This window comes from Homalodisca vitripennis, chromosome 2, assembly GCF_021130785.1.
Source record: "Homalodisca vitripennis isolate AUS2020 chromosome 2, UT_GWSS_2.1, whole genome shotgun sequence".
In the NCBI taxonomy this organism is placed as follows: domain Eukaryota; kingdom Metazoa; phylum Arthropoda; class Insecta; order Hemiptera; family Cicadellidae; genus Homalodisca; species Homalodisca vitripennis.
The window spans coordinates 138,291,611-138,435,789 of record NC_060208.1 but is presented as its reverse complement, the minus strand read 5'-3'; the positions used below and the strand labels follow the sequence as shown (position 1 = coordinate 138,435,789).

Below are 144,179 nucleotides of genomic sequence, written 5' to 3'. Positions count from 1 at the left end.
CGCAGGCCACACACTGCTAGCTGGCCGTGGGAGAAACACGGGTTTTTGAATCTGTTCCAGCCATTGTTAACGATTGTCCTTCAGATTTATTGACTGTCGTAGTAAAACAGAGTTTGACTGGGAACTGAAATTAATAATCTAAAATAATCATGGGAATACAAGGTATGAAGACTTTTTCATTGAATGTTATATATTATTTACAAATTTTAACATTGCAATTTTGTACCATTGCATGATTTAGGATGAATGAGCTTCCTTAGCATCATTATTAGAGACAGATTTCAAACAAAGATTGTGCGATAAAATCCTTGGTGAATTTTATAGAAACTTAACAGTTTAGTGAACAGTGTTTTCTGGTTCTACTGAGTTGATAGATTAATATTAATACTTCACAACCTCAGTGTGGAGCTCTCCAATGAAATATCGTTAATGTACGTTACAGAGTCGTGTTTAAGAATTAGGATAGATCATTATCTAAGCCAAGATGATTCTTTAGAACTTAAATCGTGTACGTCCAGGTAAATCTTATTTGTTAATGCCTTTGTCTTGAGCAACCTTGAAAATATTTTTCCGGAATATTTACAGTGTAATTCTCCAACTCCTGTAAGTTTCCGTCTTATATGTATAAATTTAAGTGTGAGAATCCATCAGCAATTATGACACTGTTAAGGTCTATTCACATGTTTACGCGCAATGACGAAACTATAACGTTGGACGACAGATATTATGACTTAATACATACAGTCTTTAAGATTATCAGCGCAAGTTCCTCGAGGTATATACTACATACAGTTCACACGCCACTGTGTCTGGGTGTCGTGCCAGTAATATTTAAGTTAAGGTGTAACTACTGTAAGTGCCGACAGTGCAGTTTACCATCATCCAACTACGTGGCTGTTATTCTAGATGATGCAGCTGCTATTGTTATAATCTTTTCTTTCTTAGGCTTACTAGCAGTAAATTAACTAATATTAATAGTAATTTCTCATAGCTATATCAAGTAATCGTTTTCAGATTAAAGTAATAACTTTAATCTTGAGATTAAATATTTACGCCTAAAAAAACCTCTACCATTAAAGCAACAGAAATCGAATTTGGCTGACATTTTCAACAGTTTTTCTTAGTACCTAGAACTTATAATGAATTTTTGTGGCAAACAAGATGGTCCAAAGATGGTTGATCAGCCAGTCAATGATATTTGGTACAGTATGAATCAAATGTTAAATGGTTAGCCCATATCCGAGATTTACCCAGTCTGGTCGCCGCATGTCCGGCTATGAAGGCCGTCTGGTCACTTTTGTATCTCACAAAAAATCAAACACAAAAAAAACTTGCTTCGAGCAGACTCGTCTCCATATAATTACATGTGTCCGTTCCAGCTGTTCGGGTCTTCGTAGGTTTTGAAAAACCTTTTTAAGTTACTCAAAGGTTGCTAAGCAGTAGCTAAGTTTTTAGTGGTGATTAAGTTATTGTGGTGCACCCAGTTTTCGGATGGATTATTTTAAAATTCAGAGTTTCCCATTTATTGAAGACAAAAATGTTAGATCACTCCAAGATTAATTTGTGACATTTTGAAGTGAGAACTACGTATGAACTGCTAAAGAAAATATATGAATTTCTACACTTGTTAGTTAATGATGACTGAAGGGAATAACACATTTTTATATCCAGAAATGTAATTTCCTGAAATAATTTTACATTAAAACACGTGTCATTAAAAAAAACGTTTCATTTGAGGACGTGTAATTTCGTTTAAATCATAATTCATATACGAATTGTGCAAAATAATTTCCTTATCCTTAACTTAAGTACGTCATTATTGCTTGAGCACAATAATTATGAATTTCACCGAAGTTAACACGTTAGAAACAATAATACTTTATGGAAGAATCTTTAGGGTAGTCTTAAGTACGATATGTACAAGGATTACCTCATCTACAATCCAGATATACCGTCTTAAGTCTATTATTTCCACCAACTTACGAATTTACTTGTATGACTATCGACTTTGGAAAAACATTTAGATGTATAAACTTGTATTGATGAAGATCTTATATGTTATAGTTACATAATATATTGTACTATACCACTAAATTAAAAAAATACCGTATGTGAATTTATTGATAAATACACCACTGATGTATGTCGAAAGGCTTAACAAAATAAATAGTTCATATATTATAATTTGTGAAATTTTCAATTTTAGTATAAATAATTATGGTTCATCTACTACATATGCATATCACTGGTTACACACGTATTTAATGAAATCTCAAAAATCCATGTACAGCAAGTAATGGGGAAGGGTTCAAATTAAAGGACAAATTTCAATTGTATGGTCCAGCGTTTTTCCTTAATTTTTCCATTGCGTGTCTTACCTGAAAAAAGACACTAGTTACAATCGTCACGTGCTACACTTGGGATAGTGGAAAGGACTGATTCATTGAGAATGTTCGCTTCAGCTCCATTCCTCCTGATTAGTGCAGTGTCTGAAACCTGACACTATCACAGCCTTGATTCCTGAATTTTGGAGTCGACGTTCGTCTGAAGAGATAAAAATTTCGATAATGAAGAGGCTAAAAACGAACTCGTGCATCATTTAGACATCAGAGACTACCACTAAACTATTAAATGAAGTGCAATCTAGATGAGGTGTTCTCATTGTCTCATCAGGTCCACAATTGAGTACTGGAGCAACCGCTGTGCATTTGGATCGTGTCTTAAACATCGTAGTTACTGTCAGCTAACTTTTTCAATGAATATTATCATAAACATATGAAACTTCTTGATATTTTCTACATATTTCCAAAAACATGTCTGTGTTGTTGAAATGATAATGATAGAGGAAGAAAAGAATGATTAGGTGTTTGTAATTGTAACACTGGCCCATTGTAGTTAACCTGAATTCAACATTTGGAATAGGTGGACGGACGTACAGCCCCTACAACCTTGGCGGTCTTTAAGTTCCATACTGAGGTCCCTATGGATGAGCAGGAGAGTCCTAACCGTGATTTCCCCTGAGTACTCACCAATTAGGTACTCTACTCTCCAAAACGGCCAACTCTACGCCCGCTTGTACAGGACGATGCGTAGATGAAGTTACTTTTTCAGATAACCTCCGTTAAACCATTGTTATGAAATGTAGGAACGTATGACATACAACGTTTCATCCACAAAATCTACATTATTCGACAAGGAAAATTCAACTTAAACACTCTGAATTGATATTATGCTGGAATCAAACTAACTTTAGAAATATGTATAACAACCAGCATGACTTGGCGCATTCTGGTCGGAAACTTGACATACTTGCAAACTGTAAGAGTTTGTTTGACATGCAGAAGTAAGGCCTAACCTTGGTACAGGTACTACCACTGTATCACTATCGCACTTTCACCGCAGATCTAGGCCGGGGGCGGAGATGACATGAGCACCGACAAGACAACCGCTGTATCCGGCACTCGAGCTGCGCATATCAATCTGGCAGTCACATTGGGTAACCGTACATCAAATTAACAATTTGTTCTTATAGTTCTCTACTTAACGTTCATCATTTTCGACTGCGCATATCAATCTGGCAGTCACATTGGGTAACCGTACATCAAATTAACAATTTGTTCTTATAGTTCTCTACTTAGCGTTCATAATTTTCGACTGCGCATATCAATGTGGCACTCACATTGGGTAACCGTACATCAAATTAACAATTTGTTCTTATAGTTCTCTACTTAACGTCATCATGTTCGAGGATTCCTCGTTTTGTTTTCAGATAGCTATTTGTAGACGTGATCAATAAGCTATCTGAACACGTGAACTAAATCGTGTAATACGAACGAAATATATTTTGTTATATATTTCGTTCGTATTACACGATTTAGTTCAGCAATAACTGATGTGCTTTGAAGATAAAATTAAATTAAAATATTTAACCTAGATCCAATCGGGTAGATAATTCATGACTACTTTAAACCGATGAGAGTGGCAGGTTTTTTTGCTCGAAAACTTACTTCAGAATCTTTATATTATGCGACTGCCGAAGGTTTTGGCATCTTACAAATTGACAGTTACAGAGACACTAAACATGTCTGCCGAAGTAATTGACTGGCGTTTAGAAGACGTGTCAATTACAATTACTGAGCACAACCAAAACAAAATGTATTATTGTATTCTTAAAAATAACCAATATTCACCACAATGTATACCCTTCTTACGTTGCCGTCTGTTTGTATGAGTTTTTACAAAACAGTTTTTTCATTGGAAAACTAAAGTATTTAATATAAACATGGAGGATTTTTCGGTCTTATTAATCATAGTTTTAGAAGAAAACTCATTAAATCTCTGTGTTCAAAATGGCATAAACACTGTGGTAAATATTTCAATGCATCACAGAGAAATTCCCTCTGGTGCTATATAAAATGTTGCAGACGTAATACAGTTTAACTGAAGCAATTAATTGTTGAAGGTGGTAGATTTTCAGTAGACCAGTACTTGTACGGACTTCAAGCCGCGACCGCTCCATTCTTGTACGGTGATGCAAGTGGTCAGCATGTTTCGCGTCGGCCAGTCATATTGGTCATGTTGGACTTGGAACACTCTCGATTCAGCCATATGGGCTGACATGCTGGATACCTTACAAGAGTTGCGTATGTTCCTGCCTATCTCTTGGGAATGATTTATAGCTGTCTCGGACACCTCATGTATTCCACCATAAGGGGGTTGAGCAGAAGGGAAATTGCGAAAGCTCCTAATGGCTCAACTTGTCCCTCCTAATTTGTGCCATAAAGTTTTCTCGGAGGATATGCAGATAGTACTGTCACACCACTGCAAGGGTGACGCATACTTCATCTCGTACATCATGATGAATTAAGTACGAGTTCTGGAGTAGCGAAAATGTTTTAAAGGTCATAAAAATATTAAATTATAAAATATATTCCGTTAGTTGTCCCCAAGCAAAATTTGAACTTTTTTAGGCTGTTAGGAAGATACTTATTGGTTATCAGACTCTAGAATTTTAATCTGTCGCGTGATATGTACTATCTCAAACGATGATTGTCGTTCGTCACCATCAAACATTGTGTTGTCCCCAAAGAAAAATTTGAAATTTTGTTTAGGCTGTTAGGACGATACTTATTGGTTATCAGACTCTAGAATTTTAATTTGTCGCGTGATATGTACTATCTCAAACGATGATTGTCGTTCGTCACCATCAAACATTGTGTTGTCCCCAAAGCAAAATTTGAAATTTTGTTTAGGCTGTTAGGAAGATACTTATTGGTTATCAGACTCTAGAATTTTAATTTGTCGCGTAATATGTACTATCTCAAACGATGATTGTCGTTCGTCACCATCAAACATTGTGTTGTCCCCAAAGCAAAATTTGAAATTTTGTTTAGGCTGTTAGGAAGATACTTATTGGTTATCAGACTCTAGAATTTTAATTTGTCGCGTAATATGTACTATCTCAAACGATGATTGTCGTTCGTCGCCATCAAACATTGTGTTGTCCACACATTTCTATGTGAGAGAAATGAAGATACACAATGTCAAGTATTGGTGAGTTAGTGATTTCGAGATATCGGAGGACAGACGGGCAGATAGACAGACAGAGTGACAGGATTTGCTGACGCTTAGCCAATAAATAAGGTAGAAGCACGCCACACCACGTACCGCAACATTTCAAATCTATAGCTCATTTAATCCTCCAGTTGTCCTACGGAAAGATAGACAGTCAAACAATCGCACAAAATAGAAATTGACATAAGAAATGACGCACCATAGAACTCAATTTTGTAGAATGAATGTTGTAGAGTTTCATGTAGAATTTATAGTGTAGACTATCAATATGAAATCTAACTCAACGTAACACATGATACATTCAGTTTTTTCATTAATTTGGGTTTCATATCAGTGTAGTAATAAAAGTAAATATAAAAAGTATAAGTAAAAGTATATAAGTGTATAATAAAAGTTTACACACCAAGTAATACACAAAGTGACCCGGGTTGCCCTGCTGGTGGAGAAATGTGTCATGCGTGCGGCTGACAGTTTTGGTTCATCGTATCATCACTCCATTGTCTCCTTATGAGGAACACTGAGTTCGATTATGGTGCATGTCACTCCATGTGATTTGGCTGAGCGTCAGCAAATACTTTTACATTGGTCTTACAAGTAACCATGATGGTAACGAGAAAATAGCAGAATAAATAAATTTGTAAAGAAAATCATTATACTTATAAGAGATTTTAACATGTAGTCCAATTATGCCAACAAATCTAACGTAATTTTATCGTGACTTAGTGTGTAGACTTATATTATTTAAACACTAGTTTGAAACGCAATGTAACGGACAAAAATGTGAATGTGTAAGATATCTAAAGACATGTGTCATCTGTAGGCTTGAAAGTTTGCACGTTAACTTCATTTCTATATAGACAAGAACGAGTTCTATGAAGTTGCGTGTACAACACTATGGACTTTAGTTGAGCGTCGTTGAAGTCCTTCACTTAGTAGACTGACATAATTTATCTTTTGTTTGCCGGAGGATATCCCTTTATACGACATTGGGTGAATAATTTCCCACCACGTTTTTACTTTTATATTATGTTACTACGCTTGAGATTCTTTGGGATAATAATTTACCACATGCACAATACATACCATGAAGACTTACTGTAAAAACATAAATTTAGTTTTTCAGCAGTTTGGCAACACCAGCTGATATTTCTATCCAGCTGATAGTCTGAAAGTGGGAATATATTATCCCACTGTCACTCAGATATATCAATGTTTTTGTTCTTGTCCCATACCTCAAACTTAGGATCAAGATAATTTCACTAATATACATCAAGAAATAATTTTAAAGATAAGTAGTATATTCCTTAGTTATCTGTAATCATTTTTATATAATATTTTACTTGTATTTTGCAATGTAAACATTTCTATTAATGAAAATGTAGCATTGTGAACTACAAGCTGAAAATGTATGCTTTTTTTTCAAAAAAATATAAAAAAGTAGAAATTTTATATTTGCTTGAGAGATTTATATTTATAAATAACAACAAAAACTTACTCTTTTTATTAGGAATAAACTACGAGTATTTTGTCCATGTTCTGGCAAAGCAGTTATTTGGATGTTACTCTGGCAGTCTTGTAAAAGTTAGGTTACTGTTTGAGCCATTGTGTTATTCAACACGAATAAGGCATAATTGAAAATATTATGAAACAGGAAGGTTTATACAACAGGAAGTGATATATAATAAAACAATAAAGATATAATAAACAATATCACTCAGAGTGGTGATATAAGTGTTGTGAAATGGGCGGATAGGGAAAAAAGTGTGTGCCAGTAATATCCACAATGTCCAATCCTCAAAAAAGTCACAGACATGCAGTCAAATGGTAAAGGAGATCGAGAAGTCACTTGCCCAGAAGCAGTAGCCGAGTACAACATGTACATGGGTGGAGTAGATCGCTTTGATCAAACACATGTCTAGCTACAATGTAGCACAAAAGTCTACACGCTGATGGATGAAGCTTTTTATTTCTTTTTTTTGAGTCAGCCATTGTCAATAGTTTCATATTGTACAGTAAAGATCGTAAGGACGCTGCATCAAAACCAATGTCGCATTTGACTTTTAGGTCAAAGTTGGTCAATCAGTTGATAGGCACTTTTACATCAGGAAAAAAAGTTGGCTACACTTCCGGAAAAGACTAGAGCCAGGAAACGAAAACAGTCCGTTTAGAAAACCAACTGTGGAAAAAAGGTCTACGCCTTACTAATGTTGAAGATCACCTTCCACAAAAGATAGACACATACAGAAGATGTGACGCACTGATCCACCCAAGCCAAAGAAAAGCGAAACAATATGATTTGTAGTGGCTGTAAAGTCGCACTATGCAAGGGCTGTTTTTCCTTATTCCACAAGGCCATGTAACCTTTGACCATTTTGCAACAACATACGTGTAAAACTGAGTGTTTTTTATGTTTTGTTTCATGTGAATAAGTAAAAGTGAGTGTTATTGTTTTCCAGTTGTATTAGATTAGGTCAGTATCTACAATGTTGTTTCATATTGATTTGGACAAGAATTGTTTATCCCAACCATGCTATTCTAGGAATACTGATATTTTCCATAGTATTTATACTGTATGTAATAAACATTCACTATGATTCTTTTACATTTATGTGTGTGTTTTTTTACAAACCCTTTGAAGTGGGAATATATTATCCTTGTGAATACAAGGCAAGACAAAAAAAAATACTCATTGCTCAGAGATACATTGGGATAATAATTTCCCACCCAAAAAACGTAAAAATATATTTTTTAAACTATAATGTATTAGTGGTAAAATAAGGTATCACATTATTATTACACTTAAAAATATAACATTTTATGAACCTTGGTTTCTTGCCACTTAAAAGGATATACCAAGTTGTATGATTGCCTGTTGCTCTGTCCCGCAATAACGGAATGAGCTATAAACTTGAATTCCGCATTAAACCTCGGCTAAGCCTGTTACGCGACACGAGGCATGTCTACTCCTATCTTTATCTAAATAGGAGCGATAGATTTATATCTTTCAAGGCACTGATTTTTGCAGTGTATTTATGGATAAACACGTCCTACAAATAGATGACGTCTATATCGTGTTTTAAATATAATCAACAATTGAAGTTGTTTATTCGTTTAATCAACATGTTTACACAAATTGCGAAAATTCAAGCAATATTCTAAAGAAAATACCTGCTTCGTAAAAATATACTAGTTTGAATACAAATTTTAAACGGATTTACAAGAGAAGTGTGGAATAATTTTCCAATTTAGGAATCATTTTATTATAACGTCAAAAATTGAATAAATACTAAAAAATAATTATGAAATCTACGATCTACGAAAATATAACGAAAGAAATTTTTAATTTGTGATTTTGTCAAGTCTCCTGAGACGTCATATTTGTAAAACAAAAAAATAAATCCTTTAATAAATATTCGAATTTTAAATGTGGGAAGTTTAAAATATTAAAAACATGAAATAGGGAGACACATGAGGTAATACGAGAGGTGGCATGCGTGAGGATATGAGTAGAGATGAGGCGCGGCAAGTTCTGGTAAAACAAACAGTTTCCGCTGGAGTCTCCCTGTGACCACGGACGTTCTGTCTCACCGGGGCAATCGAAACTTTTAATAGGTATCTTGCCTCTGAAGGATCGAAAGTGGAGTGATCCTAATCGAAAATATAACTAATTGTAATATGTATCTTGCCTCTGAAGGAGCGAAATTGGACTGAACCTAAGTCCTAGATATATATATATATATATATATATATATTTTGTTATATATATAGTTATATATATATAAGTCAATATAACTTTTAACAAAACTAAAAGTTTTCAATTACATAATTAATTTGTTTGGTTTCACAATCAGTATTGGGGTGACCAAACTAGACCTCGGCCGTTTTCTATCCCTCTTCCTCTTCCAACAGATAATGTTTCTCTCATGTTTTCTCATACCCAAATTTTCAAGGAAGATTCAGCCACTTACAAAGAATGAGTTCCCTCTGACACCAAAGGATATCTCAGTGTTCAACGAGCTTAAAAAAAAGATTGAAAATGCCTCTATGTTCCCTTTTTTACCCTGATCATCCATTTACTGTAAAGACAGATGATCTTGATACTAAAATAGGTGCAACCCTCTCAGATAGGCCTCCAGTGGCGTTATTTTCAAGAGGTCTCCTTAAGCATATTTAAGCATATTTCTGTAGAAAAAGAAGCCTATGCTATCATAGAGGCTGTCCGGAAGTGGCGACGCTATTTACTCGGGAGGCACTTTAAGTTCGTTACAGATCAGAAATCTATTTCCTTTTTGTTCCATTCAAATAATAAAGAATGAGAAGGTCATTAGGTGGTGACTTGAACTTTCATGTTACAGCTATGACATTACAGCTGGTTGAGAAAATGTTGATGCTGACACCTTAACACGTCCTGGAATTTCTAGGTTCCATCAGCTTAGAAGTTTCCAATTTTACATGCATCAATTTAATATGCCATCCAAGCGAAGCCTGAATGTATCAGTAGGTCAGGTCAATAATTTACATCCTAGAAGAATCAGGAAATTAACATCTTGTAGAGTTTGCGCAGAAGTAAAACATAGATTTTGTAGAAATGGAGGAAAACGCGTCAAGTCAACAACTCCATTTGAACTACTTAATGTTCGTATAATCAGTCCTTGCCAACATCTTTAAGGAACCGCTACATTCAGAAACTGTAATATAAAAATTCAAGCAGATATTTACGGTATTCGGCACACCTGCCGAGGTTACATTCATTCTGATCGAGTAACCTCATTTATGGCACAAGAAATAAAGGAGAACCTATCCGGCAACGGAATTGCCACTAGGGCACCACTCCTTACAACTCTTAGGGCAATGGGCAGGTAGATCGCTATAATGGGATTGCTTGGGAATCTGGTGGCTCTAAAAAATAAGAATTTCTGTATTTTTGGACGAAGCACACAGTGATATCTCTCTATTATGTAGTTCCATAAACTGCACCCCTCATGAGAGAATGTTTGGTCATGCTGGGCGGTCTGGTAGCGGAGTGTCAACACCTAGTTGGCTTATAAAATATGGCCCAGTTTTGATAAAGCTCGCCATTCGTAACTCTACCTGTAAATATGACTCTTTACTGGAAGACGTAATAGATAGATGTTGATAGATGTAAATTCCGATTATGCTTATGTTCGTCTTCCTGACGGCCGAGAAACTACAATATCAACAAGACACTTAGCTCCTGCAGGTGACTATGACTTACCGAAGGGTTCACAAAACATCCCTACTCCAGGGCATGGTGAAGGAAGATATTACTGCGAGAAAAGACCTTACTACAGATCAACCAGACCCACCATCAAAAGTCATAGACCCGCCTAGAACAGAACCAAAACTCTTTCAGTCTCCAACTGCTTCTTCCTTGTGAGTGAAAGAGCTCTAGAGTCAGACGTCTTCCAGCTTATCTCTCGGATTATAACTTAAACTAAATAAAATAGCTAGTGAGAATTTAGTGAATCACATGTTTTATTCTCTAAATGAATAGTTTTGTTTACTTGAATATTTTAAATAGATAGTTGTAACTCTGATTATGTTTGTTTTATACCAGGGCCTAGCTCAGTTGTGTTTAATTAAACCTAATTTCATGTAAACTCTTTGTGTTATATCTATTTCGTTATGATTGTATCGTGGTCATGGCTCCAGTTGCGTTGAATTAGTGACTTGTATTGATATGCTTCATAAACTAACGTTACGCGTCTTTATCTTCTGCTTCTTTTCACATCATTGTTACTCATTGCAAATTTTCTCCATCATTTGTTCTTCTTGAGTCGCCTCGCACTTACCCACAATCGATATTGGTCAGTTGTACTTTATCAATCAATGAATTCTTGGTTCCGATTACTTTCCTGAAAATTGGTTGAATCCAGAAATACTATAGACTATATAGAAACGTTTTACGTGTACACACAAACTCGTGGCTCCATGGCGTTCTCCTTAAGCCGAGCTCTGGATTTTGTCACTTTTTTACTTCCGATTAATAGATCGCAATGAACTACATCATGAGTTAACCTATCCTATGTTAACGACATTGAAAATTAACCTAGTAAATCTATTGTAAATTACCTGACGATTCTTTTTGTTTATTTTGTGCTATAATGCGTAGCAACATAAACCATACCTTGTCCAAAATTTGAATTACCGCAATCTTGAAATCCTAATAGTTAGCGAAAAAGTGAAAGGATACGAGTTGTTTATAATAAATTAATATATTCATTAAGTGTATCGTTTTGACACTATGTTGCTATTAGTAGAGTTAAAATTTTAGCCGAATGCGAATGGTCACCATATTGAAACTGTTGTTAGTTAAGATTCACCAACAAACTCATGCAAGTTATATGCAACTTCTGGCTTTGTACCAAGTTTAGTCTGCATATTTAAGCAATTACAGCAATTATCGTGTCGCCGGGACTCGAACCCGGATCTCTCACTTGCCGGGTGACTGCGCTACTGACAAGTGAGGGATCCGGGTTAGCGTCCCGGCGGAAAAAGTAATTTTTTTATTCAATTTTTATTGAAATTAAATTAGGCTATTACTATTTAAACAAATCTAATTAGAATAAATAAATGTCACTTGGCAGGTAGGCTATTTGGGCTTCCGACCATGTGTTAGTATGATTGTTTAAAAACGTATGTAACAGAAACAGCCAAATACTAAATAATTTAATCGTAAAAAATGAGGGGTGTGTGGTGTAGTGGTAGCCCACTAACCTGGAAAGTGAAAGATCCGAGTTCGAAATCTAGTGGAGCAAGTACTTTTTGTGATTTAATATCTGTTTGAAATTAAAATAGGCTATATAAATTTAATTATTCATTAACACGTCTGTATATATGTATACTAAACAAAAACGTTGAGGTTGAGACTTTCTAGCCATTGTTTTTATGGTTACGTTGCAATTGTTCTGTTATATTATTTAGTTTGTCAAAATACACCAAAATACCCATTTATTCAAATGAAGAGTTAACAAACGTTAATTTTATTTATAGTTTGGCCAATAGTCCGGTCCATTTAGCCCAAAAATAGGGGTAACCTTGCATTAATTCCCAGAAAGCTGAAAATTTTGCATAGATGTTAGGGAAACCACCTGTTATGAAATTGTGAAAAGTTCCCATCGATCCCATTTCTGCAAAAAATTTTATTCGAGGTCAGATTTCGCAAAAATGGATTTTTTGAATTTTTCAGTGAAACAGTTACTTTTATAATAAAATGTCAGAAAAAAATTGTAGATCATGTTTCTTGCTCCAAGCTTGTGCAGGCGTAACTTTAAAGTGGTCGTGCTGGCTTAAGCGTTAACGGATTTCGTAAAAAAAGTACCGTTTGGCATTTTGATAGGAATTGCATAATAGTTTAACTTTGTACATTTTTATAACAATTTTTTTATTTCACTTAACAGGCGTCATTTTGTTAATAGTTGTAATAAATCTCACCACTTTGCTTTTTAAGACTGTTTTCTTATTTATTACTAGGGAACCATAATATTACGTCATAAGTGCTTTGACTAAGTAGGCTACAGACTTTGATTTTAAAAACTGCATGCGAATACACGGGTAACAGATAGTATATATAGATAAACGTAAGTAGGCATTCGATCAGGTAAGTATTATTTCAGTGTTCACGGTTAGATGATCGGAGGTTGGGACTAATTCTTATACAGTATTAAGTTTTTCGAGTATAGGAGCATTTCTGGTTCAAATGAATTATATTTCCGATTTAAGGACAGCTGAGTTTGCCTTGTTGCCCCGATTAAGAAAGTATATACATAGGTCTTATATAATATATTTTGATTACCAAAAAAGTAACACTTACTTCAAGCTCCTGTGATCTACTTACGGTCTAATATATTCCCAGTGACAATAAGTTTACCTCGTTGTCCCGACGAAGACAATATATTTACCTACTTAGGACTTAAAAGTCTAGTTCGGTTAAAAAGTGTATACTTGCGGTCTAATATATTCCCAGTGACAATAAGTTTACCTCGTTGTCCCGACGAAGACAATATATTTACCTACTTAGGACTTAAAAGTCTAGTTCGGTTAAAAAGTGTATACTTGGGGTCTAATATATTCCCAGTGACAATAAGTTTACCTCGTTGTCCCGACGAAGACAATATATTTACCTACTTAGGACTTAAAAGTCTAGTTCGGTTAAAAAGTGTATACTTGGGGTCTAATATATTCCCAGTGACAATAAGTTTACCTCGTTGTCCCGACGAAGACAATATATTTACCTACTTAGGACTTAAAAGTCTAGTTCGGTTAAAAAGTGTATACTTGCGGTCTAATATATTCCCAGTGACAATAAGTTTACCTCGTTGTCCCGACGAAGACAATATATTTACCTACTTAGGACTTAAAAGTCTAGTTCGGTTAAAAAGTGTATACTTGCGGTCTAATATATTCCCAGTGACAATAAGTTTACCTCGTTGTCCCGACGAAGACAATATATTTACCTACTTAGGACTTAAAAGTCTAGTTCGGTTAAAAAGTGTATACTTGCGGTCTAATATATTCCCAGTGACAATAAGTTTACCTCGTTGTCCCGACGAAGACAATATATTTACCTACTTAGGACTTAAAAGTCTAGTTCGGTTAAAAAGTGTATACTTACGGTCTAATATATATGCCCAGTGACAATAAGTTTACCTCGTTGTCCCGACGAAGACAATATATTTACCTACTTAGGACTTAGAAGTCTAGTTCGGTTAAAAAGTGTATACTTTCGGGCGTTTAAATTCACATACGAGTATAGTCTAATGCATGTTCGATGACACAGTGAATTTATGACGTTGTCCTAATAAATAGAGTATATGTAAACATATAGGACCGAAAACCCTACTTTGGTCAAAAAGGGTCTATTTACGTCTCTTGCAATCTTCTTTCGTTCTTGCAAAGATATTTCCACTGCCATTATAGTTCAGTTAGGCTTCATTCACGCTAAAGAAAATATACATACTTTACATACTTGGGATTGAGAAATCCACAAATGTCTAAAACATCTATTCCTGGTATAAGGAGGAAATCCTTAGGAAGTTTATACAACGTTTCAGTACTCATCAGTAACTTTCTGAGGTGTAGAAGTTTTCGAACTCTAGTCTGGAAAGAATGGCTCGTTGAACATGATAGTAGTATAAAAATGCTACTTCACAAAGTCAAGGAAGCCAACGAGTCTGGAGTATCTAACAAGACCTTCTTGCACATTAACATTCACAGTTATTACGAAACATAAATAACATCATTTAAGCAAGGAGTCCAACCGTCCGAGGTTGAACTAACGGGGTTCTATTGAAAATTGGTTTGTTGATGTGAAAAATAACAGATATGTATCTCTAAACTATATATAAAAGGCAAAAGTCTTACTCACTCACTCATCATTAATTATCCTACCCGATATCCAAGCGAGTTGAAATTTGGCGCACGTATACCTCATGACTTAAATTTAAAAACTAAAGTATTTTTACTCGTATAAAGATCAACCAACGCCTATAAGGATGTGATGGAGTTGCAACAGAAGATTCTATATATAGAACTATATTTTGGTACGTTTATTGTTAAAATGTTATTGTTATTGCTAAAATGTTATTGTTATTGTTAAGATTTTATTATTATTATTGAAGTGTTACTTGTAGTTTAATTGCTGTTGTTCAGTGTTGAGTTATTAATATAATGAATACCGTCATATATATATTGTATATGTTCTACAGTAAAATAAATTAGTGCACTCAGTAACAAGAAGGAAGGAAAAGTTAGAATTGGATTAGCTTACCCAGATAGAGGTTAGTTACACACAACACAATACTTGTATCACTTGTATTAATTACCACACAATCACAATTATTAATTTTCACAACACAGCCACTTGTGACAGTTTCAACAAAATATAGGAAAACACAATGTGGATAGGATAGTAAATTGTAAATGGATATTTTAGTATTTATTTCTTATGAATTATGTCACTGAGTATCCAGAATGACGCCGGCTAATGCATGACTTGACTCAGGCACAATTTGGACAAACCTCTGTCGGAGAGCAAAACTGAACTTTGCTCTCTGAACAGGTTGGACAACCAACGAAAATAAAATCACTGTTGGCCGGCGTTATTCAACAATATTTGGATATTCATAGAAACCTATCAGCTCTGGTTCACGTCAGTAGTATTAAAAAATAAATAAATTAAAAAGAAAACACTACAATTGGAGGCTCATTTTAAATAACTATTTAAGTTGCTGGACTCTAGATTAAGTGTATTAATATTATTATTAAATTATATCACTGGCCACACTACTGGTAATAGTGGCCAGTAAATTTCGAAAAAGTTATTGTGAATTATACTTTGTAAATTATTTATGGAATAAATTATTATTATTATTATTATTTTCGTTTATCCAACTTCCCAATTTTGTAGAAAGATTAAATTTGACACACACGTTCTTCATACCCTAAATAAAACATCGTTTTCATGAAGGTCAGCTACCCATGGGGGTTGTTGATAGGGTAGTTCTAAACCCCTAGACAAACTATAAGTTTATTTTTCTATATCCATATGTCGTAGAGTAATGAAATTTTGACACATATGTATATTGTATCTTCGACGAACTACCGGTACCCCAAAATACTTTAAAACGGAAGTCTGTACATTCAAAATGGACAGAAGTGTCGCGTTGTGACCGAAATCAATTTTCTGACCAACGTAATAAAACTTTTCTTAATCAGGGCAATAATTCAAATGCTAATATGGTAGCGGAAGTATATTTAAATGAGCGGAAGTAGTCACTTTTTTACCTAAGTAGACTTTTTAAACAAACTTCCTTAACCGGCGAACGCTACTATACTTTAGACCTGAAGAAGATGATTTTAAAGTAAGTATAAGACTTCTGACCGAATAAGACTTTTTAGCATAATGTTGTATAAATTTTCTTGATCGGGACCATAACGTAGGCCTAAATGTTACTAAACCTCGCAACAATACCTGACACCTGAAGTAGAGTTCAATACCTGAAGTTCTTTTTTTTCCAGAGTAGACTTTTTAGGCAAACACGTTAGGCTATATATTGTGTTGGTCGTAGCAACAATGCAAACGCTACTACGGCACCGGAAATTCGGTTGATTAGTTTACGTGTGAAAACAAAACAAATAACGGTATATTTGCATTTATAATATTATTATGTTTACGATTAGGATGTTTACTGCTGATTGATTGCACAAGTAATGAATTTAAACCATCTAACGCATTAGAAATACTATTTCAACTCTGTTATACGAGTACAAATCACCTCAATGAACGAAGCTGTGATAATGGACATAATGTACGCAAAACTGGTTGGTTCTCTTGAAATTGCGTATGTCATATTAGTGTGCTTTTGTAGAAAACGCAGAGAAATGGACACAAACTTGCTGCAACGAACAGTACTTTCCCAGATTACAAAATCGACAATACTAGTATCACGCAAAGCTTATTTTACACAATTATTTTGAAATGTTGAAAGAACGTAGTTTCAATGATTTCCACTCTTCCCTTTATACCAGAAGCAGAATAAAAGCGATGGAAGCCGGTGTTTATCGATTAAAGTAACCTTTTAAGTTTACGTAGGCCTATGCATGTATTTTATTTATCGGGGAAAACAATTAAAATCACTTTATAGCACCAGACTCTAATGACCCTAGTGCAGAAGAAGTTTCTCATAGTTTACATGAACACCCAAACGCTAAAGAAAGCGAAGATCATAATAAATATAATGTGGACGAAGGAAAAACAACGGAAGATAGCTTTACCTCAGAACCTTATCCTAAAGAATATATTTTTTTAGGAAAATCACGATACTCTATTAGCGGAATATTACTCTTTACTAAGAGCGTGTTTCAAAAGTAAACAAACGCCTAAGAAGAGGGGAAACGGGTTCAAGCTCATTTTCTGTCTAAAAGCTCACAAAATGAATTTATACAAGTTCGTGGGGAAAGAGTTCGACTGAAGGTTTTAGAAGAAAGAAATTTTTTTTTAAAATTGCTATTATTGCAAACTCTACCCCCGATGTCTCACATACTGAGCAAACAACATTGATCTTCATATATTTGTTAGATTGTGAATCGGAATATAAACTTTGCGAGCGATTGTTTAATTTTGTTGACTGTTATAAACAAACTGGAGTGGATGTGGGTAACTCAGCAAACACTCGGTTCCGTTGAGGGAATGCGGACCACAGAGATATGATAATCGGTCAAATATGGCGGAAGTTTATAAAGGAGCTCAAGCCATAATAATTGAACTTAACAATTTGCAATTTCGCCTTTTATGACAACTGTGCTGCACGTAACCTGAACTGAATCTAAGAGTGAAACCTCCGAGAATCATGGTAGCGATAATATACTTAATAGAGAGTAACATATTTTTAATCCCAAAATATATCAATTAGTACACTTTACTGGTCGAGGATGATATGTAAATTTTTTATTGTGATAAACAATGCAAACTCTGATGTGATGTGTGTGTAAATATAATTGACACAAAAATAAATGCTTCTTCTTACGCTATACCTGAAATAAGAGCCAATGGAAATGTTGTTGACCTTTTGAAGCTCTTAGCAATGAACCCTGAAATAATACGTACCATAAACACATCTACTTCTGGATGAGTGGGACTTGACACACCAACTCCGCCTCTTTAATGAAGGCATCTTTTATTTCACTGTTTTACTTCCAATTCAAAATTATTATAGGGCTGTATCATACTACATTATAAGTGCTTTTCACTAAGCACGGTACGGATTTGGAGCTGGATTTTCTTGCCTAAAATATTTTAACTGTTACTTAAATTATTTTAGCTTATTGTTTGAATATCGCACAGGAATGTGTATATTTTGGCACACATAAAACTGTTTATCCGACTTCAGAGCCCCAACACATTGCTCTTTAAACCTTCAGTTCAAGTGCGTGTTTATTTTGCAATTTCTTACTTTTTTACAACATATTGTAACATACTAAACATAGAGACTTTTCTCTTATTTAAGGGCACTCCGAACTCCATTTAAACTCAATGTTAGCTATAATGCACATAACTTTTTTTCTACTTGAGATATTGTTTTAATTTTTGTTTTGTTTTAAAGATTAACGTTTTATCTAGTTTTTAACACAAGATTATTTTTTTACAAGTTCATGGGAATTTTTTATTAAATTTACCTTATTAGTCTTTAAAATTTTCAAAAAAATGATTAAAAAATATTTTTTTATTTGGTACGTATAAATCATATTTATATATCCTTGTGTTAGGAACTTTATTTAGCAGTTATAAAACTACAGTAAAAATTTCAACAAGATATATTGAGTGGTTTCTGAGATATGTGTAGTGAAAGTTAAAAAAAGGTAACTTTTGGTAATTAAACAAAATAAGTTTTATAACAGTTTTAATGTACAATAATACCTATTTAATGGCCACCAGCACTTTATGAGGGGTTGTCTGGAGTTTCTAGCTCTGCATATTCGTCTTCCAAGTTTCTTTTAGCCATTGTTCTCTTGATTTTTATTTTCTTCTCGAGTTCATTCATCGCCTTGTCTGCTTCGTTGACTCGCTTTCGATCGAAGAATTCCATTGTTTTCACAAAATGTTTTCCAGCTTGAAGACTTAGGCCTACTTACTACTGAAATCTTCTTACTATTAGTAAAAGATGTGTCAGATTGTTTACAATTTGTACAAAATAATCTAAATTTGGTGGCTAGCCCTACTGTGTTTGTTTTGGTTATTTTTAGGCTATGGTGGCAAAACCTACATACTGCCAAAGCAGTGAGGGCATCAGATAGTTCATTTATGTCCACTATTTCATACTCCAATTTATCAGTATTCTTCCGATAATATTCAAAGTTCTTACCTAGCTTCAACCTAGACGAAGAAATAGGTGGAAGCCTAGGCCTACTTTGTTCATTATTCTCACCAACTAAGCTTTCATTAGGTTTAGGCTTTCCAACGTTTTGCCTCTTCTTGTAACAACTTCTAAAGGACCCCACCTTTTTATTATTACCCATTATAATGGCTAATATGATATATTATAATATAACACTTCACATGAAACAGTTATACTTGTTGTATCTATACTTGTTGTACTTCACTTTTCACTAAATGCAAAGAAATGAAGACAATAATATTGTTTAGAGCAGACAGCTGAGTTCACTAATGAAAACAACAGCTTGTAATAGACAGAATAGCCAACCTGGAAAGTAAAATATATCTCAGAAATAAGTAGAAGCATTGTGTATAGTGATGAAAACTTATGATGTCGTGAGAGAACTAGATTTTTTGTTTCCATAGTAGCGTACATCACCATATATAATCAAATTTTTCAAAATGAAATAAAACAGCTACCTATATGTATTGTATATAATTTTAAAGGTAATATTTCAAGGAATAAGAATAAAAAAAATCTAAAAATTTCAAAAAATTAATATTTTAAATTTCACAGTGCCCTTAAGGCCAATTTATACGTGTCTTTGTTTATTTTTGTTCTTACTACAGATTTCGTGACAAACTCCTAAATTGCGCCGAGCTGAGTTTCCATCACCTGTATACCTTTCTGGCCTATAGCACTTCCTCAGCTGTTAAAGAATATAGCCCGTGTCAATCATATAAAGGGTGTAAAGGTAACGGAGAATCCCGAATTGTTACACTTTTAATTTCAGTTCTCATTTCTCTAAATCGGTTTCTTCGTTCAATTTTAGAATTCCTCAAAGCTTATAATTCCATGTTTTAAACATTGGAGTGCGTAATATGACATTTAAAATTGCCACATCATATTAAAAAAGTCACGCAAATTTGTTTTTAATATTATACTGATCTCGCCACAACAAATTCTAGAAAACTCTTGAGGTCGAAAACGTCAAAATCCGGTAACCTTTTTCGTAGTTATCGACATAAAACTTGAAGTTGTTTGTAAATCATTTGCTTCATACGACTAAACCGAAAAATAAACATGCTAACTTTTAATGCATGATATTGAAGCTCTACTGATTAGTTTGTGGTTAACTTCCAAACTTGGCTATCTATTCTTTCTGATCTCAGAGAAGTACTAGTAGACATAATCAAGGGTTTAAGTCCTGGTCTTGGATATGGATTAAAACAACAATTTTTTTGAATAAATCAATATTTTTGAAGTGGTAGTATTTCATTAATTCGTTCATTTCATGCTCTAACAGTCGTTAGTAAATAAAATATTTACTAGTAATTTATTTTACTAACGCATTTACATACTTAAGACATAATTTGACTACTGTCTGTCTGTCAAGGATTGTTTAATAATTTTCTCATGCGAAATAGGGTCCGTTTAAAACTCTCGCCCACCATCAATAAGCCTACGTCACAGATGTGGTTGTTCAAACTTTCCATGTAACTTCATTTACGAAACATCATTCTTCGCCGAACCGTCGAGACCTCGCGATAAACGGAACACCCTGTTTTCTCCACCCGTGTTTCCTCTTGCCTCACAATTACAATGTCTCACGGCGATCGGGTGTTGTACAGTATTGGTTATGTAACGGAAAAACTGGCATCTGGCAGACGCGAAATCCTTGTCCCAGTTCCGGCTCCGACCAATCGCGGCACATCTTCAATGTCGAGTTCCGGTCCAAGGTCTGACCTTTCCGGAACAGAGGCCTTCCGGTCGTTTCCTACATCGATACGGAATGACAATCGAGACTGTATAGGTTAAGTTGGGACTGGAGGTTAGGCGTGAGACGGGTACCAACACTGTGCAGGACTTTGTTGCGGGATTCTTTGTCCCCTCTTTCCTCTTTTATTTCCCTTGCAGTTCTTTCCTGAGACCAGCCTATATCATTGTTAGATTACTATGAAATCTTTTCAGGATCGGTAAAACTTTAGAATTAATGTCTGGCATGTTAAATTGAAGAACATGACCATAATAAACTAAGCATTAGACAATGTCCATTATTTATCACTATTTTAGAAAATTAACAAAAAATGCTATAAAGATTTGTATAGTTATGTAACTTTTTGTTTTGCTATTAAAATTTGTGAAAATTCAGGATATATGATTTTATGAGGTACCCATACACTTGGACTTCCTTTGATCAGCATGCAAGAACGTCCTTCGCCCTTCCCGGATGTTTCATTTACTCACTAAATCTATTTGATCTTTGACCAGCAATTTGTTTATAACGATTTACCAATTACATTACATGGGAGCGTACAATTTATCGATTCTCCTCAATATATATAATTTATATATATATACACACACAAAAGTGATATAGGAAGTTATAACATTACAAAATTGAAATATAAATAAAATCAATACTTGAGTTTCAAGGCATTAATATACTTTGACTGTTACCACAATGTATACGTTATGATTTACATTTTAAACACATAATATTTTTGTATATCCCTGATAACAGTAATATCCCTGATAACAAGCAGGGATATCATAGTTTGCCATGTATTAATATCGTGTGCTAAATCAGTAATAAGTACTGAAAACTGTTTATTTTGAAACCCTGGCGTATCTTAGGTCTCAAGTTGTCTGTAGACTGCTTATTAGGACTAGGCTATACAACCTCGACTAAGTATCAGTTATTTTTTAGACCAGTTACCCTTGCATACGTGACCAAATGACATCAGTTAAAGCAAGGTACACAACAAATGTACTTTTAAGTAATGAATATTTTTCTATTTCTTAACTTAGTACGCCGATTGATGCTTGCATAAATATTAACTTTACGGACTACTACCCCTAATTCAATAATTCTTTGAAATGGATTTTATAAAAGATGTTAAAAACAAGTTATTTTACAGGGGAAACGACTGTTCACTGTTTTTGTTCCTTTAAATATGAGAAGAATAATGAATAAAAATGCCTTTTATAGTGAGCGTTTCTCAGTCACGTCACGTTTTCAGAACAACTAGTCACTTAATAATATAGCTGTTACTTACTACGCTAGAAATGATTGTTATATTTAATATGCTCCCTTACCCTGCGCTTGAATGCCTCTTGGAAAATTTTGATGCACCCAGAGAGGCATTTATTGTCAGCTTGAAGTCTCACACACAGAAAGCGGAGCTGACTGACTGACGTTACAAGTGCTGTGTTCTGAGACCTCATCCCGAAGTTTCAGCTTCTAACATACTTACTGTGGTTCCCGGTGAATGAGTAGGCTTACTTTTAGAGTCATGGAGCTTGTCTGAATCCTGAAAATAGTATCAACTGGGAATATTTCTACGGCATCTCTATAGGGAGACACGTCGTCATTCGTTGAATTCTTTGAATGTCCTCCTTAGAAATGCTATTTTTTTATGCAGGATAGCAATGACTGAACTAGCTGCAGTTTTGTAAACTCTAGTACCACATTTCTAAACCTGTAACCTCAGCCATCTCATAGCATGCTGGATGCTTTGAGTAAGATGGTTAGAGAAAGACAAATCTAATATCAGATGGCTCCAAGTAACTACTTTGTTGCAAAAGAACTCTCGTCATTAAGCGTAACCTCGATCAGTATTGCTACACATTTCCTGGAATGAGATTTCCTGGGAAATCCAGCTGTCTTAGACCAAACTCCCGGAATTTCCAGAGATATCTAAAAAAAGGGTGTAATGAGATATCATTTGCTCACAAGCAACGACTTTTACTAGAACTTTAAGCCATAAAAGTACAGTTCCTCACAATATCTGGAAAATAAAACCATATTAGTGATATTCAAAAATAGCAAATCATGAACATTAATATTTGTAGAAATAACTAGCTGTTTCCCACGCTTTTCGTAAGCTTTGTCCGTGTATGAGCACTTCTGGTTCAAATAAGTAATATTTCAACGTCGATGTAGAGTTTGCCTCGTTGCTGCGATCAAGAAAATTTGTCAAACGTTTATATTTATGGTCATTATACACGCACATGCACTTTTATGAAGTGGTCTAACAATCAAGTTTAGGTTGAACCAGAAATGTATTCTTTTTCTTGTTTTAAAAAAAGGAGAAGGCGATCTCCTTTTATGCCTTATTCTGCCCGTCCTCATGGGCCACTGGTCTGTGCGAGGATCTTATCAAACAGAATAAGGGGGAGAGTCGATACAGTACAAGGCCGATGGTCCTGATAAAAAAGTGCAGGTCACAGACAGGATTCGAACCTGCGCTACCTCTAACTCAGATTCAAAGTCCAACGTCTATTTTAAAGACAAATATACATCATACCTTAGTGCCTTCAAATAGTGTTTGGCTATTTAATATACGTATCTATCTCGTAATTACAGTTAAAAATGTGCAGGCGCTTTCAATACTTATATCTTTTGCAGCGCCGCCCGTTGGCGAGTTACTCAGTTACATAGCATATAGACCTTCTCTGTGGAGAAATACATATACATACAAATTTTCATAATGATCGGTCAAATAGTTTCTAAGTCTACCAATGTCATGTATACAAAAATCCTCTTTTTACATAGATAGAAGATTAATATATTAATGTATTCAAATATTTATTTTTTATACAATGTTCAGTGTTTGTAAATCATCAATACATAGTATAAATTAAAGTCGCTTTTGTGTTGGTCTGTTTGTGCATAGATTTTTCTTAATTACTCAAAGGATTTTTATACGGTTTTAAATATCGAGTTTATGAATTAGGGCAGGTTCCTAGGGATGATTTATAAATATTCTAATCATAGATAGTAGATAAAAGTTTTTTAAATGCGAAAATTAATAATTTTGAGTGCTTTCATTCTTAATAATTTTTAACCGATAATTCATTAATTTTATCAGTATAACCCTTCTTTACAGCTCTCTCGCAGTCTCTCGGCGATGTATGAACATAAATTCAGGAATGCAAGCAAACTATTATTTACAAAAACATAATTTGTTAATTGATGTTATCTACAGTGTTAAAAATACATCTTAGCGATCGGTAACTTGTGTACAGTACTACCGATCAGTTGCCGTCCGCGAGTAAACGCAGCAGACTAACAGCGATGAGGAACCATAAATACAGAAAATAATGACTGCCACGGAAACTTAACTAGTCTAGTAACAGTGCTAAGTGCAAGCAAAATAAGTATTATTCACAAAAGAAAAATTTAAAATAAAAAATAAAACCCATAGTATACCCAATACACATTTTAGCGACCGATGAATAGTGTACTGCCGATGATTAATTAGGTGGTGGATCTCCGCAGATTCTATTGTTGAGTCTCGTTGATCGATCCTCGAATCCGAAATCACTAATTTTATCCAAGACTTTTATCTAAGATCTTTCCACCTTTGAACTTAAAATTTTAAAAATGTAGAAAATAAAATTTTGTCAAAACAAAATGTAAGAAAGTCCGAAGGTATTTCTAATTAATTTTAAGGAGCTGCTATTGTGTACTGGATTGCGAGAGAAAGCTCTAGTTTCCACCGTTCTTTTATCAAGACCTTTCAAATGAGGTGTCACTTAATGGGTCTTTACGTTTAAACATTTTGATGAAATGAGCAACGTCATAACAGTGACTAAAAAGTTTACTTCTATTTCGTAGAAAGGTGTACCGAGTTCCATCCCTCCATTTTCATCCATTAAAAACTAAAACCGAACGTATCCGTATTTTTAACTCACGCTGTATACAGGGTGAGTCTGACCATCCGTGCAGTATTTACAGCTGTCTTAATAACTGACTTCCACACTTTTTCTATCTCTTTTCTCCATAATTTGGCCTCTCCGAATCCGTTAAAATTATTTTCAATTTTGAAAAATGCCCCTAAAGGGCCCAATTTGGGGAGTAGGGGTGCTTTTTGGGTTATTTTCAAATGTAAACATGGGTCGTGTGATACATCAATTTTAAAAGTCTAATTACACCGAACATTTTGGCGCAAACAAAAGTTAATTATCTTTAACCGTATGTACACGGTGTACCAACACGTTTTGAAATAGAACTTTAAAATAAAGTACCCTGTTACCCCACCTACAATACGGAACAGCTCCAGATTTTTTTCCTAACTTGCTATTGACTTATTTTTCAATGAAATATGTGGTACGGGCATTTTTCACTGGATTTTCTAAATTTAAAAAATATTCAAAATTTAAGAATACAAAAAATCCTAACACTCATATAAGAATTTTGAAAGTATTTTATAATATAAGTAATTTTATTATATAAGTACTTTAGTACTTTGCGGTATTATCAGGTAAACCTAGTACATTCACTAGCAAATTCTATTCCGTTTTTCAAGTTAGTTGTAGTGAGACATCTATGCCATAATTGTTTTTCTCTCTAAAGTTTAACAGTATAGGACTATCCATTACAATTTTAAAGGTACAAATCCTAACTATAGTAAAACTCATGGCCTGTGGACTGATACATGTATTCCTCCGTGTACTTATCATTAGTATGTATAGCTTTAGTTTACCTTTGTTGCTATATGCTTTGATCCTTTTCCATTCAATGCTAATAAATCAAGTTTCTTTTTATAACAAATAACCTTAATTATTTTAAGCATATGTTTTCTGAGAGAACTGTTCATTTTTGTTGTTAAATTGTTAAGAAGCACAATATAAACATTTTTTTTAATACCGTTTTCTTAAAATATCCAAGTCTTGATTAGTTATTTGGGGGATACTGAATTTTATCTAATACCTTTAAAATAGAAATACACACAAATATATATAATCTGAATCTCGGAAAATTATTTTCATGAAATTTAGTATGCAGAGGTTTTCGGGGGCTGTAAATCGATCTAGCTTAAGTTTCAGTTTTAGAAAACGTTGTTTTATCCGTGTTTTCAAGCAATGAAATATTGCTACAAAGTGAATATTGATTTCTTTGTTTACATTCTATAGTAAATGACATCTGACGTATTATAACAAGAGTAGTAAGCCAATCCCCACAGCTGATGTTTCATCAGAAATGCCAAAGAGTAAAGATAAATTTGTTTGTATAAATTAACGAAAGTTTAAACCGAAAGGAAATTTTGATTGTAATATAAGTTGATGAATAATTTCACTCCTTTGAAAATTAAATTTATTTCATATACTTCGTCCCACATGTACTGCTAAAGTCAAATGCCTGCATAACTTAACTAATATTTTACGAGCAGAAAGGTCTCATGATATAGACGTTTCGACGTCTACAAGATTATTGTGGCAGCGTGCATCACAACGCATAGCTACTGAAAATAACGAACGAGAGCGACGACGCCTGCACGATTTGCGGCACGAGTCGCTACGAAAATGACGAGCAACGAGAATACAGATTAGAAGAGCAAAAGACGTCGAGACGGAAGACGTCGTAGGGCTTTAGAACTTAATACTTATTTACCAACACATATAAATGTGCCTTTACTGCAGCTGTTCAATATCACGCCTTAGGACCAATTGAAATTTTGTGTATCCACTGCGGTGCACTGCAGTTCCCTGAGGAACGGGTTCCTAATCGCATAAATAGAAATTCTTTTGGTGAGTGTTGTTTGCATGGACAAATTTTAATGGAGCAACAAAAATGTTCTAATTACTCTTTTTATAAATCGTTACCCATATTCGGAAGAGTTTCATAAAAAATAAGAAACATAAACACATCTTTTGCTCTAGCATCCTTTAAGGCAGAATATGACAGAACAATAAATAGCCATTGCATTTATAGTTTTATCGTTCGCGGACAAGTATATCATAAAATGGATCCCAAAACACGATTTACCAGACAAAGTACCAAAGCTCAGTTTCCTGATATTTTAATATTAACATTCCAGTAGTTCACTATGTAGTCCAGAAGCCGTAGCCAATTTGCATCATGTAAGCACACAACCTGCTTTTTCTTGAAATCAATATAAGCAATTTTCCCTAAGAACCCCTACGACCAAAATAAGCTGTTCTAGTTTTGAGGCCACAATGGGTGGGTATCAAAATGTGAAATAGTAATTTTGTAGAATATTTTTCTTAGCTTGATACACTAAAACCAACCATCAGACAGGTAAACAAAGGTTACATCAGTGCCAGCTAACCATATACAGGGCCTTAAAAGTCATGGCATTCAGTCTCTTTGCCGAAGTTCCCAGACGGTGATATAACTATTCTTTGTGTCTGACAGGTCAGTTTCAAATTCACTACACCTAAAAAATTTTAGAAGAAAAAATTTTCGTTTCATATTCTAACCCTTTTAATACTCTCCCACAGTTAAAATGGCTCACAATAGATTTCTGTTTAGGGAAAATTTTAGAATTAGCGATTTCAAGAACAACCAGACTGTACTCCTAATACTCTGTCTGGGTTCAATGGTTAGCATGTTAAGAAATGAAGTACATTTGAAGTCCATCACTGCAGAAAGCTTTGATAGGTACGTGGATAATTTGAAGTTCAAAAGTGCCCAGTTCAGTAAGGTTGTTCATTGCTACATTTAAAATTTGTTTTGAATGTTTTTTTTTCATAACTTATATCAGATTTGGTAATTATGAGTTAACAAAAAAATTTATCAAAAATATTTAAAAATACAATAATGATAGTAATTAAAACTGTTGTAACAAAATTCTGCTCTTTAAATACCTTAATTTACCATGTAATATATTGTAATAATTGATTTGAATTTCGCTTAACACTGATCAGTTACAGTGGGAAGAGAGGGGTTAAGTTAAAAATGTATCTATTCTGTAGCATTTTCAAAATCTGTCATGTTCAATAATTTTCATTCAAGTATATGTTTTTACCAATAAAACACAGAATAAAGCTAATTTTAAAAAGTATTTATGATTTCAAAGCATTTTAAAGATAGGTGCCAAAACCCAGCAACATTGGGTTTAACAGTTTAAATTAAAACCACTGTCATTTTCATGAATGAACACAAGTAACATATTTATTGCAAATTTCTCTGTAAATTCATTTTTTATTTAAATGCTGTACCCGAAAGATTTTAGTCACCTAGGAAATTATGTACCGGTATATCTTGTTCTTCTTCATTATTTGAAGTAGGTAGGTTATCAGTGACCTATTTGTCAAATTAGCTTTCCAACTTGGTAAAATTACATTTAAATAACTGTTTTAGTTAACTTTAAACTTAACATAATTTATTTAAAAATTATTATATATATATATATATATATATATATAAATTATTCTTCAGTTTTTACTATTCAATTGTTGTACTTATAAATTCAATGTTAGTTTTAAACATTTCTTTGATACCATGAAGAAGAGACGTACTGACAATCAGAATGCTGCCCCAGGTGCCAGATATGTTTGGCAAGCCACTGGCCAAAAGAATACTTAAAAATCGTCCCAAACCATCAATTAACCAACACAACACCTCAGCCACTGGTCATATTTTACACAATTTTCAATACACTAACCTAATAAACACATTAATTCAGTAAAATTCTCAAACAAAAACTTCTACTGCAACAGATGTCTCTTAGAGAATCTGAAACACTCCCAATTCATCACTCGTAATCTCTTTCACAAGTACAAGTATTATTAACAAACTAAACAACACAGTAGTCAGCAATTTCGGGCCAATAAAAAATTTCAACTTCTTCCAAAATCCTGAAAAATTAAGTTGTTCTGAGAAGGATTTTGGACCATGGTGAGAAGTTAAATTTACGAAATGAGACAACATAGTTTCACCAAGGGAAATCAACCACAACAGCGCTGATTCACTTTACAGACTACATCACTGACAATCTAGAAGGAAAGTCTTCCTAGACCTGAGCAAGATAATTGATTGCCTGAGCTATAAACTCATATTACACAAGTTGGACAAATTAAGCAATAGTACCGGAAACAAATAGTAGAAATAAAACAAGCAAAATGTTGAGTTACAGAAATAGCCAGATCAAGACCTCTGCCTGTAAATCAAAAGTGCTCAAGGTTTCTATATTGGGAACCAGTACTGTTTATACTATTCATAAATGACATACCAAAACATGTTAACACATTTTTCACAGTTTTGATGTACACCAATGAAACTACCTTGCTCTTGAATGGACATAAAATCTAGGTCTCAAATCATTCACAGTACAGAACATGGGCTTATCAATCCTGTCTGTCAAATGACTTGGTTGCTTGTTGTCAAAACAAGCTTTATTGATAAAGTACCAAAAATTACCAATGTGGAAGGAAATACCCCGGCCAAGTATCTAGGAATCATCAATGATGGTTTTTCCTGGTCTCAACATTGTAGACAATCTCCTCTCTTTAACCCTTTCAGGACTCATTAAAAAGTGCTAATTTCTATATCTGGTTGTATTTAAATGTTCAATTAAAGTACAGAGTTGTTTTTTTTAAACTAGCACTTTTTTAATTTGAAAATAGGGCAATGCATGATCATTTCATGATTAGGCTTTAAATGTAGATTAAAACAAGTTATACAACAATGGTTTTTGTTACAATTTTACTTTATAATTTAATACTTAAAACAAAAATGTAATGATATTTAAAACCAAAATCTCAAGTTTAAAGCTCTTGGTGCATCAAGTCATAGTTTTTTTTATTAAATATGTGTATCTTCACTTATTTCTTTTGTTTTGTAATATTATTTCTACTTAATAAACTGTAAGAAATAAAATTTATACAAATCGCTATTGATAGGGATATCTAAGCTAAGATCTACATCAGATGGAGGAGGAAAATCGGTCTCCTTATTACTGGATGTTAAATTGTCACCTAACATATCACTAATGTCATTAATTTGTAAGCCACTTGTAATTGCAGCCACCAGAAAAATAAATAATACTAATGGAATAATTCAGTTATTGTTTCAACATTATTAATAAAAGTTATGTATTTTCACGTGAGAATGAGGTCTGAAAATGATTACATTACTTAATTGCACTTTACCCTCATATTTACAGTAGATTAAAAACTAAAACAAACTCGTATTAAGACGAAAACAATAAAAGTACAAAGAACTCGATTCACCGTGGTTCAACTAGTTTCTTTACATAGGAGACAGTTCACTCAGCTGGGACTTTTGTTGCTCATAAAAACACCAGTAAATGTACTGCAAAATAAACCGCTGCAATATGGTTTTAAATAATTCAAACTACTCCCGAGAGGTAGCAGCACAATACAGAGCCAGTATAACCCCACCGTACTAATCTCATACGTCAGTGAAATGAGACGTATTACGGCAGCCGTGCAGTGCCTGTGATTCTGTTACAATGCTCATGTTTCGGTCAGAAAGGGTTAACTAAATTTCTCTTTATGTGATAAAATCACCTAACGAGCTGAGGGACAGCATGTGGCCATAATCCTCCAACCTGACAAAGAGAGTATTTATGGGCACTCATGGAGCCTGAGAGGACAATCACAGAAGTTCAAAACCTAGTGCAAATGGTTAAAAATTATTAACCATGTAGTCTAATTGGCTGTTATGGTAAAATTCCATAAATAAAAAATGTAAAATATGCAGACTGTTACATTTTACGTCACGTTTCTAAAGTCACTGAATAAAAACAAACTTAAATACAGGAAAACAACAAAATGGCTACTTATTTTTTTAAACAATATGTATACATTTCAGAACAATATTTGCTATATATGTATATATATATATATATATATATATATATATATATATATATATAAAACACTAATGCACTATGTAGAAATGTCGATATGGAGAGGAGCTACTGCCGTTTGAGCAGTTCTATTTTGTTGCCACAACTGCTATTCATGCTGAAAGAAATTAATACACAGTTTCTATGGTACTGAGTACAACACATTCATTAAAGTATGGACAAAGCTATAACCAGTTTAATAAGTTATAAGGCATGTGTATGCTCTGTTTTTATTAACAGTAAAAGTTAAATGTTTTATTGTGCAATATTTAAACTCTCCAACATACACACTCTGCGAGTACAGTAGTTGAGTATTCTTTTCTTTTGTATTGTGCATAGGTTTTATTTTTTTTTTTTTTTTTGGGAGGGGGTGTAAATTAGCTTTGATTTAAGTTGTTTGCAACAATGTCCAATTACAGAACAAACCTTTTCACCAGCTTGACTGCTACAGATGCTGCATTAATGAACCACAAGGGAGTTAATAAAAACTATAATCTTAACATTCATTTAGCTTACAATTAAAAAATCCCACTCAAGAGAGAAGTGGAACATCACATTTTTTGTAATATAATAATCAGTTGTTTCTGTATTACAATTACATATTTTATGTTTTTGCTGTGTAACTGTTATCTAATACAGGTTCAATAGACCAATTTTAAAAGCAAGTAGCTCGTAACCAAAACAGTTCAGAGCTTATATAAGCTCCATTGTGGTGCTTTATTATAAATTATGGTTTACAGTTCCACATAACCATAAAATCAGCTAATTTGGCACAACCCATATACAAGTGAGAAAGACATTAGCCCTAGTTGACTTTAACTTTCCATAACCCGCGCCGTGCAGTGACACTCCGCAGCACAGGATTTTTTTTTTAACTGGCTCGCTGCAACAGCAATTTCAAGAACATTTAGAAAAAGAAAGGACAAATTGAAGATGCAGTTTCTATAATCAGAAAAAATTGACAATCATGTTCTACATGCAAGATTTTCCATAAATACATGTAAATCTATATGGAAACTGCAATAGTTAAGTATAATTGACCGAGATAGGAAATAACTCTGATAGAGTAGAGTTTATTCTTTAACCTAGCTTAACCCTCCATCTGTTAGACGACTAGCGGCTAAAATGTTTCTTCAATGGTGATCGACTAGTCACTAGTTGATTTTATAGTCATCTATTTAATCAAACTTACTATTGAAAACAAAACTTAAGCAGGACAAATATTATACCAAATTAATCGGGATGTTTCACAGACTAATTTGATATATAGTTTATTGAATAATAATGTGAAATAAGCACATAAATTATAAAATTGCAATACAAATGTTGATTTGCTGCATCTGGTCACGCACCTTGAGAGAACGTGAAAAAACGGGACTATTTCCCTATACTTTTGTTGTGGGAAATTTAATTTGGAATGAGTTTGGCTACATCAATGCATTTAGAATTTCTTTCTCAACAAAATCATCAGCTTCAAACATCTGTTTGTTGATATATGTTGCGAAGAAAGACCGTCAATGCAACCATTATTAGCAATATTTCTGTAATGTTAGATGATTAGTTTCACTAGCATTTTGTTGTTTCTCGTAATATTATTATACTTGTTTTAGTATCAAATTACATCAAACTTTTCCTTAAGAAATTTACTATCAAGTGGTACAGATATCTTCAAAGAATAATTAAATTATATGTGTTTATTTTGTGGTTAAACTTTATGATTTCATTATGGACTATAGCTACCATCATATTGATGCACCGTAAGTCATCATTGTTTTATTCGTAACTTTTATTTGTGATTCTTTTATTGTAAAATAATTTAGTGACATTCACAGGTCTTTAAGCTAAATTGTGATATCAAAATCGTTAGACCTAGCTCTGCACCTAGATTAAAAAATACTGTTTATTTAGTTTTTTATTAAACACTATGAGTGACCTAGTAAAATGAGTCCAGTGAACTTAGACAATTCTTAAGATTTACAACAAACATTTTTACACATAAAACTACTTTTAAAAAAACAAAAAATACATTTTTATTTTGAGAAATTTTATGCTCTACACCAACATAGAAAAGGTCTCTTTTTAAAAATGTTTGTATATATTGAAAAGTAATAAAAAATGTGTATTTTTTATAAGGCTTTACTTTTGGATATTATTGATTTACTTTTATTTTTTTTTCACTTTAAATGAAAAATAAAAACTTACATTTTAATTAAAAAATTAATCCAGCTGCATATAAATGTTCCTTGTTTTGTACTGAAAAATAAAATATATAATAGTGTATACTTACTCCAATAATAAACATTCTACATAGTATTGAACAAGGTGCGCACAACTAGCAAAATAACGCCTGCCATTATAGGAATTTTAACTGCCAGATCCAGGGTTAAGTGAAAATCATATATTTTATGTCACTTACTTCATGTTGACATAAACATCTTTATGGATATATGTTGCCACATTACACTTATTTAGAAATATTTAATTCTTTTTAATTTCTATTATTACTAGTATTTACACACTTTATAGTACAACTTTTTAGTTTTATAATTCTGTTGAACAGACCATAAGTTTTAAATTATAAGTTATTTATAAAAAGCACAGTAAACTAAGGTTTTAATTATAAAAATTGCTAAAAAGTGAACGATAAAATAATTAGTGTCAACATAAAACAAGCTTGAAGTTCTCTCAAGTGTTCAATAAATGTATGTTATCCAGTCAAATTTCAGTACAGACAAAAAATAAATAATGCGGAGTGAGACTCTGCACGTGGGCGACTATGTTACAAGTGGCCACAAGGGCTGCAGAGGGGTAATTGGCTAAAGTTACTCTCAGAATCTTTTACATCAATACGCAAGTTTTTAAAAAATGTATGAGAAATTCTTTGATTTATCTATCATTTTGTAACTTACTTATGATGGTTGTACAAAAAATAACAGGTTTCGGCTTATTGCTGTGGTGAACAAGGCTAGAGCTACAATTTGGTATAAAATTGTTTCTACAATCACTGCACATCCATAGGCAGTGTGCAAACTGTACTCATCCTACTTTGCTTTCCGTGACATGTTAAAATATGAGTTTTTTATCTTCTTCTTTGCAAAACACGATAAACAAATTGAAAGTTTTTACAAACTTTATTAAGTGAATAGAAGAGGAATAATAAGTAAAAGCTAAGGGAGGCAACAATGCATTGATTTTTTAAAATCAACATAACGATCTTCACAATGAGGACAACGGTTGTAGATTTAACCTAGTGACCGATTGAATTGATGATGAAAATCAATTACAAACCATTGTTTATCAATTTTTGGAACTTTCACCCAAATTTCTTGAAATTGAAATTGCGCTGCGAAAAGATTTTTAACTACAAATTTTGTGCTAGATGAGTTCTGAAAATCTCAATGGAAGGCCACTACAGTAGGTAGACTTCGGTGAAGCATGTTAGTTGTGAAAGTGCATGCCAATGGTTGAAAAACTTGTTTCATGGAGTTATAAGTGATTATTTAGATAACATACAATATATGTAAAGTGCAAGATTCTTATGTATATGATCAAATTTTATTTTTTCATCTTAATAATTCCTTTTTTATAACATTTTGTTACTTTCTAGACAGCCCACATAATTTAATTACTATTATTTCTGTTTCAGGGTACATAACAGTGCCTAAAAGCACCATCTATCTTCTTCAGGCTTCTGCCTCCTCAATGTTTGTACCCTTCTGATTTACTTCTGTGTTGGTGTACCCCACCATCTCTACTTTGAGGGACTCCTCTGCTAATGAACTTTTTCTTTCAGGTTTTCCTGTTGCATTTTCTTCAAAATCACTCCTTTTCTCTGTATTTCCTTGTTTCCCAATGTGAAAATTAGAAATTTAAGTGTATTTAAATTTATTCTTTGTATTTGTTGATGTACTTCTTAACATTTTTGGATTTTCCCAAATTTTGGCATCTCTTTATTATGTACCCGGTTTACTCACTTTACCTCTTCTTTGGCAATTTCACATGTGATTTAAATCTTTCTTTAAAATTTAAACACAACTACTGACCAATAGTTGTTACGACTCCACATTGAACAGGATAACCTTTCTTTATAGAAGTCACTTGACCCATTTAATATTGTAAAACTCTTGGCTCTTGAAAAATCAATATCAAAATCTATTAACTCCTGTAGATGCAATTGGTGTTTTGTATATGCTGTGTATATACAAAATCTTTCATCACAAATAATAAAAATGTTATACTAAGAATATTGGTTTCTTATTCCGTATACTTACCAACTGTTTCTGAGCAAGGATAAATAACAAAAGTAACACATTGACTTTAGCAAATATCTTTTTGTATTAAATGAAATGTCACTGTCGAGTTATGATTAGTAAATATAAATACACAATATAATTTGACCAACCGCAAACTATCCACAGTCTTACCTATAGTCTACATACATGACTGTGGCCATACACAGAGCATTCGGGGTTGGCAGTCTCCACCGACTCGTATCAACACAATTTCACAAGCTTTGCTATCTTATCACAACACTAGAATGATACAATTAATTTAAGGGAAAATCACAAGTGTCTATTATAATTAAAATCAGTCTTATTTTTTATTGACTGTTAAACTCAACTAAAATTAAGAAATCTCAGGCTTGTGAAACCGTATTTACACGGGTCTTTGGCAAAATCAACAAAAAAAGTACCCGAATGTAACAGTTTAACTTCAATATTTACTTTTATTTTTGATGTACAAGGAGACAAGTGATAAATTAATTTATCTTCATGCCGACTACAAAAATGCATTAGAAAATACAGCGAAAAATAATACAATTTATCTCGTATTAATAATGATTAAATCAGTAATATTTACGAAAAACAAAATCTAGACTACACATATAATACATTATGCAAATTCCTTCGTACAAGTCCTCCGCGAAGGATCATCAGAAACGACGTCCCCGACGAAAACATTCAAGAGGCGACATTCAGAGTGCAAAGCCCGTAGAACAACAAAGAATTATACAGGAAAAGAAGAGCATCACAATCGCACCACAACTGAGAGACAGGGCGATTATTTAAACATAACACACCCCGTTGATAACAATGATAAGAGGGTGGGGGTGGTGAGATTCGCCAGCCGAAGTCTAGGAGCTGGTCGCCCAAAAGGATGGGCTATAGTTGGGCTGCTTGGTGGCGGCCTTGTTTGGCTGAGATGTGGCTTGTGACCGAGGACCCGCATTGCTGGCACCATCCTGAAACAGCAGACAATACTTATAAAGGAGAAACAAACCTTCTATATACCTTTTACCACCTTATAAAGCTTAGTTGACCGGACATTCTCATGAGGGCCATTATACAACCATGTCCCTTTACCAGCAAAACCAATGTCCAAAACTGGTGCTTAGTTTTTATTTGCTGTCTTTCATAAATACTGCCGTAAAGCATATCACAGTCATAACAACATTCTAAAATTTTCTTCTTGTGTATAAAGTAAATTAGAATAAATCATAAAAATTAGTAATAACAAAGAGACATTAAAACAGCCTTTCTTTAACAAAACAGCTTTTATTTATTTGATAAGGTGATTTTTTTGCGAGAATAAAAGTTGTTGAAAAATAAATGAATAAAGATATGTTTTTCTTTTTATTACTCCATAAACCGTACTGTTTTGTTATAAATGAGGCAGAAGTGGGCGACCCGGGCTGAACCGTGACACAGTCTATGCAGTACTATAGGTTTATTAAATTATTATTAAACAAGTCCATTCATTCTCTTCCGCACTTGTGAATTAAATTGAATATAAATTTGTAAATGCTAATTTGATAATAATAATTATACTGGATTATGTAAATGAAATACCGGTACCAAAACAAACCCAAAGAGAAATAACAAGAGAGATAACTATTTGTCTTTATATAATGTGTATGGGGAGGTGATGAAAATGAAGAAGTATATATATTTTAAAAATGACGAAGCATAGTATAAAGTAAAAGTAAATCAAACTATATTACAAATTTATAAATTGTTAATTCTGGTTTGAATATAATAATCAAATTCCAGGAAAGTTATTTTTTTTTAATGAACAACTATTGTTGAAGTGTAGGTGGTATTACATACACTATGGTCCTCAGAACTAAATAAAATTTTCTTCCAGGCTTCAAAATACTATATTTGTATGAATGATTAGCTTCTGTGTTACTAATAAAATCAAAAGATATGACTAATCAATAGCAGTACATTCATAATCTAATTAACTTAAAACTTGTCATATATACAAACACACAGACTTAACTATTACACAACTTATTTCAAAATGTCTATACATATATTATGCTAATATAAATGACAAAGTTATTTGTATTAGTATATTTATAAAAACACAATTTTTAGTAAACTAACCAATGGGTGGACGGCACTAACAAATATAAACAACTTCATAATATACAAACACAAAATGACCACTTCATATATAACATATGAAAACAAAAAAGCAAGCAAACTAAAAGCTTTATAACTGTACAGTTTCATAATTAAACCAGTTTATAAATGTTGTTACCGATTGTTTCATGGCTATCTACAAAAGCTAAACCCACCCTAGAAGATGCTCATGCATTGGCTAGTTAAATTAGCTGAAGACGTTAAAAATATATGTCTAGTTTAAATTTTCCCCAAGTGAAAATTTTGAAATCTGTACAGGTCACAAGTGTGCCTACATAATTAATGAAGGTTTGTATTATTATCTTATACTACATTTCACTTTAAATAATTTTATGGATTAGGCAATATGCAGCTTTCAGGAGTTGAAGAGAAATATTATTAGGAATTGCTACATCAGATCCTGTTTCTGCATAATTTGGTAGTAAATCTTGTGCTATAACACAGGTCATAACCTGTATCCAGAATACACAATTCTTTATAATAGAACATGTTTATAATACTCTGTCAAATTCCACCATTAGCTACTAGTTTAAGTTCCATAAGAGGATAAATCCAGAATCACAAATGTTTAAAAATTTCCGTCTTTACAATGATCATTTGTTTTACATTAATTAACAGTCCTGTGTGATTATGATGACCATGCTTGATGATTAAGTTGCATGTTACTATGCAACATGATCATTCACATAGTTCAGATGTAAGTTTTTGTATAGCATTGAATTTTGCCTTTACCACTGTTATTTGATATTGCTATTTGCCTGTTAACATCAGATTATATTCAATTCACATCTATTCTTGCTGCGTTGCGTTGCATTGTACTGTATTATGCTCAATTAAAACAATTAGAAGCTTGATAATTGTAAGCACTGAAAACTGACTTTGACTTATTAAAAGGTATGTATGAATGAAAGCTATTCTCGGTGCAAGCAGGGTACAGAGATAGTGCATGCTGAATCTGATAACAGTAGTAATCCTCCATTACCAAGATACTTTTTGCAAAGCACTATTGCAAATTATCTGTTCTAAATACACATGTTAAACATAGCTTATTCTCAGATAGTGAATATTACTGTTCTGTTTACTAAAATAATAAATAATTACAGTGCAACCTTTTTTGTCATGATTATTTTGGACCAGAAGTGATGCAAGTACAGAAATATCTGGGAATACAGTAAAAACTAAATATGTTGTAGATAATAAAGAACTTTCATTTGTTACAAATAATATAACATTAATAAGAACAAATTTATTATTTAGTTTGACAGAGATTAATTGTGTGAAAAAACAAATAAAAAGAAATGTTGTTTACTGTTCATAAAAATAACTATTATATCTTTTGTTTAACTTTTCAGTATACTACTTCTGTGTAGTATGGTCATGCAGATGTTTCAAGTTTATCATAGCCACTATCAAAATGTTGGATTTATCGCTCAACAAAAATCTAGCTGTGCCATGGCATCAGAATGAGTCATTACATCTTAAGGTTCTCGATTATTACAATAATTTTCTACTTTGGTTATAACACGGATGCAATTGCTGACTTGAGCTAATCATTTACATCTTCCGAATTTAAAATTATCACCACTTGCAGGCTTACTACACCATTATCAATTTGTTATTATATTGGATACATTATCCTGAATGTATAACATGTGTTAACCCTTTGAGGAGCAGGAGTATATATTGTCTATGTGTTCTTGTTTAGTTTGTAAAGCCTTTACTTTATTCACTAATAGTATTAAAGTATATTTCCGCAGATCTTGGTACTGTAAATTTTGTGTGTTTTTTTTTTATATCTATAACCATCTGATTAGATTGTTTCTATTAATAGATTGATTGTTTATCTGATAATCATTATCTGTACCTGTATAAAAATATTTATCTGTAATGAAATAATCAATTCTGTTATTTTTTGTTACGTCACACCTTTATTGTTTTATATTTTTTTAAACAAGAACAAATGTAGCTTAGATAAAGAATATGTGTAATGCATAATTGACAGAGACGAATGCAGTGTAAACCTAATACCATCTAAACAATATTACAAGGAAGCACACACACCTTTATTGTTTTATATTTTTTTAAACAAGAACAAATGTAGCTTAGATAAAGAATATGTGTAATGCATAATTGACAGAGACGAATGCAGTGTAAACCTAATACCATCTAAACAATATTACAAGGAAGCACACACACCTTTATTGTTTTATATTTTTTTAAACAAGAACAAATGTAGCTTAGATAAAGAATATGTGTAATGCATAATTGACAGAGACGAATGCAGTGTAAACCTAATACCATCTAAACAATATTACAAGGAAGCACACACACCTTTATTGTTTTATATTTTTTTAAACAAGAACAAATGTAGCTTAGATAAAGAATATGTGTAATGCATAATTGACAGAGACGAATGCAGTGTAAACCTAATACCATCTAAACAATATTACAAGGAAGCACACACACCTTTATTGTTTTATATTTTTTTAAACAAGAACAAATGTAGCTTAGATAAAGAATATGTGTAATGCATAATTGACAGAGACGAATGCAGTGTAAACCTAATACCATCTAAACAATATTACAAGGAAGCACACACACCTTTTTCATACATTTATCTACAAATCTGTGCAAATGATGGCTAATAAACAAAAATGGAAAAATAAATGTGCAGCTTATTTATTCTCTAAAACAACCGATTAATATTTCATATGTTACTTGTCCATCCTAATTAATTTACTACAAGATCAACATCTGATTATCATAGACTGAGCAGTATCCATGATTTGTCAATTGCAAATTTCAAACTTTTAAACAAATATTTTTGCATGGTAAATTGAATAATTTTAATTCTTTACTAATTATTTTCTAAACTTTGCAATCCTAGAGTTATAAAAATTAAAAATCTGAATTTATTTCATCCACTACTCCTTTTAATGACTAGTAAAAAATTAAAATACAGTTTAAAGTTAAAATATCTAGCAGACTATTGCTGAGTTTATTTGCCGTGTTTAGAGCTGCACCACAGTCAGCACAAATGTAGAATGTTTCCACAATCAACTTTACCGATATCTTCATTTACTAAACTCACATCAGAATCTCTTGAATCGTCACATCAGATCATAGTTGATAAATAGTGTCCGAATCCCAATCACCATATTCTCAGAAAAGTTACACTGCTGAATGCCTAACTCACAACAACGCATCCAGCCAAATCTAAAATTGATAAAACGTCCTTGACATTATTACAACTAATTTACAATAACTAGAATCAAAATAGAAAATAAAAGTGTAGCAACTTCAAAAACTTAATCGAGCAAAACTAGAAAACAACAATGTTCTGTTTCCAACATGTAGGTAAAATTTTAATAATTTGCTTCCTTGATAGTTTTTCAGTTGGCTGTCAAGAGTTAACAGAAATTAAACAGCACACTATTATGCATTTGTAGTAGTTGAAATAAACTACAGAGGCCAATGTGTATAATTTTACAGCTGCTTAACTAATAAGCATCTTCACTCTCACAATTAGAGATGACGGTACAAGTGAAATCTACCTTCTTCCAAATGAGCTGGAAGGGATATATGCATGTGTATATAAAACAAAATCATAACTTTTATGTAGCTATTCTTTCTGTAAAACAGCCATTCACATTCCAGCTAAGTAATTGTCATAGCAATTGTGTGTTGTTTACTTATGTAAATTTCTTCAACTCCGTAGCTTAATTTAACGTGATTTAGTTATGAAATAATTCATGTAATGTCACATTTAGTTTACTTTTATAATTTTAGTGATTGTGTCCGGCAATTTATTCTATACTCATAAGAAATGTGGATATAAAAAAATTGTTTACATTATTTTCAAAAAATTAACATCTGTTAATTATAATTAATCTTGAAGTTTCTGGACATTCCAAATTACACATCATATCTGGACTTAGGCTCATGAACTTTTTTTACCAAGCTTACACTTTTATTTCCTTGTTACGAACAAGGAACTTATTATTGTTAGAAGGGAAATTACTGCCTTCACCTCTTTGAAATCCAATCTGATAACATACATTTCCATTTATTTAAATTTTTTACTATAAAAAGAATTAAATCATTATTTATTTACTTAAGTCATACAAAGTACCACTTAGAATCCAAGATGGGATTTTTTGCTATTTCAGAGACCATTTGGGATTTTCAAAATACGAATATGCCTATATTCATGTCAGGGACCCATATCCATGTTAAAATTTCAGTACAATTGTTTATGTGTGAAAACAAAACAAACACACAAAGGCACTTTCACATTTATAATATTATTAGGGTGACTGCTTTACTAAGTTTATTAGGAGAATTGATTAAATTATAAGTAAGTTATTAATTACTGGTTTTCAGTGTCATGTTGGTAGTAAAATCATAAAAACACATCCCTTGAAGCACAATGGCCTATGTTTTACTTCTAAATGATAATGATGATGTTTTCAGCATATCTTTAAAGCTATCTTCGACATTGATAGAGGAAAGGTAAGAGGATTTGGTTCATCACAGAGGTACATTAATGGACAACAATCATTCACATGATGCGAAGCTTCACATTTCTATCCATACTAGTGGGAAAGTCTGGTGCAGTACACCATCAGATGATAACACACAAGGAATACAGCTACAATACGAACGCTATACACTAATGATCTGACTGAATGGACCAATGATTGGATTAGATGTTTATTATTGGTGAGATGGAAACTTGACGTACACGATGACGACATTAGTTAAAAAAAAAGAACAAAGCATAAAAAGCAGTCAGCAGTTATAATGGTAGGAATCTCAAGAGGTGAGGTTAGCAAACAAATGGCGCTTACATTTCCACTAATTGTTTATCACGATACATTTAGAAATTTTACACGGATTTTCAACTGTGATCAATTGAAAATTCAGGGGGAATACGCTCATAAAATTGTTAAAAATTCCACCAAAAGAAACATTGCACGCAACAAGAATTAGTGGAAATGTGGTACAAGACTGGAGGTTGCTTGGTCAAACATTTAACATTACGGGGGCTGTACTGACCATTCGTCTCCCATGATTCCTCATTTCAATCTGTGAACAAGACAGATACAAACCAAGTCAGTACCTAGCGCCGAGCTTCCCTCCCTCCTCTAACCACGTTAATAACACACTGACCTTGTGATTTATTGGCTTCAACATTTATACATATAAAATAATCAGTAGTAACCTTCAACTATTCTTTTAACCCTTTGATGACGAAAAATATTTGTACAGAAATGTTCTTCATTACGTATTATTTTAGTTGCACTGAAATGATACAAACAAACAAATACGTTTTATTTTTATTCAGTTTCAAATGGTTTGTTTTATGTGTGTCAGAAACAATCCCAGTGGGAGGAACAATACTATTCTTGTTAGTACTCCTTTCACTAAACTGTGAATATATTTTATGAGAATTTCATTAAAGACAAATGTTAGCCTTGAATGACTATCGGATTTCAATGGGGATATATTAACATAAACAATTTTTAAAAGCCAACATAGATTATCTTTTTATTTTTTGAAAATATATGCGAGTTCATTGAAGTTTTAACATACCAAAAATGCACATTCCAAAACATTACTTTAATTTCATTAATTATTTCACATTTCACTTCATTTCATTTTTCATAATATTAGCATCATACAATTAAATTAAATTGTGTAGCAGTAGTTCTGGGATTCTCACAAAAATACTGACAACTATAAGCAAACTGCATCATCTTTCTCCCACACTTCTAGAGACCTATCGTCCAAATACTACATTGTCCTCAAAGGGTTAAATGTAAAATGCACTATGTCCACAAATATTCCACAAGATCTTCATATATTGTCTATATCAGTACATACACCGATTTGTTTCACCAACCTCTTTTGACAGTCATCAACTACAATATGTGTGTGTGATTTTGCCTGAATATCTGCTGACTGCATGAACAATTACAATAAATTGTGTTTGAAAAGATTTTTGTGGCATTATTTCTACCAATGATGAAAGAGAATGTAGAACTTAAGATTTTAAAGAATAAAACCATCCTATTACAAAACTGCTAATGAAAGCCCCTGCTTTTAACACACTGACTGCTGCAGACGCCTTACGGCGCAGAATAGGAGAGAGAGTAGTCGGTCTCACTCAGTATAGAGCAGCTGTGAAGGTTGTTAATTCTCTTTAATATAATAGGCAAAGTTATTATTTAGTAAAAAAAATACAAAGTTGTGAAAAATTAAGCCTCACCCTTTCACTGTCAATATATAAAAATATGTTGGTGATTTGTATTTTGTTTGTTATACTTCTAACCCTTTAGGATCAAACAAGAGTTTAGTACTATAAAAAACACTAGAAGGCAGTAATGCCATCACCTCCTTACAACCAGCCAATTCAAAATATAACCATGTAAAACATATAATTTATCTTTGAACAAAAAGAATTACAATTGAGTAATTAACAATTTTATTTAGTCAACAAAAATAATTATTTGACATTTCTCAATGCCTTAACTTTTTAAACGGCTCTTTGAAAAGTTTGATTTTTTTTGTTAACTGCTAGTGAAGTATTAACTGTTTGTGCATTGTTTACATCAAATTTGATATTATGCCTTATATTGCCTTCCCTAGTAAAATGTATTATAATTGTACAGGGCGTTTCAAAAAGGACTTTATAACTTTGAAAATTCATATAAATTTTATTAAACAAGGTACAGACCTGGTTTTGGTGTTATTTTAAAGGAAAAAACTTCAAGTTTTTTTAACTTAAACTAAAGATGTTCTATGTGGCTTCCATTGGTTATTCTGCAGACATCCCATCGGTAGTCGATTTTTTCCCAGACTCGCACTAGCATTTCAGATGTAACTTGCTCAGCAGCAGCGTAAATTCTTGCTCTAAGTTCAGGTAGAGTGGCCGGCAAAGGGGGTACGTACACCATATCTTTTATTAAACCCCAAAAGAAAAATTTATCAGTGTCAGGTCGGGTGAACAGGGGCCATGCAATTGGCGCATCACGGCCAATCCATTGACCTGGGAAGCGGTCATTTAGAAAATCCCTCACGTCAGTCAGATAGTGTGGTGGTGCGCCATCTTGCATAAAGAAAACATTTCGTTCTCAGTCATCCTCATCAATCTGTGGTATTAAAAAATGTTGCAACATATCAAGGTACACTATCCCATTAATGGTTCTATCTTGGAAAAAAAGGGGCCGTACACTTTCCTCTTGCTCAACGCACAAAAAAAAACGTTCATTTTAGGGCTATCATGAACATGTTGTAGTGTTTCATGTGGATTCTCACTGCCCCAAATCCTACAGTTATGTGTGTTTACCTTGCCACTTAAGTGAAAAGTGGACTCGTCAGAAAAGATTATGTTGTCCAAGAAATGTTCATCACCATCCACTCGATTTAACATATCCACACCGAAATTCCTACGGGCAATCTTATCAGTGACTTTAATTGCTTGTAAAAGCGAATATCGGTTTGGTTTCAAGTGCAAACGTTTTCTTAACACACGCCAAACCGTCGTATGTGGTACTTGCAGCTCACGAGGTGCACGCCGGGTCGATTTCGCAGGGCTATTTACAAAACATTGTCTCACTTGCTCAACGACTTCATCAGATGTGCTTGGACGACCTGAGGATTTTTTATGTTTCACTGAGCACGCTGTTTCTACAAAACAACTATGCCACTCATAAATTGTAGGCCTACTAAGAGCATCTTTAGCGCACTTGGTACGAAAATTACGCTGAACTGTTGTCGCAGACTTCGATTCTTTAACCAAAACACACAACTAGCACGCTCCGGTCAAGTGAAAGCAGCCATGTTTAACGTAACTGTCACTAGCGCTTGTGCGGTGCGATTAGGCACTAGCGGACTACGCGAGTCAAAACTTGAACTGTTTTCCTTTTAAACAACACCAAAACCAGCTCTGTATCTTGTTTAATAAATTTTATATGAATTTTTCAAAGTTGTAAAGTCTTTTTTGAAACACCCTGTATTGATTTTATAAAAACAATAAAAAAGTACAATATTTGAAAATGGTTTGATTTATTTTCGTAAGAGAAAAATATGTTAATAGGTGTACAAAAAATTGTTTTACTGTGGACATTTTGGTAACATAAATAACTAATTTGAATAGAGTAATACACAGGAGAACCATAAAAATATTTGTACGAAACCATTACAAAATGCTCAATTTATTACATGTCCAGTTTTTAACTATTATGGACATTAGTCATAAAATTGTATATACCTTGAAATTGCCACCCTGACCTAAAAGGGTTAACAATATTTATCTGGAGTGAGTCTGTACCTGATGAAGAGGTTGATGAGAGTGCATGAGCGTTGCCGCTGAGTGCGCATGTTGTTGGTGGGGTGGCAGGGTGGAAATGAACAGAGGGGGGGCATAAGTGCCACTGTGGGCTAGCCCTGCCGACTGGCTGCCCCCCAGGTTGAATGGTGGAGGTGTGCCACTGTGGAACACGGCCTTGTCATATGACTGCAACAAAAAGGACATTCTCACAATCTAAATAACCACCTGGAGAATGTCAAGAGTAATATTTATTGTAAAATAAAATCCAAGCCTGGGGGGTTCCACAGGATTAAAACAACTTGTTTTTTGTTTTGTTTATAGGAACATGTGACAAATTAGTAAATTGACTCTAACTAGATCATGTGCAAACATATATGACAAGTCTATCTGAAACTAAAAATGTTGTAGCAAAAAATATAGATATAGCTTAGTTTAGTACCAAATGTATAAGAAATTCCTAATTGTAATAAGTAAGTGTTATCCACATAATAACATGTTGAGTAAGGGTGAACAAACATTAATTCGACAACTGCTAAGACTCATGAGGCTAAGTATATAAAATCAACACGGAGCACTGCCTTGTGACTAGATTGTTATTTAACATAGACTGTTGTCTAGCATAACCCTCGTGAGTACAGCCAGCAAGTCCACATGTATGTGTTTGGTAAAACCAGGATGGATTTAATATTTTGGAATACAGTAGGATCTCATTAATCCTGCCCTATATCAGGATTAGTAAAGCCAGACTACCGAAAATGCCAGATGAGTGGGGGTATGGTACAAAATGGTGTAATATACCTTTAACAGCATATAACTACTTATGAAAGCTATTGAAAATTATGGTGGCTAAAATAAGTAGAGAAATTAATTAAAAACAACGTTTTTGTTGTAATTGAAAGCCATTGAAATGTAAACAAAAACTAAATTGACGTATGAGTCAATTATACCAATAAACTACTAATTATTACATTAATCACATTACTGTACATTTGCTTCAACAACAGTAAAATAGTTTGAAAGTTAAAAAAGAAAAACATTTTCTTGAAGTGTCTGAGTATTAGAATGTTGGAAGCGGAAGCCCAAGTCCTGTTTTCCTCTGCTCAAGTGACTGTAGTGGCGAAGGTACAGAAAGCCGTGCCCGTGTTTACTGTGTGTGTAGCGGCTGGGGTAGAACTGTCTCTTACTTCCGCCCCACCCTCCTTGTCACTTATCTTATCTTCTGTCATGATTTGACCCTGCTCGTCGTCTGCTCCTTCTAGCCAGGCATTTACATCAGCTTTTGTTAGATCATCAGGTTCATCCACTAGCTCTTCGATCATTGCTTCTCTCAACTCATTTTATTCAACATCTGTGCCATTTTGCGATTGTAAATCACTTACAACCTTCTTTTTTAAGTCTGTAATAAATATAGAGAAGGCCACAACTTTGTCCACGAACAACAATTGTTTTTGCAGGAAGTTTTCCCACGCCAAGTTTTACAAGTTAAAAAAGACATATTTCTGGCTAGTTTCCTTTAAAGCTGTAACAACACTCTTCTCTTTTGCTAAGACACTGTACAATAGGCTTTTCTTGTAACTGGTTTTTATAGTTTGAATAACATTTTGGTCCATAGGTTGTGTAACAAAGTTACATTTGGGAGCAAAAATACAGTGAAAATTTTACCATCTTTAGATTTGAGTTCTTCTTCATTGGGATGTCTGGAAAATTGTCAAGCGACATAAGAGCTATTTGAGGCAATTTCTGTCTTGAAGGCAAAGTCTTCAAAAACTATTTTACTGACGGAAATATTTTTTCCCAACTTATGGGTGCCACTAGAATTAAAACACGGAATAAAAGTTATTCTATCTTTTGCCAATTTGAGACCCGGGGCACTAGCTTCCGCCTTATGAACAAAGGGTTTTTCCAGCAAAAAGACACCAGAACAAACTGCTCTCGTCTGCATTGTATACCTGACCTGGGCCCAAACCCATTCCTTTTTTTACAAAAGGCTCAAAAGCCTCTACATCACTAGGGGTTTTCTCCAGTTAGTTAGTACCTTTTGAATTTATCCAACCACCTGACACTAGCATGGAAATCGTCCTTTTTTGTAATTTTGTTGTAAAACATTATTGCCTTTTCCATGAGAATATCACTTGAAATAGGTGTGTGCCAGTTTCTTTCTTGTATGAACCAACCATAAACTGCATCTTCTACTTATGGAAACTCATCTGCTTTCAATGATTTTCTTATGGTGGAAGAAGGTTCATTACCCCTCTTGAAGAATGATTCAATTTGCATCCTTTTTTTTCTTTATGTCATGAATTGTTGCATGGCCAACACTGCATTCTTTAGACAAATGAGCCAACTCCTTGCCCTTTTCCAAACGTTGACATGCTTACGTTTTTACGAAATCACACTGCACTTGAATGTACTCACTACTCATTTTCACTAAGCTCACCCTTGACAGACTCACTGTGTATAACTACCATTAAAAGATGACAACACATCACTGTTGCTATGCAAACTGCAATGAGGGCACATCACGTTATACAGACAGGCTGAGCCTTGAAAACTACAGATGACTCATTGGCGCTGTCACAGTGCTGGATTACGAGATGTGCTGGAGTACTGAACGGCCGGATTATAAAAACTGTACTGTATTGGAAAGATTCAGAATTGTTCATCAAGAGTCAGATACTTTTGTAGTTTACTTTATTAAATCTTTACGATCATTCTGTAATGATTTGGTTTTTATCAGCTGTTTGTTAATTATAATAGAATTTAGTATTATGTCATGCCGGTAGTGAGTTTTCAATGACGATACATATGAATATCTCATAATCATTATTGGGACAGACATCATATTATACTGAAATTCAATGACCGTACCCAGATGGGCATTGGAATTTTACAAACCTTGCCTACTTTCTAATTTTAAGGGGAAAAAGAATGTAATTATATATGTTATGTAAAACAAAAAAAAACCTTTACCAATATAAAGGTAATAAAGTTTTGTCATCATGAATGTTAACTTATACTCACTACAATGGCTTGAGTAGAGGAGTGAGATTATTATTTAACCTTTCCAAGGTTAAAATATGTTTAAGAAATTACTAAAGAACAATAAAATATAATCAATAAAATTGTTCAGTTTTGACATTTTTAAACATCAATTTGAAAACCAGTGAAGTTTGAGCATTAGTATACTTACGTTAACTTTGTTAAGTGTGGCATGGCCCTTAGTGTACATGTCTGAAGAAGTGGTGGGGGTACCACTGGCTTTGGTCTGTGCTGGAGAGCCTGTGTAACCAGCACTGCCTACTTTGTAGCCGTCAGTCCCTGCCTCATAGCCGGAGCTGTAGCCAGCTGCCGAGCCGTACGTAGGTGCCTTGTACTGGCCACTGGTAGAGTTACCCGCTGCCGCCGTTGGTGCCATCTACATAACAAAGCACACATCACTCTACTTGATGAGATAAATTTTAACGGGGATTACATTGAAAAATAGCCTAAGAATGTAGCTTTTAAATGTATACAGTAGAACGTCGATTATTCGGATATCAAAACTCCGGACCGTCAATAATCCGGATTTGTATCTAGTAAAAATTAAAACATCGTACCATCTGCCCACAAAACAGAAACAATGGAATCTGACAGTGATGACCCAGAACATCAGACAGACGAAACAGGGCCAACTCATTCTGAAGTGTTTGTAGCAGCGGAGACACTGATGTCATGGCTAGAGAAACAAAACGAGAGCTCACCCACTCAGCTCATTCTTTTTAAATCGAATTAAGGACTTAGCTGCGAAAAAACGAACCACTACTGCAGTTCAAAAACCTTTTACACATTTTTTTAAGAGCTCAAATAGTGTTTTATGTTTTTACTATACACATGTTGCTACTAACAAATTACAATACAGTGTTTGAACATAAGAGGTTTTTGATTAATTTAACCTATAAACCCTTTACTGTATAAGAGAAAATATAAAGTGTTAAATGTTTGTGTACTTAATTAGTGTATACTGGCCTTTTTTAAGGTAATTTCGATAATCCGGATAATTTGATAATTCAGATGGGGTCCAGTCCCAATTAATCCGTATTATTGACGTTCTACTGTATAATAAAATGTTCCCATTTCAGTTGATTGATTTTTTTTATTTTAAATGGTATGTTACTTTTTGGATAACCCATATATGTGGTCACTATTTATATAGGGACATGTCATAAAAGCTATTTCCCTATTTCTTCTTTTATTATTTCCTTATATGCAAAGATAAAACTAAATTCTTATTCTATTCTAATCAATTATCAACTACATAATGTTAAAAACACCATTCTCTTTTACTTGATGTCAAATCCTTTATTTATAGTGTAAGTAAGTAAACATAAACAAAAAGCTAAAAGAAAATTGTAAAGAGAAATTTTCCGTATCATAAAAAAGAGTGCTGCAAAATGATCATACAAGTTTCTCCACTGTACTGTTGAGCAAGTAGAAGAGTGTGGATAGGTACAATCCAGAAGTTTTAGTAGCCAAGGAGCAATGGACACAGCTAAGACTTGTTGGCTGAGAGTGTTTGTTTAGGAGGCATTTTATAAAAGTGTAAATTCCTGCGTGGCTGTTCATCAGTATTTCCAAAGGCGTTTTAGTGTGGATAAATCTTGAAAAACTTCCTAATCTCTAAACTTAGAGAAATCATTTAGTGTGCTGGAGGGTGTGGTACCAGTAGGATGTGGCCATATAGCCAATGAGGTGACAAACTATTTGAGAAGTTTGGTAGCGGAATCATTTCATGTTTTGGGGACATTGTACCAGCTCGTTACCCAGCTCTCAGCATCTGTGATATTTTTTGTGTGGATTCCTTGAGGTAAGAGTTTACAGAAATAAAAATTACACATTGGATAAACCGAAAGAAACCGTAAGCCAAGAAATCACGAAACTAATGAAGTTAGAGAAGATAACCTGACAGCTTCACAAGAAGGCTTGGTCAAAGGACATCATTTAAAGAATGTTATTTTTAGATCTTAAACGGATGAAATCAGTACAAACTTCTGATATTATTGTAATTAATTTACATCAATTCCCTTATGTAATAAGTAATCAAACCTCTTGTGTCACTTTAAAATTTTGCATCCTTTTTTTTTAAAAAACTTTCAGATCTTTTTGCTACACCCAGTAAATATTAGAAACAGAAATATCTACACCTCCGTCACAAAGGTGTATGAGAAACTATTAAGATGTATCATGTCTCAGATTTAATACATAATTATAATAGTATAATATAGCACAAAATATGACGATCAAAATTTACTGACTACAATCCTTGGCCATAAGTCCACCCTTAGAATTGTATCAGTAACTCTAATTAAAATCCTACAAATATCTAAGCCCTAATGAGGTGACATGTACTGGAATGATGATTACAACATTAAGTGTCGGTTGTTGTTAGATATAAACTTTGAGCAATGTTTTAAAGTAAATATTTTAAAGGCATTCATTTATAGGACGAACTGTTTTCTATCATTAACACAATTAAACTGTTGTATTCTTTTACATTGTTCACACATGTATAGAATAATTGCCAGGTTCATTATAATACAAATTGAATTGACCTAATAAGACAAACAACTCACAGGATAGAGTGCAGGAGTGCCATACTGGAAATTGGTGGGGAAGCTGCCGTAGATGTATGTATAACCTGGAGGCAGGCCAGTAGGGTTGAGCATGGGTTGCTGATGACCCTGCGTCTGTTGTGACAGTGTGGAGGGGACGGGTGAAGCATTGTTGTCTGCACGTGCGAACCTGCCATCAGACATGGAGTAGGCCACATTACCCAGGCTACCATCCCGGCCTGTACCCAGACTTGTAGGCTGCTGCTGGAAACTCATGTCGAAGTAACCAGCTGGCTGCAACATTAATACAGATTTATTTAAGTCCCAAAATACACATTAAAGACAGTGATACACTATTCCTAGATACCTCAATTCTTAGCAGTATCAATGAATCATCAACTTGATAATGCAGCTCTTTTCACTTTATTTTAATTCCAATATTTCCAAAGTATTTTATTACAAAATTACGAATAAAATTAATAGAAGTGCTTAGAATACACCAAATCTCTAAATAAGTATTCATGGATGACAGCTAATCAGCAATAGCAAATTAACTATCACTATGCAAATTACCAATGCTAAAATGTGTTATGGTAGTAATTTATGTATAGGCAAATGGAGATAGATCAAATAATGGACAGTAATTTAGAAAAATAATATTTTACTTTCAGTTCATATTTTATTTATTTCTAATCGTACATGGCCATGAATCTGCTGTGTTCGGCCATTCACAAATAATCGACAGTAAGTCAAATAGCAATCGCTAAAATGTTATTGTCCTGCTATTGTATTTTCTATATTAATTTTTGCACTTCATAGTAAGTCAGTTGCGTCTATTTGCAGACAACTGATTGACAGTATGTGAATTAACAATTGCTAAAATGTGTTGTTGTCCTATTTGATGTATGAAACAATTAGATAACTAAATTTAAAAACTATCATAGTTTTGAATCTAATATTTTGGTTGCAGTTCCAATTTTCTGTTTATTTATGTCCGAGCATCACCGCACGTTTGTAGCATCTATGCATGGACGACCGCATCCAAGTGTGAACAAATTGTTAGCTAATGTTTGTTTATCTTGTAATTTGGATAGTTGTACAAATATGTTCTCTGTAAGAATACATGTATAATTATATCTTAATATGTGTATCATAGCTAAGGGTGATATTGGCTGGTTTCTCCTAGGGGTAACAAAACAGATCAATTTAGCATATTGTGTTCTTAGCTACTATTCATGTTTAAAGAGGGTATTAACACATTCAGTGTGGGTGGATCGCCGGCAAGCCAAAGGTCCCCAGCACGCTGTACTGTGGGATCGTCGGCGCGACACATTGCCTAGGAATTTAGATGAGATGAGAAGAGCAGGCCTTTAACCCTTTGAACCCCAGACCAAAATATTGATGGTGGGAAAAACGTACCAAAACCATTTGACCTAAGAACTACAGAGAATCCCCGGAGCAGACAGCTGTATTGCATACTGTTCGTAAAAAATTAACATTTTTGCTATTTTTTATGCTATTGTCTTGTATTACACACCAAAATGTCCAAAATGAATTTGTGTACACAGAAAGAGTTTAGTCTGAAGTATAAAAAATTGTTTAACAACATTAAAATAACTTTAAAATATATTTTTTCTATTATTTCACAAAAGAAAACTCACAATTATCCAATAATTTGTGTATTTTTCACGAGGCCTTTCGACATCGAAGATGCCATCATCAGGTGTGAATTAACAATTTAAAAACAAATATCAGCTTAGTAAAACTAACAAGATTTATATGGTTAAAATTAAAATAAAATAATATAAATATTAGTATATGTATAAAAGTTTGGGTCAAAAAATTTAGTTATATTTTAAAGGAATGGTGAATTTTGAATCGGTCCAAAATCATTGTTTAAAATTTTATCTTTGTGTTTTGTTATGTATAATGTTTCATATGCGTCGAGTTCTTCTTGTTTGTGGACTTGTTTTAATAATGTGAAATTGAAACTAATTCATCATTGCCATTTTTAGATGTATTAGTGAAAAGGAATAATGGCGACATAGAATATGACATTTACAGAAAACCCACTTGCAACAACAGATACATACCACACGATTCGAACCATCCACCCTCCCAAAAAAGAGCTGCTTTCCACACAATGATTAATAGATTACTTACAACACCTTTAAAACACGATGAATACATGAAGGAAATAAGAAACATAAAAAGTATAGCAGCTTTCAATGGATACTCAACTAAATTAATTGACAGTTTATTAAAAAAACAAAAGAAGAATTTATCAAAAATATCGAGGACAACTTTAAAAAGTGAACAAAAAGAAAAACGAAACTGGCAATCCATGAGTTATGGTCCATTTTATAAAGAAATTAAAAAAGTATTTAGAAAACATCAAGACATGAACATAACATTTTACACACCATATAAGATAAATAACCTAATTGGAAATCCTAAAGATAAAATTTTAGAAGAAAATAAAAGTGGCATTTACAAAATTAACTGTGAAGATTGTGATAAAATTTATATTGGCCAAACAAAAAGAACCATTAAAAAAAGATTTAAAGAACACGAAAGATATTATAAATATGGACAAACTGATAAATCTGCTATTGCCAAACATGCTTTTGAAACAAACCACACCTTTAGAAACTTTACATTATTAAAACAAGTCCACAAACAAGAAGAACTCGACGCATATGAAACATTATACATAACAAAACACAAAGATAAAATTTTAAACAATGATTTTGGACCGATTCAAAATTCACCATTCCTTTAAAATATAACTAAATTTTTTGACCCAAACTTTTATACATATACTAATATTTATATTATTTTATTTTAATTTTAACCATATAAATCTTGTTAGTTTTACTCAGCTGATATTTGTTTTTAAATTGTTAATTCACACCTGATGATGGCATCTTCGATGTCGAAAGGCCTCGTGAAAAATACACAAATTATTGGATAATTGTGAGTTTTCTTTTGTGAAATAATAGAAAATTTATATTCCAATAAGAAGAGCTCCTCCTCCTTCATTTAAAATATATGTTTATAGATTTTTAGGTAAAAAAATAGATTTTAAGATTTTTTAATTCAAAAATAAGAAAAATTTTTTCTATGGGCACCCAAATTTTATTTTTCTAAATTTAGTTTTATGTATGTACAAAAACAATTATACTGATATCTCTGAAGATAAAGATTTTGCAACCGCGATCTCATTGAGGCCGGTTAGTCATTGTCCGGAGTAGGCCTAGCGGCGGCGTTACCGCGAGAAGTAGATAGCTGACTAAATGGCATTTCTTCGCCATCTGAGTCCGAGATAGTTGGCCTATAGGTAGGATCAACATCAGTGTCATCACTGAAAATTGATGAGACGTCAGACCAATCGTCATCTGATAGGTCAACATCCAGTTGTCTGTCCAAATCACTCGGGTGATTTACAATGTTGTCACTCATTGTTCACAGAACTGATTATTACTATAAGATTAAAACTAAAGAAAAAGTGACTAAAAACAGTCCTCAATTACAACATTTAACTCAATTCACACGCACAAAGACAATATACGTAACATTAGACCGATTTGTAGACAAATACAGCAGTAGCAACAAAGAGTAATATATTTTTTTGAGCATAGATGTTATTTTAAATACACTATATTACTAACAAAAAATTTGTATTTTACTAAAATACTCATAAATATGTATTAATACTCGTAAAATAAGTATTTTACGGTTTCAAATAAATATGTATTAAACGCATATACCATGGCGACGATATTACGTCGCCCGGGGATTCTCGCATCTTTATTGGCAACGATACATCATCGCCACGGGGATCTTCGCGTATTTTCTCGACGACGATATTTTGTCGCCTCGGGTTCAAAGGGTTAATAACTAGAAGGATATTATTATTCTTCATAGTGAATTCTTTGTAATGACACTATGACGAAGAACAGAAATCTAGTCTGATAAAGGTAAGCCTGTTTTTCATAGCCCAAATTCTTTAGTTAGTTATTATTCTATAGTTAGCCCACATTCCAGTTATTATTCATAGTTGTTATTTTATACAGCAATCAGTATCGAATTCAAAATCAAGACCAAATTTTGATATCAGTAACACTTTTTTTTGTATTGGCTCACCACTAGTTAGAAATTAGCTAACATTACATTACAAGTAGTGTTAACCCTTCCAACGCGGCTAACGCCTAAAGACGCGGAACTGCCGATGCTTTAAACGCGGATAACGTCTACAAACGCAAAGCTTTAATTTTGAAATGGCGAAGAATTAGTTGTTAAAACTTCCGTAAGAGAGCAGGTCAATGTTCCTTTCGACTGTCGGGACTAGACAAAACGCTTTGTCATCGTTGGTGGACGTTGTAACGGTATCTACTAGGGTTGAAAACAATCGCCGCCATTTTTTGTATGGCCTGTGACGTGGCATACGCCTACAGACGCGTTCGTTTCATTCAGCCGTTTAACTACGTGTGTGATGATCGTATGTTGGTTATATTGTTAAACAAAGTGTTTTGAATCAGTCCGTTGTTATTCTAATAGTGTTTTAGTTTGTTTTTACTAACATTTAGTGTAATGTTTTGTTATAATGGCTGATCTAACTTTTACCATTTTACTACGAACAACGTAGTTTGAGCGCATTTTTGGTATATTATGTGTAATATTTTTTCAATTATTTGTTTTGTATTTTATACCAGTTTCACCATCAAGTCCAGTTTATTTATTCTAAATAAATAAGGTTTATAAGTACAATATTTGTTTCATTTCCCTTGTAGGCTATCGTATAAATAAGTTTGTGTGAATTTCATGTTATTACATTTCAAAATCTTATACTGAACTTATTTAATTTTATTTACTAATTATACAGAAACTTCAGTTACAATTTACTCATTATAAACAACCTGTATAAATGTAATGTAATCTGTCAAACAGTGTTCCTATGTACATTATCCTGCAATGCAGTTTATTCAAAATTTCAAATGTTTTCGTGCGTATAAAATTCTCAAAAATATGTAATATTACATGTTTATTATTTTTTCTTATAAAGGTAAATACCAAGGAATATGAAACAAAAATTAGCATTGGGAAATTTTAAAAAAATACTTTTTTATGTCTTAGCGTTTGACAGTAATTTAAATTAGCGCTTTATGGGTTAAAATGACAAGAATTAAAAAAAAATATTTTAATAAAATAAACACTAAGTTTATATCACTTAAAACAACACAGAAAAGAAAATTATAGACCCTTAAATTATACTGAATAAAAATTTAATAAGGAGGATAATCTGAAATCGTAGTTAAATTATAGAAATTTTATTTATCATAATAGATTAAAATACAAACTGGAATGTACATGTTAATACATTTTTATCAAAAATATTGTCCTGGCAAAGAAAATACACATACATATGTACGACTGCGAAGCCTACTTCCGTCATAAAGTATTTACCCTCAGCCATTTAATTTCTCTTCCAGTTTTACATACTTTGATGCCATTCTTGAGCTTACCTTATTACTTAATTACAAAAATACAATATGTAAACAAGTAGGACTGAGAAGCTTAATCTGGTCAAAAAACAACTTACTTTCAGTTCTTGTAATTTAATTTGTGTCTATGATATTTCAAGTACCATAGTTGAATTTGCCTTGTTGTTTAGTTGAATTTGCCTTCTTGTTTTGATAAAGGAAATACACACATACATTGAGCGAGGAGCCTACTCCGATCAAAAAGCATGTACTTTCAGTATAAAGGGGAAATTTAACTGAATTCATACAACATTTTTAAATAATCATTTATAATAGGTTTTGCCTTATAGAAGTTTTGTTGTTTCCGGAATAGTCTGAGAAAGAATGGCTCGTTAAGGCATCTTGGTGTTCATTCCTGTTTTTTGTTACGCCATTATAAAAATGACGTATCACAATCTCAAGGAAGCCAAACAGTTTCAAATATTTAATGTGCAAACATTCCAGATTTTTTCATGAAGATGGGTTTTATAATAGTGTTTAAATAGTATGTGTAATGCATTAAGTAATTTAAATTCATAATTGGCTTAATGAGTGATAAAAAGTTAAATATAAATTTGGTCTTTGCTAACATTACTAATCAAGCTCTATACTTCACATTTTCTAAAATTTTAATATTAACAAATCAAGCTCTATACTTCACATTTTCTAAAATTTTAATATTAACAATGTTTCAGTTTCTTTAGCAAATTTCTGCTGAAAGTTTCAACAGCTGTTTATATACTATGCCAGTACACTCGTATGTATTACTATGTATGTTCACTTTACATGCACTAAAATTAGTACAACGCTAATTTTCTGTAATTAGCCTACAGAGTCAATGTATCAACCTCTCAACCTCTACTAGTTCAACAGTACACTAACTAACTGATTTATAACCTCCAGATTCTAACATATATATATACACAAATGGGTTAGTGTTAAAAGTCTGGATAAAATTATTTTCTAACATTCAAAAATATTTTTATAAATCTTACAATTTTTTAATCATCAAAATCCTTACAAATGTTAACAAATATTTCATACAAAGATGAGTGGTATTGGTTCAGCCGTTCTTGAGATTAGACTTAGTAATATATTTAGCGAGTCATTTTTGTTTATGAAATAAATTCTGACTTGGGGGAGGAACAGTGGACTTGCACAAAACTTTATCTTATGCAATACTGCAACATTAAAATCTATTAATTTCCTTTTAATTACTCTCTCACATATTTATTCTTATACTAGCTGTTTCCCGCGGCTTCGCACGCGTCTCTTAAGCTTTGCCCGTATATTTCTTTGCCTTCAAATAGTGTTTGGCTATTTAATATATGTAACTGTGTCGTAATTGCAGTTTATAATGTGCAGGCGCTTTGATAACTTTTATATCTTGCAGTACAGCCTGGTGGTGAGTTACATCAATGGGCATTGCATATAAGCCTTCTACATAGAAAAATACAAATAAATACAAATTTTCATAGTGATCGGTCCAATAGTTTCTGAGTCTATAAAGGACAAACACACAAACATTCATTTTATATATTATTATTGATCATTGGTGCAATCTGAATTTAAAATTAGGCAATGACGTCTTCTATGCAACCTGCATTACACTACTGATCAAGCACTTTACAATAAAAATTTTCTAAATTTTAAATGTAAACAAATGTTTCTGCCTCTTTGATGAACTTCAGCTGAAAGTATTAACAGCTGTTAAGTATCAGTTCGCTTTGTATTATGTGTCGTAGCGCAGTCTGTCGGATCCAATATAAAACACTCTAACATCAACAATGATTTATAATTAAAAAATTAATTAAATAAACTATTTAAATTGGACCAAATTTACTCTAGTATGTATGCCTATGTTACTTCCAGAAACGTGTAGAATCACTGTACAAAATTTCACGATGTTTCGTGCATTGGTTCCAGAGTTATAACGGAACATACAAACAAACATTCGCATTTATATATATAGATAGAACCTGCATATACGGAGCTACAAGATGAAAAAAATAACCCTATTTTAAATTCCAAAATACCATATTCTTAAGCAGAGAAGCAAAATTTACAGATTTCAGAACAAAATACTAAAAATATGAGTTTTGAAAACAGATTGTTTACACATTGTGGAGGTGCAGAAGAAAAATTTCTGTGGAAACCCAAGTGCTTATTTTTTCACAGAGAAGTACAGCAACGCTTTTTTCTATGTATTCTGGCTCAAATCGACCAATGAAAACAGAAATATATTCTCTAGGAAAATATTATAATATAATATATAAAACAGTAAATTCAAACATATATTCTTGTAATGTGTTTGATTTTCACAAGAATAAGAACTTTTATAATAAAAGTTTGTCACATAAAGTTTGTTGACACTATTATATTGTACACACTGCACATTCATGAATGAAGAGATTTTAACTTTGACTGTTAGAAAACTCACCATGGGCGGCCCCGCTGCTATCCTCTGCTGCAGCATCAGAGCATCATCATAGCTGAACATAGGCTGCTGGAAGTACGGCAGGCCTGCCGCTTGGCTCATGATGTATTGGGTGTTGATCATTGGAGGCACTTGAGGGGGAATATTGGCCACGATTCCGCTCTTGTTGGCTGAAAAATTCATATGGTACAGAACACGATAACTAATTTAATATTATTTTATATTTTTACGAAACCAATCTTCCATTTGTGTGTTGGATATTTCCATGTTACAATAAACACGAGAAATTAAACCATGCAATACTCTAAGGGAGATGACATGGAACAACACAGGGTAACAGTCAGCATTGAAACGACTACAGTGAAATCACCTACATGCAAACACTCATGAAAGAGGACCTAGAAAGTACTGACATCTAGTAGAAAATGGCAAACAACAGAATAAAACACGGAACAATTTAATGATGCGAATATTACGTCGGTAACACACTTAAATCACAAAAGCTATGAACGTTACATTACGTCAAAAACCGTGAGGGGGGTTAAGTATTTTTATTTTATTATGAAGGGGTTACCACGAATGATTAGAGGAGCATAAAAAAGCCTTAGTTACTGTATTATTATGTCATTAAGAAAAGAAAGGCTACAAGATACTGAATAAGACAAATGTATTACCACTACCTGTCGAGAGGGCTGTGACCTTGGTGGAAGCCACCGTCTGACTAGTAGCCGACAGACCCAGTGATGGTGCAGAGCTCACCGTAGATACGGCTGGTATACTGCTGTTGCTGACCTGACCACTCTCGTACTGCAACACAACACACTCATTAGACGTTATTAACGAAACTGTGACCTTGGTGGAAGCCACCATCTAACTAGTAGCTGACAGACCCAGTGATGGCGCAGAGCTGGTAGATACGGCTGGTATACTGCTGCTGCTGACATGGCCACTACATACCGTTACACACTACATGCACTCAGGACTATAACTATAACCTTGGTAGAGTAGTACAGAATGGCGAGGTGAGGGAAATGTGGACTGGGTAGGGTAAGAAAAGCGGGACGGCAGGTAATACCAGAGTAGAGTACTAGCATTATTGGAGATATCAGAATAGGTTTTTATTACACTTTGTTAACATAACACTCTGAGATACTGTTTCTCCAGATGTTTAAAAACGTATATTATTTAAATAGTCTCTTTTTAAAGTTTTTGAAACTGAAGCACTTAAGATACCCAAATTACGCCTTGATATTTATGATTTAAGCACACAACTACGCATTTCACTTGTGGAGCAGACAAAACTGACTATCTCTACTGACAGGATGAGCGCATGCAAGCAGCGACATTTGTCAACCGAGGCCCCGTTTCACATCTAGGTAATCTATTAGTAAACTGTAACTAGTAAAGTTAATTGGAAGAATGTTAAAAATAGGTATATTTAATAAGAAATCCAAAAGTATTCATTATGATCCTAAACGTAATCCCTAATTCTAAACACTTCAAATTTTATAACACGATTATGCATTGGAACATTGGATAAATATGATATATCCTACTATATACATTACATATAGAGTTCTGGTGGATAAGGTAATTTTTGCGATTCAATGTTTATTGGAATTAAATTTGGCTATTACCATTAATACAAATTTAAATAATGTATATTATATATATATATATATATATATATATATATATATACACATTACAAATATATATATACCAATATAATATATATATGTGCATAAAATGTTATAAATATATATATATATATATATATATATATATATATATATAGACATATAGTATGATCATAAACATATTAATTACTTTGATGGCAGTGACTGTAACAATCTTACAGATGTGTTTGATTTTATAAATTAAATTTTGTATTTGAACTAATATGTTCTAATATGTTATGGAAGATTCTTGAGATTTTTTATGAATTTAAAATTAAAGAAATTAAATTTCATGTGACATATATTTTGCTATGCACTGGAGGATTATTAATTGTTTTAAAGAGTGGTAAATAAATTTTAAAGGGGTTCAATTACACTTCTAGATATTCAAGACCTACACGAATTCATGTATGTACTCATACAATCAGCTAGCGATGATGTCAATGAATTAAATGATGACGATGGTGAAGGATACTAAAATAAAGAATATATTACGGTCATGGAAAATTTTAACCGATAGATTGTAAGATGTATATACAACTACGATTTGGTGAGCTCTGAAAATCATTGTGAACTCCATTATTATCATTCCTTAGAAAAATCAATTTAAGCAAACTAATTATAAAGATGAATAAATGTTTTTTTTAATTATCACCAATATTCATTGCTTTATCAACATTAATTCAAACACAGAGTAAAGAGCAGGGAACAACCAAATTTATACCAATGCTAGATGTTTTGTATACAAGAGCTGAACTAATGAAATAGCATAACTATTTCAAACAAGCCCTTTTAATTGTAAGAATTTATTAACGTTTATTTGTACAAAAATAAAGTTAATCTTGTTTCCCATGTATAAAACAGTTTAATAATATTTATAGATAGCCTATAATGCCCATAAGATAATATTCAGTTTTGGAAAAATGGTCACTCAAATTATACTTCTCATGTATATTAACCCTAGAACTGGCGGTCATATTTCTCTCAGTGGCGGAGTGTTTTTAGTACTTCATACATTGCCTTATATTTATTTGATTATTACATGTTTACTTTAAAGTACCTATGTCATATTATATATGTTTTATTCAGCATTTTTCAAGGAACATTTTTCACATAATATAATTATAAAAAAAAAAATATCCTTACTCTACCTCTTCACAAAAAAAAAATTTTTTATAAAAAAGAAAAGTTAGTTCAAAGTTTTTGATTTGTAAAATTGTTGTTGCTAGTGATATGCAAAATCCAAAATATACAAAAGAAAAAGCATTTAATTCTGAGTCAAAATAAAACAACACGTAGTTTATAAGGTATTTATTTCTACATGTGGTAAACGAAACAAAAATCATACACTGACATTCGAAAGTGCTACTTACCAACAAAAGTAAGAACTTCAAAGCTCACTTGGATTTGTACAACCTTGTAACTATTAGTTCATATTAATTTTCTATTTTTAATTATATATTTTTTTAATTATGTTCTGATTGAATGTCTAAATCAGAATCCTCATCGTTGCTTATTTCATGTTCAACTAGTCATTTCGAATGTCACTTGAACGATCACGGAAATTACGATCCATTACGTAAACACGCACAAAAAACTTACTATTATTGTGTCATATACAATGAACTCAAACAAACAATAAACCAGATAGAACACCATGCAGCTGATGAAATAACAACAGCCGAATGAACCAGTTGACTCATCGCTGCGTGCGCAACTAGCACGGTACGCGGAAGAATGTAAACAAACAGTTCAGAGATTATAAAACGTATGGACGTGCAACGAAACGATAAAATTATTTATTAGTGTATTATTTACATAAATTGAACCTTCCTCTTTCGATTGATGTTCTACTAGTCATGTCAAATGTCACTTGAACGATCGCGGAAATTACGATCCATTACGTAAACACACACACAAAAACCTACTATTATCGCGTCATATACACAGCCATCATTACAACGAACTCAAACAAACAATAAACCAGATAGAACACCATGCAGCTGACGAAATAAGAATAGCCGAATGAACCAGTTGATTCATCGCTGCACGCGCAACTAGCGCGGTACGCGGAAGAATGTAACCAAAAAGTTCAGAGATTATAAAACGTATGGACGTGTAACAAAACGATAAAATTATTTATTAGTGTATTATTTACATAAATTGAACCTTCCTCTTTCGATTGGTATCAATACCGATACTCTTTGATCGTGTTTTAAGTATGTAATATTGAGAAATAAAAGATATGTTAAAACGCCCGATATCGGGCGCTGCCATCTAGGATGCGACTAAAACGCCCAGTATCGGGCGTTTGCCAGTTCCAGGGTTAAAATGAATATCTACTTGAATGTACCTGTGAGTCTTTGCCCTGTGTAGAGTTAAGAGCGGCATTAATCTTGTGGTTCTGCTGCGTGGCGGACGGTGGGTAGTTGCTGTTTTGATACGGGTAGGTAGCCCCACCACTCTGGTACGGATACGTCTGCTGACCAGAGCTATGGTAGTTGTTGGCAGGATAGCTTGTATAGTATGCAGACGCTGATGTCTGATTTCCACTATACGATGGGTATGAAGAGGGTGCACTTTGTGACACTGCATTGTTCCCGTAACTACCGCTGTTGGTGTAGCCCGTCGTCTGTGAACTGTATCCTGTACTACTCGATGTCACCTGCCCACCACAGAATCTTATATCACTACTGGTACACAATGCAATGTTTAGTTTTACTGTACATTCCAATAAATAAGGCTATTACCATTAATTATTGAAGTGAGAAAGAATATGTACTATCATTCCAGAATATTTTTAGTTACTTGCTTCTATAATTTAAAATGAAATTTAACAAAATAACATATACAAATTTACAGAATAAATAGTTAAACTTTTATTACTTTTCCATTATTATCCCCAAAAAATAAATACAAAAAACAAACAATTAATTATGGCAGTTCAATACAATAGATGTCCAAATAAATTAACATGTGTCAAAGCCAAATCTTTAATCTATCAAATAGTTGAAAAAGATAACTAATTATTGGACAAATTCAGGCTGTCTTCTACATGCACCTGAAATGCAAGGACCAGGTAGGTCTACTGGCTGTTGCCTATTAGTTCCATGTTAATGTAGTATGTTGTTTTTCTTAATAAAAATTGTTATTAACACTTTGTACCCTGAGCCCGAGTATAGGTCAGGCCGCGTCGGCAGCGCCAGCTACCGGCACCCGAGTATAGCTCGGTTCATGTTATTTAATTGTATTATTTAGCTCAGTCATCTTATTTTCGGATTCAAACATTTTGATTATGTTCTTTTGTGGGTATTTTGTGGGTTCTTTCAATAGCAAAGATGTCCTCATCAGACATTTTACAAAAGTATTCTTCTTTTTTTTAGTGTCTGATAAGAACAGTTCCGCTGTTGAAAGCCTTCACAAAATAGTAGGTACAATTATTGGCTTGATTGTTATTCTTAATCAAGTGGTGTTTACAAACTAATCAATACAAGCTCCACATTCAAGAATACAGTTTTGTAGTATTTTACACGAAATTGCTTTGTGTAACATGTAGTCAAACTGCATAGTTTGGGTTTAGTAAAACGTTAATAACAGATATCTATTGTTATATATTGTAGAGATTTGGAAACTTGATAAGGTAAAGGGGATGCAAATATACTCAATCATATTTGTTGGTTCATATTTGTTGGTTTTGAGATCCCTGGGTCACGTGTTAGTAATGAAATACGTATATTTATCGTCGTACTACAAGCGAGTCTAGACAGCTGATCGTAGGCGCTGCGGCTGGTCGTCGGTACTGTCAGTTTGCTTTGTAGTGTTTCACATTGTGTGTTGTTGTGAGTCTTAGTGATGTCTTACTAAGTTTTCTACAAATCTTGCCGACAAATACTGAAGGAAATGTTATTATAATGTATTCTAAATGTGAATTTAACCCTTATAACGTCACAGACGCCGTATGGCACATAGACAAACTATCTCCAAACGGCAAAGACGCGGTACGGCGCATCGACACAAAACTGCGTCTATAGCAAATTTAAGTTCCTTTTAAATCCGATCAATGTCACTAACGGTATGCGTCAACCATGTGTGTGGGTTATTGACCTATGTCAAGCGTCAAAATATAGCTGTCGTGTTACATCGTTTGAAACAATAGACGCGGTGTCTAGACACTCTCCCCGCCACACGGCACAGACGCCGTACAGCGCGCGCGCTTTTGTTTGCAGTTTGGCTTCAGGTAGTGTGTGTCTAACCATCCTTCATCGTGTTTTCTGCTTATATAAAAGAACACTATTAGTTGTATATTTACAATCATGCATTTCTCTTTTATATTTATCACAAGTGTAATTTATATAATTGTCTGGTAATGTTTATAGTTTAGCTAATAAAATTTTGTGTGCCTTTTATTTTGACTTTATTTATATCTACAATTTAATGTCCCATAAATATATGTACGTACAAGATAATTTTAAAATTTTTATATTTACCATAATTATAGAAAGTAAAAATAAAAATGAACTTTACACATTAAAAATTTTTTTTTTTAATATTGTGCCGTTTGTTGGAAGTTGTGAAAAGATATACTGACGTTATAAGGGTTAACTGTTTGTAAATAATCAGAACTTTAGTTTCTTACTGAATGAAGTAAAGGCAAATGCAAACAATGTGAGGTTATCCGTGTGTTTTGTTTTGTATTTACACTCGCTTTGTTCTTTCTTCTCAACTTTCCGTTGATTTTCTTTTATATTCTTTACTTATTATTTTCGAGTTTAAATAATATGGGTGATGAAATCAAAAGTGATGCAATTCGCGATCTTTTGTTTAACTTCGAGTCGGAAAGTGACGATGATTTTGATACCCACCTGGGACCAAATATTGATTTTATGAACGATCTAAACGAAAATGTGCGAGATCTTGTATTTGATTCAGACTCTGAGGGTGAGTTGGATGATCTTGGAAATGATCGTGACTATTTAGAAGATCCTACAACTATTGAATCTGAAGAAGAATACAATCCTGATATTGACAAAGGCCTACATCCAGGCACTCAGCCTTCCACTAGCACCGGTAGGTCTCACCCAGTTGGTTATATTAGGCCAAATCCTAAACGAAGGAGATCAGAGAAACCTACAGATAATGAGTTAGGTTGGTCAGAATCAGATATTCAACCTCCATTGCCTGTTTTTGATGAAATCAGTGGCATAAAAGCTAATATTATTCAAACTTCAACTCCAATCGAAGTTTTTTCTTTATTCTTTCCTGATTCTATCATAAAAACCTTCAAAACTGAAACAAACAAGTATGCCAAGTCAATTACTGACAAACTAAGAAGATCTGACAAACAAAAAAAAAATAGTATTTGGGGACATTGGACAACAGTCAAACTTCACGAAATATATTTGTTTTTCTCGATAATTCTGCATATGTGTGTAGTAAAAAAATTCAGATTGGCAGATTACTGGTCTACCGATAAATTCATTGGAAGTTCTTATGCACCTTCAGTTATGGCTCGTGACCGCTTTTTGGCAATCTTAGCTAATTTCCATATTAGCGACAACAGCATCGCTGTACCTTACAAGCAACCTGGCCACAACCCTCTTCATATGTTGAGACCTTATATCAACCACCTGCCTAGTGCATTTCCAGCGTCATACTATCCTCATGAAAATCTAACTGTGGATGAAGGAACATGTGGATTTCGAGGAAGAGTGCGCTTTAGAGTTTACAACAAGAACAAACCAGACAAATATGGAATCAAACTATACATTGTCTGTGAATCACTGACTGGTTACCTTTTGAAAATGGAGGTGTACACTGGAAAGACTGAAGATTGTTCTATAATCAGTCTCTTTCAAAGAATACTTGGAGATTATTTGGGTAATGGCCACACTGTGTTTATGGACTGTTTTTACAGTTCACCTGCCGTATTTGATTTTTTATGGGCCAACAACACTAAGGCTGTAGGAACATGCATGCGGAACAGAAAAGAGCTGCCACAAACCGTTGTTAGCAAGAAATTGAAGACAAATGAAACAGCTTTTATGAGAAGAGATCATCTGTTGTGCCTAAAATGGAAGGGCAAAAGAGATGTGTTGGCTCTTTCCTCTGTGCATAAAATGACATATTCTGATGTTATAGTCCGCTCTAAGGTAGGCTTGATTACAAAGTCAAAACCTGATGTTATAATTGATTATAACCAAAATAAAACTGGTGTAGACCGATCAGATCAAATTATTTCCTACTACCCATTCAAGAGAAAGCAAATTAAGTGGTGGAAAAAATTATTCTTCCACCTGTTCACGACAGCAATTGCCAATGCTTTTGTGCTTTACTGTGAATCGAGGCCACAACATCTGAGGAAGAAATGCCACCTTTATAGTTTTATCAAAGCTGTTGGTAAATCTCTGGGTGAAAAAGGAGGGATGCTTGCTGGAGCTGGTGATGGCACTTCTTCAAGTCTGATTTCTAATCGACTGACCGGTAAGCCTAATAATTTTTTTTATGACATATATGTATATAAATATTTATATAAAACAAATATTTCTATTGTACTACATTACTATTACTTCACAATTTTTGGGTTTTACAGCTAGACACTTCCCGGACAAGATACCACCTACAGAGAAAAAGGACCAGCCTACAAGAGTATGCTCAGAAAAAAACAAGGAAGCAACTGGCAAAGCTGGATGGAAGGAAACATCCTGGTGGTGCCCAGACTGTACAGTGCCACTTTGTGTACCATTGTGCTTTAAAAATTACCACACTAAGGCGAACTACTTGAACTAACAAGCTATGTAGCAACAACTTTTTTTTGTATTTTTTACATAACATTCAATATTATGTAATAATTTTATTTTGAAAATAAACTTTATATGTGTATACATTTAAAAAAAAGTATGTATCTCTATCTTTAAAATGATATATAGTATGAGTTTATAACATAAATACTATAGTAACACAGAATTTTTTTAAAGCATCATAAAACCCCCAGGGAGCCACGCCGAAACATGTATTAAGGGCCCAGGGTACAAAGTGTTAAGTTAATGCCGATGTATGTACTTCAATATGATTTTCTGATATCAATTTATATTGTTGATGCTTAGACAGCTAAATTTAAATGGTTTTCAAACAAAACTGATTGATGTGTAACATCACAAATTTTACAATAATCTATTAGCACATTAAAAAATGCACAGTTGAAAAGGGAGAAAAATTAACATACCTGTGATGTGGAATAACTAGAGGAATTGTAAGTGGAGGAAACAGACACAGGTGTCTGGTAGGTGGCAGCCGCTGTGGGCTTTTGGTAGGCCTGCGACTGGTACAGATTGCTGTCAGTGGAATTATAGGAAAGTGTTGTGTCAACAGCTGAGGACTTGGCTGTACTGTTGCTAAGTTCCGTGAGCACGCTGCTTACTGCAGTATTGACTGGTCTGGGCGTGCTCTGCTGGTTGTATCCACTCCCCTGAGTCACTACCGCTTCCGCCTGTAGCATTGACTCTCCCGGCGTCAACTGTCATTCATACAACAACCATCATATGTGTACACTAATAGAGGTTTAATTTAACAACCTATAAGCTGTCACAATTAACAGAAAAGTGTTTGATTTATCATTCAATAATTAAAGAGACACAGGTCTAGAGAGGAAACAATTTATTTTTATAAAACAACACTTTTATTACTTTTCAACATAACCCCCTTGAACATTTACACACTTTTTCTAACGGACCACAAACTTTTTTATACCAGCTGCAAAGAACTCATCATGGTGTTTGAGCCAATTTCCCACTAACTTCTTGACGTCCTCGTTATCCTAGAAACTCTTTTCACACAATGCCTCCTTCAGTGTACCAAACAAGTGGAAATCACTTGGTGCTAAATCGGGACTGTAAGAGGGATGAAGCAGTACTTCCCAACCCATCTTGTTAATGGTTTCTCGGGTTAGTTAAGCAGTATGAGAACATGCATTGTCTTGTTGGAGAATCACACCTCTCCTCTGAGATCCATGACATTTCTCTCTGACGGCTGGCTTCACTTTGTTCAAAAGCATATCCGAGTAGTATTGGCTGTTAATTGTACGCTTTGCTTTTCAAGATAATCACCAAAAACCAGACCTTCAGCATCCCAAAACATCATCAACATGACTTCCTGCTGGTGCTTGGGTTTTGAATTTTTCCTGGGAGATGTGTTGGTGTGCTTCCACTTCGTGTTTTTCCTTTTTGATTCTGGCTCATAATAGTGAACCAAAGTTTCATGACATGTTAAAATTTTGTTGAGGAAGTGCTCACCTTTTCTTTCATAACGTTCCCGTAGCTCTGTGCACTCTCTCAACCTTGTTTTCTTGTGTAGTCGTGTCAACCTCTTTTGGGACCCATCTTGCACATGTTTTGTGGTACTTCAACTTGTTTTGAATAATGTTATGAACTGTACCCATACTCACATGAACTCTTTCAACTATCATTTCCACAGTGACTCGATAGTCAGCATGAATTACATCATCAATTCGACTTTCCAGTGACGGAGTTGGAACTTAAACTGGTTGGCCAGGACGGTGTTCGTCAGTTACTGAGTCTTGGCATTTTTTAACTGTTCTACCCACTTGTAAAAATTTGCATGATTCAAACAATTTTCACCGTACACTTTAGTGATATGATTCTAGAGTATATATTCACTGGTTTTTCACCTTCAGCAAGTACAAAACATTGTTCAACTGAAGTTGAATTTTTAAGTGGATTTGTCATAATTAAATGTATTTTTTAGGTTATAAAAACAACAATGGTAATCAATCAGCTGATCAGGGCTTATCCCAGTGATGCCAACTTAAAGCTATAAAAGAACCAAATTTACTCTACCAATAGGTTTCTCCCCAGACCGGATTGTCTCTTGAATTATTGAAGGACCCTTGTAGTTACATACAGAAAACTAGAAGAATTATTTTTAAATACAGCAAGTTTTGACATAAGAAAAAATACTGTAAATATTAAAATTAGTTTTTCCATATTCTACATAACTTTATCTACTTTTCATTTTTGTACAACAGCTGTAATATCTCTCAAAAAAAATACTTTGAATCCAATGTCAAAGAAAATATGCTTTCTATTCAGGTATTATATACGTTTGACTAAAGTATAAAGATACATACAAAAAGAAAAGAATATACAAAAGTATTTTAAAGATATTTACAATTACTTTATTTTAATAGAAAACCAAGTTTAATTTCAAATATATTTCAAATTTCATAAAAAAATAAAAAGGAGTGGTACAGGTCTTATACAGTGACAGTGATAAAGAACTAAATTCCACACATTTGAATTATTGTTAATTAATGCATCTGATTAGCATTAGCAAGATCAACTAGAAAATCAAAATAAAATACCATGAGCATTTGCGGAAAACTTTTATATTAATCTGGATTTTTGGTTGGCTTGAATTAAATATAATAAAATTAACGATACAGTAATCAAAATAAGATACCTTTTGTGTTTGCGCAAGAGCGTTAGCGAGGTTCGTTTGTTGCTGGGTGTTTGACACCGAAGTGGCATAAGATTCCATTATGGATGCCACTGACGCTGCTACAGACGTAGACGTAGGAGCAGAGGGAGCAGGGACTGATGTGGGAGCAGTGGTCGTTGTGCCAGTCGTTTCTAGAGTAGTGGAGGTGTCCAGTGATGACGTGTCAGAGCCAAACTCTAGACCACCAAACTGAACATCCAGTAGCGCCACGGCGATTGCATCTCCTGGTGGCATCTCTACAGCACTTGATGGTATCTGTCGCGACAAATGTATGATATTAGGTCATTATATACTTTATAAAATGGTACTTAAGTTCAAATTCTTTTGATTCAATAACAACATTACCCATCTTATTCTAAGTCAATATTATAACACAACACTATACTGATTGGCAATTTTTATTCAGAGATTAAAATTATAGTTTTAAAAATGTGATAAGAAAATATAATAGACAAAGTGTAGATATATGACATATTAAACAGTGAAACTAACGTATATATATATAAGGTGTGAATACAACTGTAATAGCATATCGCGTTGCAACTGTAAAATCAACAGTATATTATGTTTGTTTTTATTACTGCGCACTGATTGAATATTAAAATGATTTAACTTTTAAGTGCCGGACCCAAAATGAAGTCACTTCAAAGAGTAATGAACATTTTCCACCCAGTACTACTGAAGAATGCTATCTCATCCATTCTGCAGTGTTTTAGTAAAACATTGCTTAAAATTGCAATTACAATATTTTTCCAATTATTTTTTACCTGTCAGCAAAAATAATTTCTTTCTTAAAAACTAAGAAAATTACTAGTTTAAATTCAATGTACTTTTAAAAATTAAAAAAAGAAAAATATTTCAGCGTCTGAAAGATAAAATAATACTGATCAATCAGTTTCTATCAATGTTTTTTTTTAAATGTTAAATGTTTTAGAAAGCTACATTTTCACTTTTTGAGTTGTTTTACATAAATTTAAAACTAAACCACTGGTTAATCTTATAATACCGCTATACATTTGTTTCTTATATTTATGATTGTTTAAATAACAACAAACATATAATACATTAAAAAGTTACTGTGGTAGAATTTTTCCATGAACGTCCGTATATAAAAATGTTGGCATTCTTTGGTAATTTTGACATTTCTCTGTAGATTTTCAAATGTCTGAATGTACGGATGTTGGCACTAAAAGATTTAAGGTAAAGTAAGATGAACAGGATCATCACTACACAAACACCACTCATAACAAAGTAATAAGAAATTCTGTTCCATTTTGGTTTACTCATCCTTATTTATAAATGTTAAAAACGTGTTCGTATAATGCTTAAAACGTATTTTTTATTTAAACGTGAATGAATGCTTATGGAGTTACAAAAAAGGTCAAATACAAAAATTACATACGTTCACATTTGAAAACCTGAGAACGGAACCCCAGCACACTCTATTTTAAAATGTACAAAATATTGTTAAATGGTTCTTTCTAAGGTTAGTTTTGTGAGGTAACCATTTTTCACTATTGGGATAATCCATTCTCTCACAGTTGGACTATAGACACGAATAGGCATGTAATTTTGCAGAATAAGAGTAGTTCATGGTGTGATTTAACTGACCTTAGAAGGAGGAGGAACTCTAGGTTTCTGCTGCTTAGTCCTGGCAGGAAGTGGCTGCGAGGTCGGAATGGGCGTCACATCTTGGAGCGAGGAACTGTAGCTGTTAACCGTTACCCCATAACTTGATGAGAACGGCACTGAACAAATTAACAGTGATACATTTAACACAAGTTTGTAGCACACTTCACCAAGGTAAGATTTTAAGAACAAGAGTAATATTATACTAGCCTCTAGTACAACAAATTAGGAGGATAAAAGTATATTAATAAATTAATACAGTAAATCCTGCCATATCCGGGCTAATGTAACAATGGAGTAGGACAAATATCATTAAAGCCCGATTTGGAATTATGATATAAAGGACATACCTTAATTATAGCAAATCTACTAACCGATTTCAATATTTATTTTTTAAAGGCACTAAATAGTAATGAAAATTCCTAAACAAATATGAGATTATCTATTACTAACACAATACAAGATCTTAAAAATTGGTTTAAAAATAATGGCCTTTTTTAACAAAGAAAGAAATAGTATGATACATTTTAAGGCTAGTTCAAATGCTGGTACTAATTTAAGTCAGATGAAGCGCAAAGTAATTTGCACTCAGTAATTTAACACTCATAAATTCTTAAGACTCAACATTGATGAAAAATTGAATTGGAAGTTACACTTTATTGTTTAGTAAATAAATAAAGTAATTTTAGATTTGCATTCAAATTTTTATTTACATAATACAATATCGATTGATACATGAAAAGTATTTTATTTTGCAAAAGCAGTATACAATCAATCTTGAAATACGACATTACTCTTTGGGAGCCTTCTCTAATTTAAACAAAGTATTTATAGCTCAAAAGCGTTTAATTAGAGTAATGGTGGAAGCTAATTACAAGGTGAGCTATCGTCCACTGTTTTGGAAATTTAAAATTTTACACTATAATTTTTGTACATATATATATATATATATATGAAATTTTAAAATCTGTTTGTAAAAACCAAAGATACAACCAAAATGTAATACTCAACATTTAAATTTCAGTACATTTTAAAAGTTATATTCAGAAAATAACAACAACAACATTTTAGGCAAAGTACATTGATGTAGTTACCAGAAGTAGGGGGGTACTGAGCAGGATACTGCTGGGGCGGCTGTGTAGGAGGCTGTTGGGCAAACGAAGCAGCAGCCACCCCCAGGCCTACTGCTGACTTGTAGCTCTCACTGGACTGTGCTAGCTGGTTCAGGTACTGTGTCTGGGCCGGAGTTAATGTACCCACCGCCACAGGGCTCTGTGTACAACAAATAATCAGTTTATTGTTCGACTGGAAATCTAAACAAACGTACGTGATATAAACATTTTTTGTTTGTTTTCTGCAAATAAATTTTTAAAATCTAGCTTTCTATTAGGTAAACTAAACAATATATTCAAGTCAAATTTTATTTTTTATTTGATTGGCCTTTAAATTAATAATAAATGTTCCATGTACTTAACTATAGCTACCGACCAAAGAGCTGTCTTAAAAAAAGACAGTTAAAGTTAAAAGGAAATTTATATTCAACACCTATACTGAGCACTGGGAGAATAACTCATTCCTTTAGTAGTTTTAGAAGCAAGAATTAGCATTAACTGCTTGTGTGCTGATCTAACAATGGTGTTGAAAATCTACCTAGTGTGAGAACTTTCTCTTCTCTCATCTGCTCTGAGGAAACTATCGGTAATGATGAAATAATAGTGTTCATTGTAATTTTCCACAATTGAACTTGGAATATTCAAACTTCAAGATACCAGTAAAAACTATTTGAATTATACACAAATGTCTTAATACTTTTGATCCTACTATTTTTTTTTGTCTAGACTCAAGCCATATTTTAATTAAAATGTAGAAAATTTCTAAATAATTCATAACATTTTCACTAGTATTTGAAATTAATATTTCTTTTAAAAATTACTTAAAATGTTGTCTATTCCATATATTAAAAGAAAGAGGTTTTAATCATGCATATAAACTTTTAGGAAACATAGTTGCTTACAAAGCTGTTTTCCAACAAATTTTAATTTCTTCAGGATGATTAAAATTTCACTGAATTAGATGTCTGAGATAAATATAAAATCACAAAAAAGTTTTGTAGCCAGAACATTGCAAAAATATAAAAAAAATGTGATGAAAATAAACAGTTACTATATTAAATTTTTCAATACTATTTATAAAAGTTTACTGTGCACCGGGTAACACTACCACTGGTCACATAATATGCTCATTTAGTTTTTAGGCAGTGTGCCCGTTTCATTTTATTTTAGTCTATACATTGGAGAGTTGCAAATAAACAGTAAGTACTAAACATTACAGAAAAAAGTTAAAACACATGTAATAATTTTACAACTAACAAGTATAGTATTTCCAACAAAACAGAGATGGCCTTCTAAACAAGCTACAATATCAACAAATAGATTAAAAACTGTCATTACTTATTATAACTTTTTATAACCATTTATTACAAATACTCAAATATATGTATAATTTCATTTTTTACTAATTTTGTGATAATTCCCCAGATTGAATATTATTAACTCCAATCTGACTGTGGAGAATTGTTATCTTGATGAATAGAGATAGTTAATACCCTATACCGAAGTGTCCTATATAAGTACTTTGGTAGGATAATGTGGGTTAATATTACAATAACTCACAGGAGTCATTTGCGGTGGGCGAGCTTGTGGCTGGGGAGCTACCTGTGGAGGCTGCATGTCCAACACGAGAGGTTGGGGCTGGGGCTGCGGCGGGGCAGTGGCAGTCTGGTCACACTCAGGAAGGCTGGCATCCACCGGGGGTTCAGCCGGCAGGGGCTGTGGGGCCGTCGTAGGCTCAGGACCTGATGATGCCGTAAATACCTTACTATCAGCCAGAGAACCCGTGTATTCCTCATTGTCCCAGTCCTCAGGTGATGGAAACCCGTCTTCCCAGGTTTCTGAGACCAATCACACAATTACTTTTAGGAGAACATCTCTAAAAATTATGGGGCTACAATGAAGACGATACCCAGTACAGCTGGCGCTAACGCAGACTAAGCTCAGGAAACACTTTTAGTGACCTAGATATTGAGTTTCCAGACAAGCAGAGGCATACAATGACACCAGGGCTACATAGAGCATGGCATAATACCAAGATGTCAGCATACATTTCTGCACAAAATATATTTTATGCATTCATGATTACATTTAAATATAAAATTGCTAAATAAATACATTTAGCTAAAATACTAATCGTGCCACAGGTGTTGCCTCTTAACCCTTTTAGTGCTACAGCGTCTACGTCATAGACACTGCGTTTATGTCTAAAAGTGCTAGCGTCTACATCGTAGACGCAGCATATTTTTATATATACATTGGTTCAGTTTATGCAATTTACTGGCTGCAATAGCCATAGAGTAACAATATTTGTATATTTGATAGCCGATGACTAGCTGTTTATATGTCTTTGACGTGAAATAAAAAGGTCAGTTCGGATGTTTACGTTGCGAGCAAACTGATGCTGTGTTTTGTTTACTCTGTTTTATCTTATTTTATCCATTAAATTGTGTTATAATTGTGAAATACTGCTAGTGTGGAACAAGTACTACACAAAAGAATCCATAAGATGAATGGATAACAATACTTTTCATACTGACATAAAACAACGAAAATAAACAGGATTGCTATAAAAAACTGTTCTTCAATATGAATTTTGAAACAATGAAAGTTCACATTATATACACTATCTGTGAAAATAATACGTAAAAAACATGAAATGTATTGAGTCACTTTTGAATTGGTCTGTTAAACTTACTAAAACTCATTTATAATCAGCAATAATTAACTGTTATACTTAAAACCACAAAATAGGATTATTTTGTTTGTGTGTGTGTGTGTGTGTGTGTGTGTGTGTGTGTATTTTATTATGTGTGTGCGTATACACACACATAAATCCTACTTACTTTCTATTTTTCAAGGACACTTAACTCTTATAATGATAACTTTACAGCTAAAAATATTTAATTTTAATACGCATAACATAATATTCTAATCTATTCCTAACATCCTTGATAGCCACAATCACTGTTGGTAAACTTATGTATATCTGATTAAATATATCTACTTATCTATTTATCTCCTAAGTATTAAAAACATCATATCATTTTGTAAAGCAAAACTTAATATCACCAAAATCAACTCCCAAATACATGATTTTGTTTAATTGTCGATGAGGCTAAGCACAGCACCTTATTACAATGGAAAGTTTTGATAAACTTATTTTTCCAATTTGAGTTCAATAAAAACCATTAACAGCAAAATAACATCTTAATGTTTCACTGCTGCCCCAGATATTTCTATATTTATTTCAAATAGTTTGCTTTGAAACATCAAATTAACTTAATCTTAAATATCCTACCATGAAGTAAAAATCATCAATATTTTCTTTGTCGATATCAATACAATCATTCTATTGCATGGTAGGCGTTGTTTGCATGGATGACAAAGTTCTTGTTTATATTTTACTTTTTCCTCAATACAATTACAGCAAAGTTTATATGTATCATATAGTAAATACATACACACATGTACACAGGGTGTCCTGTAACTCTGTTGACATAGGTGTATCACATTATTGCTCAGGTCAAAAAACACATTTCAAGATATGAAAATGGATATTTTTAGTGTACTTTCCCATCTGTCTGTCTGTATGCTCTTTATAAAAAAACTAATAGAACTAAGTTACTGCAAAAATTATTAAGATATTATCTTTAATATTCCCAAAATGGCGGACATTAAAACATTGTAACTTTGAATATCTTAAAACAGCAATTTTATCTAAGAATTACACGAACACCTTGTTTAAAGAATTTTATAACAAATCTAATGACATCAAATCATAAATAACTGATTTAGAGCAGATTTACTGTGACAACACATGGCCCACATTGAGATTCTCAGCGAATAGCCAATAATAAAAAAAAATTAAAGACTATTAACATGTTGACGAGTGCGCACGGCATTTGCCGTGCCCCTATGACGGTCCATACTGAGTGACTCATTGACCAGTGACAGACTGTTAGGGAGTAAAACAAAAAAAACTTTTAAATGTTAATAAACTTGTTTATTATAGTTTAAATGTATATAAAAATACATTGTAGATTGTTAAAAGCAATATCCTCGTTTTAAAACTTAGCTAATATGTGATACTGCTCAAAACAAGGATATATACAAAGGGCGACCTCACATGTTGAACATTCATAGCTGGTTTCTTTTCTTCTTTGTCCAGTTCGAGTAGTGTGTTTGAATGCACACATAGCACTGCCTGAGTAGTTTTCGCTTCTTAGGGTTATTCTGGGGGAGTGGCCTTATAAAATGGCGACCTTGGAGGCGTAGCGGGTCTTGTGTCCCGCCTCCGTAAAATAGTTTTTTAAGTTATCACCAGGTGCCACCACGATACAGGACTAGCAACACTGTACAGAGACACTATTAGGAACAACTGAAAAGTTCCAAAAATCTCCGCTAGACGTCACAGTAAGTCAGTGAGAACGAATTGACAGTCTTTAGTCTGCAACGGAAAATGCCGTGCCTCCTCATACGGGACCAAACAGCAAATGCCGTGCGCACTCATTTGGGTATGTTTTGCTGCACTCGTCAACAGGTTAAAGGCAATCTCCAGAATATCTTATGCCATTTGTTGTTATTTAATTTATACAAGCTATTCGTGTACATCTAGAGTAAAATTGCTGGTTTTTAATATATTCAAAGTTTTGGCCGCCATTTTGAAAATATTACAGATAATACCATATTTCTTGCAGTAATATTACAGACAGACAGATAGGAAAGTATGCCCTGGAGACCAATGTTCATATGGTGAAATGTGTTTGTCTTGACTTGAGCAATAATGTGATATAACTTTGTCTAGACGGGACACACTGTATATAAGATTTGCAAATGTGGCAACAGCCCAATATTTCAATAAGATTTATTAACTCAAAAGTACTTGCTCTGCTGTGACTCCACCTAGTAAAATTAAGAAATCCGGGTTTGAGTCCTGGTGTGGCAAGAGTCTTCTATATAATTATATAAACATCCCCGATTAGGCTTTATTGTATTCTATGCAGGATTGAGAGTGTGCATCAGCGTTTGACTACCAATAAATAACCCAGTATATTTGTTTCGAATTTAAATTTTGACAGATGTACTATTTACTACTAAAAACGTTCCTATAAAAATAGTTATCCTGAGTTCTGGTAAAGAGGTAAAATTTCCAGGAACAATACTATACCATTTTTGTTTTTGAACTCTTCCGCATCCCAATCTTCCGAAGGTCCATTATCCCAATTTTCTTCACAACAAACCATGGAACGGAAAAAATTTTAAATAAATAAATGTTGAAAATACTTTTTAAAAATCAGCATGCAAACTAACCCACCACCACAAGAATTACAAACTAAGAAAAGGAAAATAGGAATATTACTAAAAAATATGGTCAAACAACATACAATAATGGCCACAACAGAGTAATCCTTCTGTGTAAACACTAACTAATAAAAATACATAAATAAGTAATACAAAAATTAGTCGATATAAAATTGATACATTTTTAGGGAAGTGATAAAAAATCAATGTCAATCATCTTTAAATAAATAGCTAAAAGAATAATTTTGTTGGATTATAAATTGTTAAATATTTGTAGCTGATTATAAGTACATGCTATTGTGAACTGCTACAGCACGAGGTATGGATGTGGACAACAGGGACAATTGAAGACACAAAACTACAATTTTCATCATCATACATTCTGCTTAAAAACACAACTGTATGTCAATGCATTACAGCAAGTTACAAGAAACAATAAAAATAAAAAGAAATTATACGACTATTAAAATGACTTTAAAAGAATTGGAGGAATTCCTTAACATTTGAAATAAATTACACATTTCTTTTTATATAAAAAAATTATTTTTCCAACAGACTTAATGATTACTTTCAATAACAAAGGTTATAAATTATTAACAATCAATATTAAATTTATTTGTATTATACCATCACTGTTATTATCTTATTAACTTTACACTTTTAACTGATATTTTTGTTTTAATGGATTGAACACAAAGCACTTACCCATTTTTTCACCTGACGCATCCTCTGCTGAAGGATTGTTCCAGGTGTCAATGGATCGTGGGAAGCCCTGTCCAGGCTTGTCTCGGCTTTGGAAGGTACGGGAGCCTAATCTACCCCCACCTCGCCCACCACGGCCCCCCCGTCCTGGACCATTTGACATACGCCCCCCTCTTTCTCCTCTCCGGCCCCCACCCGAACCCCGTTCACTATTATAGTTGTCTTCCAAATTGCGCTCATTTTCTTTGTTCTCCCTTCCTCTCCCTGTAAATATCAAAATTGTTAAAACATAACATTTATCCATCATTCCACTGTAAAATAATACAAAGACATTAAACCATTTACATCTTATACTTCAATAATTTATTACAAATTGTACAGAATATACAAACCTAAAATACATTATTACAATTTAATACAAAAAAAATTAGTCCCAATTTTAAACTGTCTAAATTGAGTCATGTCTTGCAGGATCACTAATTGGATATGACTTCTTTTTAATGTTATGGCAAAAGACAGTTAAAATTGTAACTTGTATATACAATACAATCCACATATTGATAATAAATTAAGGATTGTATGGTTTTAAATCTCACTGCTCAAAATTTGGTTTGTCTTTATCCATTCATTCTCTTTCATTTATAATATTATATGACTACACTTACATCCTCTGCTCTCCATGGAACCACGACCACGAAGACGGGGAGGTCCACTGCCCCGTTGTCGGGGCCGCTCCCTTCCCCGTCCCCCCGTTGTAGTTGTGCTCACTTCACTCTGAGCCGGCTCCCAATCTCCCTCCTCTCCATTCCCTCCCACGTGGTTGTTCACTGGTCCTTCTGCCTTATTAGTGCTCGCTGTCCTATTTTTTTTCTTTTTCATGACTGACGTTGACCACATAACCTATGTAAAATGCAGATATATTAGTATAATACCTTAATATTGTTGAAATTTACATTTTGATTAATGAAAATTATTCTCATCTTAATTTTACACTATGAGTACATACCTTAGGGCTCCCCTCAAGAAGATAGTTGATTGCTCGGTTGACGTCGTAATCGCAGTCATGGAGCGCCGTAAGTGCTTCATCCTCTGTCTTTTGGGTTAGATCCATCACCTGAGACAACCATTGCATGCTGTTTATAAATCTATACAGTTAATAATAATAAATATTATAGCCTCTATAATGTTTAAGGTATTCATCCATATCACCCTCAATTACATCAATAGTCTACGTAAAAAATCACGAGTTCACCCTAGAAGAACAACACAATCAACAACTTGGATTCAATAGTCTTCAGGCTCAATAATACTTGTAGTTTTAATACTTTTTGTTTCCACAATTTATCAATTATCCTGTTTAACATTAGAATCATTGTACATGTAAACATAAAATGTTATCATTCCATTTTATAACCCAAAGGTTAAACAACACAACCTCATCTCAACAGAACCCCAGTAAGAATTTACATTTGAAACCCATATTGCTACAACATTACAACGAATCACCCAGTATTCATACACTGTACAGAAAGATCAAGAAACAGCTTATCACAGAAAAAATTAACAAATATAAATACAGAAGGTAAAACAAGCATACTGGTTTTAAATGGCACAATCAATTGAAAATGAAACCAATCTAATTGTACTATCCTAACTTTTAAAATGTTTGAGTTTCACACAATAAGGTGACTTCCAGTTGGAAGTTGACCCGACAGAATGTAACGAAACAATCATCGCACAGATGGACATGGTTCTTTCTGATACCAAGAGTAACCAAATTACCAAGTTTCAAGACTCTAGGACACGATTTAAAAAGAAGACACTGTCCGGGTCATTAATTAAAATATAATAAATTGTGTTCCCATAATTAATAATGAAGCATTGCAGTAAAAGCAATTACCTGTTTTATTATGTCTTTTGATACCAAATCATCCTTCTTTGTGTCCATGATCTCTGCCATCCTCATCTGTTCTGCTGTCGGCTGGAAATATAATAATATAAAACAGGTAAAATTGTAATTGTTAAAAACTAAATAAACATATAACTGTATTTTCACAATAGACAATATTCTTTATTTACAAACTCCTGGAGAATTGTAAAAGTCATTACTATAATAACAAAAGATGTATATTTACAACGTTTATATCTGGTCTTCAGTTTACATCATATTACATAAATCCTCTTCCAAGATACTCTTCAATAGTGTACAAAGGATTTTGCAGTAGCTACTTCTTTACTTCACTCTTGAAACTATTTGCTATACACTTCTTGAATTTTTACCGTTACTTATAAACACAACCAAAATCTATTTGAGCATATCCGTAAAACATATTTGGGAGGCTGAAGGCCATTGTAATGTTTTAACTACTCTAAATGTAAGAAAAACTGTCATTAAAATATCATAGTGTTTCACAGATTTTCTTAGTTAGGCTGTGATATTTCCAAAACCGTTTCTTAGTGAGCACCTAAGAAGTAACACAACTGGTGTACCAAATTTCGTGTGTGTGTGTTTTTTTTTTATTAAGAATTTTACATGAAATCCAACTGTAATCTCACATCAAACAAAAACCATTTGGATGGTGATATTTTCATAAACATCTATACACAAATTAATTAATTAATATTTCTTTTAAAAAATGTAATGTTTAAATTTTTACCCATTTATAACAAAAAACTACATTTTTTGCATAAAAGTTACATTTCTGACTCTAATGCTTATAATAAACTTGTTATTACTTACATTATGTACATTAACGCATTTACTTTGAAGTGGACCTACTATAGGCCATGTGTAGGCCAAGTATTACATGAACAAACGCTTCTGGACCATGATGAGATAAATGGTCTCTGTGCTATCAGTACTGGAATAAACACCTATTTTATTGTGTGCAGTATATGTGAAAGGTCGACCTCTAATGTAATTACACCACTGATAAGATTTCAAGGTAGTTTTTTGTTTAATTCATATAACTTATAAAATTTTGCTTAAATTTACTGTGTACCAAATCCCTAGCGCAATGGAAAGGTGTATATACTAGCACTAAACATATTACATGGTTAAAAATGCCATAAACCAGAAGTACGTATAAAGTATTTTTAGAAAAATTAAATTTTGTCTTATCTATTTAACTGAAATTACAGGAACCCAAAGAACATGCAATCTAAACTTCCCAGAACACACTGTGTGTAAATTACAAATATAATATCTGTCATCTAAAGGTGAAAGTTTATGCCTATCGACAAGCAACACAAATTTTTATAGTCTAAGTCAAGTTTGGTAATATTTAACCACAGAATTTATATTAATGATAATTTTAATCATTTCAGTATACTCACAACTTGAGATTTGTCCAACCCTATTACTTTAGGAGTTTCTGTCTTGTTTACATCCAGCTTCTGTGTTTTGGGGGTGGATGTTGCCTCCACTTTAGCGTTCTTCCCACCCCTTGGGGTGGAACGGGCTGTTGCACTCATCCTCTTGCAAACTATTTTACACTATTTACAATGTAGTTACACTGAAACATACAGAATACAATTTATGAAAATCTTCACCTTAACTGAATATTGATGGCAAAAATTTCTCGTCAATAAAACAACACGCAATAGTTTTACGGCTTAAATACATTAGAATTTCCATTATCATATAACTACCATTTGAATTATAACACTTAAAAGCTTTTTAACAACTTGTGAATAAAATACAAGTTGGGAAGAAGAAAAATCAAAACAATTTTCTTAATGAAAGGATAACAAAGTTTTTCTATCAATAAAAGTTACAAGAATAGAACACTATAATTGTGCACTCAATATAATTTTTGAACCAGAAGGTAAAATTTTACCGTGTAGTGCCTCCATTGCCATTCTCTCATTTTATGGCATCTCTTTTATCACCTATTTTCGCCGACATCTTCATTAAATAATATGAATATAGAGCCACAGTTTCTTTGACACAATCCAAAACGGATGACTGAGATACATGGATGACAGGAAAGTCCTCCTCATTGGAGGAAAACACATGTTGGTCTATGTCTAAATTTTGAATCTACCCATAAAAAAATCTGTCAAAGAAGTTGGATACTCTAACCGAACAGAGACCTTGTCTTCAAACAAAGAAGGGTTAAAAGAAGAATTAAAAATGTTGTCTTTGACCTTATACAAAATGAACATCCTAAGAAAAATGTTTTGCCAAAAACCAAAATAAAGTCTTATGTTTACAATACTATAGTTTTTGCATTCATTACTGAATACTCTTTCCAAAAAGACACTTTATGTCATAAACTTTCTTCGTACATTGAATGTAAAAGTTCATTTTTCAAGAAGGATCAATGAATGTTGGTATGAACTGTGTGGTATGAACACCATACATACAATATACAGGGTGCCCCATGAGTAACCCATAACCCAACAAACTTCTCATGTGGTTTCCTCTCATCAAAATAATGAAAATGGTTCATATAAACATATGTCCGGAAACGCTTTGTTAACAAGCTACAGCTAGTGAAACATTTAGCCCAATTTTCTAGGAAAGGACATAAATAAAGCGAAACTAAGGTTTTTCATGGCATAGAAATAATTTTTACATTTATTAAATTTTATGTAAAATAAACTGAAAAATTGAATAAAATACATCCCAGACCTGTAAGACCACCCATTTCCGAGATATCAAACAAAATATGCAATATTCGATATTGAAAAACTTAAGATTTGAAGTACATTAATTTCATTAAATGGGTAATAAATACTTTCTAAATATTTTTTTATAAACAAAAACCACGTTTTAGCAATCAGTAGTTTGCATAAACTACTGTTGATCAGTTGTTCACGAATTGACGTAGCAGATTCACCACAATACGAAAAATAAATATAAAGAATATGAATTATAGCTAAAATATTATTTGATAAACTCCAGTAATTTGTTTATCTATCTATATTTCTTTGTACAAAAACTTGTTAGTGATCTGTAATTTGCGTACTGCCGATTAGCTGTCGTCCTCAAATAAACTTATTTAGATTCGAGATTCAACTTCTACACATCACTAGTTGTAATATTATAAAATCGTGATTTTCCAAGAATATTTTAAACACTCCGGTTAGTATCGGAATACAATAAAAAATATTGGAATTGTTTTGTCCCAGTAAAAATTCCAGGGACATTATAAAACTTCAAACATAATCCACACCTTTGAAGATTCTCATTGTTGGTGCTCTGGTTACAATCCCGTGAAAATACCTTTGCTACAAATATATCCCACTGCTGGACAATATATGAAGAATGAAAGTGCGGTTAATTCGTTATCTGTAGAATAAGTAGACACCAATACAAAACAGTACCCACCATGGTTGATCCCAAAATACGAGTACAATTAATGTTATCAATTAACATCTCTCTTGAACATTGTGTTTGCCTTTATGACAATGCAAAAATAGAATCCCCCACCACAACACCTGTTGTTCAAGTCACAATATGTTTGTTAGATTATAGACATAAGACTATGAAACACACAACATAAGGCTCCTCATACACGTTGGACTACAACAGTTTGAATTGTCCCACCGATCGTCACGTGCGCAAGGAAGTCGTTTAAAAGACATAGTTGATCGGAGAACTGATGGGATTTTCACCAACTGTTGTCATCCAGTCAATGTTACTCTGACGACGAAAGCTACACCAGATTCGTGATAGATTCAAATGGCTGGCCGTCTGCAGACTGGTGACTATATTGAGATGTGTTTACACTGGCAAGTAAAGTTGCAAGAGAATTTACACAACTACTGTTGCATAATGTGAATAAGATAAAAGTACTTGCAATAGCTGAATCGATAATTATTGCAGGAGTCAATATGTAGTCTATTCACCCCAAACAGTGACGTCTCTCCAATGTTTATGATTGAAATTTGCACTGCTCTCCAGTCCTTGCAAACAACTGTCTGACACTGTTAGCGTAGAGTTCACGAGAGCTCTTGCACCTGTTTAGACTAGCGATTTTTACTGTCGGACAAAAAAAAACGCACAACTTCTTGCCAGTGTACACGCAACTAGTTCATGGATGTAACTGTGATATCATCACTTTCTGTATTTTACCCTATGTAATCCGACAATCAATCGGATAGTGTGTGTGAGGAGCAATTGTTAATAGACGAAACTGAGTTCTAGGCTGCAATATAAGAGGTAAACGATGAGCATTTGAACAGTAACATTTTAAATGTTTGTATTGTATATATGGCGAATACAACCGCTAACAGCACACCGCAGATATTGAGACCGAGGACCAAGGTGATTGGTCAGCTGACTTTAATTGTTTTATAGAAGGAATATTACGTGTTGGGGGAGGGGTGTCTTCCCGCGACACAGGGATAGAACTAACCAAGACAAAGTCTAGGTCCTGATTTTTGGAGATATTAAATTTTATCTTGATGTCGTAAGTTCTTAGAGAGAAAAATGGTTTAGAGATTTTCCAAGTTCTACAAGAAGTTTCCCGGCAAGATGGATACCCAGTAATTATTAGATTAATGATTAAAACACTACAAGGAGCATGTTTACTTTAATTGTTAAAACACAACTCTATGTCACAATGATAAAGTAAACTACTTACACCATTGTAAAGACAAGTGTTCACATGGACATAAAGTATACTAAGTTTATGTGGGAAAGCAGAATGTATTAGAATTATCAAACGGGCTAGTATCAAATGAACTTGGTGTAACAAAGGCTGATTCAACTTTGCAAATTATGTATTGAATTAGTAATCAGGTAAACAAATAAAAAGCATTACAACTTCTAATTGTACTGAAAGTATGATTTTGAATAATAAAGCAAGTTACCCAATTTGCCAATTAGAACTGGACTACTGCATTATTGAGTCATATAAAAAATAGGAATATTTACAATCCACTTTCCGGTAGTATCCAGTTTAACACAGTATGCTAATTAGAAATTATCAAAACTACTTACTCAGCCAACTGGTAAAAAACTGTTAATAAGCTACTGTACAATAGTTACTAAAATCATTTCATTTCATATTATCTTTACCTACCAATAAGATTAATTTATAAAGTCATTTATTTATTCTATAGATAAAAAAATACCTTCAAGTCTTATAAAGCTAATAATCAATATTTTAACTTGCATACACATCTTGACATCTATTTATCTACGAATTGCTATTACTTATTTCAACTTTAAGAAATCAAACTGGAACTATAAAAAACCAAACCTTTGGAAAAAAAGGTAACCAAGCATAGTGTATGGATTTTTAGACTGGGTGTCCCTTTAACTGCTGGTCATTTTTCCTAACACACTTTATAAGATATGGTTTAAATGGTATTTTACTATTAAAAGCTACTATTATCCTGTACTAATTAAATGCTTTGCATTACAAAAAATAACATAAATCAAATGTTAAAATTGTAGTATACGTATTGTAGTGCAAGTTTAAGCAATGCTGTACCGTCAGCGTGTGGCACCAACTCTCTCCATTCCCACACAGGTTCATCACTTCCTTCCTCCTCACTCTCCATCGATTCTTGACTGACTGCGCAAAGGGCAACTAGCTTATCTTTAATAGTAACGGTGGTATGCTTTCGCTTCTTCTTCTTCTTCTATGGGGCGGCCTACTGCCATGCACTTAAGCCTCAAGGGCCTTTTGTGCACCCCAGAAGCACACCATGAGGCCTACCAGTCTATGATTTCTGCAGTTCCACGAACCGCCAAAAACAAACAGGTCCACCAGGGGAAAAACACCACCCTTGTCCTAACTACCAAAGATGACATGCCACTCCCTTGCTATTGAACAACAATCAAAGAGCAAGTGTTCGGCAGTTTCATCCTGCTCATCCCACATTCTACAGAGCAGATTCTCCTGAAGGATGCCGAATCTGTGAAGATGCTTCCTCAGGTGACCATGTCCTGTGATCAGCCCTATAACTAGAGAAGACATTGATCTATTTAGTGAGAGAAGGTTAGACCCCACTCTGGAGGAAGGCGACTGTAGTACCATTCTGCTATTTCTCATGCCCAGATGCAACCTCCACCTTCTCTCATGTTCAGTGCGAACCCATTTCGAGACAGCCCCAAAGGATTCATACCTTGGAATATCGCAAAACAGTTGAGGGCCTATCATAATTATTTGACGCTGAGCCCTGGTTGGCCAGGGCATCAGCTCTTTCATTCCAAGGGATAACTCGATCCTTCTGAAGGTTATGACACAGAGTGCTTGACTCCATTGCAAATGAGTGGCGCGCCCTGTAGGCCTCGCTTCACTGCAGAAAGGTTGATAATTTTCATGAACAATACAGGCTGGAAAGTGTGTTCCCATCATAACTTTTAGAACTCTCTCCGGTTCAGTAATGTATATACTTTGATGTTCGATGTACATGTATACCTTGATCACCAAGCAGCGAGATGAGAATTTTTGCTAATGGTTTCTGAAGCCTTGCACACTATCGATGTCAGTGCAGTTTCTTCCAGGCTAATCTCTTAGCTGTATAGACCTTGCGGTTGTACAGTGTAAGTTTCGTGGTGGGTCTCCCAAGTTTTACCTCTACTGAATAAAGCCCTGACCTTCTTCCTCAAAGAGGCCAATTCAGAGCTCCACCAGGCTACTTTGGATCTACTCCTGTTGATAACAGGACAGCTGAGATCAACATTTGTACAATTGCAGAGGTCAAACTGTCGGCAGATTTGTCCAGCTGCAGTGTGTTGAATCCACACTGAATGTTATGTGCTCTAAGGTTTTCCTTGTATGATACCCAGTTTGTGTTTCTCAGATTACTCGCCATAACAGTCAGCTCTTGCACTTTTATTACACAAATAATCACAACAGTACAATTGACGTTTGTACTGAGACAACAGACGATGCACTGCTGATAACTGCAGACTACAGTGCAATGTGCAGCTGTTCTATGGAGCAAGTGTGTTTTTTTTTGTACACTGAGGTAAGGGGAGTACAGTCTGGTCGTTAGAGCGTTGATATGTCTAATGTGCACTACAAAAATGAACTATGGTGTACTGTAACTTCTAACTGTGCTTAGTATTTGCAGTTCGACACATTTGTTGCATGAAATACAATAAAACAGTCAGAAAACGTGTTGATAATTTTAGAATAAAATACACCCATTCTCATGCTTAAAAACGTGTTTTCTGTCATTACGGCTAATCCGAACTATCGCGTAATCTAAACTGGGTTCGGTCCCAATTGTTTTGGGACTACGCTGGTCATAATTGTTTGGTTTGATATTAGTTTCTTTTTTATTAAAATAAGATTTTTTTCTATTTTCTGTTATAATAGTTTTAAAATGGTTATGATTACCATTTATGAGAATATTATTGTATAAATTCTTTTAAATTCAAAAGTATTTTTTTTAATTTTAGATATATGTTGATAATGAATGATAGTTCTATCATTCAATATATTTATCAAAGACTAACTAAGTGATATAAAACCAAGTTCGCTTATCATACTTTGCATAAAAGTAAACATGATAAACTTGTTATTGTAAGTAGCCTATATGCTTTTAATAAGGAAAGTTTTACTTTAGCAACTTCACAATATTTATGTTTTCCTAGAGAAAAATGCGTAACCAGCAAAAAATACTGAAAACAAGATGTCGGACCAAATAACATATTTCAAAGAACCATGTAGTTATCTGGTTTTAAATCTTATAAATTATAAATTACAATAAAATATATAATTAATATCATTACAAGCAAAATAAACTATTTTTTTACCTCTTAACTATTTTTAAGGATAAACATGACTCCTTGTCAAACAAAGAATATACACAAGTCATCGCCATTGGTCAATAACCAAACAAGTTTTCACTTTCAATAAATTTTGAACGATAATGTTGAAGTGAATTGTTTTAGGTTTTTTAAAATTGTATTATAGAGAATCTATACTTTTATAAGTAATAAAAATGTATTTAATTTTAACTGTATAAAATAACTAAACTGTATATTAACTACTCTTGAGTTGCATAGTACTTACGATTACTTCACAGGCTAGACATGTGATAGCATTTAAATAATGCTTGATTGGATCACCACCAATAATCATTACTTCTTATTGATACATGTATTCTACAAGATGATCAACAATGCAGTCACTTCTGAGGCCAGTTTTAAAGGATTTCTTTGTAGCTATCAAATTATAACTGCAGCTTGGGTGTTTGCAGAAGTTAGTGGATGTACCAAGTATGGTTAACAGTAAAATGGCGATAATTTTTGCATTTAAAATGTTTAAAAATACATTTTGGACCCAACATCTGCATATTTATTGCCATTGTTTTTCTCGTTGTCACTAACCTACTCAATACACAATGAGATAACTGGCAATAACGTCACTAGCCTACTCATTACGCAATTAAATAAAAACAGCTGGCAATGATTAATAATGAATATCTAAAGGTCAATGTTGTATTCAATAGTATTGATATTTAAAATCAATAGTAATGATTTTTTGTGGCAGTGGCCACTTATTATACTGCAGCCAAAAAACCAAAAACCTGTAAATCATTCAATTTTGGAAAGACCAGCAATTTTTTATAAATATAGTAAAACCAACTACTAGTTGAACAAGCTGACAATATTGCATTGACAGCATTGATGGCAACAACTACAAAACGCTCAAAATAGTATAGATCGGAAAAATATCACATTTCAAAAAACTGATCTATAATGTGTAAGAACTAAAAATATTACAAATTCACCTGACCATATTATTAAACGTAACAAGTCAATGGGTATTACCATAGAAGACTACAGTATAATAAGCACCCACCAACACAATAGTATGATTATCTATTTTAAATATCCATACTATCAAATACGACATTCATATATATATATATATATATATATATATATATATATGCACACACACACAGATAAATACTTTGCCAGCTTTGTATAATAACTAGTGACATCACAGGGTGGCCACTCAAAACCTATTTTCAAATACCCGGTTTTCCCGGTTGAACATTTTCGATTATCGAGTCTATTTTCAAACCAAATTGACAACTGCGGTACTGTATTTAACCCTTACGCCAAGTGCAACGATGACGTTTTATCGTCACTAGCAATACTTGCAAGAAGTGCCACAAAGCTGTGGTGCTCTAGCATTTCATTGCTAGCGATATGCGAGAAATTCGGTGACAATTTATCGCTATTACCCATTTTAAACTCCTTAGTTTTCATCTTTGTGTCTTTCAATAACACGGGGCTACCGTGGGGCAGACTGCAGCCCAGTGTAGCGATCAGAGATCTAGCAGTGGACGAACTTTCAGGTACGAGACAATGATTTTGACGGTACACAAGGTCGGTCCAGTACAATCAACAAATAAACCAAATACTTTCATCTGAACTCTACTTAATTAATTTATCTTCTGTGGGGGAGGAGGAAGCCTAAAAATACCACGTTACTGCAAAAGAATTTGAAGAAATTCAGGGAAATGAATATATTTCAAATTCATTTTTCCTCTTTAAGTAATAGAAATGGTAGGGTATTAAATGAGCTTCTAGAATAAAAATGTTTAAGAATATATTAATTTACAGCTACGCAAAGTACAAATAAAATATGAATTAACGATAGTCTGTTTACTAACGAGGAGCTAGAGTCAGCACATATAACCAGCAGACACATTAGCGTTGAAAAATATATACACAGAAAAAACGAACTTCAATTATAATATTATTTATAAATTACGTTATTCTATTGCTATATATTTCTAAATAGTTTTATATACGAAGAAGTACAGAAACATGTTTCACCAATCGGTTATTTAAGTACTGTCGATCGTTTTTGTTCACGAATAGACAGTGCAGACTCAGTCAGTTAGATTACAGTCAATGACTACAAGAACAAGACATAAAGATCCTCATGCACGTTGTGGACTATTTGGTTTGAACAGTTCAAATCGTCCGAATGATCATTACGTGTGTGTAGAAGTCATTCCCGTAAATGGGTAACCGGAGAACTGACGGGATTTCCAGTCGTCGTCCAACCAATGCCGCTCTGACGACGAAAATTGATAAGCGTGGATGATTCTATCAGATGGCCGTCTGCCGTTTGTAGACTGGCAACAACATTAAGTTTTGTTTACACTGGCAAGTAAAGTTGCGAGAGAATTTGCACAACTACTGTACCATAATGTGAACAATAAAGTAATTTTGTTCACAGAACTGTCGCAAGTACTTGCTACAGTTGTATCGCTGGTTGTACCGTGAGTCAAGACGAAGTCTGTTCACTCACAACAGTGATGTCTCGGCAATGTTTATAATTTAAAATTTGAATAGCCGACACTGTTTTCCAGTTCTTGTAACCAACTGTCCGGCACTGGTTGCAGCAGCGCTCTCGAGAAATCTTGCGCCCGTTTAGACTAGTGACTGGTTGGACACAAAACTTGTGCCATTTTTTGCTGGCGTAAACGCAGTTCAGTCGAGATTTGGACTGACCGTGATATCAAAACATAACATCACTTCTTTTCTTTTAAAGTATGTTATTTGATGACAATGTGTGTGTGAGGAGTAATCGCTCATAGGCCAACCGAGGTCTCGGCTGCGATACGAGCGGTTAGCGGTGGGTGGTGAGCGCTAGATTGGGTGGGAAATTACAGTTTAATGTTTGTGTTGTACATATGGGGAACACTCGACACTAGCAATGGCAGACGTGAACAGCAGGGCAGCACCACACGATGGCGCTTATCCGCAGTAAATTCTTAACATTAAATGTTTCTCCTGCCGCTCAATCCTCTGCTCAGTCTGTCATTACTGTGCAACAGGGCGCAAACGCCCTTTTCTCAACACTACTTGTAACTAACCCACTACTTTCTTCTCCAACAGGTATCTTATTAAGCTTTATATAAATCCAACTGACATTCTGGTGTACTCAAAAACCTAGTGTCAGAAGTATCTCACGAACTTACAGTATGTTGATCTTCATTCACAATTTCACGAGCCATGTGGAGTAAAATACGATGTTTCATGATTAATCAGTTCTTGATTCAAGAAGCTATCAAATTATGTATTGATTTTATAAGTTCTTGGAGACAGAAAAATTATTTTTGAAATTTTCCCGGTTCTCAGAAACATTCCTGGCTTATTCCCGGTCGAGTGGCCACCCTGCATCATTACCAGCTATTATTTTGTTTATGTAGTGACAACGACTAGAACAATGACCATGAATATGCAAATATTGGCTCAAAATGTTTTTATAAACACTAAGCAATGTTTTAAATGGCTTTAAGAAAAGAAGCTACATCCTCAAAAAACAAAGTGTCCTATTTGTAGTGATGAGACGAAAACTAGAATTAAAGGTGGAAATTAAGTTTTCTCTACATGAAAAGTCGGAATAAACACGACGTTGCAAATAACACAGTTAAGAAGACATTTTTAGAACAATCTAAATTTGGTATTATGAATATACCCAAAACCAAGTACTATTTTAATTGAAATAAAACAAACTATGACATTTTAATTAATGAATGTAGTTTCACGGCATCAGTATCTGCAGAAATACATTTCATATTGGCTAAAGTAATTGTAAGTACTAGCCTGCTCAAACTGACTTTAAATAAAGTTTATTTACTTTATGTAATCTAAAATAAATACATTTCTTTAACATATAAAAGTATAGCTTCTCTATATTAACATTTTTAAAGCCTTAAACGTAATTCAGCTCGACATCATCGTTCAAAACTTATTCAAAGTAAAAACGTGTTTGGAAATAAATTCAAAATTAAAATTATGTTTTGTTATTGACTAAAGGCGACAAGAACAGTGACATACGTGTCCTTCTTTGTCTTACAAGCGGTTAACGTTTTTTTCTTTAAAATACAAAAGGTAAGTAAATGTCATTGTTTTGTTGTAATTATATTAATTATATATTAGGCTATATCTTAATTTGTAAAGTGTATTATTATTTATACATTAATTTCTAAGGGTAGGGTGCGATAAGCGAACCCGGTTTTTTATATCGAAATTGGCAAACGATATTACTTAATCATAACCACCAATATAATCAATCGATAACAATTAATTATTTTGAACTATTAACTTAAATAATCTAACAGCTGTAAACACTTTCAAATAATACACGTAAGGTAATATTTCAATTTTACATAAGTAACATTTGATTATTTAAAATAGCAGTCAATTTTAGAAAACTACATGACATTGCTTTGATGATAACACATGTTTTACGTGACAAACATGTTGGACCGAAAAATCCATTATGTGAAATTTGTGGGAGAGAAACAACTGTAACTGTGAGAGGAGCAAATATGGTCGTCTTCAGTTTTCCTAATTTTGGTTATAATGATTTGTTTCATCACTGTAAATATTAAATTCATATTTTAATTTAATGCCAGACATTTTTTCAGTGACCATGCGAAAAATGCCAGCCTGTTTTCAAAAAGTACATGCGAAGAATGCCAGGGCCTTTTTCCATAATTTGACAACTATTTTATAAAAATGTATAACTTTTTATTTATTGAAGGAAATTATCCATTGAGGTGTTGCTTTTTATGTAATAATGTGGAGTGTTAAAAAAAATGAGTATTAAAATTTTTACAAATTAATATTTGTAAAAAATATAAAAAAAAATAAAACTAAAACACATTAGTTTGAACACATGTGTACCTTTATTATTACCCTCAACTAGAAAGTAGTTACTGGCAATTATGCTATATTTAATTGTTAACACACACACCAAATTTGAAGAACTTACTATGAAAAATAGAGAAGTTAAGCATTTTATCGAAAACCTTGTAAAGTCCACATTTTACAGTAAAATTCAATAAGACATATTTTGGTCAGTTTCATTCAATATCACTTTATTTACACATGTTGTTTAGCCCAATGTATAAAATTGTTTGTTGAAATAATAAAGAAAGTAGGTTACATAAAATTAAAATTAATTATGTACAATAAATATAGAGTACATAATTTAAAATTTCTTAACACTTGTGTTTGCCGAAGCACAACGTATGAATCCCCCTCTTTTACTCATAGTCAAATCTATCTACAATAATCACAAAACTAAGCAAACTGAAATAAACGAAAGAAAAGCACGAATAATTCCCATTAAAAACATGACCTAGCAATAACATATTACCATAGCAACCAAAGACGCTCACTGAATGATTGGACGTAAATGAGGTTGAAAACAGCTGATATACATCATCAAATGTTGAGCATAGAGTAAAAAAGATTTTATTGTATCAATATTAGTAATGTAATACAGTATGCAAAGTTTAGTGGCATTTGGTCAATAATTAATACTACAAAATAACAAAAACCGGACGAGCGCCCCCAGCGCACGTCAGCATTTCTCGAATAAACAGTGACGAGCGCTCGTGGCGCACATCTGCATTAAAAGGGTTATAACATATGAATGTTATAGAGGACTATAAATACTTTAATATCGATTAATAGTCTAGAATTTTAGATGCAAATATTAGGTATTGATGATTACATTCTTCGATATAAAAAACCGGGTCCACTTATCGTACCCTACCCATTTCTAACACTGAAAAATAGCCAAACCATATTATTTCTTTGAAATATCTATTACCTTCTACGGTCCGATATTTTGTTTTCAGTCCTTTGGAGTCATTGATATCGATGACTCCATTTCATTTAGTAATCCAATTGTGTTGGTGGCCACTTATTATACTGCAGCCCGGTAGAAGTACATAAAGAATTTTATTCATATTACAAAGTGAAACATAACAACATAATGTCTCAAGTGCTTAACAACACTAACGTTTACATTAATTCAATATGCAGAAAAACATCACTCACTACCATCACAAAGGAGAATAATAGTCACTATTTCTGTAAATGACTGTAATCAATCACAAAAACCAATGAAGAGATTCCCAATGAAGTTGCGTATGGAGGTAGAAACTATGACTGAATTGACAATAACCTCCTGGAAAACTCTCTAACTTTCCTTCAATTTCAGTTGGTACACCTATTCTTTCAGCTCAAATTCTCATATAAATGTTTATGACCTAGATAGGCTATTCATACACACGCATTAAACATACCCTCCTTGGTTTGTTGCAATATCAAAAACTCTAATTCCTACCAGTCTCATTTGATGTATAAAGATATAATACAAAATTAAAACACTTCAATAATTTCTGTGTTACATAGCCTATTGTTTACAACCTCCTGTAATTATTCCTGAATATTTAAAAGTAAACTATTTTAAGAAATTTTTAATTTAGTGGTTTTAGGTAATATAGCTAAAGTAAACATTATGGCTTTAATAATAATTAAATAAAATACAATGCACTTTCAATAGCATATCAATTTACTAGACACAATCATAACCAATCTATCAATCATTGTTAATCCAAAATTAAACCACTTCTGAGAATTTAACCAATGATCTTTCTTCAGATTACTAATTGATTTAGGTATAATCCAGACTAAAATTTGAGGTAAGTATTTAAATGATGTCCTAATGCACATGTACAAGATGTTTGATTAAGTCAATGAAACCTCTAGTTTGCAGGTGTGAAATAGAACTAGCTCTACCTACATTTGTAATTGCTTAGGCCAAGTAACCTATTGACTGCTCTTTGTGTTGACAAATAAAGCAAGTGGTTTTATAATAATCCAGTGTATTTTACTAACCTTGTTAGTTGTAAAATTAATTTGGTTATAGGCCTATAATTGAAAATGATTTAAAAAAAATATTTTTTAATGGGTGGGGGGGGGGGGGGGTGGGGGGGGGGGGGGGTGGGGGGGGGGGGGGGTGGGGGGGGGGGGGGGTGGGGGGGGGGGGGGGTGGGGGGGGGGGGGGGAAAACCACAAGGAAGCATGTTTTTAAAACAATTCCAACGTACTTTTTCCAAAAAATCTGTCGACGCATAAGCAAGCACAACCACTTTAAAGATATGCATGCACAAGCCGGAAGTGCTAAACATGTCACAGTTGAGAGGTGTCAGTTGTTTATTGCTCATAATAATAATAATAATGTATTTCACAGTTATTTTTATTTACTTTTCTCTTGTCTATTCAAATCTATGTGCTAAATTTAGTTTCCTTAGATTTACTAGTTTGAGAGATAATAATTTTTTATAAATAATATAAAATAGCGGCTAGCGGCTAAACGAGACATTTCTCGACCTGTATTATGATATTTTATGTTTTAAATGATGAATACTATTAACCACAGAAGTTTGTGAACACCCTGTATATATTTAGATATTTTAAAACATTTTACATAAAAATCATATAACTGTTTGTTATTGGAAATGGGCCTTTCCTTGTAAAAATTGTTTGTTACAAGGAAATTTCATATGTAAGGCTTGAACAATGGTGTATAAGCTTATTCTTGTTACACCATTCAGAGACTAGCGGCTGAGATACTTGAGAAGGAAAACATCTTTCTTTAAGCTAATAACCTATGAATACAAATACGTCTTCACTTCGAACACTCTAACTAATTTACTTTGAAAAGAATAATGAAGATACAACTCAACACAATATATTTTTGAACCATTAATAAATAGCTCATGGATATAACTTCATAAATACAAATATTGAACTTATAAAAACTTAAGAAATAATTTTTAAGAGGCAGTTTAGGCTTGGGCATTAGCTAAAAATGCACATGTAAAAATTTGGTATCAGTGAAGTTTAATGACTGGAGTTCCCAATCATATTTTCAACATTATTGATGTATTCTGCTCATCCTTCTGAACAAAAATGTATATATCGTTTTAGGGGATGGAAATCACAAATAACTATTGTATTTAAAACAAACTTAGTTATAGTTACATTATTTATTCTTGGCCTATTTATTCATTGTTATTACTATTGTTATTACTAGGATTGTTGTTACCACAGTTATTAGTCATTGTATGCCATCTTGATTAGTTTATCCTTAGTTAAGTAAACTCATGTATAAATGGTGGAACCGTTGGAAATAAATAAATAAATTCGTAAAAAGTTAGGTTAAATTTGTTTGCATTAATTAATTTAAAAACAAACACTCCAATAATACAATTTTTATTTTTATGAAGCCTCTCGTTTTCAAAGAAAACATCATCAGACCCACAACTAAAGTAAATTTATTTCAGCTGTGGGTCTGATGATGTTTACTTTGAAAACAAAAGGCCTCACAGAAATAAAAATTGTGCTATTGAAGTGTTAGTATTTAAATTAATTAAGAATTCCAATAAGAAAGGAGCTTCTACAATGTTGTTTGCATTATTGTATAATTTATTTTTATTCACACGTGCAACTTGATTTATGTTTTTAATTTATTGCACTCGTAACAAAACATAAGCTATAAGGGGATAAAAATGACAAATAATGAAGTTGTAGTACTTTTTCCAAGATAGTAAGAATTTATGGTTAGGTAAATTTACAGTATTTGTTTTACTCTGTCAAGTTAATTACCTAGTTGGCCGATATTAACTATTATTCTCAGATAATAGTTAATAAATTAATAACATTTATAGTAAATTAATAAAAACATTGTTTATATGGATCAAGATTCCTCCAATTTCAGTATTATTGTTATTTTATGCATCCAAAGATAGCTCAATAGCTGACGTCATGGTAAACGAAAACTAGGTTTGACTCACATTCACAACAAGATCAAATGACACCCCGTACATATGAACTACAAGGAAATATTACTCCACACAAGAAAATTAGTTCCACTTTTAATGTGCTACAACTTAGTTGTTTGTAATTTCCACCCCATGAAACCTTATTTGTTTTGTATCAGGAGGACAATAGCAATAAGTAACACAAAACTACTATTTTTGTATTCCTGCTGTTAATTTCACATTTACCAAATATTTGTTAAAAATTAACAGTTTATTTAAAAATTATAAACAATATTATCAGTCAGGGCTTTATAATTAATAAAAACTCCCACTTAACAGAACTCCCATAAATATTAAAAGTCTATTTTATTTTTTTTAGATAATTCACACTGAATATGGGTTGGGCATTTCACCACAATCAGAACATTTCTTGCAACAAATAGCATCCAATGTTCAAATTCCAACTCATCCAGGCCCTATATAAGTACTCAGTTACGAGTATTCTTTGGTAAAATTATAAATACAAACTTAGACAAATTATCTCAATGACAGGTGCGATGTATGTGAGAGGACGTTCAGTCAGAGGCGGTCACTAGCTTACCATTACCAGATAGCACACCCAGACACAACCGTTTGCACCGTTTGTCTGGAGATTTTTGGCAGCCAGGAGGAACTGCAGGACCACCAGACTGTACACAAACAGCAACAGCTCATTTCCTGTGACCAGTGTGACCAACAGTTCTCTCGGCGACAGCAATATCTTGCACACTTGAAGGTAACTCGCTAACTCACTGTTCTTGTTGTGTGTTAGGCCTATTTAAACTACATTAATCTCCAAAGGAAGGAAATAATTCATCAAGATTCAAGATATTTTATTGTCATTAAGCACAATACATATTATGTAATAGACAAAGTAAACATATTATATAGCCTACTTTAATCTTTAATCTAGGCACAGTTATAGGACAAAATACAGTATTGCCTATTGCTAGAACTAAATAACAATAATATAAATGTGAATAAAACAATAAAATTACAATTAAATAATTAAAAAAAAATCTATATAATACTAGCTGTTTCCCGCGGCTTCGCACGCTTTTCGTAAGTTTTGCCCGCGTATGAGCATTTCTGGTTGAAGTAAATTATATTTCCAACCCCGATGTAGATTTTACCTTGATGTCACGATCAAGAAAATATGTCAAAAATGTATTGTACATGCATAATGTATTTTATTACAAAGTGGTCTACCACTCAACCTTTAAGTTCAACCAAAAATTTAGTTTAGACAATTATACATCATAACTTAGCGCCTTCAAATAGTGTTTCACTGTTTAATATACGTATCTATCTCGTAATTGCAGGTTATAATGTGCAGGCGCTTTGAAAACTTTTCTTCATTTTATTCGTTTATATTCACGACATAAGCGAATAATTCAGATAATAACTATCCTATCTTCTAAGTTAGACTAAATTACGGATACATGTGAAATTTGATTGAAATTGGTTCAGTCGTTTTGGAGTTTATTGGCAACATACATCGTGACTCAAGATTTTTTTATATATATATAAGATATGCTAACAATCCTAATCTTAAATTAACAATGGATTAAAAACTTAATGAGCTAATATCACAGGCTAGGTAATCTTCAACAGTGTAAAAAGCTTTATTTTTCAGCCACTTTGCAATGGTAACTTTAAAATTATTAAGTGTAACATTCCATGCTTTCTCTGGTAATTTATTAAATAATTTTATACTGAAAAATATCTGGCTGTTTTTGGTCTTTTTGAGTCTGACTGGGGGTAGATCGAGTAAATACTTTTTTCTTGTGCAGTGTGTATGAACATCTTGTCTATTTATGAAACTATTCAAATTTTCTTTTACATCAAGTAATGAGCAGTAAATGTATAAACTTGGCAAGGTCATAATTTGAAGTTCTTTGAAAAAAGGTGAACAAGATTCTTGCTTAGAGACATTTTTTAAAATCCTAATAGCTTTTTTTTGCCATAAAAATATTTTTTGGCACTGGAACTGTTTCCCCAAAGAGTCACACCATACCTCAAGTGTGAATGGAAAAATGCATAATAAGCAGTTTGCGACCTCGTGGCGTAGCGACCGGAAGGTGGGACTTTATAGAGGAATAATCGTGGATCCGCCACTAGATTCCGTCTATTCCAAAACCTAACCAGCTTTGATGACTAAATAAATACTAATAATTTGGGTATAGTTCCGAAAGGTTCCCTAACAAAATACTACTAAAATCTAGACCACCCACGCTAACTTCTCCCGGTCCACCCTGCTCGAAAGCTGCACAACGACTCTCTGTCCACAACCTCCGGTCACAGCCTGAAAAACCTAGCAGGAACCATCCTACCAGAACCTGTCCGGAAGAATTCCGGATGGTAGGAGGCTCCTATTGTTTGAGCTAAAGGCTAGAGGTCGGCGCAGCTGGCTAAAGCGTTCGCTGGCAACAGACGGATAACGCGCGCCAAATTCAAAACTGAAGCGGCACTCGCCGCAAGTTATCAACACCTCTTGAGTAACAGTATTCCTTAGTTTACATAATAGGTATATAACTCTAGATAGTTTAGTACATAAATAATTAACATGATGTTGCCAGCTTAATTTACCATCTAGGATAACACCCAATAACTTAACAGAATCATTACTGTATTTAGTATTATTGTGTAGAGATAATGTTAAATATTCAGTTTTATTATGATTCACTGGCCAACCATTCTAGAGCTAATTTAAATGAACGTTCTTGATCAGATTTTAAGATTTGTGAGTCTTTATTACAGTTTAAAAGAGTAGTATCATCCGCGTACAAAACAGAATTACAAGGTAAGCTAGATGAAAAATCATTGATTGCAACAATAAACAGAAAAGGTCCCAAAACAGAGCCTTGCGGAACTCCCAATTTCACTGTTCTGAAATTGGACTTGTTCTCCCCCCGGACAACCATCTGTTTCCTGTCAGATAAATAAGATGACAATAATTGTAATTCTTTATGTTTTATGCCATAACTAAACGACTTTTTTTAACAACAACTCATGATTAATATAGTCAAACGCTTTACTTAAATCTATCAATGTTGCAGATGATATAATCTTTTTCTCAAAATTATTCAAAATGTTTTCCACAATTTTTCCTACTGCTTTCACAGTGTTTCATTTTTTTATAAATCCATATTGTTCTTTGCAGAGCAAATTGTTTTGAGAAAAGAAATCATACAATTGGTCTTTTAAACAACACTCAAAAATCTTACTCAGTATGGGAACCAAAGAAATGGGACGGTAACTAGCAGGATCTGCCTTGCTGCCCTTCTTATACACTGGCACTACTTTGGAACATTTCAGTGCTTTAGGAAAAATCCCTCAGATAACATCCAGTTGAAAAGAAAAGTCAATGGTTTTACTATGTAGGGTATAAAATCCTTGATGATTTCATTATAAAACCCAAAATAATCTTCGCTTTTTGATCCACTCAACTTAGATACATATTTTTATAATTTCATATTACATTTAATTGGAATGTTTTACTAGCATTATTAAATCTAGATAAATAATTACTCAAAAACTCAATAGCAGTGTCAAAATTATTTTGCTTCAAATGTGTAGTACTAACTATATTTATAAAATAATCATTAAAGTCCTCAGGCTTTATTAATTCTTCAACGCTTTCTTTCTTACAATGAATTTCCTTTTTTATTATACTCCAAGCAGCTTTACATTTATTTGGAGCTCTCATAATATATCTGTCAGTGGCTAATCGTTTTTCTTCCTTAATTCTATTTTTATACATCTTTTTTATTTCTATATACATGTTTTTGTGTTCAGCTTCATTTTCTGTTCCCTTACTTATCTTGAATCTATCATAAAACACTGTTACTATATTTCTAAGTTTATATAGTTCAGGTGTAAACCAGTCAACCTTTGGTCTATTTCTATTTTTGATTTTGACATCTTTAACAGGACAGCATTCTTTAAGTGAACTTGTTAATATTTGTATAAAAAAATTAAAAGCATCGTCAACAGTTTGAAAAAAAGTAAGCTGCCACCAGTCAATCTGATTCAGTCTATGTTTCAAACCTTCAATGGCACCAAAAGACAGATCTCTCACTTTTCTTTTAAGAATATTTTTGTCTGGTACTGTATTTGAAAAATGCAACTCATAAAACTCTGTGTATATACCAGCGTGATCAGATACATTTGGTTCGATAACTTGACATTTTACTTTGTTTTTGCTTAACTTACTAACAACATTGTCAAGACAAGCATCTTCTCTAGTTGTATCAAAATTATGACAATACATATTAAATGATCTTAATAAATTCAAAAAAGTACATTTTTCAGAAGAATCTTTTCTTACATCTACATTAAAACCACCTGTTAATATCACAGTTGCAAAATTTTTATTTAAAAATATCATTAAAGACTCCAAATAATCAAATAAACTAAAAATATTACTCTTTGGAGTACGGTAGATGGTAACTATAACAACATCAATCTCCTTTAAATATATAGCTGATGCTTCCAAAACAAAGACAACACAAAAACTACTAACATCTACAGTTTTATATTGGATTTTCGACTTTACAAAGATTGAGCTGCCCCCCCTACAGAGTGGTTTCTCTCTACAGTAAATACTTGCTAATTGGTAACCATTTTGTATATACAAATCAGATTATTCATAAAATAACCAGTGTTCATTAAGAGTTAGGATATCACAGTCATAGCTATCTAAAAATAAGTCTAAAACATCTACCTAATTTTTTATAGATTGAATGTTGAGATGAAAAAGAGTTAGGGGTTTGGATGAGTGCTGTCTGTTTGTTCTTCTATTCGATGACCGTGAAGAGGAGGCTGTACATTTCACGTCAAGGTTTCGACAGTAGGTTGTAACATGTGTTCCGTACTGGGTTCTCCTGCGCTGCTCGGGTCCATGGCCGAAGGAGGTCGAGTGCTGTAACTTTTCACGGCCTCATCAATTTTACCAGCCAGCCAGTCCTTACCTTTGGCATTGAAATGCATACCGTGCTTCGTGTGCATGTCCTTTGTAGCAACACTTGCTTCCACCAAAGACACATTGCCAAAACCATTGTTCAGTTCTTTAAGCACTAAATCGGTTTTTCTTGTTTCCTTATTCACACAAGACCACTCAGCGAGATCGTACCTATTTGGTAGATCAACGAGAATTACCTTTTTTTCTTTCACACTTTCTAATGTATTTGTTATGTTGTTAATTAAAACCTCCGCTTTGTTCCGTGCCACATCATTTGTTCCACACATAATAACTAGAAAATCTTCTTTGGAAACCACTTCACCATTGATATTGTCCATGTTTAAAATTTGTTCAGCTCGGCCACCTTGTCTTACAAAGCCAACAGAATTTAGAGAGTGTTTGTTATTTAAGTACCAGGCAAGATCCTTACCATGGCTATCAGAACAAATTAATATTTTATCTTTTGGTTCTAGGTCTTCTACATAGCCCACTTCATCATTATCATCATTGTCTTGACGTAAAACATCATAAATATTATTTGAGAAAATATTTTTTTCTGTAATTTCGACCTGTGTTTTTTTCTTATATTTTTCTTGGGGGTTTGTTTTTTTACATTTAGAAAATGCCTGTTCACTCAGGGTCTTAGTTGAACATTTTCTCATGGGAATTAATTAGTCTGGCAGAAAGAATGTGGTTTGATGGAAGGCTAAGTCTATTTGACGAAAGTTTCTTTTTTACAACTGTAGCATATGTTTCCTCAGATTTTTTCTCAAATTCCACAATTTTATTTTCAAGTTTAACTATTTCCTCTACTTTCAGCAACAAGAGATGTTCCAACTGAACTTTTTCATCTTTGTATTTCTGTATTTCTTCTTGGGCTTTAATGAGGACTTCTGAAGTATCTTACAGTTTAAAGTCATTAAAGTGATGTATGAATTCCAAAACTTGAAAAGCGTCTCGTGATAGTGATTTAAATCAAATGCAATTACTTCTTTATCTATAAAGTTTCAGAAACTAGATAATGTATTTAACAACACATTTTTTATGAAAGTTAGGGAGTAGTAGATTGTATTTCAATACATTTTTCATCCCTTTGTTTTAGATACAAATAAATTATTGCCATTTAAAAATTACTTTCAAATTTATCGAGAACTGTTTATTTTAGAAAGATGTTTTAGAGGCTTATGTAATATCTGATGGTCACAAGTTGTAGGATGTTATAGATAGTTGCAGATTTAAATTCCGCCTATGCATAACACTATTTATTGGTACTTGTATCCCTTTTGTTGTATTTAACTCTTTATGTTTTCTGTTTAGTAAGATTCTCTCACAGACCAATTACCTATAGGACAAGCAGAATAAGGTTAAATTGGGACCAGTCTTTCCATGGAAATTTTTAATTCTCCCTTCATTTATATCTATCAGAAAATATTTGCTCAAAAGTCTGAAAATGTAATATGTTTATTTTATTTCCTTTGAGGACTGTAAAAAAATGTCTACTACTTTCCATTATAGTGGTTTTTATTATAATGTTGCATTGAATATAAGCATAAAATACCATGTCAAAAATAAGCGATTTACAACTAAAAAACACATTGGGTTATATTTTGTCAATGCGGTCTTTTTGGTACATACCACTTGGCATTGTATCATCCTTTGATCCTCAAAGGGTTAAATACTGTTAAAAGCATCCTTTCTCAGACAAACTAGGGAGAAGAAATTCAGATTCTTTACAAATATTCAATAAATAATCAAAAAGTTAATGAGTTTGGACAATAAATCTTCCAAAGAAGTCTTGTCGTCTTATGGATTAACAAACTTTTGATTATTAATCAGTTATTAATAAATACAATTCATAAAGAAAGATGTGTACAAAGTTTATTTCAAGATTAATGTTATTTATTTGCAAATTGCAGCATGTAGTGTACACATATACACGTAAAAACACAAAGTTTTGGCAAACTCTCAAGATGTGTTCTAGCATTGGTACACATTTTACTCTCTCATACTTTATTGTTAAAGTGGTGGCAATCAATACTTGATTGGGTTATTTAACTAAAAATCATGATCTCACCCCTTTTAAACTAAACTCTGTCTTTTCTTGAAGAAAAGAAATATTTTAGAAAATTTTATCATTTCACCTGCTATTTAATGTATTTATTTTACACAATTTTGAAACCTGGCTCAGTAAAAAAAGCTGGATATAATTTTGTGCATTAGGTGTACAATGAGTTACGTGAATGACATAATTTGTAATGGAATATGACTTAAGAAAATTAGCTTGCTCAAAAGATTTGCTTGAGTCAATGAATGAGACAGATTCTTGTATAGAGCTTTTATCTTATATAACAATTTGATGGAGAACATAATTTTGCTAATTTAACCCTTTTACAACGATATATCGTTAGTTTGTCTTTTAGGCTAAAAATACCAACTAACGATTTATCAGTAGTTTGGTTTTATGGGTAGGGGAGACCGGGGCACTATTGGACTGGGGCACTATTGGACCTGGGGCACTATTGGACAATGCCTTTTATAGCTAGAGGGAAATTTTTGTCTCCCTTCAATTTCCCATTTTTGGTATGCCTGAGACGGTCACATTTCACTGTGGAAAGTTTGGTTATTGTGGCACATCTTCTTAGAAATTGAGTTCATATTTTATGTTTTTTACCCAAAATGAAGTTGATTTTGCATATTCACAAACTTATCTCTTTCACAGTAAGTATTATCCTGAAACAATTGTGTCTATTATTTTGAAATTGTTAGTTTAACTGACTATGCAATGAATTCATTCATTTTGTGGTTATGTCCACTTCCTTTCTGTAATCTTCAATTTTTATATCTTAACCTACCTCGGGGCAGTTTTGGACAAAAGTATGGGGCACAATTGGACAAAACATTATTTTATGTTTTGTCATTGCTACATACTGTTTTTTTGTTTTTTTCCAGGTTAAAGATGGTTAGGAAGTATATAAAGAAAACAGACAGGGCTAATATTTCTGAAGAATCTATAGTAGCGGCATTAAATGACTATAGAAATGGTAACTACCGATCCATTAGAGAAGCTGCCGAAGCCCATGGGCTTAAAAAGTCGACCCTAACATTTCAGACTCAACAAAGTAAAGCAAAAGGAAGTCAACAATGAGAATAGTCTTATAGCTAATGAGCCTAACAATGGTAATGGAGTTGATGAGCTTAACAATGAGGATCATGTCAATGAGCCTGTGGGCAATGAAAATGTAACTTTATTTCAAGAGGTTGAAGATGAGCACCAGCCAGTAAAAGAGGTTACTATAGAAGATATGGCCCCTGTTTATAAACACTAAATACTCTCAAAGACAAGTATTTACACCTGAACAAGAACAAAAAATTGCAGACTATTGCATTGAAAGGTCCAGAATGAACTATGGCCTAACTTACATGATGGCCAGGGAATTAGCCTTCAAATATGCCTTGGCTTTGAATCTCGATCAACGCATACCTGCTAAATGGCGTACTACAGGCTTATCAGGAGAAGAATGGCTAAACCATTTTATGAAGAGACATCAAGGACTTTCACTTCGCCAAGCAGAAAAGACTAGTCTGTCCAGAACACTAGCTTTAAATAAAACACAACGTGGGAACGTATTTTGACAACCTAGAAGCTTTGTTCGCAAAAGTAGAAGTTCCTCCGTCAAGAATTTTAAATTTAGACGAGAGTGGAATAAGTACTGTGCTGGAGGCGCCAAAAAGTGATTGCAGCAAGGGGAACAAAACAGGTGGGCCAAGTCGTATCAGGAGAGAGGGGGGAGCAAATAACTTTCTGTGCCGTCATATGCGCCGATGGGACTTACTTGCCACCAATTTACATTTTCCCCAGAAAACGCCCAAACTTTGCCTACATGATTGGGGCACCTGAAGGAAGCAAAGCTCTTTATTCTGATTCTGGTTGGATGACATCAGCTCTCTTTTTAGAGACGCTTAAACATATCCAAAAGGCCACAAAATGTTCTAAAGAAAACCCCGTGGTTTTAACCCTGGATAATCATGAGTCCCACATTGGCTTGGATGTGGTGATGTACAGCAGAGATCATGGCATACATATGATCACTAGCCATCCACACACAACGCAACAAAAGTCAGCCGCTGGATGTAGCAGTTTTTAGTCCGTTTAAAAGGCGCTTACGTTCTGAATTCAATCTCTGGCTATCTCAACATCCTGGTCATACGATTACAATTCGAGAAATTGCTCAGCTTACTGCTAAACCATTTGTTGAATCTTTCACTGCATCTAAACATCAAAAGTGGATTTCGTAAAGCTGGAATCTATCCACTCAGCCGCAGTGTGTTCACTGACAATGATTTCAAGGGTGCCAGTGTGACTGACCGTGTTATGTCATCGCAAGTAGAAGAAACCAACAACCATAATCCAGTGCCTGGTACGTCATGTGTGACTTTCCGTTGATGGAAAATAGCCAAAGCTCTGACGACCCACAAGGCTCACAATCATCAAAACAAGCCAACTATTGACCCGAAATGTACCTGGCCCATCAACGCCACAACCAGTAAATGTTAAAAGACCTACTACATTGACGCTTACTCCAGAGGATGTCATGCCTTACCCCAAATACGTTCCTAAGGGAAAGGAAAGGCGAGGCCGAAAAAAAGGTCGTTCGCGAATTCTGACTGATACTCCAGATAAAGATGCTCTTGTAGCAGAGTTTAAAAGAAAAAGAACATAAGAAAATGTTGGTGGAAAAAAAGAAAAACAAGAGAGGGCAGTAAAAAAGGAAAGTAAGAAGAAAAAAACTGAGGGGGCCTGTAGAAAGCTGTATCAAGATGACTCATCTAGCAACGAAGATGAGATACAAATAAAAACTAGACGATGGAGGCCTTAGTCCTGAAGACTTTTCTGAGGATGAAGAAGAACTGTTTGATTACCTTCCTGATAAAAACTATGCCACAAATGACTTCATACTGACAAAGTTTGCTTCTAAGAAGGCCCATCTACCACTTTATTGGCCAAATAGAGGAGCATGTGACTGATGGTTTTCAGTGTGAAATTTCTCAAAAAGAACCAAAACTCTTACAAGTTTTACTTCCCAGAAAATGTTGAAGTCAGCTTTGTCGAAACCAAAGACATCGAGTTCAAGCTGCGACAACCAGATATAATTGGTGGGACATCCAGAGCAGCAAACTGCTTTGTTTTCAAGGAAAATTTGACTACTTTTTAATTTCAAATAGTTTTTTACGTGTGTCTTCTGTTTTTTTTCAGTTATAAAGTTTGTATATATGTTTACTTAAATATAGATGATGTTTGAAACCTATAAATGAGTTATTTTTATGTCCAATTAAACCAATTTTTAGCACTGTCCAATTGTGCCCCAATAAAAAATCATTTTGTCCAAAACTGCCCCGACGGGGCAAATTTTGGACAAAATGTAGAGGTTTATAAAAAAAAAATAATCCACATAAAAGGGTGCTCAAATTATCTAGAAAATTTGTTGTGGGGTTCTAGAAGACCAACTAAACACAAGGCAAAAAACTAAAATTTTTTTAACTAACAGTTTTCATAATTAGAAAAATGCATAAAGTGAAACATGAAATTACGTCCAATAGTGCCCCCGGTCTCCCCTATAAGAAAATAATTAATAACTTTGATTCAACCAAATTTTGACTCCACATCTATTGATAGTTTCTACATTTACAATCGTCTTTGAATTTAGTAAAATTTTAATCCACGGAGGAGTGGGAAATGATAAATTGCGCAGTTGGTAATGCTAGCTCTCAGCCGCGACCAACACGCGATCGCCAGCGGACTGACGCGCCCTGCCGAGTTTGTTTACGTTTTGTTCATTGTGTTTAGACGATTATCGTGCTTCAAAATGACTAAAAGACATTTGAACGAGGATAGTATTGAAGATTTATTACAGTCTGAATTACAGAATTACAGTCAAATTCTGGAAAAAAGTTGTATTCAACGTTTTTGGACGAATGGTTCTAAATTCGTATATTCTGTATAAACTAAATTGTTTAGGTAAGCCTATGACTAGATATCAGTGTGTTGTGTCAATTATTAGAGACATAACAAAGGAATGGCTACGGATGAAGACTCCCAGTGGTACTGGTGGTGGCGGTGATGCTCCAGACAACCAGCCAGCTGCCAGCTCTTCTACTCAAACTTATGGAATATTCAAGTTACCAGGGAAACAAGAAAAGTGTTGTGCTATATGCAGTAAAATGAGTCTTCAAAGTGGTGGTAAAATGAAGAGATCCAGAACTGCCTGTGTCAAATGTAATAAAGGCTTACATGGAGTGTGCCTCACCAAACATGTTTGTTAGACTTGTCAGCAGTTCTGTAACATTTCTTCTGTGTGCAAAATAATTTATTTTTAGTTTTTTAGTATGAGTAAGTTTTAGAATAGTTCTCATGAACTTTCAAACTTAATAAGACCATGAGATAACTGAGTTAGAGACAAAATATTGTTTCATTACTGCTTAATTGGCCTGTTCTCTGTCGTTAAGTTATCTTTTTCTGCTTCTATCTATTTTCTAATTTTTACCATTATTATTATTTTTCCTCATATCTCAGCCATTTATTGAAGAAAAGTATTGAAATAAGTTGCAATCTCCTAAGCAATAACTTGTAAATACATGTGTCTATATGTGTGGACTGATCTATTTTTTTTAGATTACACAAAATTTCTGTAAACCAAAAAAAAATATATTTTTTTTTCAAAAAACTTTTATTTATAGGTGTTAACAAACCTTTTTTTGATTTGCACAAAGTAAAACCTATTTTCTTATTGTTAGTCACTTCATGCAGAAAAAATTGTTGAAAAAATTATTGAAATATCTCCATTACTTTAGAATATACAATTTTTTCCCCAAACCCTTACACTTGTTTAAAATACAAGGCGGTCTTTTAGGCATAGAAAATTTGAAAACGCGCGGTCCTAAAAGGGTTAAACAATATGTAAACGACTATTTAAGGAATTTTAGGCTGTAAGTTAAGGACTAATGTTAGTTTTCAGCACGAACTGTAATGATATGGAGTATCCAGATGTGAACCAGTACCCATGCAGAGAGCGGAAGTTGTGTGTAAGCTATGAGTTCTTATAATTTGGTGTAACAATGAGGGATTCACTAGCAATATTATTGTTAGATATCGGCCTAACCCTGTCTGTCAATCAGAAATGGCTCATCTTCAGTACTAAGGAGACCGCAATTAATTCACCATTGAACTAGAACTCCATATTTTATATTGAAGAGGCTTTTGATATACTCGTATATCCTGGATATCATAATGTTAAACAAACAATTTTATGATCACAGGAAAGAGATGCTTCTCTTAAAATGTAGATTGGTCTTTAATTGAGCAGATTTGTCCTAATCTGTATGTTCATTAACTAGTTGCAGCAAATGCCAATATATGCCAAGTTCTATGTAGTGCTTAATTTGAACTTATTTTATTTGCGGAATAATTTTTAAACAGGAACATGAAAAGTACAAGTGTTTGAACTGCAATGAGAGTTTCTCAGCGAAGAAGAGGGCTGAGAAACATGCGAGAGAGGGCCACGAAGTTAGTGGACTGGAGTTGCAGCTGCAGTGTGCACAGTGTGGGCAGATGTTTTGCTCCCAGAAGTTACTCAAGAGTCATACTGAGCAGTATCACTCAGGTATTTTTCATTTTTCACTGTGTTTAATCACAACAGTCTTTTTCATCAGGAGGTTTCTGATATTCTCTTGGATGCGTTATTAACTCTATTATTTGTTATTTTACTCTTTAAGAATAAAGGAAAACTGGAAAGGGAGAGATGAGAGAAGTAAATGTTGAGTTAATTTGTAATTCACCTTCCTCTTATTCAGCGTCTGGGAACTGATGCTGTCACAGACTTGAGTCCTGCAATCTGGAGTCATGTTTGATCCAAACAGAAGAGATTCAAAAAAGTCAGTGACGAACATGATTCCAAATTGCAGGAGAATGTAAGAAACTCTGCTCTGGAATCTATGTCATTAGAAGAATAATGCATATAAGTGACCTGCATGCAGCAAAAACTGCTTACTACTCCCTCTTTGAAAGCCATCTTATGTATGGTATAGTGGTATGGGGAGGAACCTCCAATGCTAACTTGGCCTCATACATCAGAAAAGGACAATAAAATGCCTGGCAGAGATCAGGGTGGAAAGAAAGCTGTCAAGAAGGTTATAACAATTACATATTCTCACTGTGACATCACTACATACGTGAGGCAATCCTCCATGTGGTCTCCAACCCTCAAACAAGAAATGAAGATCTGCATCAACATCACACAAGACACGATTTTGTCCTCCCGATGCATCGGCTCACCCTGTATGAAAAGAAGCCATCCTACAAGAGAGCACTTTTTTTCAACAAACTCCCGGACAACATAAGAAAACGCATAAGAAATGCACCAGCTAGGAATCTGAAGAAAACCCTGACTAATTGGCTACAGGACCTATTATACAGAAAAATAATTTATGTCACATCAATTTTAGTCACAATCTCTGTATTTTTGACGCATTGTACTATTCTCCACGAATATGTCAATAAAGATAATTGTTTATTGTCTTAAGTCTGTGACAGCATCAAATCCCAGACACTGCTATAAGAGGAAGATAAACTGGAGCTTAACTCAACATTCACACTGAATCAACCCTTCCCATCACAGCTATGTTATGTGTATCACTGTCCATCAAGTTAAAAAATACAACACCAGCTGATTATGCTTTGATTGCAATTATTTTGCTGTCTTAATTGACTGGTGGCGATTTGTAATAGGAGTGTAAGTTTTTTTTAAACATAATTTTTCGGCATAACGACAATTACATTTAACAGATAACCAAATTTGATTGCCAGCACAGGATGATAGAAATGTGAATGCACTCGCAAAAAAGACCTAACTGATAAAACTGTGCCGACAATGAACTGTGTAATTTGAAACCACTCACTATCTGTAAAAAAGCCAGAGAGACCGGCCACTTTAAATTAAAGTTGACTTGCATTCCTGTATAAACATGTGTCAGATAAAAAATACCTATGGTTCAATTTAGTACTTGAAGACTCTTGGATTCGTATTTTTTTTTTTTTTAGTAATTTGCTACTGAACCATAAGTAAAGAAATAATTTTCATTTAATAGAAATAAAACTTTAACCTTTATTAGGTGATATATTAATTTACATTTACATTATCTCCTCTAAAACATGTGAAAAATTGACTATATTAAATATTTTAGAATGTTTTAGCTGACTTTGATTTTTTTCTAGGTAGCAAGTCGCTGACGTGTGATAAATGTAAAAGAACTTTCAAACATGAACGTTACTTCAAGAGTCATTTGGAAACAGAAGAACATCTTCGTGGGGAAGAGCCAAAGGCTATTCTCGTGTGTAAAGAGTGCAAAAAAACTTTCACTAACAAGAGCAATCTGAGAATCCATATCAGTAGGATGCACAGAGCAGACTTGAAGGAACATGCTTGTACACTTTGCCCCTACAAGACCAAGGTGCAGACGAACTTGAAGCGACACCTAGCGTTTCACTTGGAGAAACCACAGTTTATCTGTGATAAATGTGGTGCACAAATGCAGTCCAAGAATGCACTTCATGAACATCACCAGCTGGTTCACAATGAAAATAAGTACTTCAGCTGTGAAAAGTGTGGTAAACTGTTCAGCCGATCTTCTGATCTTAAAAGACACTTGTCGAACACCCACTCGGACACACCACTGTATGCGTGTCATTGCGGCAGTAACTATACTACACTCAGCAACCTGAGACGTCATCAGTTTCTGAGCCATGGTGAAGTCGATATCAAACAGAAGAGATTGAAAAAGTTGTTTCCCTCTGAGAACAAAGACCCACCAAAGAAAAAAGTAAAAAAGGAAAAGGTCAAAAAGGAATCAGTTCCCTCTAATAGTGAAGAACTACTGATAAAACCGGACATGTCTGATATTCCCCCAGCTATTCCAGAAACGAATACAGTGGTAATGATGGGAGATCAACATCCAGAGGAGCTTCTACAAGTGGCGTACAACATGGATTTTGCCAGTGATGACAAATCTCATGTTGTGTACGCTCAGAATCTAGACATGAGCAATCTACATGTGGTGGAGTCTATGATTCAATTGGATGGGGACCCGGACAAACAGGGAGCAAGTGTGTTGATTAATGTGAGAAACGTGTTTGCAAACGATTACATGATTCCTGCTACGATGGAGACCTCCATTGTAAATCCTTTAGGGGACACTTTAGCTGATACTACACACCATATTGCAGTTAGCCATCATAAGGCAGACGTCATGTCTGGTTTACAAGACTATATTATTCCTAATGATCTTAACTTCTTATAGTAGTTTATTTATGAAGTTAATACAGGACATGCAATGATTTGGAATTCCTAAATTATTGGAAGGTCTTGGAATTTGTACAACATGTAATATTAGTCATTATGAGTTTTTATTGTTTGCCGCACTATAATGTCTCATTTATTGAGGCAACAAACAAGAAAACTAGTTCAGAAATAATGTCCCTGCAATTCTAATATGCACCAATAGAAAGTTGGTGTTATATTTCTGAGCATAAATGAGATTGGGCGTCAAGATACATCCTTGTTGCCAAATTTTAGATTAACCCATGCCAGTTCCCACCTAGTTCTAGAAATCAAGCACTTCATATTATGCATATAATATTATATATTTTACATGAGTCTACATTCACAAAAACACAAGCATGCACATGTGCATGTGCGTGCACGCACACAGTCTAAATAATCATGTATTTTTCATTTTTATAATAAATTGAATTAAGTAGTGAATTTATAGTGAATAATTAGTTACTTTCTTAACTATATTTTTCTAGAAGAAGCTATTGTAATTTGTAGAGCCGGCCAAACCATGAAAAAATTAGAAATTCTTAGGCATAAAACACCAATTAAATTTTGTATGCCAATGGGTTAAATGCAATAGAGAGCAGAGTCCATTCTCTTTTTACATTGTAATTTTACAAATACAGGGCGCAATTGATAAGTAATAAGACTTTCCACGCGCAATGTCTGGCAAGAGGCCATAAAAATCAGGTGGAGGGGAAAATGAAAGTTGTTTTGGCAGTCGGTTCAAATTTGCCACTGGCGAAAATGCAGTGATCGTTGGAACAGCGTTATACAATAAAATTTTGCGTATTGCTCAACAAACTTTTACCAAAACCCAAAGAGGCTTACGAGGATCAAGTTTTGTTCAGGGCCCAGGTAAATGTATGGCACAGGGCGTTCAAGGAAGGCCGAGAGAATGCCGAAAACAGACAGCTACCCGTGGGGCCTTCGACGACGCAAACAGAGAAAGACGTGAGCCGGGTTCGTGAATTTTTGAACATTGACCATTGTGCTAGTCTCCGTGAGATTAGAGAGGAGTTACATTTAACTTATTAAAATGTGCGGGAAATCGTAACCGAAAAACTGGTGATGCAGAAAGTAGGCGTGAAAATGGTCCCAAAAGTATTGACTGATGAGTAAAAGCAATTGCGTATGCAACTTTCTCGTGAAGTGTTGGAAAGTGACAAACAGAATGACTCCTTGGACGTACTATCACTGGTGATGAAACTTGAGGTTTTGAGTACGATCCAGAGAGCAAGAAACAGAGTACACGAAATCGTCACCATGATCCAAGAAGGCGCGCATGTCGAAATATAAGGTTAAAAGCATGCATGCTAATCGTGTTTTTTGACTCTCGAGGCATTGTCCATAAGGAGTTCATATCTCAAGGAAACACTATGAACGCGGCCTTCTACAAGGAAGTGTTCCTTCGGCTCAAAAACGTGTCGCCTGGTGTCAGCCCGACATGGTCAGCAATTGACTCCATCACGATGATGTGCTGGCGCACACTGCCTTCCTCTGCACCTCTCTACTGGTCAAGATGGGAGTTCCGGTGCTACCCCACCCTCTCTACAGCCCAGATGTGTCCCCCCCCAGACTTATTCTTATTCCCGCTCGTTAAAATGAAGTTGAAGGGAAGGCATTTCAACTCCATCAGGGCAATTCAAAAAAGCTTTGACGGACGATCTGAAGGCGATCCCGGAGGATGTTTAAAATATGTTTCCAGCAGTGCAAGAACCGCTATCAGCAGTGTGTTGACGCACAAGGGTCCTATTTTGAGTAGTAATTAGTTGTATGATCCAAAAAGTTCATTAAAACTGCCTAAAAAAAGAAGTCATTACTTTTCAATCACACCCTGTAATTAACTAAACAATGACCATAAATGAGCTAAAACCATGGTCAATCTAAAGACAAGCGTTAAAACCAACGATTTTGGTCGATTGATGGTCAAACTCTCTGTAATTCACTTTATTTAAGTCATAAGCAACTTCTAATTCAGTATACCCTCTTCAGTGAATCTTCACACATGTTCATTGTGATCAGTTTGTGGTCACTCAGTGCAGTGGTGAGTGGTGGGATGGCTTGGCTTGCTATAAGGCCTAGCACTGGACCTTTCCAAGTGAACCAGACACAGCTGTAAACTGCCGTCTCAATCTTGCCCTCTTAAACATTGTCATTCGGGCTATGGCCAGGAGAAGTACCTACTGTCTTCAGCAGGTGGAACTTAGTTCAGCCTTAGCTGCAACAGTGGGAAATACAAAATTAGCATCCTGATTCAAAGGGATGATTTTGCATACAATCTCTGATCATATGCCTCAAAGATTTTCTGTCAACAAACCCTTTAGGGTTTTGATACATTCTAGGAAGGCTTAGTCGAAGGGAAAGAAACCTCTTCCACTAGTGGAGCTTAAATACCACTAGCGGAGCTTGAATAGTTTATGGATGGCTCTAAAACAAAAAGTGGAAATGAGACCATGCACCATTTGGGAACTGGTGGTCCCTATGCGTTCTTATCCAATGGTTTTTCAGGCAGAAGTCAGCCATTATGGAATGAGCTCGTGAGAATCTTCGTCTGCAGTATAGAAGCAAGATGATTAGCATTTTCACAGATAGCCAGGCAGCATTGAAGGCGTTGGACTCATGTGTTCAACTCCAAACTTGTCTGGAATTGTTATCAAGTTATCCTCCCCTTGGCAGAATCAACAGTGTGACTGTTTGCGGGTTCCTGGCCATGAGGAAGTCTCTAGGAACGAAAGAACAAATGCCCTTGTCAACTTAGGCTCAGTATCCAACATGACAGCACCTCAACCGTTGTATTATTTCTAGGTATGAATCATATAGGGCTGTCTCGAAGTGGGTTCACACTGAACTTGAGCAAAGGTGGAACTATCCGAATCTGAGAATGAATAGATTATTCTTGCAGTCACCTTCCCTAAGGGCGACAGGTAGATCACTGCCTTCTCAGGTTGTTGATCTAATAACAGGATATGATCACCTACGGAAGCACCTCACAGAGTTGGCGTTATCCGGGAGGATCTGTAGATTGTGTAACAGGCAGAAGGAAACTGCTGAATGCCTACTCTTTGAGTGTCCTGCAATAGCAACAGAGTGTTATGCTATCATTGCTAGTTAAGACAATGGTGGAGAATTACCCCAGGAGAACCTGATCGATTGTTTTCGGTGGTTTGTAGAATTGCTGAAACTGTAATCTGGCTGGTCTTGTAGAATAATTCCCAGGTGCACAAAATCCTCATAAGGCTTAAGTGCATGGCAACAGGCCGCTCCTAAGAAGAAGCAGATGAATCAGTCAGTGCTTCAGTTAATCAAAAAGTGAGATTAGTTATTTATTTATAATTATAATGGCAGTAAGTCAAGTAAATAAGTAATTCTAGTCGTGATAAAGAATGTATAATCTACAAAAAATTAAAATGTGATAGAAATGTGCAGGTGCTATACTATTTTCTGTACACTTCTGCCAATTTCGGCTGACATCTTAAGTAACAGCAGAATGGGAGTTGCGCGTGAAGGGCTTTATGGGAAAACCTTGTCGAGAATGTAAGAGGGGATGTTAGCTTCTATTGACTGTTGAATGTAAACAAGTACACCTGATCTTTAGCTCCAATAGCATTCTTCTGCATTTTCTCTAGTGGTCAAGAGTGTATAAGGAGGTAAATAAATAAATACATTTGAATTTAACATATTCCAAAAGACCTTGACTTGTGATAACATCTAAGTCAATGCATCAACATATTTGGTAAAATGTTTAATTTTTGTATTTACATTGTATTCAAATTCATTTTAAAAGTTATAGTGCTATATTATCTGTGGTAATAAACTTTTTTATCTGGTTAGTATTGTTATTCTATTGTTTCATCCTAAAAAGTAATGATTCAGCACTACATGATAGTTTAATGAACTAAAATTAATTATGTAAAACTTTAAAAAAACCATCTATAGGAATTTCTTCTTTCTCAAATGGGAGAGTTAGCACTAAATTCGAAATTGAACTGGTGATTTTACAATTTCTAAGTGGTAATTTTTCTATATTTCCTTGTACTAACTATTTAATGGAGGTTATTTCTTAACCTCCAGCCTCTCCTGCATCTATCTCCTCTCCACATTTATTGATGATGAAGCCAAACTACTCATCAACTTTACTGCTTCACAATTTTTTTCACAGACAACACTGGCTCAGTGTCTCCTCATGCTTTCCATTCCTCTACCTTCATTGCCATATCCCTTGTTCCTAGTGTCACATGTATATTTGGCCTTCCTTCTTTTGTGTTCCCAAACAATGGAGGGAAAGAAATATGGATCCTTTTTCTTATTTTTTGTCTCTTTGTTGTCTTTATTAAGATAATTTTTTTGGCAACATTGTAGACCACAACCAACAAAAATTACCTCTTGGGGCATAATAAATTTCTACCCTAAATCTGATTGTCATAAAGGATTGTAATGATAAGTGGTACTTTACTGTTTGTTCACATTACTTTTAATTCGATAATTACCAGTTTACAGTTGTTTAAATGATAATGTACACAAGAATGATTTTTGTATTTTCATGTTGACTAATTTTGTCAATAGTTTATCGTGCTGGGAACAAAATCTTGAAATAACAACTGGTTTTTTTAAAATTTAAATCATACAAATTGTTAAATACTCTAACAAATATTTATTTTTAACAAGTAGTAAAATTTAGCATTTAAAATGCATCTATTAAACAAAATTAATAAATCAAACACTCCAATAATTAAATTTTGTTTTTTGTGAGGCCCTTCTCTTTCAAGGAAAGTATCATCAGACCCACATTGTTTTCAGTTGTATGGATCTATGATGCTTTTCTTGAAAGCGAAAGGCTTCACAAAAATAAAATTTAATTCTATTTGTATGATTTAAATTTCTCAAAAAATCAGTTGTTATTTCAAGATTTTGTTCCCAACAAGATAAAACTATTAACAACATTAAAAGTCACAGTTTGCCCCACAAAAATTGAAAGTATGTATTAGCTACAATAAACAGTACTGAAACTGAATCAGCTGTAGTTGCCTTCTCGATCAGCTGATTCAGTTGTTGATTGTTGCCACGGCTTCGTGTTCATTACTTCTTTCTTATATGAGGTTAGATTTTGCTAACATGGTGCTAACAACGGTAGAGAAAGTTTTTATCAGAGAGCATTATTTTCGCTCATACGGAATTGGACGTGCGGGTGGGCCAAGCTTGTCAGACACTACATTGCGTTTTCAGGAACATTTTCACAAAAACCCACCTAGTAATGCTGTAATTCTTAGTGTTGTTGAAAAATGTTGAAGAACAGGTAGTGTTTTGACACAGCGAAAGGGCTTTTTAGGTTGCCCAACTACTATCTATACAAACGAAAACCACAGAAGAATGTTGCAGCAAGTGTTACAGTCACCGAAAAGGTGCCTAATGCGTGCTTCTCTTAAACTAAATATTAGCAATATTTCAATGAGAAGAATGTTCTAAAACATTGGTGGTTTTCCCTACAGGATACAAACTGGAGAACCTTTGAACTGTAGAAATAAACTAGCCAGAGTTCAGTACTATGCTTCAAATGTTAGCAATATGCTATGAAGAACCTGAGTTTCTGAGTGATGTATGGTTTACAGATGAATGTCATGTGCACCTTAATGGTTTCATAAACAAGCAGACAACACATTTCCTTGGATTTGAACGTCCTGACATTGTTGTAGAGAGGCCATAGGATAATAAACATGTAACCATTTGGTGCAACATGTCTAAGAGGGGTATAGTGGGACCACACTTTATTGAAGGCAACGATGGAGAGACTCTTACTGTAAATCAGTATCGATATAGGGCCATTCTTGTTTGTTTTGTGAGAAACCTCAGGAGATTTTGTTGTGCACGAACCTGCCGTTAAATTCACAGTGTTCCAGCTAGATGGCGCAACCAGTCACACTGCCGTTAACAACATTACTTTCCTCCAACAAACCTTTGGCAATTGTCTCATCTCCCTTAGAACAAACTTTCCTTACTCAGCCCATTCCCCTGATCTTACAACACTGGACGCCTACGTCTGGGGAATGTTAAAAGAAAACATTTTCCATGAGGACCCACCATCTACCATCATTCAACTCAAAGAAAAAAAATAACCATATGTGTTAGGAGAATGGAAAAACCCCTATTCATAAAAATGATGCAAAACCTTCAAGAATGGTACGAGTGTTGCCTCAAACTGAACGGGGCCATATTGGACATGTTAATATCCGAGTTTAACCGATTTTGCTTTTTTTGACTTGTATTTATTGGTAAAATCTATATGTAATGTTACTACTGTGTTTGCCATAATAATAAAATATAACCATTTCAGTACTGTTTATTTGGAATAATACAGTAATTATTGAAAAGTTTGATTTTTAAGTTAACGAATAATTAAAATTTACTAAGCAAGCAGCATCTGCAATGTATCTTTGTTTTAATATTTATGGATAACTTCAGTATATAATTAAATGTTTTAGCATTACATCATGACTTCAAAATGTGTATGTTTTAGATTAATATATTATTATTTTGAGTAACTTCATAAATATAAGATTTGTGAAGAACTAAAATAGTTAATGAAAAAAATGTATATTAAGGGTACTTTATTCAAAATTTAAAACAAAGAAAGTATATATTTAATTCAGTAAAAATTCCTTACTTTTAAACTTTTGTCTCATTGAGAGTAAAACTTGATGGGGAACTGTGACTTGGTATAAGACAATATATTTTCTGCTTAAAAACTTATATTCTATAAAATGTCAGTAGTTGCCTGCATATAAAACTTCCATTACATACAATCTCCATTATTTGCCCAGACAATAGTTACACGAGAGTTCATATCTAAACTGGTGAATGTGCCCTGCCAGAAGAGTACATGTTTATCATTTACAACTTTTATTTCATTGTTTTTGGATTGTTGGAATAATCTGTAAACGACCACAGAATGTTAACCCTCAAATATAATATCAATAGTTTTATAGTGTGGCTTGTTATTTATTTTGTATATATTATATTTTTAATCAAAGCTATTGATGTTTTATTTCCAATGACCATTAATTTTAATGCATGTAATGATCATTTGACACTTTTGCTGTCGGCATACTTAAATGTATTCAGCAAAGTATGATTTTTATATTCAGCAAAATCCGAACAGATTTTGAATTGTGCAGATTAGTGTGTATTTCAATAGAAAACAAGGCACATATTAAAGATTTAAATTCATATGGAATGTATGAACAAAATGAAAGAAGATGATATATAATAGGATTTCCATTTCAAACTGTGCCATCATAGGTACTATATAAAAAACAACTAAATTTACAGCAATGTTTAAAGGAAGGACTTTATCCACTTTTTAGTGACAGTTAAAAATATAAATTTAGAATTTTAAAATATGGCCACCATTTTTTAATATGCCCATTATTTATCAAATTGGGAAAAATCTGCTTTGTCACGGCCAGTCGTAAAGAATTATTGTCTAAATTAGATGGACAAAATGTCTTCAGGTTAATACACCTTAAGGAATTGGTGCTTCTTGTGTAAGATACATTAAAATCCATCTATTTTGCCCATGTGCATTCACATATAACTTACAGTTTAGCAACTTATGGGGGGACATCAAAAAGGAGCCTTGATAAAATCTTATTACTTCAAAAGAAGGGAATAAGAATCATTCTGAATTTAATTAGGCCTCAATCAGTGAAGGAGCATTTTTCAAAGTTAGGTATTTTAACATTCTATGACTAATACATCCTAGAGTGTATAGTTTGTGTAAAAACACAACTTTAAAACTTGCACCTCCGGAGCAATATACATTCCTATAATAGTAGACATTGTAAAAAATTAAATTTAGCTCAACACAATTTGAGTTTTTACAATTAAAAAGCAAACCATATGGGTTAAATTTTAAAAAATGACTTGCCATTTGAAGTAACAAGCAATATTCAGAAGAAAAAAACTTTAGAAACATGGTTAAAAAGTATCTCTTGCTTAGGAGTGACTAGTCAGAATAGTTCTTGTGTTCAAACTATAAAAATATATAAATAAAATATAAATGAAATATAAATAATTTGTGTAAGTGATTTCATTATAAATATCTTTGTAGATCATATAAGAATAATAATAGCAAAAATTCATTGGATACAGGGGAAATTGTTTGAGTTTTACACTGCATAATTGTTAGTTTGTGTAATTGAAACTGTACATAGAATGTACTTTAAAATTTTATATTTTGACACTATTTTTGTATGTATGTATAGCACAAAATAAATATTTCTGATTCAGACACTGAAATTTTAATCAGCACCAATCAACCATTTGAAGACTGACAACTTGGTTGAAAATAATAACTTTGAATATCTTGCCTGATGGTGATGTAATTATTGTATACGAAACAGTGTTTTGTGTCATCGATAAAGTTTAGTTTTTACCAGCTTGTAAAATTTATGTATAAAATCAATGAACAAAGGGTAAATCATTGTTATTGCCTGTTGCCCAGTTGGTTTACCATATCTATTATACTAATCCTAAAACCTAAGCAATGTTTTCTGTTCATAAATCTATCCAACACTTTTTTGCTAATCCAGTGGTTGTTATAACTATTGCTTAATACTGAACTATATTTTTAAAAAAATTATAAATTACATGAATTGAAAATTGAAACTTACTTGGAAGTCGGTTTGCGAGAACCCTTGTCGCCGCCTCTTGAACCACCTCAATGGAATCTAACCGATGTTCTTTGACCTCCCTTTTCATTCGTGGAAACAAGAAAAAGTCTGGTGGAGCCAGGTCTGGAATGTAGGGGATCCTGAGGCAATGTTGCCACTCCAAATTTTGCCAGCAGTTGCTGCACAACAATTGCACCGTGGCACACGGTGCAATTGTTATGATGAAGTTTTCAATTCTTTGCAATAGCTGGTCACATGCATGTTACAGGATTTCGCATGTGTGCCAGTACTTGCACGTAAAATGCAACATTTATGGTCGTTACAGTAGGCACAAACTCCTTGTGAACAATGCCCCGTCAGTATGGCTGACGAAAAACAACCAGCATGGCTTTGATTTTTAACATCTGAACCTTTTTCTGATGTGTGAACCCCTGTGTGTGCCATTCTGAACTTTGATGTTTTGTTTCCAGCTCGTACTGGAACACCCACAATTCATCGCTGTTAATAAAATTGTTGAGAAAATCTTCATGTTCCTGGACGCAGTGCAAGGCTTTCGGCAACAGCTTCGCACACACTTTCCTCGTTGAAAGATCCTCTGTTACCTCATTGAAAGATTCTCTGTTACAATGGTATGGACGGTTTTTGGATGAAAGTCCGGCCTCTTCACTAATAAGGGCGATAGTTAAACGGCTGTCTTTTCAATTTCGGGCGTCCGACGCGGTGATGGTTTTGGACGAGCTCCCGGCCTTCCTTATAGAATTTGTGCCACTCAAAAACTCTTGTGCGGCTTAAGGCATTATCTGCATAAGCCTGTTTAATGAGCTCAAGGGTCTCGGAAACGGATTTCCTGAGTTTAAAGCAAAACTTTACAGTGTACCATTGCTTGACGCAATGACACTATGGATTTTTGTCATTCACGTGTGACAAAAATCCACCTCCTGTCTCAACAAATGCCCACTCTAATATTGACTGGTCGGATCCCCCTCCACCACTGCTTTGAGGATACAGCGAACCAGTCCCAATACTTATTGAACAGATCTTGTAGTGGCATGCATTACACAGGTGAGATAGCTGTAGGGTCTATGTTACACAAATGAAATAACTGCAGCTTCGTGTCAGACTGGTTGTCTTCTAGATTCTGTGAGTTCCAGTTTCTCTTTGCAGATCACAGCGCTGAATGCCACTTTTATATACATATTTGAGACTCATAGTCTCATATGCTCAGAATTATGTTGCTATTATTTGTACAAGTGCAGAATCTTTTTCATTGTTTAATTGAAGATTAAAGAATGCAATAGAATAATTTTATCTGTCTACTAATGAACAGAAGAATGGATTTATTTGTATAGTTAGGAAGTTAAAGAAAGAACAGTTTTCGTAAATATGCAATTACATTTACACATTTAACACAAGGAACAATTTGTAGTAATTAATTATGACAAAATACTTCACTAGTATAAAAACAAATAAAAAAAAAACAGAACATTTTATGAACTTATAACATTTTAAAATACATGAGAAATATTATAATTAATTTGAAGATCCAGATACAAAAACAAATTATGGTCAATATAAGCTTTAGTGTGTGCCAAACCAAGTATTCTTTTGGAAGGTCTGTATCAGGTAAACAGGTCACTTAAGTATGTAAAAAATATGTTTATAAGTTAAAGTTAAGAATACAAATTGCCTTCATGTTAAAAAAATCTATAACGTTAAAATATTCCTTTTCTCTTTATTAAAAAGTTAACACCAGGCCATATCTTAAAAACATGAAGAAAATTCATGTATGTACTGCATAAATCTCAAGTCATGTAAATGTAACACGGTTGAACATACAACATTTTTAAAGTTCAAAGGAAGTGTAAATGTTTTACTAAATGAAAAGTTAAAAACCCCCAACAACGCATTAGTGTAATGCAGACACAGCTGTGGTAAATATTTTATGTGATACCTGATCTTTAAACCATTGGCTTATACATATTTTTACTATCAGCTCAACTGGAGTTATCCTATTAAAAATGCTAAAAACGTAAGAGTTTTGATGTATGTTTATAATAAATTTATTTTTCAAGTTATTTGGTTATATTTTATATCTTTTTGGATTAACATGAAATGGGCTTTAATAATAAATAGATAGTGATATATTTGGTCATAATTTAAAAATAATAATGCTGTACAAACTAAAAAAGTTTTGGAATTTTTTAAATTAAAAATTTTTTCATGCAAATAATATAAAATTTACCCCATTGTTGCTTTTATTTTATTTGAAATGTATTTCTCTACCTAGCAATACTAGAATATGTGTATATATATGCATAGTTTGTCAGAATAAATGTTTTTTCTAAATACTGAAAATTCCAAGAATATTGATTTTTTTCTCTTGTAGTACACTAATATTCTTATAGTAACTTATTATTAAATTTCAATTAATTGTAGTATTGCAGTTATTCTTATGTGTTACAACAATATTAATCTAATTAATACTAACATTTGGTTGAAAAAGGAGTAAAAAAAATTTATTTAGATGGCGCTGTACTTGTCACGGAACGGTTCCGTGATATAAATTTTGAGCCCAGACTAGCTGTCACGGAACCGTTCCGTGATACAAGGCCAATGGGTTAATTAACTTTATTTAACATAGTTGGCACAACATTCGAACACTGAACTTATAATTCAGTCGGTTTTGAAAAGAGGACTTCTCTCAGTTCTCTCATTAAAATGCACTTCAACATATAAATTAATATTCTTTATGTTGATGTTGCTGTAACGTCATACCAGCATAGGTGAAAGTGATTCACTAACAACAAAATCAATGTTGGCACTTCCTGCGGAATAGTAAAGGCATTCACCTCCGGCCCTATGTTTTGGTCCTAAACCTTAATGCCATGATGTGTGTATGAATTTTGTTGGTTCAGGTTTGTTTGATTGTTAAAATCTTTCTATGTTTCCTAGTTAGTTAGGCTCTGTATTTCAAACTAGAGGTCCTCCAATAGCAGCACATGAGAGATTATTTGGATCTTCTGCCTCTTGGTATTGCTCTTCAAGTTTCTTTTTAGTTCAGATTTTAAGTTGCTCTTTCTTATTTTTTACATGCACTCTTAATGTAATGTGTATGGCCAAAAAACATTATTTTCCAATTTCAAATCCCATTGCTTAATGATTTTACAATTACTTGAATACCAATTATTTAATGACAAGATCCTCGAAATAAAAAGTTAGAATATTTAGATGTATAGGGTTTTTGTTTAAGAATGCTAGACCGAATTTAACTATTTAAAATCATTTGAATTTTGAGTTTATCAAGTTAACAATGTTTTTTAATAACTCCAGGATCTGCAAAGTGGAATGATGGCTACGACGATCTTATATCTACAATACACTAAGTTGAGTTTTGTAAACAGAACTCCTCCGTTATTTATGCACTGAGTTTATCATTGTGCAAATTATTATAATTCTGAAGGGAGCATGCCCCAATCAAATTTTGTTCAGCACCAGGTATACAACGATCAATCTCGTTTTTTCAGTTGCATTCTAAAATAGCTGTTCATTGAGTGACAAAAGTAACATTGTGATAAATTATCAATATCACTTTCTAATTACGATATCTATAAGTATCTATTATTATTACTAATAAAAATGCTGAGAAGCAGAAATGTTAATATACAACATAAAAATAACAAGACCTATTGGGATTAAAAAGACAACGTAAAAATGCTGTTAACTTAATTGTACAAACTATGAGAAACCCTGAAAGTATTTACTTAGATCTAATGAGTAAAATTTGCCACTTTTGTTGTGCACTGTATTACAATTAAGTACTACCACAATGGAAAAGTAAGAGTACTGAATTTGCATATGAATTTATAAAATATTAAATAATTAGAAATTGTCGATAGAAAAAACCCTTTAGTAAAATATAAGAAACCTTTACAAGGCCTTTGTGTAACTATTAAGCAAAAAATGATGGAATTGAAGTTATAAGGTGAATTAATGGTCGTCCAACAAAGAATTGAAATAACTCTACATGTTAATTATTAATACCTCAGCAGATATACCCAAATTTATATGTATGACACAGAAGAAGCAATATATGTTTATATGCTGCTGAAAAAAGGGAAAATGAAAATTGCTACCCAAACTTAATTTCAGAATGATCAATACATTAGAACAAGTCAATCCATATACTCAAGCATTCAAAACTATGGGGTAGGTGCTAAGAGAAACCTGAAAAATGTCAAAATATGTTGGTATGGTTTACTCTGAAAAAACTTCCACAGTGATTTCAAGAATATAATTGTGTATGAAATGTTTCTACTTAGTGTAAACGGAGAAGGAAACATAGATGATAGTCATGACACCGACCATGTAAGCATAAGGACAAAGATACAACACAAACTTACTCACACCAGTTTGCATCGTACAGACTGTAATTCTAGGATTTTCACCCATCCTTCATGAGGGAGAAATCTCTTTGTGGACATGTTCACTTGAACTGAAGGAGAGTGTTTAGTATTTTCTTATAAGTGGAACCATGGAAACGTAGGACTGAACAATACAGAAGTCTACATGATTCAATAAAGGCTCGGAGGAGATAATGAGGCTCACTCAATAGGGGCTGCTAGGTAATTTTACCACAAAGTTTTCAAGGAAGTTTTTGCAACCTGCACTACAATCATTTGGACATTATGGTTATTGTTTAATAACATGATACCAAGACCTATTAGTAAAGTTTACCTGCAATCCAAACTGGAAAGAAGAAATCAAAACAGACTTATTAAACAATGAAACAGTAAATATGAAAAATCGCTATTAATATACAGAATTAATTTCTAAACAGAAGTTTGCCAAATTGTCATATATATAAACATAAGAGAAACAATGAACTCTTTGAGGGGAACAAAGAATGAGATCTTGATCCAAAATACATTAAACTTAAGACTTGGTTTTGACTGAATCAAAAAGATCCCAATGCAATACTGCTTGTGTACACTTCAATTCCAAATACTACACCTGGAGTGATAATAGTACATGTCTGTGCAAATGTCAAGAAGTTGGTTACAATATTGCAATGTGACTAAATGTTGTGCCAATTTTAGAACTATTTTACTTTGCTCTTACTACTACTTATACACTCAAAGACACTCAAAATTGTAATGACCTTCGTATTGTTAACAGGTAGATATATGAAACATATTGAAAAATTGCCATTGCTTGGTATAACTGGAAATAATCAACTTTACTGTGACACGTAACATGATGTATGAAACTTTACATAGCTTATTTATCTTAATTCTATGTATAAACGTCCTAATAATGGTCCTGACCTGTCAAACTACCTTAAATTTTACAAGGATGAATATTTAACAGTGGATTAACAAAGGGTGGTGCGTGAAACTGTGTCCTCATAGAAATTTATAATATATTAATAACCTACAATACAAGCTGTAACTATCAAGGTATACCACTTCCACTAAGACATCAGTTAACAAAGACAATTAATGAAAAAAAAAAAATAGTTTGATGAACATTAGCAAATACAAAAGCTAATTGTAAAAAACAATCAATTTAAAGTTGAAAAATGTGAAGGTAATTTATTCTATGTACTTCTGCAGGGTAAGGGAACATTTTTATCCAGAGGGCATTCTAGGCTACGTAAACTTGCGAGTACAAATTCAATTACTCTCCCAGTAGCATGCACACAGGAATTGCAGTAAGCCTATAGTCACACTATTCACAATCAATTTAAATTGCCAATTCCTAGTATATATGATTGTTTCTGGAGTTTGTTAATAAACACTCTTTATTGCCGTTATTTAGACTCAACCAGACTAATAATGATACATGAACTAGCATGACTCCATCTGCAGTGATAACAATGGTGGATATATTGTTTCGGGGTTTGACAAAGGTCCTTGAAATCTATTTCTTTTGCTGGAAAATTAAAACTATTTTCAAGTGATATCATGTTGTTCCTCACATATAGCATGCCGTCATAGTCCTAGACTGTCTCAATAACAATAAATTGTCACCATTGATTACAAAATTTTTTTACGAAAAAGTTCAAAATTCTAATAACAAAGTCAGAATCACTTGGAAAATAATCCAACCTAGTGTGGGAAAACAACCAAATTCCAATTTTAATGTAACAGTGTATTTATATTAGTTACTCAACCTAATGCAATAGCCAAAGTATTTAATGATTTTTGTTGTTGCAGTTGTAGATGAGCATATAATGCCAACCAAACATTTCCTTGCAATGTTTACCAAATTCAAATGGCAACTGAGAAAACATCTTTTTATAGTTCCCCTAATAACATATATAAATTTCAGGTTTTATAATATTACAAAAGTACTATTTTTATTAATCGTACTTTAGGGGTGTCTGGCAGGGGGTTGGAACTATACTAAGTGTCCGGCATCGCACATGCAGCTTTCTATCGTTGTTTAATGTTGAAATGTATAAAAACTGAGCTTTACACTATTACGAATTTAAACTGTGATTTCACTCACCTTTACTACCTGTTACCTGCCGAAGCCACCGCGAACCAGGCTCCATACTCGAGGTACATTTATACCTGTATAGTACTCGTATACTGACAAGTTGTCAGCTTTTATGAAATAACGAATGTCTGGGCGTCGCGGGCTCTTAGACTATTGTTTGTTCACTTCAATAGCTAAACTGAGCTATAATCAACTAGAGACCTATTTAATTGTCTGTTAATATACTAGTAATTACAAATACATATACTGTATTCTTTATTGCTGTATGAGTGTAACTTGCAATTAACACGTTCTTGACTTGTAGCTCATCAGTTACACATAATCTTTCACAACTGCATCGTGTACTTGATCGGGTACACACCCAGCTTTAATAAATCGCACAAAGCGCCTGATGGTGTACACGTTGCTATGCATTTCCACATTGCGTTTATATTGTTCACCTGTCTTGGTAATTCGTTAAATATGATACCCTGCTTAAAGTAATGCTTCAGACTATCATGTATCCCATTGGGCGCACATTATTGCTTAATTTTTAGGTACCCCTTGGGATGAATAAAGAAACATTGAAAAAAGATTTTGAAACCATTATTTGTGCAAAGTTACGAAGCCTACGTACTTCTCATTATACTTAGACGTTCAATATAACAAGACCGTTTTTTGCTTTTATTATTGGAAATTTAGCCGTCATATAAAAGTTGGAAAATTAGCACTAAGTACAAGTAAGTAACACAACTCAAGATAAACATAGGCTATATTATCATAATTATTATGGTTTCAAAATAACACAATATTGCTTGAAAATACATATATACAAATACAATATCTTACAAATTTATAAAATTACGATTTTAATTGAGACAGAAACTCTTCTACCGAATAAAAGCCTCCCATTACTAAATATGTTTTTAACTTTTTCTTAACCCTTTGAACCCCAGGCGACGAAATATCGTCGCCGAGAAGATATGCGAAGATCCCCGCGGCGACGATGTATCGTCGCCAATGAAGTTGCGAGAATCCCCGGGCGACGTAATATCGTCGCCATGGTAATATGCGTTTAATACATATTTATTTGAAATCGTAAAATACTTATTTTATGAGTATTAATACATATTTATATGTATTTTATTAAAATACTAATTTTTTTTTATTTATTTATTTACTAATTTATTTATTTAGGTAATATCAGTGATTTTTGTGTTGTACGCCTAGAGGTTTTTACAAGTCACATACTTTTATATAAAAATTCAAAAAAAGTTTATTTTTAGAGATATCAATATAATTTTTTTTGTACATACACAAAACTAAATTTAGAAAAATAAAATGTGGGTGCCCATAGTAAAAAATATTTCTTATTTTTTAATTTAAAAAAAATCTTAAAATCAATTTTTTTGCCTAAAAAATCTATATACATATATTTTAAAATTATTTTAATGCTGTTAAACATTTTTTTTATACTTCAGACTAATCTTTTTCTGTGTATACAATTTCATTCTGGACATTTTGGTGTGTAATACAAGACAATAGCATAAAAAATAGCAAAAGTATTAATTTTTTACAAACAGTATGCAAAACAGCTGTTTTTTGCTCCGGGGATTCTCGGTAGTTCTTAGGTCAAATGATTTTGGTACGTTTTTTTCCACCATCAATATTTTGGTCTGGGGTTCAAAGGGTTAAATATTTCACCATCTGAAATGCATTTCAATGATTCAGGGAGCTTCCAAAGCACCTGGCACTGACATTGTGTGGCAGATTTACCGCTAATGAGCATGGGGGAGTGGTTTGACGAAGATTCACTCTAGCACGAGTGTTGTGCTCATGGACAGAGGACACTTCAGTAACTGCTATATTATTGAACTAGGTGCACATAATGGTTTGAAAACGTATAAGGCTGAAGAGTTACCAAACTGAATTCTTGAAATGCAGTTCACACGTCTTTTTCTTAAGCTTCAAATACATACAATGCATGTTTCTGTAGCACAAAGGCTTTACTTGTCAATGAAGGAGCATTATACAACTTTCAGGAGAAACATACAGCAATATTTTGCAGCCTGGCACATTAAAAATATATTTAATGATAGAAACAGGCATACACAGTTAATTTGAGTACGCCAGCTCAGATTATTGTCTAGGAGGTGTGTTATAAAAGTAACATGAATTTATGTAATAAAATTTCCAGATGTATTCATTGTTTTCTTTTTCAGTGACAGCTTCGTATAGACATGTTTTATGAACTCAGAAATTTTCGTCTGTTAAAAAAATGTATCAAAGAATTTGAAAATGTATCAAATTTTCTGTGTAAAATGAAACAAAGGACTATTGTGAGTCTGCTATGAATAAAACAAGGGTTTACATCTGGTATAAAATGATTTAAAGATAACAAACGCTCTGGATACCCCAGCACATAGACAACCAATTCTAAAACGTGAAATTAGCGAAAAGAAATGGTTATTAACGATCGCTGTATTAAGATCAGAGAAGTCAGTTGATGATGTTGACAAATCAATTCGTTCATGCCTTAAAATTGTATAGAATGTTTTGAATATAAATCGCGTGGTAGCAACAGTTTTTTTCCAAAATTGTTGAATTTTGAAAAAAAAAACACTGGTGAATAGAAGTTACTCAGGAGTCACTAAATGTAAATGACGATGCAGAATTACTGAAAAGTGTTATAACAGATGACGAAACATGGATTTAAAGATATGACATCGAAAACTAAGACTCAATCATCTGAGTGGAGACCGAAGAAAAGCTTAACATGTGCAGTCAACCGTGAAGGTTTATGCTCACTGTGTTCTTTGATTTTAATGGCATAACGCATCATGAATTCTTTCCACAAGATCAAATGATCAATAAGGAGTACTACCTGTAAGTTCAACACAGTTTGCGTTAAGCAATCCGAAAGCAATTAATGGCTTTTAATCCTTGATAACGCACCGACTCACACTTCATTTCTTGTTCGGGAATTTTTTGGCCAAACTCTATGATATAATGATGCCCCAGCCTCCATATTCTCCAGACTATTTTTTATTTCCAAAAAATAGAGTAGATGACATCAAAAGTGCATCTCTGAAAGAGCTAAAGGCAACGCCAAAGGCCAAAGATCTAGTTTAAAGTGTTTCGAGGATTCGAAAAAAAGCTGGCACAAGTGCATAATATCTAATGGGGACTATTTGAAGGTGACAACAATAATGTAGATGACTGAATTAATATTTTTTTCAAAAAATGAAAATTCATGTTACTTTTTGAACATACCTCGTATTTGAAGTCATATATTTACAACATTCACTTCGCTAAACAGCTGCATTGTTAATGGAAATTTAAGGTGAATTCAAATTAGTAAGCTTTGGAAAAACAAAACAAAATACTATTTTTCAAGATTCAGATGAACATTGAAGAAATTTAAAATTGATATATTCGTTTTAAGGCAACATAACGGTTGATCCTTTAACTCCTCAACTGTTCTACTAGAAAAATTAAGAGCGATGTCAACATAGCATGTTCAGAAATGTATCCATTTTTCTAAAGCTTATTCTTGATTGTTGAATTATTTATATAAAACTATTAAAAGCACTTTATTTGTTTGACTATGTTTGTGTTTCCTAATTTGTTTCAAACAATTTATAATTTAAAATCAAGATAAAGTGTTTGATTTCGAAAACTGGATCCACTACAGTGGCAGTCAGTTTATATTAATTACAAACATTATGCAAATCTAATTTCAAACTTTTTTCTTAGCATTAGAACTTTTTAGATTTTTTATTGTATAGAGTGAGCCAAAAGTCATTTGACAAAAACTTATTACAATAGTAATTATTAATTTGATTCAATGTTTACAATTTAAGTATTTGTTGTTTAATTCTAATACAAAATCACTTCTACCAACATATAACTTACTAACTTCAACATAACACCAACAGTATTGTTGTAATAGCTGCCTTGCTACAACTAAAGTCAAATTGATACTGAGTAACTGCTAGTATCGAGTGTCTTATGGTCCATCCTGTATATTTATTTAAAGGATTAATTCTTGAAAATATTTAGCAATTAAAATCTTAAAGTAATGTTTTAAAATTTCATTCACATACTCCAAAATAACCAATCATGATGCAAACTGATTTAAAATCAGTTTACATATTATCCTGGATTATCAACTCAGGATTACTTACAGAGATTAGTTTCATTGGGGTGGGGGGGGGGGGGGGTGGGGGGGGGGGGGGGTGGGGGGGGGGGGGGGTGGGGGGGGGGGGGGGTGGGGGGGGGGGGGGGTGGGGGGGGGGGGGGGGAACATGCCAATAAGCAAAATTCGCTGCTTCAGATTAAAAACAAGAACAATCCGAGACCAATTATAATCTACCTTTCGTCCAAAAGTGATACCACATTCTTCTTCCAGAACTTTAAATTTGTCAACTACAAGCTTGTCAACAATTTGATAGATTCCTCATTTCTTCTAGGATTGTTAACTTTAGATGTTATTGGCGAGCAAAATCTCTGGAATGTTTAAGAGAAGGCACCACTCTTCATTCCTGGAATCGAATAGTGCAATGTTGTTGATACAACGGCTGCATCTGCATTTCCAGTTACATGAACCATCCCTTATTCCTCTAGCCAGTCCAAAGCATATGTTAAGAGTATGCTGTTGCAATTGAAGTGATATTTTTGTACATGGATTATCTCTCTTAGCATTTTATATATTGTTTTTATTATTCTCTAAGGAAAGTTTACTGTATTGTTGTTGGAATTGTTAATAATTCCTGTTATTTTCTTTATCTAATCATACAAGTACTATTTAATGATTATTATTACATTTTTTAATAACTTATTGTAAGTATTTTTTTTAGTATGAGCTATGTTTTTACTGATAACTTTTAGTTACGTATTTTGCAGTTATCCGCCATTTTTGAATTGTATAGTTACTATTTAACTTTAATTCATTAAAAGTTTGTTTGTTGTTTGAGCTTTAAGACAATTTTAATAGGTTTATCAACATTATGGAGGACATCTATGTAAAATGCAGCCCAATCAATAGATTAGAACATCCCCTTCTTCTAAGTGGTTCCTTTATTAACTAATTAACCTCACAATTCAAAAGAAGAGAGGCATCTGCACTACAAGATTACTCTATAACCCCCAGATCATTATGAATTCAGCTATTTATGAGACCAATGTAAGGCGTTGAGCCGCACCTTTTATACAAATTATCTAATCACATAGTAACCTATGTGCCTATCAATCCCAACGTTTTCTGGAGATTTGTTCGGTCAAACCGTAAATCACACGGGTTTCCTTCTCACCTCTTCTTAAACAACAACACAATTTGCGATCATAGGCGTATCTAGGATGACCTAATGGGAGAGGGTCACCACTAAACATTTTACTCCCAGTTGAGATGGGGTACGGAAGCATCCCTCCCCACCCGGAATATGTTAAATGCTAACAATATTAAAAATTACAAGTTTGAAAGCCATTTGAGATCATTGTTATTATTCTTATTTTTCTCTCTACAAAAACGGCTGTAACTTAATCAAAAATATACCGCTTTGAAGATCGTCGATAACATAAAGAATTTCAAGAAAATTACACTGTATTAATGGGTATAACAGAGGCTCAGGAAATTGTCTCCATTTTAAGAACTATAAATCCTCAACCTTTTACCTAGAACTAATACATTCTAACATGAGCTTCGAGGACACACACACACACACACACACACATGTTACTTGAAAATATGGGCTTGTATTTTTATTACTTAAGTAATAAGTAAGTATTTTACATTTAAATGCATTTTTACTTTCAAACCCTATCATCCCTGAAAAAATGGGATATAAATTGACATGTATTTTTATAGGGGATATAATTATTTACTGTGTATACAACTACACACATTTTGAAACCAAATTTTATTAGTAATTGTGTTTCTTTATACCACGGCTGAGCGATTGACGTCCACTGCGAGCATTGCTCAAAGACGCAGAAAAACAAATATAGTAATACAAAATGAACTTCAAGTTAAGTATTATTATTTTATAAAGCACGATATTTCGTTAATTTGGTTGTAATTTTGGGTTTTCATACACAAAGTGTGTCAGAAGCACGTTATAGCAATAGGTTAATAACTGTCGTAATAATTAATGAAAGTACACAAATATAAATCTACGACAAATAAATCTATTTGTTTGTTGTCAATTTTAATGGTATCTTACTAGTGATAATAAAGACTCTATTGTCATATTAGATTTTATTTTGGGTTACTGTTTTAGACAAAACTATTACAGGATTCTGCCTGAGATCTGACAGGGGAGGCGCGGTATAGACAACACATTTGTTAATCTTTCACACAACAAACTAGCCTTTTATTTAGCAGTCACCCTATCATCTTGGGCTCATCAACTGACTCGAGGTTATTCAAAGGAAGTTCTGGGTGTTCGTCAGTGCTTGCAAAACCGTGACGTCCCTGTGGCCGCATTACAGGCTGATTTACATCTGCAGGGCCTTCAAGTCAGGCGCTGTGTCGGTGATAGGGTTGTCCTCACAAACTCCAAATGGACACGTCTATTGTCCTGTATTGCTTGTACAAGGCAAGTGAACTTCCGAGTGCCATCTGGAACTGGAACCCGTTTTCGAGTAGTATTTGGCAGGCAACACTACACCTGTGGATTTTTAATTTAATCGATTAAATCTTATGTAAGATAGGTAGTTTTAATTTGTTTGGAACATGCAAATCTACAATGGAACAAGTTTATTTATTTGTTCCAACGGTCAAAGCCGTTTTAAAGTTATAAAAAATAACAGAATAGATAAAAAATCACAAAAACTAGGAACAACAACCAATAGAAAAAACATATAAACCACGGAATAATTTTAACACAAAAAAAAAAGAATGCAATGTGTAGTAATTTTCAAGAGAAGGTGCAGATTAGTGTACTAAGTTATTGCTTTTACCGAATAAAATTATTAATAACCATAATAATAAGTGAAAACACGGTTCTTCAATATGCACTCTCTCTGGATAAAATGATCGAATCAACGTTTCACCGTTCTATCATTCAGTCGACAAACGAGACTCGATAGTTAATAAAATGAAATGAATTTTGCTTGGTACTGTTCTAATCATTAGACACTAGACAGTAATCTAACCTACAATTATTTATTTAAAACGTTAACTCTGAATAACGATAGCTGGACCATTTAATGTATTACAATTTTTGTTGATCAATTTTATAATAGACATCGAATCAGTTTATCTTAAATCACCTTGATTTTTATTGGCAAGTGTACTGGCTGGATGGATTGACATTAATTTGGGTAAGTGAAACATATCATTCTATCAAACCAGTACATTGGCTAGGTTGTGAAGCATTAGTTGACACTAACTTAATACTTAAATAATACTCTTGAGAAACTTGTTTAGTCCCCAACAAATGTACTAGGCCTATTGTGAATTAGGCCTGCGATATTCTTAACTGGGTACAATGCATGTTCATTGAGGTAAGAGTTTTGATGAGTTTAATTTTTTTGGAGTTCCTATGAGAATTTCACAATTCACTTTGGTAACCTCCAAAGCCGTTTTATTAAGTGGATTCAGACTCAGGGGTGAAGCTTTAGTAAGAGCAATTGGTTTTACACTTATTCAGGTGGTTAGCTTAACCTAAACTACGATTTAATAAAATTCTAAACTTATCATTGGAAGTGTTTGTTTTAGATGGGGGCGGAGTATGACAGCGAACCTGATTATAGTATCGTTTATTACAATCATCGATACTTTATATACCGAGTAACAGAACTATCAATGTATATTAAATAGGCTACTAAATTAAATTCTTATGGTTCGAATTCATGGAAATACGAGGGTCGTCCATAAAGTAACCGCCGTTTGGGTGTGGCGCGATAAGTAGTGGGGGTAGCGCCTACATTCTCACATCGATGTGCGCAGCCGTTCAGTACGCTTATAACTGTGCAAGAGAGAGCATCGTGCGATCGCGCGTTCTTTTGTTACAACGTAAAATCATGAGCGCCGTGATAGAAAATCCCGCCAAGTGTGAAGTGCGTGGTGTAATAAGATTTCTGTGGTTGAAAAGATACACAGCAGCTGAAATTCATCGTGAATTGAGTGCGGTTTATGGCCCAAACATTATGAGCAAAGGTGTAGTCCGTCAATGGGTTCGTTTTTAAAAAAATTGAAGAACGAACGTTCACGATGAAGACCGGAGTGGTAGGCCATCTCTCGTCAGTGATGACTTGGTGAAAAAAGTGGGATGCTAAGGGCAACTTGCTCGTTGAATTTATGGAGCGTGGTGGTACGACCATTACAGCAGCAGCTTACTGTGGTCCTTAAACCTTAGAACGGCTACGACGAGCGATTCAAAACAAGCATCGTGGTCTTCTGACATCTGGTGGTGTGTTTGTCCATGACAACGCCCGTCCTCATACAGCTCAAAGAACAACAGAACTTTTGGAAAAGTTCAAATGGGACGTTTTTGACCACCCCACTACAGCCCGGTCTTGGCTCCCAGTGATTTTCATCTTTTCCCGTACATGAAGCGGTGGCTTGCATCTCAGAGGTTTGCGAGTGATGAAGAGCTTCAAAACGCTGTGACAGGTTGGCTATGTTTTCAGGCGGCAGATTTTTTTAAAGGCGGAATTTCAAAAACTGTTACAAGATATGATAAGTGCTTGAATTTGTATGGTGGATATGTAAAAAAGTAGAGAAAATCTGTAGTTTTAACATTTATATAATAAACTTTTTGTATCTCAACTGGTTTATTTTTTATTTCAAAACGGAGGTTACTTTGTGGACGACCCTCGTAGTTTAAACAATTATGCAATGTTACACACAATAAAAAAACCCATAACCATTAACAAAAAATTAAGAATGGTGATCGGGTAAATGTCATTTAAATAATAAACAAAATGTAACAATAAAACAAACAACTTGGAACTGAGAAAGACACACTAACTCATCTTTTAGTATTATTTTGTATAGTTTTCTAAATTTAATATTTTATTTGATTTAACCCTAGAACTGGCAATGGTGTCACTCTGTACTGGTGGCTCTATTTTAACAGCCTCGCAGACGTTTCTTATAGTGTATCACATTTCATAACTGTTAGTCCAAATATAAACTATTATATGTCAATGTATTCACAACTATATGGAGAGCATTATAATAACAATATCTTATTGTTTCCATGGAAACATATTTTTGTTCTTTTTTACAAAATGTAAGAAAACATTTTTTGGACATTATGTAAATATTCCGTTGTGTAACTGCTTAGCAATAAGCTATACATCAAAACTGTAAATGTATAACTTATTCAAAATTTTGTCCTGATTCCAAAAATATATAATTATTGTAACTTTTACCTCAAAACGTATGTGTTACAGGGCTTTGTATGAAGATCACGTGTATTTACTTATTTTCAAAAATGCGTAGATTTCGAAATAAATATTATTTTTCCTGGGTAAACATAATCTCATGACTGCGGTTTTACTTATACAGTCTAAGTATGACGGATAAAACAAACATAAAATAAAATAATAAATTTTAATCTTACCTTATTTACATATGTACAATATATACAAAGTTTTATTTTTCACTCAGCATCAGTAGATTTATCGGTCTCTAAAGTTTTCACCCATACTAAAACTATAACCTAAGAAAGCTAAAAAAAAAAACAATAATAACAACACTATAAAATACAATTTCCACAAATACAATTGGATTCGTAACCTCAAACACAAAACCCAGGACTTGTTTACAATTTCACAACAATGTGGTTGACCCGTACTACGTTCACGTCAGCTGTCATAGAGAACGATGTTTTACGGTAAACAAAGAAGACAATAATCGAAGTAAGAACAGTAAATCGGTACTATAGTTAATGCTGTTCCAGAATATATCAAATAAAAGTCATTTATATGACCTTAATTGCCTATAATTTCAATAACTGTACATGTCTCCTTTGGCGACCAATATTCGTCGTTGCCAAATCAGACGGGCCTTTGGCGACGAAAATTCGTTACATACCAGCTGGAGGGTTAAAGGATGTTATCTAAAGAACAAATTGTGTTTAGAATATGAATGTGTGTGTATAGTTGGTGTTCAAATTCATTACTATTGGTTGATTATATTGATGGTTATAATAATTAAATGTTGTTTGGTAATTTCAATATAAAAATCCGTGTCCATGTATAGTACTCTACCACAGATGGGTAAGGTGATGATGGGCATCAACAGTTTTCTATGGATTGTTGTCCTTCAGGTTCTCTTCTGCCACAGTAGTAAAATATTTGTTGAAACTGTCAGCTAGCACATTTGGGTCCTCGATTTTCTTGGACACCTTTACTTTCCAGGTTGTGTCCTTTATTTCTCCACATGCCTTTCTTTCGGCGTTAGCGATGCTCCACATAGCCCTTTTATTGGAGGACTGAGCTGTGATCTGCTCACTAGCCTCTTGTCGGATGATTTTCTGTTTTATTACTTATTCTTCTTCTGGACTTCTTCCAATCTGTCTTGGGCTTGGAGGAATTGGGTCTTAGGCTGGTATACTTCAGGACCATAGAGGAAAGGCATCTGTCCAGAGAGTTTAGACCTTGATGATTTATAAACTTTATTGTCATAAAGTGATCTTAAACTTCAAGTACAATACCGTGTGTTCATGGTTATGTTTTATAAGATACACATCACTCTGACTAAAGGTTAACATTCATAGTTATGTAAGTGCATATTTTTACACTTAGCATGAAGCATTTTTTATAAAGCCCCTCTGCTTATTGGTCATTAGAAGTCAGGAAGTCATCTAAGGTCAATTTCATTAGTTCATGGCAATCCTGACTCTCGCTATGAGGCTGCTGTATAATAAGCAGCCAGCAACACAATCGGATTATGGTTATCGAATGATTCAAATCATTGATATTCATGACAATCCAAAAGACTGAAAGCAATATGTTGGAACAAATAACGTAATAGATATTTCAAAGAACAGTATGGTTTTTGCTAGTTTTCAATCTTAGAAATTAATTTATAAATTAAATATTAATATAATTTACAAATTATAATATTATATATCTAATTTATATAATTACAACAAAACATAACATTTTCTTACTTTACGTATTTTCAAGGATAAACATGACTGCTTGTGAAACAACAAAGACATGTATGTCACTGTTCCATAAGTCAATAAAAAAACACATGATTTGAATTTATTTCCAAATACGATTTTATTTTGAACTAATTTTGAGTGATAATGTCAAACTGAATTAAGTTTTATGCAATCGTATTGTAGTGAATTTATACTTTTATATGTAAAATAAATGTGTTTGTTTGTTTCAGATTACATAAAATAACTAAACTTTTATCTAAACGACATTTGAGCAGCGTAGTAATTACGATTACTTTAGTCAATCTGAAATGGTATTTCTGCAGGTACTGATAATGTCATAATTACATTCATTAATAAAAAATTAGTAGTAATTTGATTTCAACTAAAATAGTACACAATTTTTCATTATATTCATAATATCAAATTTAGAATATTCAAAACAAGTCATCTCAAGATCGTTTTTAGATACGTTGTGTATGTTCATACTTTTCTTGCAGCAAAACACTATTTGATTCCTACCTTTAATTGTAGTTTTCATCTTGTCAGTAAAAATCAGGACAATTCGGATTTAAAGGAACAAGGTCATTTTCTTGTAGCCATTTAATTTAGCACATTGCTCAATCAGTGTTCATAAAAAAATTTTGAGCAAATATTTACATATTCATTTCCATTGTTCCTGTCGTTGTCACTAGCCTTCTCCTACATAAACGAAATAACAATAGCTGGTAATGATGTCACTAACATCAGCTGGTAATGACGTCACTAACAACAGCTAGTAATGACGTCACTAGTCTAAATAAAGAAAGCTGGCAATGATTATTTATGAATATCTATAGGTCAAGTGTTGTATTCGATAGTATCACTATGATTTTTCTATCCTTTAAGAGTAACTGATAATAAAAGTGCAGTGCTATTATCCATCATATTGTCATTGATTGATGTTATCGATGTTATATGTTGTTATCGATGTTATATGTTGTTATCGATGTTATATGTTGTTATCAATGTTATATGTTGTTATTGATGTTATCAGTTTTGATTATTAAAAAATACATTAGGCCTATTCATCTTAGGTTCATAAAGACTGTTATTATTTATTTCATTGTAACACATGGCAACAATGATTAAATCATTTACTTTAAACCAACTTATGAAGCAAAGAACATGTTTAGAATTAAGAGTTAAATCTTCAAAATATTGGGCTGCAGTATAATAAGTGGCTACCACCACAGTCAAATCATTAATATTCTAAACTACTTCAACTAAAATGTTGAATCAAATTACGTTGTAGACTAAAATTACAGTGTAGTTCAGCTATTTTTATATCTAAAAAACTTTATAGTTATAATGATGAATAAACACCTATTTAGGGTATGTGTATTTATAAAATGTAAGAAACAAAACAGTGCGCATTTTTTTCATTTTGAAGGATAAACATGTCTGATAGCTTGTGACACAAATAACATATTTACATCACCATTGTACTTATAGCAATTCAATGATTTTACTTGGTTTGGAATAATACCGTTATTCAATACATTAAAAAGAGCAGGCAATTATAATTAAATGTAAGTAACTATAATTCGAATTTTTTTGTATCCGATAGTTCATATATATTTAAGTGGTCTGATAAGGAGTGCACACCTTATCAGAGAAAAAATTAAAATGTTTTAAAAATAAAAATCCAAAAATTGTCGGTAATATCGCACCTGTCCAGTAATCTTAGCACTTCAAAATGCTATTGAATCCACCTGTAACTACAGCTTGCATATCGTATGTAGAGCCGTTGATAAGAAAGAACATTCTGGATGCTGAATTTACATTTATAGAAATGAAATATGTTCCCACAAAATAAAAAAATGATAAAGCTCCAGGTTTTGATAGAATCTCTGATGAATTTTACAAAAATGTACTGGATTTGTTTATTGCAACATTTTAGGCTTAAAAAATAAAATGTTTGACAACGGGTTAGTACCAAAAAGATATAAATATTCCACAGTCTTTCATTTGCACAAAAAATGGGATATAAACTCAGTCGACAAATACAGAGAATTTTCCTGTATTGATTTTATATGCAAAACTTTTACAGGTCTATTAAATTTAAGGTTGTGAGAAATGGGTTAATACTTACAGAATTTCAAGCTGGATTTAGGAAAGGATATTCCACAGTGTATAATATTTTAATTTTATCCAGCATGGTTCATTTACACTTGGTGCAGCCACAAGGAAAGGTGTTTTGTTTCTTTGTTGATTTTACAGCTTCGTTTGATAACATTGTGAGCGAAGCATTAATTTATAAGTTTTCATGTATGGGGTTGTTAACACGAATGCTAAATGTGATAAAACATTTGTATGAAAGAACAGCACCTGGCGTGTGGTGTGCTGAAGGAGAGTAACCGGGGAGTTCAGCACGACACTGAGCTTGAGACAGAGCTATATCCTCAGTTCCCTACTGTTCTCTCTGTCAATGACCTGCCCGGGGCCTTGGAGGGGGCTGTAGTTTTGGTGGTTACCAAGTAAACGTGTTGATCTATCAGATGATATTGTGTTACTAGTGCCAACAGCAGCCGTGCTGCACCACATGATCACAAACTTAGAGAAATACTGTGATAATTGGAATCCCAAAGTTAACTTGAATAAGCCGGAGATTAAAAAAGGTGTTTAGAAAAGGGGGCAGATTAAAATCAACTGATAAGTGGTGGTATAATGGAAAAAAATTGAGATTGTAAATCAGTATAAATATCTGGGGATGGTTTTTGGTTCAACATTGCATAGGAATTACATTTTGAAGAAAAAGTTAAAATGGCAAAATTAGCACTAAATTCAATCTGGGGAAAGATTTTCAATATCAACAGTGTTCCATTAACACATTGACTGTGTTAAAAATGTTTTACTGAATATGAAAATGGCTGAACCACACTGAACCCTTAAACAAACAATGGCGCGTGAGGTCGCCAGTGGCGCTTCCCAGTGGTGGTCTGAGGCGGTCGCAGGTGACTGTGTCACTTGTAATATATTAAGCACCAAATACATGTGTTACAATGTAGTAGTAAAACCAATGTTGAGTTACGGTGCTCAAGTTTGGAGATATAGAAACAGTGATAAATTAGAATCAGCACATAGATTATTTTTAGGAAATTATTTTGGTTGCCAACTAACACACCAAATTACATTCTGTACCTTGAGCCATATTTTGAAAAATTGCAATTCTATAACCTAAATTTAAAACTTAAAAAACAAAAAAATTTTGATGCAGATTTTTATTTCAACAATCACAATTGAAAACATGAACACTGAAAATATGATTTAATTAACATTTGGAATTAATACATAACAATAATTATAATATAATTTAGTATCAACCAACATATGAGTAATAATACTTCTCTGGAATAATGTTCACTTTAACCATGTTAGGCCTACCTAAAACCACTTAATAATTTATTAAAATGTTGTATTATCCTTTCTAGAAAGAATTATTTTGCAAAACCATATATTGCACAAAAGCTAATAACATGTGTGATTTACATGGTTATATCCCAAATAGTCCTATTTATAATACTCATAATTTTTTACAGGATGGAGTTGGCAATCACAGAACTTGAAGAAAGTTTCAAGAATAGTATTAACCGGGTGAATGATACAGAGTGGAAAATAGAACAGTTACAGCAATTTAAGAACAGTAATTGTGACTCAGTAGTTAAACTATTTGGAAAAGTTGCTGGTTTAGAAGAATCGAACAAGAAACTCACGGAAGAATACTCTATTGTTAACTGTGACTTTGAAGAAAATAGAATCAATTTCAGAAACTCATTTCGAAACTTGGAAGCCCAAATAAGCACACTAAAGAGAAATGTTGAGAATTTGAAATCCAATTCAAATACAGGTAATTATAATAGTTTGGACCTAAACATTCTACAATTCGTTTAAGGGTGCATCTTAAGTCACTTTTCATATAGCCAACCAACTATTATAGTTTTCATATTGACATGTCCATCCAGATATTCTTTATTTACACCCGAATTTATTTACAGCAATGTCTGCGAGAAGAAGGCCACATTGTCCCTTTCTATGTACTATTGTTATTGGCTAGATAAGTAGGTAAATATATATGTATGTATATTATAAATGTATACATGGTACATGGATGGATTTTTTGCCATAAGTGCGGGATGGTGCCTAAGACGCCCACCAAAGCTTGCATTGATGGCCACAGGGCCATTTCCGATTGGTACTTTCTGACCTCAGATCATGTCCCAGATCGTCTAACATGATTTGAGGTCGGAAAAGTACTGATCGGAAATGCCCCTGGCCATCATTGCAGGCTTCGGTGGGAACCACCCCACACTTCTAGCACAAAAAGAAAAATATATCCCTCGAGATAGTACCCAAATTGAAGCTCAGATCATGTGAGCTCTCATAAACTTTGTCTTTAACTTTGGTACCACTTGTAACATATTTATGTCCTCATCTAAAACTACCTATTTAGCTTATTAACAAGTTGCAGATAGGGAAAGAGTGGTCTCCTCACTGACATTGCTTTCCCTTTGGGAAGCAGAAAACAAGAACTGATCGTCTTAATGACGTAGTTTTCACAGTAGGTCAAATAAA

The 144,179-nt window shown here is 33.5% G+C and overlaps 3 protein-coding genes across 6 annotated transcripts in view; 2 read left to right on the top strand and 1 right to left on the bottom strand.

Moving 5' to 3' along the window:
- Positions 1–35,404: 35,404 nt before the first annotated feature.
- Positions 35,405–82,879, bottom strand: LOC124354803 (protein lingerer). Of its 4 annotated transcripts, none has more exons than XM_046805522.1 (19): positions 82,676–82,879; positions 81,240–81,320; positions 80,346–80,453; positions 80,005–80,239; positions 79,343–79,603; positions 78,504–78,563; positions 74,897–75,174; positions 73,319–73,496; positions 72,207–72,343; positions 70,557–70,850; positions 68,305–68,595; positions 63,436–63,747; positions 60,081–60,210; positions 59,407–59,573; positions 51,466–51,738; positions 49,047–49,271; positions 45,857–46,042; positions 42,580–42,609; positions 35,405–36,335 (listed from the first exon to the last, which is right to left on the bottom strand). In XM_046805522.1, exons 1-19 carry the CDS (start codon positions 82,811–82,813, stop codon positions 36,228–36,230), a joined length of 3,492 nt encoding a protein of 1,163 aa, XP_046661478.1. In that variant the 5' UTR covers positions 82,814–82,879; the 3' UTR covers positions 35,405–36,227. The 4 variants fall into 4 exon arrangements, with proteins under 4 accessions (XP_046661478.1, XP_046661479.1, XP_046661482.1 ...); XM_046805523.1 differs by having other exon boundaries at positions 60,084–60,210; XM_046805526.1 differs by lacking the exon at positions 78,504–78,563.
- A 13,393-nt stretch (positions 82,880–96,272) lies between these two features.
- LOC124355821 (zinc finger protein 660-like) lies at positions 96,273–120,323 on the top strand. The gene is made up of 4 exons (XM_046806975.1): positions 96,273–96,290; positions 98,442–98,684; positions 110,386–110,569; positions 112,180–120,323. The coding sequence occupies exons 1-4, from the start codon at positions 96,273–96,275 to the stop codon at positions 113,259–113,261; spliced, it is 1,527 nt and encodes a 508-aa protein (XP_046662931.1). The 3' UTR covers positions 113,262–120,323.
- Positions 120,324–135,364: 15,041 nt separating this feature from the next.
- Positions 135,365–144,179, top strand: part of LOC124354802 (p53 and DNA damage-regulated protein 1) — a 16,525-nt gene continuing 7,710 nt past the window's right edge. The window contains exons 1-3 of the mRNA XM_046805521.1: positions 135,365–135,768; positions 139,799–139,891; positions 143,147–143,454. The gene's annotated coding sequence lies outside the window, so the exon portion shown is untranslated. The remainder of the gene's footprint in view (positions 135,769–139,798; positions 139,892–143,146; positions 143,455–144,179) is intronic.

What these genes read in the sequence shown, in the direction of transcription:
- LOC124354803 (XM_046805522.1), bottom strand. Translation starts at nt 82,813, where the DNA reads ATGAGTGCAACAGCCCGTTCCACCCCAAGGGGTGGGAAGAACGCTAAA. An exon ending in GGTTGGACAAATCTCAAGTT is followed by an intron (nt 81,321 to 82,675) that starts GTGAGTATACTG and finishes TTATATTTCCAG; the next exon opens with CCGACAGCAGAACAGATGAG. An exon ending in TTCTTGAGGGGAGCCCTAAG is followed by an intron (nt 80,240 to 80,345) that starts GTATGTACTCAT and finishes CATTTTACATAG; the next exon opens with GTTATGTGGTCAACGTCAGT.
- LOC124355821 (XM_046806975.1), top strand. An exon ending in AATATCTTGCACACTTGAAG is followed by an intron (nt 98,685 to 110,385) that starts GTAACTCGCTAA and finishes ATTTTTAAACAG; the next exon opens with GAACATGAAAAGTACAAGTG. An exon ending in TACTGAGCAGTATCACTCAG is followed by an intron (nt 110,570 to 112,179) that starts GTATTTTTCATT and finishes ATTTTTTTCTAG; the next exon opens with GTAGCAAGTCGCTGACGTGT.